Raw genomic sequence first — 113330 nt, 5'->3', positions numbered from 1 at the left:
GTTACCAAGGAGAGGGCTGGGCAGTGGATTGGGAAGTCTTTTGGCACGAGCACTTGGGGAGACAGTGGTGTGATGTGACCTTACGTCATGATGTTAAGAGGGAGGAAGGTGAATGCATTGCCAACTGTCCGCTAAATGATTAATTTATCATTTTATTTGTGCAGGGTTCTTTTGGTCTGAACAAAAGCATGGCATATGTGTGTGTATATGCTGCCTAAAAAAAGAATAGAAAAACAAAGAAAAAAAACACACATAAGTTGAGTGCCCTTTAGGACCATGTGGTGCCCTACATGCACAAGGCATTATGAGCGTATGAGAAGCGGCGGTCCTCAAAAGAAAACTCATGATGTCGTCTCACTGCACAGTAGCTTCTTTTTCTTTTAAATTAGTGGTGGATCCCATTCCTATGATGTATACCGCCACCTACTGTGACAAAGGCCGCTTTCAATGTTTGCAAAAGAACAGATGGAAACGTTGTTAGACATTATTAACATTTTAATTCTTTATTTCATTAATTAACCATGTTGAAATGTTTTATAGATGTGTAAAGTAGGTGAAATAGTGTTGAACTCAGTATAATTTGACCTTAAACTAAGCTGGTACACCTTCTCAGTCTTTTGCGCACACACATTCTGTTCGTGAGAACATATTCTGCTTCGAGAGAGCACACCCACACCCACACACACACCACTGACTCTGTTCGCATCATCACTCACGGCCACTCTAGATTCTGTTTTGGGAAAAGTACCCTGATAGTATATTTTGTCTAGAGATGAACACAGCTGCAACTGAGAATTCTGTTTTTCAATCTGTTTCTTCTGTTATATAACATATTTACTTATTCATGAGGGGAGGAGGAAAGGCGTTTTACTTTCAAAACTCAATTCTATAAGAAGCCCTCTTCCCCAAGGGAGGGGGCACACAGGCACCCTTTAATTCCACCTGTTACGTGATGTTGAGTGTTGCCGTGACCGGAGAATTCTCTGAAATAAATCATCCTTGCAAGGAGTTTTTCTTACAAGAAATCTGTCTTCAAGTTTTTTGGAAAAGAGGACAAATAATTAGCCTCTTTCAAAATGGTGACCCGGACGAAAGAACGACGTTTTACGAGCGGGGCGTTCACGGACGGATAGAATTCCCGGCCATATTAATCACGGTAAGTGGACACTTTATCCACGTTTTAGGAATTCTATCTGTTTGAGAACGCTGCGGCTGGTAAATTTGTCTTGCAAAATTATATTGAAGATGGAATTCATGTAAGAAAGATGGTGATAAATTTTAAGTCGTTTGGTTGGACGAAGTCCATGATTTTGGATTTTCCTACGGTATTTTAAGTATACACATATGTGGTGACGTAGCACTATTTACAGAAATGCTGTCACGTTGAATTGTACGCAATTGCTTGCTTGGGAAGCCAGTCTGGGAAACATTTTTTTTGTTTTTACAAGACGAGAGATACTTGGAGGATTGATTTAAATTCCTTGTATAAATAGAAGCTGAATAGTAAAACCGTTTTGTTCACGCGAACGAGGGTACTTGGATAATTTGTTCTTAAAAATCCTTGTACGCAGCTGCCAATGTAAGTGCGCAGCTGCAAGGAAGTCAGTTTTTTTTTAAAAAAATGAGAGGTTCTTGGATAAATTTCGGAAAGACTACGATTGACACAGCGGATAGTACTGCCCTGTTGAGACATCGTAAAGATCTTTGAACATTTATTCAGCGTTGGTAGTCAGATTGACAGAAACGGATTTAATACGCCGCTTTGAGATCAATCGAGAGGTCTTTTGAATAATTGGTTATTAATATTCTTAGACAAGATTGTTCAGCTGAAAGAAGAAACATGCATCCGGATTTTTATGTTTTTGTATGTCGTAAAAGCGACATTTCATGTTTTGTATGTCTGTGTGTACAATAATCGGACGTCACTATTATTTTTAAAGGGACCGCGATGAGATATTTTGTTGACTAATTCTGTTATAAGTGAGACGTCACTGCATTTATAAATATTAATACGACTTAACTACAAGATAATATAATATAATATAATATAATAAGCTATAAAATACGGGAGTTAATAATTAATAGAAATTATGGAAGCTCTATTCGAGTGCGACACAGAATGGTTTGACCCGAATGCACTTCCGCTTAACGAGAATGATGACGTTGGTAAAACAAGTTGCTAACGCATGCGCAGTTGCTATCGGAGTTTTACCTACTAAACAGACCCGTGAATTGAAGGACTAAATAAAAGAATGGGTGCACGATTGCTGTGGAAAAAGTCTTTTCCCGCCTTTATAAAATACGGCATATTTAAATCTCATTGATGATAACGTTGAACTTGCACCGTCAGGTGTTCGACGAGAAATACGAGATATATCTGTAATTTCTTCGAGTGGAACAAAAGCGAGACATAATCGTGGATTCGTGAATGAAATGATGAATAATGCTAGAATGCTAGCTTTAGGTATTTCTGTGAAGTTATAACCATTTATATAACTTTAATATAGTATTAATGTTTAATATAAATTACGGGTGCGCTTTTAATATGAAGAACCGAATGATTTGACCTAATAGTACTTCCGCTAGACGTAACTAAAGCTTCCAGGTTAAATTATTAGCGGTTAAATAATGACATAAAATGTATTTAATATTGAACGACGGGACTTAAATTTATTGTGGAAAAGGTTAGTTTATTCTAATAAGATTTGAAATTTGTTTGATGGTTTTAAAGGCAGCAGTTTAACTGTGTATGGGTGTAGACGCCGAACGCTGGTTAAAAGTGTTATAAATATATGTATTTTTATATAGAGGAAAATCCCGGACGTAACTTTAAGAAAAGTGTATTAAATGATGATTAATGCTGAAATGTTGACTTTGGATGGTTTCGTAAGGACAACTCGTATGGTTTTTGATGTGTCTAAGTAAATAGCTTTCTAATTTTTATTTTCTCACTTTGTAAATAAAAACAGCGGTACAACACGAATTACGTAATAAAATAAATGAAACCGTTTAGTAAACGCTGAACGGGATAAATTGATTGGGACGGTAATATTACTAATAAAATCTCCAACGCTAAAACCGCGAGCGTCAGTATCTACGTTAAATAATTAAACGACATTACATAAACTGTTGCCGTAACTGATTTTTTAAGCCCCTCATTTAAATCTCCTAACGACTAATGTTGAATACTTAATCTGGTTTCACAAGCGCACATACGTCATATGTAGAATTATGTTTAATACAAAACGAACGAATATATAACACGCACATAACATGAAGAGGTACAGTGTTAAAATATTGAAAAACCTCGATGCACACCTTACGCTTATTAAACATACACAACTGTAAAACTGAATGTATTGCTGTGATATTGTAATGTAAATTAATGACGCGAGTCAGTTTGGAAATTGTAGTTGCTGTGACTCTAGCTAACCGCTAGATGTCACCCTTTTTCCAAATTAAAATTGCCAACAGCCTTACAACTTTTGCAAAGACGGAATATAATGTTTTCTATAAAAGAGAAGATGTTAATTGTGTGATTGTTAATCTGCTTTTAACTCTTTCACTGCCATTGACGTTTATAGACGTCAAGTAAAAACCTACGGAGCACTGCCAATGACGTCTAAAGACGTCATCCAATTTATTATATATATTTTTTGAAACGGGTGCGGGCAAGGCTTCCGGAGCTGTGGTGAAAGTTTCCAGCCGGTCTGTTGTGCCTAATGACTGTTTTTGGCCCCTAGAGGGCAGCGATGACACTCTTTTGACAAGATCGGGTGGGCGTCAGTAGAGGCGGAGCTAGAGCGTCGAGCAGGAGATGAGAATGGAAGACAAAGGAAAAATGGCGGCCGGTCGCGAGGAGCTCACGCCCGAGCCGTTTTTTTCAAAGACCAAAAGCGTCGACCAACGCTGAAAGAGCACGTTGTTGACGACAATGATCATCATCGATGATGAAGGTGAGGGTGGTGACTCCGTGGTTGGGAAGCATTGACGCGGCAGTAGAAGACGTTAGATGGAGCTAGATGGAGGAGGGAACGGGCAATGGCGAGCGTTTGCAAGCAGCTCTACACTTACAAGACGAAAGGCATCGACCAACGCTAAAATAGTACATTGATGACGACGATGATCATCATCGATGATGATGAAGGTGAATCCGAGCTTGACGGCGAAATTGGAACCGCTGACGCGGCGGCTATGACGGTGTCGTAACGCGGAGCACATCCGAGCACGCACAGGCGGACGTTCGATCGGACGACGGAGAGTGCCCCGAGTCCAATGCATATTCATCGGAGGAAGTGTGTACAGTCTGCTACTTGCTTTTTATTCCCCGGAAAAAAAGCCCGTCAAGAAAGTGTAACGTTTGCATGCAAAACGGACCAATGCGAAAGTGAAAGTAAACTGTTGTGCGAGTCCTGGCGTCTCCTTGCACGCAGGAGAGCGTTACAAAAGGAAAAACTGTATTTGAAACATCCACATAATTGTAAGTAGTACCACAGTTGCACACATTTGTAAATAGTTTGCGAAATTGTTTTGTCAAATTGTTACACTGTTGAATGGAAATAAACGTATTTTGCAATCAAAAAACACTTTTTCATTGTTGGTGAAAGCGTTTTACAGAAGTAAAGCACTATTTAGGTGTTTGTGGCATCATTCATGGACAAAAAGAAGTGTACAATTCACTAGAGTGCATGAAATAACATCGTTTCACAAAAAGCTCTTTTTCTCCGTTTTTTGTTTCAAAACAGAGAATTTCGGTGAAAGTAACCATTTTCTATTGTTGATTACTGAAGAACGGAATAAGGTAGAAACAAACTTTTTTTTTTCTGATGAAAGCTGAGAGTCCAATCTTTCATTTGGTAGTGTGTGTGTTTCCATAGTCCAAACACAACATTTTCTGTGGACCTTGAAAGATCACTCAAAATGCTTAAATCAGCTGGCAGTGGGGACAACCTCTTTCTCTTTCAACGTGCATACGTCGCATGTCCGTTATGCACATTTTCAGTAAAGTAAGTGCTTAAAATTTTTGAAACAGTTGGATGGAAACACAGCTATAGACAAAACTGAAGAGAACAAAGGGGGTGAAGCAAGGCAGGCTAAATACGGAAAAATAGCCAATTTACGGCAGGCCAAGAATTCCTCACTCAGCGAGTAAAAATTCAGAACCGTTCACGCCAAAATAATGCTATAGCAGGAGAGTTGCCGGTCACAGTCAAATGGCCACTGCCTTTCTTTTTTGTGTCCTTATCTTTCTTTGCCTTGGCAAAACTTTCACTGGTAAAACACAAAACTACCGTATGGATTAAAATCATGACGTTTCATAGTATGTACATGGCCACATATCACATATAATGGCTGTGGGCTCACAGTTTCTCTTTAGTGCAGTGCCTCTCAGTTGTTAAAAAATGTTTTTTGTTACATCCCACGGCAAGAAAATTTTTCACGCCCCAACCCCCCATGCTCCGCTGCAACTATAATTTTTGTCTATAATTATTGTTTGTTCAAACTAATAGCCTCTGTTAAACTTAAACAACAACAAAAACACACAAAGAAAAGTTTATTTTGTAGTGTCAAAATATCACATCAACTTACCTCAAAATCAGTTGTTTTGATTCCCAGCATAATTGTTTCAATGCTAGGTAAAGTTTAACAATGCCGCTTTAGTCCAAGGAAGCAGCTGAGATAAATAAAAAAAAAAAAAGTTCCATCTAGTGGTCAGGAAGAGAAGTATGGACGTGGGGCGTCTTACCTAAGGGGGGAAGGTATTAGCCACACTGCTCTTTTCTATAAGTTGTTATAACTAGAAATACAACCAAATCTGGTCGAAACTATTAGAAACAGCCAAATTAAAATTACATATCCGTTAATTAGGGGAGTAAAAATAAAAAGTTGTCTGAAAAAGAAATACTCGAGTTCAAAGTAGTGGTAGTAATAGTAGTAAAAGTACAGTAACAGTGTGTTAACATTACAGAAGCAACAAATCCACTTCGGGAGAGACAAGGCCTTTCGGGATAATTAAGTAAAACTTTATTGGAATGATGATATTCATGTTGTAAAATATTACACTCACATTTTTTATGTCACTGCTGCCAAGACTTCTCTTTTCTCTCGCTCTGTGTGTGTGCGCGCGCGCGCACGCGTGTGCGTGCGTCTTATTTTGTATGTGTGGCGGGGGTTAACACCAGAGTCTCTCATTTCCTTATAAGTGTGACAACATACCAGCATTGTGCCTGCTTTGAGTAGAAGTGCCACTGCAGAAACATCGATCAGACACAATATTGTTTGATCATACATAAATTCAAACTTCATTTTGTCCATGATGTTAGTCAACATTGAATGTGACGTAGATGGGATACAGAAAGTGTGACGCCTTAACAAGTGGGTTACAACAGTACACAAACAAATAGCAATGATTGATTGCTGATGTGGATTTGACATCAGATTAATTAGTCAATAATTCCTCCTCTCTTCATAAAAGAAAAAGTACTGCTCAGTAAGTGAGCAATTGTTGTTTTAGTGTATTGTTAGATAAGCCTCGGTCATTTCATTAGGATAAACCTCTTTTGATGAATCATCTCATTTCAGGGACAGATAAATAAATACATACATACATAAAGAAAGAAAATAGTGCATGCTGCTTGAAAGTGATAGAAATGAGTAAAAAAAGAAAGAAAAAAAGTTGTGTACTAAACCTGGGGACACATCCTTTGAGTCATCATGCAGACATTGAAAGGAATCCTGTAGGGGCCAAGACTAAGAATTAAATCATCACAGGGCAATTCCAAATGCGGCACTGAGCCCACACCAGATGTACGAAAGTCAGCCATGTGAACTACTACCAATCACCCCTTTCTTTTCCCCTCCACATTCATTGTCAAATTCATAAAAAAAACATCAACTTTATACAAACTACTGCAGATGAAGTGCCTTACAGCACACAACTTTTTGTGTGAAATTCGACTAAAATATTGAGAACTAGTAAGGGAGACAAGGGCTTGTTGTCATACGGGTTAAGTTGTCACGTAGCAATTATTTTCTCCACCAGAGGGCGCAACTAAAAAGTGGAATACCCTGTCTGAAAAGAAAATAGCACATTATGAACTGGAAGGAGCGGCAGTTAACTATTTTGCAAGGAAAATATTTCAACCTAATATATCGCTGGCATCAGTCCGAAATATTCTACCTCCAAAATAGACACTTTTCAGGAGACCCCCAAAACGTGTTTAACCATTAATATTGCACCATCAACGAGAGCAAGACATTTTCAACACTTCAGCTTGGTCATTGATTTGTATATAAAAAATTTGTTTTACAAAAATTTAATAAAAAATAATATTAAGCAGTTTGGAAAATGGATGGATAACAATAATAATAATAATAATTAATAAATAACACCCACACATGACCAATAGAACAGATTTTTTGAGAAATATAAAATTTACCAACTTGTGACATAAGATTTCAGCCCAACACATTTTGTACACATTCTGGGAGAAATTCATGTGGACTCGTTCGAGGGGAGGTTCAGAAATCTTTTCATGCCTCAGTCATTGGTCTGTTTAAAGCTAACTTTAACCTAGAGCTGATATTAGCCAACATCTTAGTTTGAAGCAACATGTCATTTTTTTGGGTTAGCTGTCAGACATCCAAAGAATGGGCCAATGAAAAATGCTCTGCTGGCAAACCGGTTTATGCCAGAATTGAATTTTGGATGATAAATCTGACGAGTAAGGAAATTGGTTTGTCAGAGTGTTTAAAAAAAAAATGGATCGCCCAGTTATTGTTGTAACTATGTCCACATTTCAGGACTGGTTTAAATTTCATGATGAAGCAGCGCTTTTTTTTTTGATATTCAATTTAATCTTGAATTTTCAATCAAAGGAAGGCAAAACTGGCATTTGAGGCTAAGAGCCATGACCTACATGCCAGCTGTTCCTAAGGATTTGAAAAATGACAAATGTTCAACACATTTTTCAAGGTAATTATGAAAATGTTATTTAGCTGACGTAAAAGCTCACTTTCAAGTAAAACAAAAACAATACTTTTGCCCTTGTTTTATTACAAAATACAATGTGCCATTTTACCCCGAGAGTGAGACAACCTCCCCGATGGTGGGACTGCATGTCACATGTTCACACTCAATATTTGATTGCTTATAACTCTGCACTGACACAAAATATGAAAATGACATGAATACAAAATATATACCTGATAATTTGGTCTTTCATCTGGTATACATTTTGTTGTACATATGTGATGTATTGATTCCGAAAAGATGTAAAAAGTGTAACATCAAGCTCCGGTCTCCCCTAAATGGCGGTGCATCAAAATGTACAGAAGCTATAAAATTACACTAAAAGGCTTTGATGGTTGTTTTGTTTTAGAATGTTTAAAATCTGTTGTCAAAACACTTGCTGTCATAGCTTAAGGAGTGACTGACCACATGTATACACTACACTAAGAACCATGTTAGCCTCTCCAACAGCTAGCTGCAGATGCTTTCGCTTTTCCTGGCCAGCTCAATCTGTTATGCTCGTTTTTTTTGGGTTTTTTTTGTGAAACATTACTCGATGGAATAAAACATAAAAAAGAGGTGATGGCTTAAGCTGAGTCGTAGGATATTAAAACACACACACACAAATAAGACTAGCAGCATCAATGACAGATGATCAAAGTGCTCTGATAATACAGAAGCAGTTTTCCTCAGATGGTCTCTTTCAGTTTAAAAACATGCACAGCAGGTGCGATCTGACCGCAGATGACACAACTTTTGTCCACAAAACCAAATGGAAGGGCAAACGTGTGGAAGACACGAATCAAAATATCGACAAATTCCCTTTTGTTCCTTTTGAATTCTGACCAGAACTTGACATTTCTCATTCAACATGTTAGCTATGTTTCATCAAATGTCCCCACCGAGTGATATGTTCAAACCTGAGATACCATTACTGTATGTAACATTATGCGTTCCTTCACCAAACTGAGCTTGTTTGTGTTAGTTAGCGTGACATGATTTCATTAAGACACATTTAAACATTTAAAATGGTCGTGAAGATTGATAAAGTTGCCAAGTCGCAAAGAGACTAAATACTGACACACACAAGTCATCAAAAAAAGAAAAAAGCCTATCAAGCCGAATGTGTATCAAGTGTGACATGTCTGCAAACCAGCCAATTTATCAACGTGAATTTAGAATTCAGTGCAGACTTGAGCTGGTCCTTTTGCAGTGGTCCTCACACATGACCGACAGATGATTCTGACGAATGCATTTGCCTCTCTTGGGCTGCAAACGTGAAAGATGACACCATACCAGCAGGGAGGAAACTGTAGAAGAGATTCTAAACAACCTTTGAATCTGAAGCACACCTTCATTATAAAGGGATCCATAAATGAGACCGAATCATAAAGAAAAGAGAACAGAAAAAGGCAACACTGCTGGTTCTCAGTCTGCTCGCTCGATCCCTTTTCTCTCTTTTTGCAGCTGGTGCTTGTGATTGTGACAGGAGACGGTACGCTCCCCACTTGACCAGCCAAGCTGCGACTCCCCCGGCTTCCTTTTCGACGCCCTCCCTCATTCACTCACTCTAGAACTCAGCAAACTCCTTGGCACATTTCTCATTGAAGGAAATGCGGATCTCCTCTTCCTCGTAGTCGTCAAAGTTGCTGGTGTCGCCTGGCCCCTTAAACTTGGGGACGAATGGAGCTTCCACCTGTTGGTGGACAAAAAAAAAAGAAAAATACATTTCGCCTGCATCTGCACACAGAAATATACAAAACACGGAAAACATACATACTTTTTTCTGGTAAATGGCAATCCAATCAGTAGTTGAAAACCACTTGTGTCCCTTAATGTCATTGACCCCGTTCTTCAGGTTTCCATAGCGTTTAGTGAGATCAACCTGAAAATGAGACCAATACATTCCTCCATTAGAAAACAAACAAAACAAACACACACACACACAAGTGCATTAGCTGCAACGTTTTACCTGTAGCAGATTTCTCAGGAGATCCTTCAGGTCAGAGCTGAAGTGAGACGGGAAACGCACCTAAGGCAGATAACAAAGTGCTTGCTTTTCTCAAGCCATCACAATTTGTCTTTCTAAAGTTGACCAAGATTGATCTTCACCCTTTAAAGTTGTGTGCCTCACTTGCACAGAGCAAAAATATTTAAAAAAAAATAAGATAAAAATAAATATTTGTATATATTTATATTTAAAAAATAAAATAAAAGATTAAGAACACAAAGAAGTGAACAAAAGCATTTATTGTTATTTTTGCCAAACCAGTCATCACTTGGTATTGGGTGTGCTGCAATTCTACTTTTGAACACTAGATGGCAGCATACGTATTCAATTTGAGACCGTGTAATTTTGAAAGAAGAGCGAAACTATATATAACTATATATATATATATATATATATATATATATATATATATATATATATATATATATATATATATATATATATATATATATATATATTGTATTATGGGGGAATTTACACTTCCATTAAGCCACTAACCCCTCAATGAAAAACTTTGTTGTATAACTGCTTAGGTTGTTTTTTTCTGAATAGCTCAAATTGCAATTCCTACTCAATAATCAGCCGACAGTGATATATACAGTAAGAATCAGTCGGACAGTGAATCATACCTTCCCCGATACAATCTTCTCATAGATCTGAATAGGCTGGTCAGCAAAGAAAGGGGGGTACCCGGCAGCCATCTCATAGACCAATACGCCCAGCGCCCACCAGTCCACTGCCTTGTTGTATCCCTAAATAGGATGACAACATGGTCATGAGGCGTCTCATAAACATGCTAAGTATCAACATTTTCAACTTTAATTTATTAAACACACCAAAATCTGTCACTCATGCAATTGTGCATTATTTATGTGTTACAATTACTTTGGAAAAATATTGTTTTGTAAAATGTGATGAGGCAAATCATTTGATTTTTTCCCCCCAAATATTGGGGTGGTCCGGCCCTTTATTTAATTAAAATTCAATGCTGAGGAACATGCCTTGGCTAACATCATTGCATCTTTCTTCTTCTAAATAATAATAATAATAGCTTTACCACCATTCAAGTGACACAAGGACATATTGTTTTTTATGTCTTAATTAATATATATATGAACAGTTTATGACATTGATTAAAAAAAAGTGTAATACAGCCAGAAGTTCCGATATTAGTTGATATAAAAGATGTAAAAAGAGGAAAACAATGGTTTACCTTGCTAAGGATGATTTCAGGGGCCAGATATTCTGGGGTGCCACACAGTGTCCAGGTCCTGCCCTTTACACGTTTGGCAAAGCCAAAATCTGTCACCTGTGAAGGAAAAAGACCAATGACCCAATGACTCAGACTTAGAGTATGTATCCATCCATCCATCCATCCATCCATCCATCCATCCATCCATCCATCCATCTATACTTTGTTCCTGTTTCCGGTTTGTGACGTGTGGGCCGCGTCCCAGTACTTGCGCTTCCGCCTTTGTGCCCCTCGGTTGCGCGTTCCCGTCGACGGGTGCGAGGCTGCGAGTGTGTAGTGTTTGTCTCAGTGTCCGAAGCATTTCAGATAGCCGAGACGCCCTCCCGCCGATGAGCGGCAGCGCACAGTTGTGGTGTTGGAACGTGGCCAGCAGTGGCCGGAAACGGCGCTGATGTGTAAAACCCGGAAGTCGGAAGTCCGTGGCATCTACCCCATAAAAATAACCCAACTATGGGTCAAAAATGGACCGATCCTCTACTTGGGTCAATTTGACCCAATTTTGAGTCAAGAAATGGGTCTTTTAGTGTAAAAAAAACCTCATAAATGTTGGTCAGATCCTTTATTTGGGCCAACAAATTGGGTCTTTTTCTATAAAACAACCCAGAAAGTTGGGTCAAATTGACCCATAAAGTGTATCGGTCCATTTTTTTTATTATCCCAAATTGGGTTACTTTTGACCCAATTGTTTTTAGAGTGTGTGACCTCTTGCAAAGCACAAGTAGAATAACATAGATCTCCTGACTGCAGACCAGACAATCAAAGAAATTCACATACAAAAAAGTAAAAAATGCATGACAAAAAAAAAAACATTCATAGACACAATTCCTTCAGATTTAACTTTTAAAAAAGATGTTAAATACTTCCTTATGTTAGGCACGTTTTGTCCCAACTCTCAGGAATCAGTGATATAATAACACATCATCACAATGTCACACTTCCTTTAGTATAGAACAAGGGTGGGCTAAATGTACCTGTATGTAGCCCTGTTGATCTATGAGAAGATTTTCCGGCTTCAGATCTCTGTAGATCAAGTCCAAAGCATGCAGGTACTCGAAGGTCAGAACAATTTGAGCAGCGTAGAACCGAGCATGAGGCTCACTGCAAACATAGGCCCACAAACACAGGAGTGCAAATTTGCAGATTAACAATTTTCCGTATGCACCCCCCCCCCCACACACACACACACACAAATGCTTCATGTCAACTACATGCTAACCTAAATCTGCCAATTCTCCGTAGATGGGAGAACATCTCTCCACCTGGCACATACTCCATCACCATGTAGAGGTTGGTGTTGTCCTATAGAGGAGGGAGAGTGAAACATGGTCTGTTACAAATAAATCTATAAGTACTTTTCAAATCATTAAAACAAAGAAAGGCCTAAAATTGAGGCTAACCAACAACAATATCATGGTTTGAAAGTTTAGCATTCACATTTATTTTTTTTAATATACATACTGTACATGACAACCTGTTTCTGTATGTAACAACAAATGAGGGAAGAAGTGTTGACGAGTTTGACTCTTTTTTTCCCCACCTCTCCAGGAATACTGGGTTCATTGAGCTTGGGAGTATTGAACTTTGACATCACTAATGTGAAAATCAAGAAGGCATACTTTCAATGCCATTAAAACACTGACTGACATCTTTGATTAAGCACAGCCCCTATAATGTAGTCCCAAAAATGTGCCACTAGAGGTCACTCTCTACAAAAAGCAGCTAAAAGGAAATGCGACTGCAGCAGTCCAGCACCAAAGAAATATTGATTATAATATTGACTCATTATTGATATCTTTGCAATCTACAACCAGGCTCATTCCATATGCCGCTTATTTGTGTGAAATCTCAGGGAGGCATAAAAACCAGACACTGGGCAAGCCTGCTCTTAATAGGTTTATCTGAGGCATCAAAGTATTCAATCCTGGGGCATTTAAGGTTCATCCAAACAGCTTAAATGGATGAAGCCTTAAGTGAAGAATGGCCAGCTGGGGAACAGGTACAGCGTCAGACAGGCCTGCTGTCGAGGTGTTCCCACATGGGAACAACACACAACCATACGCAACTGTGTCAATAAACACAGACAATCAATATCGCCTTACCTTGAACGAGTACTCTAACCGTACAAGAAAAGGGAAGTTGACGGCCTGGAGAATTCGCTTTTCATTTAGAGTGTGTTCTATCTGCTTGAGCTTCACCACCTAAAATTGGGAGAAAGAGCCTAGTTTAATAGCCTGACAATGAATAATAGTACATCTGCTTCGCAGTTATTAATTTGGGGTTTGAATCTGGGCTTTGGCCTTCCTGTGTGGAATTTTCAAGTTCTAAGCAATCTTGTGTCTTCCTACCTCTGTTTGTTTGTTTGCATGTAGTGTTCAAACTGAGACACCACAGTGACAAACTTGCATTGAAACGCTGGTTAAATAGTAACAAATAATTAAATGAATAAATAAATAAAATACTATATATAAACGTGATGGACACTTTGCATACGCTGCTTTGTTGAGAACATTATGTGCTGGAGAGAATCATCTACACAAACTGAAAAATCAAGAAAAATGATGGGAATGTGCTTTTTGTTACATTTTCTTAATTACAATCAATCTTAACATTCTACAAAGCTTCTAGTATTAGTGGTCGTGGAATGGATTGCCTGATATTGCTGTAAATATACTAAATATTCAATTCGATTTTATAATGAAGCCACGGGCCCGCAAAAAAAAAACATGTAAAAAAAGTAACTATACAGAAGTAATCGTTTCTTAAAGCGTGAAATAATACAGAATACAATGCTAAATATGACACAATCATTTTACTGTATTATGCATAATCCTTGTACCGCCAAAATGATCACTTTTCAGAAGACCCCAAAAACCGCATATTTGTTCAATTATTTACGTTCCATCATCAAAGAAAGAAAGCCATTTTCAAACGCTCAAGATTGGTGAATAATTTGTAAAATTAATAAATAGACAAATGAATAAAATAACACAGATATATGCGAGTCATTGGGGACTGACTAATAGTATAGCTTTTGAAAAAACATGAAATTGATCGAATTGTCACATACATTATGAGGTACAGTTGTGCTTGTGCAATGTATGAGTGCACTGTCTGGTGAGAAAAAGGCTTAGTGCCCATAAAATCCAAAATATGGTGGCAACTGTTTTGATATTTTCGGAGGTTGGAATTGACATGACTAGATATGTGCATGTGAATTTTGGTGACGATTCACAGCAGTTTTGTATCATTAAGCGGCGCTTAACTTTTGTACATTTTCAGTTGTGCTTATAAGTTTACATATCCCAAGGGAATGTTGGACTGTATCAACCCAACGGCAGCGATATACAGGGTCAGTGCTGGTTTTAGCTTGTGTTGGCCCAATAGTGTAGGACGATAATGTAGAACCCTGCCAATGCCATAGGAAGGGGCACCCACGTTGCCTAACTTTCCCATTTTTGTTAACAAGATTATGAAAACCTAGACTTTTTTTATTGTACATTTAGAACAAATATAAAATTTGTGATTAATTGTGAGTTAACTAGTGAAGTGATGCGATTAATTATGATAAAAAAAAAATAATCGCCTGACGCTCCTAATTTTTTATAATCTTTTCTTTTTTCTTATCAATTTTTTTTTTTTAAAGAAAAGATTAAAAACCAAAAATTTAAATAAAATTACTTTTTTTAAAGAAGTTTATTAAAAATTTGCGGCGTCAGGCGATTAATTTTATTCACAATTAATCGCATGACTTCATTAGTTAACTCACGATTAATCACAAATTTTATATCTGTTTTAAATGTATTTTTTTCTAGGTTTTCATACTCTTGTTAACAAAAGTGGAACAAAATGTTAAACTAATAGAAATAGTTCAAATGAATTTTTTTTACGTCTATAGCCGTCAATGGCAGTGAATGAGTTAATGATTGTAATGTTTTTTGTGCACTTCCAAACACATCACCTGTTTGTAAATTGGCATTGTGGCACAGCGTGTACCTTGATCTCCGGCCCGGACTGACCTTCTGCTTGTTGAGGATCTTCATGGCATAATGCTGTCCCGTTTCTCTGTGCCTCACCAGCATAACACGACCAAATGAGCCTGTGCCCAGAGTTTTCAACCTCTCAAACTGCTCCAGGCCAGCAGTGTTCTGAATGAACACAAACACAAAGCTGTCAGTTCGGTCCGTTTTTCTATGACAAAAGCATTTCAAGTATTAAAGTTTGCCAGGGAACTTCCTTTTTCTCATCTATCTGATGAGAGGTCTACACGCAGACAGCAACAACTTTGACAAAATATGAAATACTGTACTACCAAATGTTAAACTATGTCTCATACCGCAATTTGTAATAAATTTAGCAGCATTCATTTCAAAGCAGGGCACGGGCTCCCTCCCATGGAAACGGGGATTCCGTTCCCTAACCATGTTGATGGCAGTGAACAAGTTCTGGTTGGATTTGAAACTTCTGCTTCCAATTATAGAAAATATTTGAATCATAAGGAGTCGAATCATAATAAATCTTTGAATATTGTCGCACGCACTCAATTTCAGAAGGTGGCAATAATGCATCAAAACATTTTAGCACCTGACAAAAGAAAGTACAATAAGAAATAGAAGAAGTGGAATAAGAAGAAGAAGGAAAAATGAAAGAAGAATAAGAAGTAGCCATGGCTACTAATGTGTGACATAGGTCGGTAGTTTGCTGCCGCCTCTCACGGCAACACACGAAAGGACCATTTCACCAGCTAGTTTGCTAGTTTAGCATGCGGCATCCACCACAACAAGGATTTACTATTTGCAGCATCAAAAGACAAGTAAGGATGAGAGATACTGTATCGGTATCAGTGTTGATACCAGCGAACCATTGGTTCTCGTGACTTTTATGGCCGTTGTATGATCAGGAAGTAGAAAAATTAGTAATGGGAAAAATACAAATTGCCATTAATTTCAAGCAATTTTAACAAAAACTGCTATATTGAGATATATATAACCTTGCCTGCAAGCTGAATTTTTGCAGCATTTGTGAGCTCACCAACCCCCGAGAATCCATCTTGTACTGAGCCCGCAGTTTCTGCAGCATTACCCACAACGAGAGGTGCTTTATACATTTTTAGCTGGTTAAGATGTTAGTACTTCTTTTTTTTTACCTACAATGACAATGACGACATTTTCATCTGTTGCCGTGTTTGGTCAAAACAAACGTTTTGTAAGCTCATTGCCCAATCAGCTCGAAGTATTGTACTGAATGTCCCGCCTTTCCCGAGCAGATCACTGGAGAAGTCCCAGATTGATATTGTGGAAAACTCATATGAGTGTTTCTCATTATAAATCTGGCTCTTAGTCTTTCTTTAAAATTATCTACAGTGTTTTGGGGGGAATTTTTTGTACTAATGGTATTGGTATTTGGTAACGGTAACTACTCAAAGTTAAGTACTCGCACTGTTATCAGTCTGGGAAAAAAAATGGTATTGAAAATCCCAATTGATGTATTTTCTTTTTCGCCACAACGCCGTGCAAAATTCAAATTAAGGTAAGTCATTTAAACTAAAAAGAAAAATGTTTCCATAGCTTTTGGGTTTAAAAAGGGAAATCTAACATATTTTACATTATTTTGAACTAAAGCAAAGCTTTAAGCCTACATGGTAAATTCACAGAGTAAATTTGACTGTATTTAGAGTGGGACCAAATAGACTCCGTTTTAGAGTAATATTTACACTTGGAAGAGAGTAAAATATAGAATTGAGGGAAAAAAATAAAAATAAGTGACTCAACGTTTGAGGAACGAACTCACGACCTTCAGCTTGGGAGACGGCTACACTAACACCTGAGCTATGCCACTTCTACTGTTTGCGTACCTCCAAGAGGTAAAAACTATCTCGTTTTAAAAACTCGTTTTTGCTCTTGGAGTTAGGAAGATTCCAGCTGACACGAACGATATACTAAAATACAGCAGGAGCTGCGTGGCTCAGGGAGTAGATCGGCTGTCTTTCAAGCTGAAGGTTGTGAGTTCGTTCCTCAACCCTTGAGTGACTTTAAAAACAAATAATAATAACTTCTTTATTTTACTCTCTTCCAAGTGTAAATATTACTCTAAAGCTGAGTGTCTATTTGGTCCCACTCTAAATAGAATGTACTGTGTATGCCACTGAGTTACTTGATAAGACAGCATTTGACACGTTTGGACCCATGAAATAGAAAATAAATAAATAAATAAATAAATAAATAAATATATTTCATCTTCCATCCCGGACAACTTCTAGATGTACTGTATGGCGGTTTCTCTTACCTGTTCAGGGCTCTCCCACTTCTTCAGGAAGTCCTCTTTGGCTTTAGCAAGGAACTCCTTGACTGTAGAAGACAGCAATGCTTTATTTATTTACAGTACTTATTTTATTAAGTAAAAAGTTTAGAGAAAAGTCTCATAGTAAACGTACTAAAAGGTGTCATAGTAACTCAATAAACATACTATAAAATGTCATAGCATGCATAATACAAAAATATTAGGTGCTCTTCCCCGTCTTCTCCATCCCCTCACACTGATTGCCAAGTTGTACAGTTTGATGGCACGGGGATATACAGTATCTCATCTCCGTGCTCTTGAGCAAGGCAGTAATCCATCAAATCAAATACCTGCTCAAAGTAACATAGTGAGCAGTGGACAGCCCCTTACCCCTATATGACAAATCTTCATATCACAAATAACTATTGTGCTATTTAAATTAAAAAATATATAAATTTAGACTGACTTTGTCATGAAATGTACAGTATTTCATGCAATTGCAGAGTGTGAGCTTAGCCAAGTAAACACGCAACAAAGCAAAAGCAATCAATCAGTCACACTAAGCTTTAGTCGCATTCCCCAAACAAGTTGCTCAACAGGCTCCAATAACTTGGAAAACATCAACACACATTGATTTAATTTGTGTTTTAGTGCACTTCAAGATGTCGATATGATGGGATCTTGTAGTTGAAAATGTAGAAGTAAAGTGTAGTAGTAAATAGTGTTGGACTTAACCACTGACACATGCACTGTATGTGCACATTGCACAGTCACCGGGCATAAGATTAGATACCCTTACACAATCAAATAAGTGCCAAGTATGGGAAATATTAACATATTGGTGTTTACAATGAGAGTCAGCTTGATTTTTAATGAGCAATATATATTTAAAACATGGGTGGCAAATGTATTTCTGTCGCACACATTGTAGTTATGATTTCCATTAGGGCCATGCCATTCTTTTATTTTATCTCCCACTTCTGCTTACTAGTGTTGAGGGTACATTCTGGTCACCATCCAATCACAGGCCACTTGCAGACAAAGAACCACTGGACAATTTAAGAGTTTTCAAGTAACCTAGGAAGCATGTTTTTGGAATGTGGGAGGAAGCCAGAATAACCGGAGAAAAATGGAGGCCTGGAGACAATTTTCAAACCAATAGAAATGTTTAAACGCATCATCATATTATTGTATTACATATTCACAATATGTATAACTAATCATAATTCAATATAAGTAGTTTAAAGATGCATTGTGAAGTTTAAAATGTTAATGCTAAAGCTTTTTCGACATCATGTGTGCGCCACCATTGCTTAATTGAGTGCAAAAAGCCATGACTTTTTAACTTTGACTGCGCCTATCAGCTTGTATCTTTCCTTCAGTACACTTTCAGCAGCAAACTCCACCTTTTATATCCATCTCAGGAGGCGGCCATTTTGCCAGAAGCGTTTGACTGAAAATGACATCACATCACAGTTATTCTGGGATCAGAAAACAGGTAACTGGTCATTGCCTGAGCCCTGAGCAACTGTGATGTCATTTTCAGTCGACAGTATGTGGCAAAATGGCCGCCCCCCGAGATGGATAAAAAAGGTAGATTTTGCTGTTTTTGTTTTTTTGTGCAGTTTCTTGGGGTGGGGAAGGGTGGAGTGGTGGAAGGTGTTTGTCCTTGTAGTGCTGTGTTAGTGAGCGTACAACACAATTGGGATGAAAATTGAAAAAACAACAACAAGAGGCTGGCTTCGAGCACATCCCAAAATCCATCTTAGACTCCGAGAAAATTGGGAAAAAAAAGAGAAGAAGTTTATTCGAGCACACGTACTCGCAAGCGTCCCATACACAAGTTTGTTACAGAGGCTGCAGTTACGCTTTTGGCCAGAGGTGGCAGTTGCACGTAAGAAAAAAAAGTGACCAATTACAAAGCAGCTATAAAAAGGGGAGGGCAATGCAAAAAAAATAAAAATACAATCATATGTTCTATGCAGTCTCAGTAGTCTAAACACAGCATCCTGATTCATATTGTGTTTGTAGAATATGAATTAAACAGCAAAATCCACCTTTTTTTATCCATCTCAGGGGGCGGCCCTTTTGCCACTGCTGCTCAGCAGGCAATGACCAATTACGGCTCACCTGTTTTCTGAAGCTGAGCCGTGATTGGTCATGGCCTGAGCCTAGAATAACTGTGATGTGATGTCATTTTCAGTCGAACGCAAGTGGCAAAATGGCCGCCCCTGAGATGGATAAAAACAGGTGGATTTTGCTGCTGAAAGTGTACCTCCAGAGTAACATTTCGAGGCTGGGGAAACGGAGCATATATTTTAGAGTTTGATAAATACCTGGTGTTCACATTTTTGTGTCCAGTGTTACCTTTGTCAAATAATTTGGCTTGTTAATTTTAATACTCATCGCCATGTTTGGGGTTGATGTGAGAGGTCATCACTCGCACCCATTAGTTATTGTTGAGTGAGATTTCCCCTTTAAATATTGCTCAATTTATTTAAAAAAAAGTTTGATGACGAAATGCTTGCAATAACTAATTGTTATTCAAAGTGATGACAAGTAACACAATGCCGACACATGTTTTGCTTTCACCTGCCACATAAAATGATGTGGCAGGCCAGATCTGGTCTACGCACCTTGAGTTAGACACCTGTGATTTTGAAAGATGTTTACTACTGTGGCTGGCACTTGAAGTGCTGTGCTGTGCGGTTCTGATGGTTTCATTATTATAATCACCATTGCAAACACAAACCACGTCATCAACACACTACTACACGACCTACATTATGTACAGCTCAGATTGTACAGCTGGCTGTGTGTAGCTACTATACATATTAGCAAAGTTTGATGTGGCTCGTAATAAATAAATCTTAAGGCCTCCAACGCTGATAGGAAGGCTGGTGATGCCAGGTGATGCTCAGGTGTGAAGCGTGCTGCGTTGCTCAACTCACCGCTTTCCATCTCGCTGCCTTTCCTGGCCGTGGGCGCGTTGCCCATGATGACAACCTGTCAACGGGCTCCGCCAAGCAGGTCGATTACGACTAGACAGTATTTCCTAAATCCAAACAAGGTGTTGATCTTGATAGCCGATATTGAGGCACAATCCCGGGTAGCGGAGGAGCCAGTCTTCTCCTCTGCCTCCTTGCAAGGAGGCCCCCTTGAATTTCCACCGTCACCTCAGCCTCCCCCCCCCCCCCCCCCCAAAAAAAAAAAAAAAAACGCAACGGAGAGGACGCTGATGCTGTGTTGTCAGTCGAAAGCCTTCGTGCTAGCAACTTGAGGCTTTTTAAAATCAACTGTCCACCAACCACGACGGGAATTCTCCCAAATCAACATTGGCCCCCTGTAGCCTCCGAGATTGAGCTAGATGACGGAACTACAGCCCAGTGAACGTCCCGCCCACTCAACTGAATCTGACTTGATTGACAGCTGGGTCTCGGCTCCCCATTGGTCAACGCTGTACCGCGACGTCGGACTCTCCGCTGTGATTGGTACTCAGCAATCCATCGGAAGTATCCCACCGCCCTACTAAACTAAGGTGGGGTGGTGGGTGGGATGAGGGTAAAGTCACCGATATTTTCCTCCCTCGCTGACCTGGTGTGACAGGACCGTTACAATATTAGGGAGTGCGAGGCTGTCGTTTTGACTGCTGCTGGTACCGCAAATCTTAAATCCCTCCAAAAACGAGCTCCACACTCCTCAGTAGTCCCCCCGCCCTCACCACCGCCGCTAAGCGACTCATACACGTTTTGCCGAGTGACGTCAACCACGAGCTATTTTTAGTAATGTTGGTCAGAATGGAACGCACGCGCGGCGCGGTCTGGCCAGCTTGGCAGGACGCGGCATGGCAGACGGACGCGGGAGGGAGAGAGCGCAGTTTCTGCAGCAACCACCACCAAAATGGAAGCGTCTCATCGGCTACTATATACATGTGTTCTTCTCATAGGCGAACGTGCAAAATCAGTAGGTATATAATTAAGAAATGAATCGTGTACTACGAGGATACATGCAGCCCTGGAAAAAAAAAACATACATAGAACAACAACAAAATCAGAGACCAAAAGAAAAAGCTGTTCATTTTAGTCAAAGAAACACAAACATGATGCAGCTGAATCGCAAAGTCAGAGAAATTGATAATTTTGCAGTGGAGGGAGCATATGTGGTCGAATTGCACTTTTAAACAATGAGAGCTTCTTAAGGGGTGTCAACACTTTCATTGGTAACATCATTGTTTCCCTGAGAGGGCTGTTATGACTGTAAAACTCAGAGGTTACTAACCTTTTTAAAACAGAGCGTACTAATAATGCAAATGGCTACAGCTTGATGTGATTTCCGTGTTCAAATTGAAGTGCATGTTATTACCAGTAATTCACACTATTCGTCTACGATTCTACATGAAGACACTGACCATCTTAAGGATTTCTCACAATAATTACCAACAATTATTTAACAAGGTAGGAAACAGAAAATATAAAACACTATTTCTATAAATCTCTGCAAGGATTAGCATGACGAAAATGATCCCATATACAACATTTCTAAATCACACCCCATCACTGCTGAGCTATTTTTAGAAAAGGGCTGCGGGCACCATGCTGCTGACCCCTGGATCACCATCATATGACTCTGCCCCTCTATTTCATTAATTGTTTTATTTATATACATATTGTACACCTGTAAATATTTAGAAATTGGAAATTATAGAAAATAGTGACAATGTGACTACCATTCCTAATCCTTTTAATTAAACAATTACATGCGTGAAAGAAAGTTTTCCTCTCCCTGGTTCCAACGACCCCACGCCTCTCTCTCACTCTCTCTCTCTCTTTATTATTTTTTTTTTTGGTGCTGTTGCCTAGCAACTTTAGGCCAGAGTGAAAATGGAGTGGCGAGTGATGCTGCATTTTATGAATGAAATATAGAAAAGCAAGGAGGTAGGGGAAGTGAGTGAGCTGAGTCTCATTGCATGTCACAGAGCTTCTTTCTGGCCTTACTCGTTAGTAATCAGAAAACCAGCTTTATTCAACAAACATATGACTTATGTTAGCAAATTTACAATATGTTTAGTTTTAAAATAATCTGATTTGATGCATCATTTATTTATTTCTCATTTATTATTTAATTAGAAATGTGTAAAACAGACAGTGAGATTCATAACCATTTCATTTCAATCAGCATGGTGTCACATTTATTGACATAAAGGGAGAAGAATTACATGATGAGTGAATAGTGAAAAGGTATTTTCGATGACTCTGCTTGACTTTGACTATTACTCACATGCAAAATATTTATGTTTCTTAACCAGGAACTCCATTCCTAAGCAAGTATGACTGTATTCTGGGGTTTGACACTCTGCGGGTGTAGGCCAGTATTCGATCCAGGTTTTCGCTCTAAGCATATAGTTGTACCTGAAGAGAAGCGGGTGAAAACAACGTCATGTTTCAAGTATACAGTGTTCCCCCGCTATAACGCGGTTCACCTTTTACGGCCTGTCTGATCTCAATTTTTTTTATCGCAATTTTGCATGCATTTTTTTTATTTATAGTAATGTAACTATTTTTTTTATATTTATGAAGGTTTGATTATTGAGAATGTTTAAACAAGGGAAAATTTTGAAAAAATGTAAATGCCTCAATTAGAAAAGTGTATAAGTGGTGAGTTTTTTATTTATTTATAATAAATGTAAAACATAAAGCTAACTGCTGCGGATTTCATTTATTGTGGGTATTTTTTTGGAACCTAACCCCGGCGTAAAACAAGGGAACACCGTACCTTACAAAGCCTTGATACAAATAAAGACAATCAACTTGGGTCTTGCACACACAGGGTGCAAATCCAGAGACTCACGTTTGTGTCTGGTCATCTCCGTCAGTGCGAATATCTTTTGATGCGCCCATGATTAAATAGGATTTGCCTATGTCCAATTCTAACGCATCGCTGCAGTGAGGATAACTGAAGAATGTGCGCAGTTTACCTTGGGCACCCATATCAATATTTCCTGTTATGGCAACATGGGAGAAGAAGGAAAATATGTTTATGTATGTTTATTAGAGCATCAATATTCTCTGGAAGATATCGTCAGTGTCAGGCCAAAACCTTCTATGTCCAAATTTTACATTTTTCCACAAATCTTTGCAATTGGCCAGTTCCCACATGGGTATGTAAAACATGTACGTAAAAGTGTTGAAACTGGTATGCTTTTGATGACGATGCAACATTAGTGGCTCAACAAACATGTTTTTTTTGTTGTTGTTTTTTTTCCTGCAAAGAGATGGTTTTGGAGATGTGATCGTTCTACCTGACACCAGTGATATGCATGTCAGAAAATATATTTCCTTGATCACTGAAATCAATCAAATCTCACCTTCTTTGATGACTTTGGTCACCCGTGCTGTATGAATGTCAGTTGATGGATTGTTTGGAATTTGTTCCATTTGTATGCGGTACACTGAAGACAGAGTTACACCTACACGTTATCCTTTTACTTACTCTTCTCTCCATCTCGTCCATTGGCCAAAATCCAAAATTTCACTTATCGGTACCACTCAAGGTGGGGAGGCATTTTGCGATTTGCTCTAATTAATTCACTGCAATTGACAACTATAGACGTAAAAAATTCATGTGAACTATTTCTATTAGTTTAACCATTTTTCATTTCATTTAATTTTTTATGAAAACCTATATTTTTTTAAATTGTGCATTAATAACATATAGAAAATTATCCTGCGATTAATTATGATTAAACGGCCCTTAATTTTAATAGATTTTTTTAATTAGGCCCGTCAGGCGATTTTTTTATTTAAAAATTGTAATTAATCACATGACTTCACCAGTTAACTAACGATTAATCACAAATTTTATATCTGTTCTAAATTTACAATACATTTTTTCCCCTAGGTTTTCATACTCTTGTTAGCAAAAGTGGATTTTTTTAAACTAATAGAAATAGTTAAAATGAATTTTTGACGTCAAACGACCCCAATGACGAACACAAACCTTGGATCTTCGTTTCCCTTGCCCGGACGCCGTCACCGGGGCCCCCCTCTGGAGCTAGGCCTGGAGGTGGGGCTCGAAGGCGAGCGTCTGGTGGCCGGGCCTATACCCATGGGGACCGGCCGGGCACAGCCCGAAAAGGCAACATGGGTCCCCCTTCCCATGGGCTCACCACCGGTGGAAGGGGCCAAAGGGGTCGGGTGCGCAGTGAGTTGGGTGGCAGCCAAAGGCGGGGGCCTTGGCGGTCTGACCCCCGGCTACTGAAGCTAGCTCTGGGGACATGGAATGTCACCTCTCTGACAGGGAAGGAGCTCGAGCTGGTGTGCGAGGCTGAGAAGTTCCGACTAGATATAGTCGGACTCACCTCCACACACGGCTTGGGTTCTGGTACCAATCCTCTCGAGAGGGGCTGGACCCTCTTCCACTCTGGAGTTGCCCACGGTGAGAGGCGCAGAGCAGGTGTGGGCATACTCATTGCCCCCCAGCTAGCCGCCTGTACGTTGGGGTTTACCCCGGTGAATGAGAGGGTAGCCTCCCTCCGCCTTCGGGTGGGGGGACGGGTCATGACTGTTGTTTGTGCTTATGCACCGAACAGCAGCTCAGAGTACCCACCCTTTCTGGAGCCCTTGGAGGGTGTGCTGGAGAGCGCACCCCCTGGGGACTCCCTCATTCTACTGGGGGACTTCAACGCTCACGTGGGTAATGACAGTGAGACCTGGAGGGGCGTGATTGGGAGGAATGGCCCCCCCGATCGAAACCCGAGTGGTGTTTTGTTATTGGACTTCTGTGCTCGCCACGGACTGTCCATAACGAACACCATGTTCAAGCACAAGAGTGTCCATATGTGCACCTGGCACCAGGACACCCTAGGCCAGAGGTGGGCATCGAGGGCCGCAGTCCTGCAGGTTTTGCGTGTTGCCCTTCTCCAACACAGCTGATATATGATCAGCTCATCAGCAAGCTCTGCATAAGCCTGATAACGATCCTGTTGATTGGAATCAGCTTGTGTTGGAAGTGAGAAACCTACAAAACCTGCAGGACTCCGGCCCTCGAGGACCGAGATTGCCCACCTCTGCCCTAGGCCGTAGTTCGATGATCGACTTTGTAGTCGTGTCATCGGACTTGCAGCCGTATGTGTTGGACACTCGGGTTAAGAGAGGGGCGGAGCTGTCAACTGATCACCACCTGGTGGTGTGTTGGCTCCGATGGCGGGGTAAGATGCCGGTCCCACCAGGCAGGCCCAAACGTACTGTGAGGGTCTGCTGGGAACGTCTGGCAGAATCCCCTGTCAGAAAGAGTTTCAACGCCCATCTCCGGCAGAGCTTCTCCATTGTCCCGGGGGAGGCGGGGGACATTGAGTCCGAGTGGACCATGTTCCGCGCTTCAATTGTTGAGGCGGCCGATCGGAGCTGTGGCCGTAAGGTGGTTGGTGCCTGGCGGCAATCCTCGAACCCGCTGGTGGACACCAGCGGTAAGGGATGGCGTCAAGCTGAAGAAGGAGTCCTATCGGGCCTTTTTGGTCTGTGGGACTCCGGAGGCTGCTGACGGGTACCGGCTGGCCAAGCGGAATGCGGCTTTGGCGGTCGCTGAGGCAAAAACTCGGACATGGGAGGAGTTCGGTGAGGCCATGAAAAACGACTTCCGGACGGCTTCGAGGAAATTCTGGTCCACCATCCGGCGTCTCAGGAGAGGAAAGCAGTGCACCGTTAACACTGTGTATAGTGGAGACGGAGTGCTGTTGACCTCGACTCGAGACGTCGTGAACCGGTGGGGAGAGTACTTCGAAGACCTCCTCAATTCCACCAACACGCCTTCCTTTGAGGAAGCAGGGTCTGGGGACTCTGAGGTGGGCTCCCCTATCTCTGGGGTCGAAGTCGCCGAGGTGGTTGGAAAGCTTCTCGGTGGCAGGGCCTCGGGGGTGGATGAGATCCGCCCGGAGTTCCTAAAGGCTCTGGATGTTGTGGGGCTGTCGTGGTTGACACGTCTCTGCAGCATCGCGTGGACATCGGGGACGATGCCTCTGGATTGGCAGACCGGGGTGGGGGTTCCCCTTTTTAAGAAGGGGGACCGGAGGGTGTGTTCCAACTTTAGAGGGATCACACGCCTCAGCCTCCCAGGTAAGGTCTATTCAGGGGTGCTGGAGAGGAGGGTCCGTCGGGAGGTCGAATCTCGGATCCAGGAGGAGCAGTGTGGTTTTCGTCCCGGCCGTGGAACAGTGGACCAGCTCTAGACCCTCAGCAGGGTCCTCGAGGGTGCGTGGGAATTCGACCCAACCAGTCCACATGTGCTTTGTGGACTTGGAGAAGGCGTTTGACCGTGTCCCTCGGGGAGTTCTGTGGGGGGTACTTCGGGAGTATGGGTTACCGAGCCCCCTGATACGGGCTATTCGGTCCCTGTACGACCGATGTCAGAGTCTAGTCCGCATTGCCGGCAGTAAGTCGAATTTGTTTCCGGTGAGGGTTGGACTCCGCCAAGGTTGCCCTTTGTCACCGATTCTGTTCATAACTTTTATGGACAGAATTTCTAGGCGTAGCCGAGGTGTTGAGGGGGTCCGGTTTGGTGGCCTCAGCATTGCATCTCTGCTTTTTGCAGATGATGTGGTGCTGTTGGCTTCATCAAGCCGTGACCTCCAGCTCTCACTGGAGTGGTTCGCAGCCGAGTGTGAAGCGGTTGGGATGAGGATCAGCACCTCCAAATCCGAGACCATGGTCCTCAGTCGGAAAAGGGTGGAGTGCCCTCTCCGGGTCGGGGAGGAGGTCCTGCCCCAAGTGGAGGAGTTCAAATATCTTGGGGTCTTGTTCACGAGTGAGGGTAGGTTAGAGCGGGAGATCGACAGGCGGATCGGTGCAGCGTCTGCAGTGATGCGGACGCTGTATCGGTCCGTTGTGGTGAAGAAGGAGCTGAGCCGAAAGGCAAAGCTCTCGATTTACCGGTCGATCTACGTTCCTACCCTCACCTATGGTCACGAGCTGTGGGTCGTGACCGAAAGAACAAGATCCCGGATACAAGCGGCCGAAATGAGTTTCCTCCGTAGGGTAGCCGGGCTCTCCCTTAGAGATAGGGTGAGAAGCTCGGTCATCCGAGAGGGACTTGAAAAGTTTGTAAAATGGGTCGTTTGTAACTTGAGGTTCCACTGTATTTAACCATTCTTTAACTATCATGAAGTCTCTGCAGCTCAACAATAGCAAATGGCTAGAGCTCCGCTCATTGAAATTTTTTCGAAGTACACCCTACAAGAGTATCGGGGAAAGAGGCGCTACGAAGGAAGCCACCTTGGCTGAGGAGCTGAGCTCCGCGTGTAACAGAGTTAAAATGTACTTAATTTCTTATTTTTCATCCCTCTTAAAATTTTTGAATTTGAATTATTATTTGCTGGTTATTTTTGTATATTATATATATATTATTTAATCTCAATGAGACATTTTTTTTTATTTTTATTTTTTAAATGTATCAGTGTTTGTCAATTCTTGGGTTATCTGACTACTGACTACTTACACTTCTTTCCTGGGAATATACAGCCAGGGCACTATTTTCTCCAGCAGTGTTTTTTTTTTTTTAGGTACGCGATAGCACTTCCGCTATTTTAGTGGCAACCCGGCAGTCGGCAGTTGCGCTAAATAGCTTTGGCATGGATGATAAACACTGCTGCTACCTCGGTACAGTTCAACAGCAAGTAAATACACTTACCAGCACTTGTATGCTACTTCCTTGCTTTTTTATGTTTAGGAAGCAGATCTGCAGATGACGAATAAGACAAACTGTGACCCATTTTGTCTTCTACAAGTACTGTATGTTTTATTTGATTGCCATTAGTATGTTTGCCGTTGCTTGTTGTGTGTTCCACCCAGTGCACTATTGCACTTTAGCCAATGGGTGGCATTGTTTTTCCATTTATGGGTCCTTTTCCTTAGGGAAGTTGAAACAAAATATGCAAATACTGTGTTTTTTGTGATTAACTCTGTATAAATTAATGTGTTTACTATAACTTTCCCTTTTTATAAGAATATATGTTATTCATCTTGGAAAAGAAATGCTTATAGACATTGCGACACTACTTGCAGAGAGAGGGAAGCAGATGTGCAGATGATGAATAAGAAGACAAACTGTGTCCCATTTTGCCTTCTACAGAGCAAATAAACCAAAAGTGGATTGACCAGTGACCAGGAGATTAAACCTTAGAACTTGTGCAAATCTCACAATCAAACCTGATGGAGATGCCAGAGCTGTAAGTAAATCAAACCACTAACTAAATGATGACAAAATTAGCATAAGCACTAGCGTTAGCTTCGTTGTCAAGCACGATATGTCTGATGTATATTGTTGTATATATTTTTTTATTACATATTACACACACCATGAGACTTTCCGTAAGCTACAGACCGTTAGTGTGTTGTGGTTTTGGCGTGGTTACGGCCGAACTGTTCCAAATTGGCATTAAAGAGATTTTGCTTGGCCTGATCCTTTCTTAAATGCTACAATATGTTCTTCCATATTTACCGCTTCATGGGTGGTGCAGATAGCAGCCGAACAGGATGATGTCATGAACGGGGCGTGGCAGCCACACAGGGAGAGGCGGGGTTTTAGTGAACAGGTGCCTTACTTCGGGTTAGAAATATAGCGACCAAAATAACTCATAGTTCATAAAAAATTAAATTGTGACTGTGTCAAAGGTAAGATACAATCTTATATATGCCCATAGTTAAAATACTGTGATCCAAGTCCTTTAAAGGAATACAAACTTATGAAAAACTAACCAGCTATTCTGTGAAATGATCAATTTCAACTCTTCCCTGAAAAAAAATTCTATTTATGTTGAGCAATTATGATTTTATAGCACTTTTTGTGAATATTTTTGCCTTAAGTACAGTATCAGCCATTTTGGACAGTCACGTGATCATCGTGAGGTGTCGCGTGCGTAAAACATGCATATATGACATGGCCGTTAATGACAACAAAGACACTCAACAGGAATTATTGCGTCACACGGCGAACATCAAAAGTGGATTTTCACCCTATTGACCATTTGCACCGTTGTCACGTGATCACGTGACTGCCCTATGACGGACGGCGGAAGGGAATGATTGTTGAATGGAAGTGGACGTGACCCAGAGCGACTTAGTAACTGTTATTTTACAAATTAAAAGTTATTATTGCCCATAGAGCCATGGAATCTACTACTTCAACCGAAGGTTGCACATTTAGTCGGGACTCAGAGAGCGCGATATTTACTTAAGTTGGAGATCGCTAGTTTGAAAACAGCCCCTTACCTTCTGTTACATGCTGTTTTTACCAAGTTAATCAAATCGCTGACTTTGCCAGAATTCACAGCGCACGACCAATATCGTTATGTAGTCAATGCCGTCTCTCCTCCTTAAACCGGGACTGATTCAAAAGCTTGTCGCTGGGACGAGATGCTACGCTCTTCTTTTCTTTTAAGGCAGTCACCCGGAAAGTGCAGGGTCATAGGTACGTATCCCGCTCAGTTTTTTTTAATTTTTCACTATAAATTCTTGATCAGTCTATATGCTCTGAAGGTTATAGTTAGGGTAAGGCTGGTAACACAGATAGCAGCCTATCTTTGGTGGCAAAAAAAATTGAAAACTTAGTAAAAAGACACAGAATGTGTTAAAGCGAGGAAGGAACCCCTCCCAGTGCATGACTTGGTCTGGCGATTGACCAATTAGAGGTGTTCACGACAAAATGGCCCTGGAGAGTTGTTGGTCATGGCAAAATATACATTGCCATTTACATATGGTCTGATAAAGCATTACATCCGCAAACTGCTCTACGAACAAAGTTACAGTTTTACAGTTTGGGTGTTTTTAGGGAATAGTCACGTGACGTCCGGATCTCATGACATGTACCTTTTGAAATATTGTTTCTAGATTTTGCCACCCTGAGTGGTACCAAATTCTGGTTTGGCCCATGGAATAATCATCTAATATGACAAATGAAATCAATTGAAATCAAAATACTGTACAATATTCTCTTACCAAAGTCTATCTTGCTGGTTGTGGTATTCTCACAAGACTTGTCGCTGCGCAAACCAATACTGATGTTCCTTTGAAGAATGCAGTTCTCTGGGTGTGGGGAAAAAAAGAGAATATTTAAGATGATGCGTTAGTGCTTCGAGAAGTCAGGGTTTTACGACGGCGTATTAGGGCCACTTATAAGTATATCTTTTTTTAGAGGGTGGGGGCAATATTTTGAGAAAAAAAACTCGGCGATTTGTAAAGTGGCAAATTTGTGACTTTATAAAGTGGCAGAGAAAAAAACTCAGAAACATACGAGAAATACACGTAGCGTACTACTCTGATGTTTATGCCGATACTTTTCGGTCGAGTTTTCAAATAAGTAGATAGTAATGGGTTTAACCATATCATGTTAAACATTCACACTACAAGATGCCTCTCTTTGCAAAGGTCCACACTCTGAGGATCAAACATTTAAAAAAGATCAATCGAACCAGATGCCCGAGCCACCTCAACTGGTTCCTCTCAACGTGGAGGAGTAGCGGCTCGACGCTGAGTCCCTCCCGGATGACCGAGCTTCTCACCCTATCTCTAAGGGAGAGCCCGGCTACCCTGTGGAGGAAACTCATTTCGGCCGCTTGTATCCGGGATCTTGTTCTTTCGGTCACGACCCACAGCTCGTGACCATAGGTGAGGGCAAGATGGTAGATCGACCGGTAAATCGAGAGCTTTGCCTTTCGGCTCAGCACCTTCTTCACCACACCGGACCGATACAGCGTCCGCATCACTGCAGACGCTGCACTGATCTGCCTGTCGATCTCCCGCTCTAACCTACCCTCACTCGTGAACAAGACCCCAAGATACTTGAACTCCTCCACTTGGGGCAGGATCTCATCCCCGACCCGGAGAGGGCACTCCACCCTTTTCCGACTGAGGACCATGGTCTCGGATCTGGAGGTGCTGATCCTCATCCCAACCGCTTCACACTCGGCCGCAAACCGCTCCAGTGAGAGCTGGAGATCACGGCTTGAAGAAGCCAACAGCACCACATCATCTGCAAAAAGCAGAGATGTAATGTTGAGGCCACCAAACCGGATCCCCTCAACGCTTCGGCTACGCCTAGAAATTCTGTCCATGAAAGTTATGAACAGAATCTGTGACAAAGGGCAACCTTGGCGGAGTCAAACCCTCACAAGAAACAAATTCAACTTACTGCCGGCAATGCGGACCAAACTCTGACATCGGTCGTACAGGGACCGAATAGCCCGTACCAGGGCGGCCGGTACCCCATACTCACGAAGCACCCCCCACAGGACTCCCCGAGAGACACGGTCAAACGCCTTCTCCAAGTCCACAAAAAACAAGTGGACTGGTTGGGCGAACTCCCACGCACCCTCGAGGACCCTGCTGACGGTGTAGAGCTGATCCACTGTTCCACAGCCGAGACGAAAACCACACTGCTCCTCCTGAATCCGAGATTGGACTTCCCGACAGACCCTCCTCTCCAGCACCCCTGAACAGAGACGTGTCAACCACGACAGCCCCACAACATCCAGAGCCTTTAGGAACTCCGGGCGGATCTCATCCACCCCAGAGGCCCTGCCACCGAGAAGCTTTCCAACCACCTCGGCGACTTCGACCCCAGAGATAGGGGAGCCCACCTCAGAGTCCCCAGACCCTGCTTCCTCAAAGGAAGGTGTGTCGGTGGAATTGAGGAGGTCTTCGAAGTATTCTCCCCACCGATTCACGACGTCCCGAGTCGAGGTCAACAGCACCCCATCTCCACTACACACAGTGTTAATGGCGCACTGCTTTCCTCTCCTGAGACGCCGGATGGTGGACCAGAATTTCCTCGAAGCCGTCCGGAAGTCGTTTTTCATGGCCTCACCGAACTCCTCCCATGTCCGAGTTTTTGCCTCAGCGACCGCCGAAGCCGCATTCCGCTTGGCCAGCCGGTACCCGTCAGCAGCCTCCGGAGTCCCACAGGCCAAAAAGGCCCAATAAGACTCCTTCTTCAGCTTGACGGCATCCCTTACCGATGGTGTCCACCAGCGGGTTCGAGGATTGCCACCACGACAGGCACCAACCACCTTACGGCCACAGCTCCGATCGGCCGCCTCATCAATGGAAGCGCGGAACATGGTCCACTCGGACTCAATGTCCCCCGCCTCCCCCGGGACAATGGAGAAGCTCTGCCGGAGATGGGCGTTGAAACTCTTTCTGACAGGGGATTCTGCCAGACGTTCCCAGCAGACCCTCACAATATGTTTGGGCCTGCCTGGTCGGACCTGCATCTTACCCCGCCATCGGAGCCAACACACCACCAGGTGGTGATCAGTTGACAGCTACGCCCCTCTCTTAACCCGAGTGTCCAACACATACGGCCGCAAATCCGATGACACAACTGCAAAGTCGATCATCGAACTGCGGCCTAGGGCGTCCTGGTGCCAAGTGCACATATGGACACCCTTGTGCTTGAACAATGTGTTCGTTATGGTCAGTCCGTGGCGAGCACAGAAGTCCAATAACAAAGCACCGCTCGGGTTTCAATCGGGGGGGCCATTCCTCCCAATCACGCCCCTCCAGGTCTCACTGTCATTACCCACGTGGGCGTTGAAGTCCCCCAGCAGAACAAGGGAGTCCCCAGGGGTGGCGCGCTATTCAGCGCACCCTCCAAGAAATACAGAAAGGGTGGGTACTCTGAGCTGGTGTTCGGTGCATAAGCACAAACAACAGTCAGGACCCGTCCCCCCACCCAAAGGCGGAGGGAGGCTACCCTCTCATTCACCGTAGTAAACCCCAACGTACAGGCGCCTAGCCGGGGGGCAATGAGTATGCCCACACCTGCTCTGCGCCTTTCATCGTGGGCAACTCCAGAGTGGAAGAGGGTCCAGCCCCTCTCGAGAGGATTGGTACCAGAACCCAAGCCGTGTGTGGAGGCGAGTCTGACTATATCTAGTCGGAACTTCTCAGCCTCGCACACCAGCTCGAGCTCTTTCCCTGTCAGAGAGGTGACATTCCATGTCCCCAGAGCTAGCTTCAGTAGCCGGGGGTCGGACCGCCAAGGCCCCCGCCTTTGGCTGCCACCCAACTCACTCCGCACCCGACCCCTTTGGACCCTTCCACCGGTGGTGAGCCCATGGGAAGGGGGACCTACGTTGCCTTTTCGGACTGTGCCCAGCCGGGCCCCATGGGTATAGGCCCGGCCACCAGACGCTCGCCTTCGAGCCCCACCTCCAGGCCTAGCTCCAGAGGGGGGCCCCGGTGACCCGCGTCCGGGGAAGGGAAACGAAGATCCAAAGTTTGTGTTCATCATTGAGGTCATTTGAGCCATGCTTTTTCTGGTCCCTCACCTAGGATCTGTTTGCCATGGGTGGCCCTAGTGAGCTCGCATCCAAAACCTTCATATTTGCTTTTCAGTAACTCCATCCCTAAGCAAGTTGGTCTGTGGTTTGGGATTTGACACTCTGCAAGTGTTGGCCAGTATTCGATCCAGGTTTGCTCTCCAAGAATATATTGGAACCTGAAGACAAGCAGGTGAAAACAATTTTATGTTTCAAGTACACCTTACAAAACCAGCCTTGATGCAAAAAAGACAATCTATTTAGGGCTTGCACAGACAGTACACATCTAGAGACTCACGTTTGTCGCTGTTCATCTTTGTGAATATCTCTTGATGCGCCCATGATTAAATAGGATTTGCCTATCTCCAATTCTAAAGTATCCCTGCAGTGTGGATAACTGAGGAATGTGCGCAGTTTGCCTTGGGAGCCCATATCTACATTTCCTGTAATGGAAGAAAGAAAATACATTGAAGGAAGAAGTATCAGTATGAGAGCATCAATATTCTCTGAAACTAGTTTCTTTCTTTGATGATGCAACATTAGTGGCTCAACAAACATGTCGTTTTTGTTTGTTTGTTTGTTTCCTGCAAAGTGATGGTTTTGGTGATGCTGGGATTCTTTCTGACACCAGGGAATATGCAAGACAGAAAATATATTTCTTAGGTCATTGGAAATCAAATCCCACCTTCTTGGATGACTTCGGTCACCCGTGCTTTATAGATGTCAGTTGACAGGCCATCTTTGAGTTCTTCCAATTGTATGCGGTACACTGAGGTCAGATAAGTTATACATTATCCTTTAAATTAATCCTCGAATACGACAAATAAAATCAATATACTGTAAATTTATCTTACCATAGTCTGTCTTGATGGTCGGGGTACTCTCACAAGACTTTTCAATGCGCAAATCATTACTGACTTGACCCTTCTTTTGAAGACTACAGTTCTCTGGGTGGGGGGGATTTAAGTGGACGTAATGATGTGTTAGTGCTGCTAGAAGTCAAGATTTATTTTTGTCCAGTCCAGCAGGATCTTACAGCTAGCTGCTTGGGGGGATATAATATACTGGCAATTGAAATAATACATGGAGAAAAAATATTTAATCGAACACTGTTACTGTTCACTCGTGTGGCTCATAGATAGATGGCGTATGTGAACAATGCTTTACAAAAATCTTTTAATGCAACTATTTTACCAGAATTCAATATCAAAAGTGAATAAATTCACTTGAACTGGAAGTTTCCTTCTATCTTACCGTCAGCACAGGTACATACATCGTTTGTACATATTCTCAGCAGCTGACCAGCTCTCCTCTTGGGATGGTAGAATTTCACACAATGCATCTCTACAAGTAGACAAGTAGTTTTTAGTGGTCTAACAGACTTGTACAGTTTTTATTGTCTTGTTCATCCGTGAAATATGTTGTAATAATAATAATAATAATAATAATATGTTGTAAACTGTTATGCTGAAACTGTCACAATGATTTGTCCGAAAGGAAAAATGAACAAATAATAATAATAATTAAAAAAAAAGATGTACCGTAAGAAGGTTGCTCTATATCAGAGGTGGGCATCGAGGGCCGCAGTCCTGCAGGTTTTGCGTGTTGCCCTTCTCCAACACAGCTGATATATGATCAGCTCATCAGCAAGCTCTGCATAAGCCTGATAACGATCCTGTTGATTGGAATCAGCTTGTGTTGGAAGTGAGAAACCTACAAAACCTGCAGGACTCCGGCCCTCGAGGACCGAGATTGCCCACCTCTGCTCTATATTAACCAAAGTACGACTCACTTCTTATACTAACCCAGATTTGACAAGACCAATTAGTTCCTCTTTACACTTCATCTTATCAGGACACGTAGGATAAGTCTGTGCTTACAACTTGGTGGAAAAAGTTTGGGGAAGACAAAGTCCTCAAAAGCATTCTTACTTGAATTTAGTGCGGAAGAACTTCAGAGCAAAACATGTGAGATGAACTAGAACAGTGCAACATTAGTAACCTTTGACCTCACAAATTCTCTAGTTCATCTGGATCTTTAGATGTCAGTGGACAAAAACCCCACACTCAAAAATATTGTAGAAAGTATGGTCAACTCAGTCTATAGTAGAAAAATATGTTCTCATTTTCTGCACCAGAGGACCACAGTCTGAGGCAGAAGTGACTTTGTGACTCACGATCATAGTATTCATAAACAGACACAGCAGCGGGTTGTAAGATGGCGACTTTCAGGGTCTGGATGATCCTAAAACTGATTTCCTCAGGATGCTTATGAGAGACCTGTGGAGGTGGTAAGAAATCAGAACTAGAGAAATATGTCAGAGCAAGGTGAAGAAATGTCTGTCCGTCTAATGCCTTGGTCAGACTACAAGAAAATAGCCCAATTTTGACCTGACAGACGTGTCGCAGACAAACGGGGCATGTCGTAAAGATTTTGAGTTGTCTTGACGTAGCGTGACTCGTGTAGTGTGACCCGTTCAACGATTGGTTGCCTGTTCTCTGGGACTGCTTACGATCGGCACGACGAAAGTTTAGCATGTCAGAATTTTTGCTCTTCTTGTCGCACAATGTGACATATCTACGTCGTCGTCCTTTTTTGCATTGACCAATAGTGAGAGGGAACAAAACGTCAATCACACACTGACCAGCACGTTATAGCTCCTTTTTTTTTTCTCCTCTGGATATCTAACGGGACGGGCCAGACAGGTGCAACCGGGAAAAAGAAATTGTGCCCCTGCTGCGGCGCTGCTGCTGGAGCTCATAGAGTGCACGCACGCGTTGTGTACTTTTGTTGCCATTTAAAGACATGAGCAACTCGCAACACATGATGGCGTCATCAAGTAGGACTACTGCCATAATTTATTTTGCACTATACATTCAGGTTCTTCAGGATGTCCCACCGGTGAGCGACTTCTCCTCACCAAATACATGTGCACTTCTGTACTTATCCCCTTTGCAAATAATACTCTGAAAATATAAAAAGTCACATTATTTTTTATTTTATGCACGGGAGCCACCTCCCAACATTAGTTGGGTTTCCATCCACCATTTTGATTCAAATTTTCAAGAAATGCGAAAATAAAACTGAATGGAAACGCTAGAAATTCGAAAAAGGACCAAAACTTCGCAAAAAAAGTTTTTACGCTTAGAGGGGGTGGATTTTGAAGCGTATTGAAAAAGGGAAAATGCTAATTTTGGCTATGGAAACAGGATTAGCGAATAACTGCTGGAAAGACCGGATACACGTCGCACGTTTTGACCGGATATTACGTCACACGTACGTTTGTAGGCCCAAAGCAATGTCGGATGATAAAGTAAGGTATGTTTGGGTGGGACGACGAAACAGAATTTTTGGGGGAATTAATTAAAGAAGCAAATAGTAATGCTATTTCATATGGAAAACACCAAAGAAACGCTATGGTTTATCAAGAATTACAAAAGAAAACTCATACAACGTCATTGCAGGCGCTTCCTGGTCTTCTTCTTCTTCTTTTAAATTACTGGTGGATCACATCTGTATGGTGTATACCGCCACCTACAGCGGCGGAGTCCCCTCTCAATATTTGCAAAAAAAAAAAAAAAAAAGATGGAAAGGGGCATAAATGCGCATTATTAGTAAATTTGCTTACAAAAATTAAAAACAATTGGATAGAAACCTGACTATTGCCATTGTTAGGCAACGGCGACGTGAGTAGATTACAAGAAAACCTCGAAAGGACGGTTCGGGGTGAATGCGCGTATCAAATGCCCCGTACTAAAACAAGTCAAATACGAATAAATATTTAAGCAGTATAAAACTTACTCAAACACAATATAATATTTCAGTGATTGATAAAATAATAAAGCAATACAATCCCCAAATTATTTAACAAAATAGGCTACATTACAACGACGCATGTAAATACATTAAAATACAATTCTGATTGGCTACTAAATCCTATTTTATGCACTACCGGGCCGGGAGCGCAAACAATGTTTTTATGTTTTTATGCAGTGTGGCACAGCCGCATGCTCCATTCACACAATTGCTTCCTGTCCTGCCTCTTTTTTTTTTGTTCCGCCTCCCTGAGAACCAGTGCTGACGCGGTGCTCTCTCATTAGAGCAAGCGATAATCCAATGGTGTCTTGTCGGTTTCAGACTTGTAGTGTGACTACACGTCCGGTCCACGACACAAAACAAATTTATCGAGTAATCTGTCGCGAAAGACAAAAAAGTTGTGTAGTTTGAGCTCAGCCTTACCTTGTCCAGGTAGATGATGAGAGAGCTCTTCTCTGACGAGACTGTGTTCATCTCATACTTTGAAATGGTGCGGGCGTGTCCTCTGGTAAGCTACATGGAAACATACAATCAGAAACTCTCCGAAGCTCTATTAACAATGTAAGGTTTGTCTGTGAGGGCTCGTACCAACTCAAGGTCTCTCTGGTGAACACGGAAGCCGGTCAACAAGCCAATGTTCAAGATTGTCATGGATGCATCATGCGCTTTGCCCAGATACCTGCTCAGACACCACACATCACATTATTTCCTGATAAACTGAAACAGAATCAGATTTTGTTTGTTATATTTTCAGTGGGACTCAGGGAGGGGCAGGAGGATCAAACTTTCAACTTTAAAGTTGCCAGTCTTCTTGTTCTTATTGTACTTACATGACTTCTATTTTTAGCTTGTATATGTTCTCATACTCGTCAATCTTTTCTACAAACACATCACACAGAGATGAGCAGATTCGTGTTTTCATGCAAACATTCAGGCAGATGAGCACATGATTACATATATTTTTTCATAAAAAAGTATTAAAATTACCTGGGATAAGTTGCACCGACAAGTTAAAGTTCTGACAGTCACTTTCTTTTTGGGGAGGCAGGCCATAATAAAACGACACCATCTGTCAGATTGACAACAGCTACAGTATATGATGGCACTCATTTTAAAGGGATGTGAACATTCATCCCTTTCCTCTTATAAAGACATGAAGAAATATTCTGGATGTCATATGCGCACACATTTATTAAATGCTTTACTTTAATGCATGTAGTTATGTTTGTTGCTCAAACACAACCTGTGCTACCTTTAATGTAACCATCGGCTCTCAGCCTGTCAAGCTAAAGGATCATCTGCGGTCAAAATTAATAGAGTGATTAATCTGTGTTAATACATAATGAATACGATCATTTTTTGGGATTAATCAATGAGTTAACCCTTTAACTTTGACAGCACATATATATATATATATATATATATATATATATATATATATATATATATATATATATATATATATATATATATATATATATATATATATATATATATATGTGTGTGTGTGTGTGTGGTCTTGTTTTTGTTACACAGGGGGACCAACATTTCGGGATTTCACAGAGTTGTGGGGCCCACCCGTCCATGTGGGGCCATTTTTGTGGGCCTCGCAATTTTAGACCTGTGTTTGAGGGTCAAGACTTGGTTTTAGAGTTTAGGTTTGAATTGGGTTATGGTTGAGGTTAGGGTAAGGAATAGGGGTAGGCAATCATTTTTGATGGTTGGGATTAGGGGGAGGGGCTAGGAAATGCATTATGTCAATGAGATGGCCCCACAAAGATAGTAAAACAAACTTGTGTGTGTGTGTGTGTGTGTGTGCATGCGTGCGGGCGTGCGTGCGTGTGTGTACAGTTGCTACTTGACATTGACTTTTCGAGGTGCTGCCCTGCCCGAAGTCACTGCTGCAATCAACAGATGTCTGTACTTTAATATTTTTGGAACACAAATGCGCACTGAGACAACCGAATCTGGCGCGCACATGACTGTCATCAGTGTGCATGTGCACCACCACCTGCGCACCGTTAATGTGCAAGCCCTGACTATAGCTGTAAACAACAGCTGACCAGAATATGGATAATTAATTGACTTACTGTAAGTGTTGCTTCTCCACTACCTTCGGCTGTCACTGTCACATCTTGGTTAATATTCTTCATCTAAGGGTTAAAAATGCAAACAAAGGCTTTCATATCTTACAAAATGTGGACAGTAGCAGGATTGCTTAATTAATGCAATATTAGGCACTCTTACTTGAAATGTTCTTGTAACATGTTGGTTTTGTCTGTTGAAATTAAATTTGAGTGGTATTAGTCTGTTGGGTATCTTAATGTCCACATACAAGTCAAAGTTGAGCTCTTTGGCATTGGTGCAGTATTCTGATAAAGCTTGATACACCATCATTGTAGCCTAAACAGAAGAAATGGGGGGAAAGTTGCAGCTGAGTCCAGATGACTTTGCCGTAGAATCTTTTCTCACCTGCGTTGATCCATAGCCTCCGCCCACAAACACCTGATTTCTGAGCCATCTCACCACTGGTCTGGCATCGTCAAAAGCCTTTATGAACACATTAAAAGATTTTTCTTATTTTACTGGATGTAAAGTTGGCCTATTTGTAGGAATAGTGGACAATTTGTTAAACGTTTGCTTAATGTAAAATTTGACATTGATTTTGACAAGGTCATTCTCGAATAGTTTTTTTTAGTAGACTTTACGCCGATCTGATCGGCTTGATCGGGATCGGCCTATAATTGGCATTTTATGCATGATCGGTGATCGCCTGCAATGTCATAATTTGTGATTGACCGATATGTTTTTTTCAGGGCCAATACTGATTATTAGCTGTCAAGGAGGCCGATAACCGATATTTCAAGACGATATTCGTTTGCAGTAAAAGAGAAAATATTAGTGTATTTTTTTTTAATTAACTTTTTTGAAATCCCTTAAGCATGTTTGTTGAAACAACTTTTCAAAATTTCAACACTTTGAAAGTTTTCCTTTTAATTTTAAACATATTAAACATATAAGCATTACAGCAAAAACTTTGTTCACTGGCACTGCAAAGTCGTTCTGTGCTTGAGTATATGTAAGCTATTATTTTTAGCTTTCTTGCGTGTTGTGGGAGCGCATGTGGAAGGGCTTTGCGCTGAGAGGTTCCGCCTCCATGCCCTTGACCATCCAATCACAAACAGTGTATGGGTTGTTTTTTTTGGACTGGTAAAAATAAAATAAAAAACATTTTATTTATGTCAAATAAAATAACTAACTACATTATGTGTGTGTTTTTTTGTATTTAATTTTAACATCTCTTTAATTCCAGATAGCTTTCATCACTTTGTATAAGTAACGTTATCTTCTTTTTCTATAGCCCCGATTAATCAAATTAACTTACCCCAGCTTTCACCAAAGCCAGAAGAGCATAGGCTGTAGCCTCCAGTGTATACGTTTGTCCTCGAGGCACAGGCCAATGGGTCAACTCTGCAAAGCAGACACGCAATTTGTCAAATACTTTTCAGTTACCGGTAATATGTAACTCATTTACTGCCATTGACAGCTATAGACGTCAAAAATCCATTTTAACTATTTTTTCCACTTTTGTTATCAAGAGTATGAAAACCTAGATTTTTTTCATTGTATATTTAAAACAGATATAAAATTTGTGATTAATCGTGCGTTAACTAGTGAAGTCATTAGATTAATTACAATTAAAACTTTTAATTGCCCGACGCCCCTAATTTTTAATAATCTTTTCTTCTTTTTTTAAATGAAGTACTACAGAAATCAGTCACAATTGATATGCTGAAATCAGAGGATTTGGACAGTTTTACATTTAAAAAAACGTTTCCAAATGATTACTTGATTATTTATATATATATATATATATATATATATATATAAGATTATTAAGAAATGAGGGGTGTCCTGCCATTAAAATGACTTCACTAGTAAACTCACAATTAATCGCAAATTTTAGATCTGTTCTAAATGTATAATAAACATTTTTTTCTAGGTTTTAATACTCTTGTTAAAAGTGGAAAAAAATGTTAAACTAATAGAAATAGTTCAAATGGATTTTTGACATCTATAGCTGTCAATGGCAGTGAATTAGTTAATCATGCATAATTATCTACAATACAATAAAACATGGAATTTCATTATAGTCATTAATTATTAGACTGATCAGACGATCTGATCTGATTGGTTTAATCGTGATTGGATGATATTTGGCATTTTATGCAGAATTGGTGATCGACTGTACTGTCATATTTTGCGTGATCGATCAATTACATCATTTATCGAATCCACGAATTGTGACATTACAACAAAAACAAGTCGCAAGTCGAGTCGTTCTGTGCTGTTCTATGGTAGTGTATATGTGAACCCGAACGCGAATCTATTCTTAGCCTTGTTGCACATCGTGGGACCGGAACCCAATCACAAAGTAATAGCCTTTGTGATGTTTTTTTTTTTTTTTGACTGGGAAAAAGTCAGAGAACCATTTTATTTATATCAAATAAAATAACTAGCTCCAGTATGCATGTTATTTGTTTAACTTTAATATATATTTAATTCCAAATAGCTTTCATTGCTCAGCGTAAATAACATTAACTTCTGGCCAAGCATTCAGCCAACGAGAGGCAACTAGCAGACAGGCATGTTGTTTGAAACCCAACATGGAAACACATGGAAATACGGACACACTAAACTTTTGCTAAAAGAGGATAGGAGATAAACTATGGTCATATCAAACATTAAGTTGAGCAATTCTCGCAATGAGGTCACTTAGAAAGTCAATACAGGTTGCATAGATAGGGGTGAATCTCCGCTGAAGCCAAACCAAACACTTTCACGCAGCGTCCTGTGCAGATAAAACAATGTAACACAACCAGTTTCCAATACAAGCCAAAAAGGAGCGGAATGTGGAGCCATGTAGCTGTAAGTAGGTGCATGGACTTGTTGACAAATGTTGAACCAAGAGAGCAATAGTAGCATTAGTTTTAGCAAAAACCCCGGCCACCTGAATGACTGGCGATCATCATGCATTTTTCCCCCCATTAATGTCAGAGAATGAGATGTAGACATATTCAACATTACATGTTGTATTTAATGTTTATAATCGTTATTTTTGTTTATTTATTTTTATCTTGAGTGTATTTCCCCCCCAATGCAATTCAATGGGCATCAATTATATATGGATTTTTATTATGGCAGGGGGGAGACTCGTAAATGTACAATTTGTTAAAATGTATATATTTCTCCATTTTCTGATTGAATTGGAGATTGAGTATCATTTTTTTCTCAAACTCACTGATTGACCCTGAAATACTTGATTATGTAAAGCCTTTTTTTGTTTGTTTACATACAGTACATAAGTTATTTAAATAAACGTATTGCACCATCTTCTGATCGGATTTGGTTTATTTATTTAACTTTCTGACTGGTGATCTGTGATCGGCTCCAAAAGTCCAGATTGTGTAAAGCCTATTAATTATTGTTTTTCTTATAGTGTATCCTCTTTTTTTCCATAGTCTCATTATTATGGGTACAGTGTGTAAATTGACATTATCCTTTATGAAGTTATTATCATGCCAAAACCCCACAAACACACAAAACGTGATTTACTTACACCAAGCAAACAAACTCAGTGTGTTTTGCAAATACAAAACATTCACAAACTAATGCATTTTGTTTTGCACATAAGAACTGTAACTATCAAACAAATACATCCTGCTTCTGAAACAAATACAGTATGTTTTACAAATGTCTCCGGTTGGCGAACTTGAAAAAAGATTCAAGGGGAAAGTCATGGCAGCCTTAAACTGATTCAGCATCGCCCCCTGCTGTAAAGTTTACTGGCATTTACGTGTGGATCACTGGGCATTTGTGTGTGTGAATCTGCTAGGCGGAATATTAGTGCCAAAAGCCACGTAACAGCGGTAAGCTTGTGCCAAAAGTCCCATGACCGTTATCCAGGCCCGGCTTGAGAAGGCGGGACAAGCAGGCAGTTTCCCGGTGGGCCACCAGAGTTCGCTATTTTGCTCATTTCAAAATCAGCCAATAACGTACTTTTAGTAAACCTTGCCAGCCGCAGAGTGACAAAGTTGGAACAGCGTGAATTTTCCCACTTGGTTGGCCTGATTTATGGAGAGCAGGCCGACCGAGAGGCATGGCCCATTTGGGTCGCTGTTTCGTGCAGAATGAATGAAACAAGCATTCGCTATTCGCTAAGCAAGCGTCTGTCTGTCTGTCTGTCTGTCTGCTTCTCTGTCTCCCTTTCTCTTTCTCTCTCTCTCTGTATCGTTTGCACGCTGCTCCAATGGCAACCCCCCACAACCCCCCACCGCTCCTTGCTCATTGGCTGACAACAGCCAATCAGTATTCTTAGCAAGGCGTTTGAGAAGAGTGCATTCGCTAATCATTGCTTCTGTAATGTCAACTAATAGCTTAGCTTGAACGACTTAATTGCTTAGCTTGACATAACCACGGGAGAGACACACTCAGAAATAAACACGTTAAGATGGAACGCAGAAAGAGTGGCGCCGAAAAGGCTAGAATAAAAATTTAAAAAAAAAAAAGAAAAGAGCTTCAGAGACTGACACATTTGCCAAACTTGAATGTTTTTTTTTTTTTTAATTGTCAGAGCCCTGAAGCGTGAACACTTGACAGGGACGACACGGGTAATATTAATTTGGTTAGCATTGTTCACTTTAACTACAGGGTGACAACCAAAAAACGGGAACTTTTTAACAATCCAATAAAACCATGAGTGACGGAAGAAAAGTATTTCATTCATAGTAATTGAAACCTTATAACAAGCCATTTACAATCAAACAATCCCAACTATCCCAGCTGAGATGTTGCAGCGGTCGATGTGGAATCTCAACAGCAGATTTCAATGGATTGTTACAGGAGGATGTCATGTACAGGACATGATAAAAAAAAAGAAGAAGACAATTCCAACATTGTTTCTTAAATGGAATGTTTTAAGGTTTCAATTACTATGAATAAAATATTTTTCTTCCATCACTCTTGGATTTTTGTGTCACCCTGTATTTGTTTATCGTTCAAATAAACATTGATTGTGATCTAGTGACGGCATTCAGTTGTTATTTAAATTTTTGATCAAATACACTATAAATATCAATGTTGTGTAGAATGTGGAGCTATTTTAGATTGATACACTAATATGCAAAAAAAACTATACATCTTCATTAAAATGATATGAACTAAAATGAAAATGGGCCTGACGTTATCAATAGTTGTAGAATTGCTTCTTCTTTTTTTTGTACGTGAAGGATTTTTTTGGTACTAACGTTTTTCTGCACTTGAAGGATATTTATTTGTAATTGAAGACATTTCTTCATATGTGTAAAACATGCTGTGTTTGTTTGATAGTTACAGTTCTCATGTACAAAACAAAATGCATTAGCTTGTGAATGGTGCTTTGTACTGTATTTGCAAAACACACAAAAAAATTGTGAATTGCTGGGTGTGAGTAAAACATCTGTTGCGTGGTTTTGGGGTTTTGGGGTTTTGGCATGGTTTTAACTCCATAATCCTTTTCTCTATTTTTTTTTTCTTTTTTTGAACAATGGTAAACATAACTATTTACTTTTGAATATATGATGCCAAAGACAAAGAGTAAAATAAACACTGTTTTAGAATTCACCTGCGGAAGCGAACATGTAGAGGAACGCCTTGTTCAGCTTATTCTCATTCGCTAAAGCATATGATGCCATGGCTACAGCGTAAGGATTGGTGAGGCTGGGCAGACGTTTTTCAAGGTAAGTAACAGCTTTGGCTTTGCTGTTTTCCAAACTCTGGAGAGAAAGAGAGGAGAAAGTAAGAACGGGGACCATGATTGGTACCAGTATTACAGTTAAATGAGTAGGCTAGATGGCCATAATACAAAAATGTGTCTAAGTTCACTTATGTGAGTACCTTTGTGCAAAACTCTTGGAAAGAGTGCTGACAGATGAGAACTATTTTTGTTTAATGTTGTATTTTATAAACTGTATTTTGTGCACTTTTGGTGGATATAAAGCCACTTGTGTTTATCACTGGCATCAAGATGAATGCAATCTTAATTATTTGTACTTGTATGTGATCCTAATGCAAATGTTTGCTTTCTGGTCATGTCAATAATAAATGTTAGGTATAAATCCGGTGCAGCCAGTCTTCCAGAATCTTCTTGCGTGAACACAGATAATGCGGGATTCATACAACCTAACAGCTGTTTTATTTGTAACTTTGATTTCACTGAGCTTGACACTGCAATGTACTGGGTAGCTTTAACTACCTGTAGATATGTAGCACGCATAACTGGAACACTGTAGCAATGACATTGCTAAGGCATAGAGACTTGCTCTTGAAACTGCACCACCAATGACATCATCATCAGTCTCATTAAATTAAGACAATAAAGGATAATCCTTGTACGCAAGATGTGGATTAAAAAAAATAAAAAATAAAAATTAAAAAAAAGAGGGTGACCAGGTCAATCGTATGATGTAGCATTTTTGTTTCCATGACATTTTGGAGTTATTTTCTGAGGCCACTAGTTAAAAAAATGTTGCCAAGTAAATTGGGTTCACTACTCACATTAACAGTAGTGGCAACACAATGTGCTCTTGACTCCTGCATTGCAATGAGATTGAAGGCTGTCATGGACACGTCCGAGTCTACACCCTGCACACATACACAGGCGCACACAAAATGTAGATAAAGCTGCGTTAGCATCAGAATCGTTGGCAAAAAGATCAATTCACAGCAATGAAAAACGATCGCCCTTACATTCATCTCGCTGTGAATTAGCTTGCCTACTTCCCTAAACATGCCATCAGGTTGCTGTGTAAGGAGAATAAGAAACTTGAAAGCATCACAGATCACATCTCTTCGCACTGCCACCAGCTGTATGGACATGGCAAGCACTTTGGCAACATAGGCTGTCAGCCTGAGGACGAGAGGGCACACCACTTAAGTCCTATTCATTTGCATATGCAAAATTCTGACTTTATTATTGAAAGAATAATGACAGATACGTTGTTTTTTAATTTGTTTGACTCACCAGCTGCTACCAGTACCCTGATAGTCCCAGGCAGCAAAAGAACCATCTATCCTCCGGAGAGCAAGCAGATTTACGTAGCCTGTGCCCAAACATACTTTTTAACCACCTTGACATCCAATTACAGTGTCTTTCATCATTGGCAGTTTGAGGACTCCTTAGTGTACAGTATTTAAGATTTGTATTTTATTTATGGTATTTAATGCCTGTATCTTGAACAAAACCTACCTGTCTTTATATGTTGAAGGGCTTCATCACGTTTCTCAAAGCCCACACTTTCCCACTGGTTGGTGTTGTCCAAATAAATGGTTGCAATTACATTCAGGGCCATGTAGTTCATGTTCTCATCTCCTGAGCCTTCAGGCTGTCGAATCAAACTACCCATTGATGTCCCAACAATGACACTCTCCACCTGTCCACCAACTTGTTCTCGACCTGTATGTACACGAATACACACACAGTTTAAAAGCACCAGCACATATTGTATTACTGTTGCACATTTTGTTGCACAACTCCATATGTAACTGCCACATTGTCATTTTTGTGCATTTTGTTTTCTTTGCTTTGGGTGTTTGTCGCCACCCACACCAGAGAGGGCACTGTAGCGCGGTGGGTGTATGTATGTTAGTGAGAAGAGGAAGAGCTTAGGAAGGAGAGTAAACAAGTACAGTACAGTACCATTAAGACAGAGCGAGACTCACACGATGTTAAGTTCATCTCGGAGAAACCGAAAAACGAAGACAGAAGAAAACACGCCTAGTTCCTTTTTTGGACATTGCACACAGCCAACGAGGTTAGTTTATTTTGTGTCTGTCAATACTTTTGTGTAAGTTAATCTAAGTTGTCTATATTTTCTTTATGCTAATTGTTGTTTGTATGTGTGTTTTGCCCCATTTTCATGGTCTGTGGTTATTACGTGCAACTAATATTAATTTATTTATAGAAATGTAGATGGCTGGATACAAAATGTCTCACCTTTCAAAAAAATCTGTGTGACAGATCCTGATTCTGGTGCCACATCTTTCTTGGGAATTTGACTGTTGATAATGACTTCTTGTTTACCATCTACAGTGCACAAACACACACACACACAAGTTTGAGGATTAAATGCCAAACTTTTAAAACATTACACAATTATAATGTTCTTGCTACAGAGTGGAAACTCACGTGTTCCGTTTTCAGCTGGGTTAAGGACTATTAACAGAGGAGATTTAATCAGGATGCCTTCAGGCTGGAAAAAAATAAAAAAGAAAACTAAAAACATTTGTAACATGTATTTTTAAATTTTTTAAATCATTGAATTACTGACTTTAAGACATTTTTTTCTCTTATGTATCTTATTCCTTTTCTTAAAGCTGAATTTTGTAGCACTCAACTGTAGAGATTTGAGGCCCTATTTTCATGTCCAGCGCAAGTCTAGCACAAAGTGCTAGACAAAGCATAGTCTTAAGTGTGCGCAAGGGCGAAATTTTCTTTCTTTTGGTATTTTGCTGGACTAGCGCAGGTAGAAGAGGGCATTTTACACGGATATGCACCGCTGGAGGGAGGGAACGCAGCCGATTCCAGGCCAATCGAAGCGGCTCCCCTCATTCATCCATTTAAATGCAGCAGAGAAAGGTGCGTGTGCAGTCAACATGTCGAAGGAGTTGCTGATGTCTATGCAAGATCTCCACTTGCAAATGACATCATCGACCGCACTTGTGACGTGTGTCGTATTTGGGACTGGCATGGCTGTTTTAGAGTGCATCAAGGGAAACGGAGAGTTTAAGCACGCCGGGTCCCATTCTCCCCTTGTCTCTCAACCGCCCGCCCCTGCATGAGGAGTGTGTCACTCTTAAATGTTCTTTTACCACCACTTTCAGTAGCTTCATTATTCCATCAAAGAGAGATGAGCCTTTCACGGCTGCTTTGACCGCGATGGCAAACGTTCCTATACGCATGGGAATGATCATATAGGGCACAGCTAGCGTAGTTTGGGGCCCCACTTGAACCTCCTGGCTGAACTTTGAGCGCTTGTAGGCTGAACTGCACACATGCTCCGTCTCAAACAGATCCACACGCACCTCAAACACAAAGATGGAGAAGGGAACTGAAGGATGGTCACGTTTTATGGTGTCCACACATTGTTACAGCCAACAACAGAATGTCTATGCTTTTAAATATGGGTTCTTCTTCTAAAACAGCAATGTGAACACACACATAGACTTACTGTGAGTACATCAGGGCTGTAGTTGTGGAGGATCGCCTTGATTTCAATCTGCTCTCCACGCACAGCCGAATAAGGAAGCTTGAGGTCAATGAAGAACTCCTTCCTTACTATCACTTCTAAAGGTTCACTGACACAGATTCCTACAAGATAGCACACATTAAAAAAAAAAGGTTCAATGGGAAGGAGCATTCAGAGCTAGCAGAACATTAAACAATAAAAGCGGCTTTTGGTTTTAAAGAGAATTTGACATGAGTGGCTGCTCACCGTGTGTTTTGGATAGACTAATACCCATGAACTGCCATGTTGTTATGGAGTCTTGTATGGGAACAAATTTCAAATGAGATGTGGTGTCACTGAAACAAAGAAAACATGAAGAAAAAAAATGCACAGGGTGTATGTATAGCTCAGTGCTATATGGAAAAGAATCTGACTTTACAAACTTATAATAAACTAAAGCCAAAGGCTATGTTAAATGAACAACTTTCTGAAGTGTCAATTATATCTGAAGTCTGTCCGTCCGTCTTCTTCCGCTTATCCGGGGTCGGGTCGCGGGGGCAGCAGCTTTAGCAGGGAAGCCCAGACTTCCCTCTCCCCAGCCACTTCAGCCAGCTCATCCAACGGGACCCCAAGGCGTTCCCAGGACAGCCGAGAGACATAGTCTCTCCAGCGTGTCCTGGGTCGTCCCCGGGGCCTCCTGCCGGTAGGACATGCCCGGAACACCTCCCCAGGAAGGCGTCCAGGAGGAGAGCTGGTCCACTGTTCCACGGCCGGGACGAAAACCACACTGCTCCTCCTAGATCCGAGATTCGACCTCCCGACGGACCCTCCTCTCCAGCACCCCTGAATAGACCTTACCTGGGAGGCTGAGGAGTGTGATCCCTCTAAAGTTGGAACACACCCTCCGGTCCCCCTTCTTAAAAAGGGGAACCACCACCCCGGTCTGCCAATCCAGAGGCACCTTCCCCGATGTCTACGCGATGCTGCAGAGACGTGTCAACCACGACAGCCCCACAACATCCAGAGCCTTTAGGAACTCCGGGCGGATCTCATCCACCCCGAGGCCCTGCCACCGAGAAGCTTTCCAACCACCTCGGCGACTTCGACCCCAGAGATAGGGGAGCCCACCTCAGAGTCCCCAGACCCTGCTTCCTCAAAGGAAGGTGTGTTGGTGGAATTGAGGAGGTCTTCGAAGTACTCTCCCCACCGGTTCACGACGTCCCGAGTCGAGGTCAACAGCACCCCATCTCCACTATACACAGTGTTAACGGTGCACTGCTTTCCTCTCCTGAGACGCCGGATGGTGGACCAGAATTTCCTCGAAGGCGTCCGGAAGTCGTTTTCCATGGCCTCACCGAATTCCTCCCATGTCCGAGTTTTTGCCTCAGTGACCGCCAAAGCCGCATTCCGCTTGGCCAGCCGGTACCCGTCAGCAGCCTCCGGAGTCCCACAGACCAAAAAGGCCCGATAGGACTCCTTCTTCAGCTTGACGCCATCCCTTACCGCTGGTGTCCACCAGCGGGTTCGAGGATTGCCGCCACGACAGGCACCAACCACCTTACGGCCACAGCTCCGATCGGCCGCCTCAACAATTGAAGTGCGGAACATGGTCCACTCGGACTCAATGTCCCCCGCCTCCCCCGGGACAATGGAGAAGCTCTGCCGGAGATGGGCGTTGAAACTCTTTCTGACAGAGGGTACTGCCAGACGTTCCCAGCAGACCCTCATAGTACGTTTGGGCCTGCCTGGTCGGACCGGCATCTTACCCCGCCATCGGAGCCAACACACCACCAGGTGGTGATCAGTTGACAGCTCCGCCCCTCTCTTAACCCAAGTGTCCAACACATACGGCCGCAAGTCCGATGACACGACTACAAAGTCGATCATCGAACTACGGCCTAGGGTGTCCTGGTGCCAGGTACACATATGGACACTCTTGTGCTTGAACATGATGTTCGTTATGGACAGTCCGTGGAGAGCACAGAAGTCCAATAACAAAACACCACTCGGGTTTCGATCGGGGGGGCCATTCCTCCCAATCACGCCCCTCCAGGTCTCACTGTCATTACCCACGTGAGCGTTGAAGTCCCCCCTCCGTGAGTCATCACCTTATCGTGGTGGAGGGGTTTGCGTGTCCCAATGAGCCTGGGAGCTATGTTGTCCGGGGCTTCATGCCCCTGGTAGGGCCACCCAAGGCAAACAGGTCCTAGGTGAGGGACCAGACAAAGCATGGCTCAAACGACCCCAATGATGAACACAAACCTTGGATCTTCGTTTCCCTTGCCCGGACACGGGTCACCGGGGCCCCCCTCTGGAGCTAGGCCTGGAGGTGGGGCTCGAAGGCGAGCGTCTGGTGGCCGGGCCTATACCCATGGGGACCGGCCGGGCACAGCCCGAAAAGGCAACGTGGGTCCCCCTTCCCATGGGCTCACCACCGGTGGAAGGGGCCAAAGGGGTCGGGTGCGCAGTGAGTTGGGTGGCAGCCAAAGGCGGGGGCCTTGGCGGTCTGACCCCCGGCTACTGAAGCTAGCTCTGGGGACATGGAATGTCACCTCTCTGACAGGGAAGGAGCTCGAGCTGGTGTGCGAGGCTGAGAAGTTCCGACTAGATATAGTCGGACTCACCTCCACACACGGCTTGGGTTCTGGTACCAATCCTCTTGAGAGGGGCTGGACCCTCTTCCACTCTGGAGTTGCCCACGGTGAAAGGCGCAGAGCAGGTGTGGGCATACTCATTGCCCCCCAGCGAGCCGCCTGTACGTTGGGGTTTACCCCGGTGAATGAGAGGGTAGCCTCCCTCCGCCTTCGGGTGGGGGGACGGGTCATGACTGTTGTTTGTGCTTATGCACCGAACATCAGCTCAGAGTACCCACCCTTTCTGGAGTCCTTGGAGGGTGTGCTGGAGAGCGCACCACCTGGGGACTCCCTCGTTCTACTGGGGGACTTCAACGCTCATTCACTATGTCTGAAGTTTTTGTTTTTTTTAGTAAACAGCTCTTGTATTTGGATCTTATGCGATGTGCAAGTGTACCTACTCAGTATATGTTGACAGCATATAGACCAGTTTCCTTACCAGTTAGGCATTTGTCGAGGGCAAGCAGGCAATGTGATTTCAGACCAAAGCCAGCTTTCAGGGAAATTCGTGCGGGAAACAATTTCCATGTTGTCCATGTACGAGTAATTGTAATCATTCGCCCCACCTTAAAAATATATTTAAAGGGTCATGAGAGACGTTGATTTCGGTGGGCCATGGACACTCTAGAAAGAAATGTTTAGCTTCAAAAATAAAACATCAACTTAACAGTTTGCATTAGTCTCACTCAATTATGACAACTTAACTTGAAATTGCGATGAACCAACAATATTACATTGGATGAATTAACTTTACCTCTTCAGTCAAATAAGATATTAATTACTGCTTAATTAATAACTGTTATAAGGACAAGTTTGTAACTCAAAAAATGCGTTAAGACAACTGACATTACCAATATATTTTGAAGTAGTTCCGTTTGTTAATTATCAGTCATGTCGGTTGACACTTGGTCACGTAACTTATTCTAAACAAGTAATCAGATTACAGGTACTCTTCAAATGACCCTGATAGTTAATTTGTAAAATGCATATGCGCCTAGGAACAGGTACAAGTAGCATTCCAGAGAGTGGCATTTTTTACTGCAGTTGCAGTTGACTACCTGTAGCATACAGTAGTGAGCAAGAATTGACAAGACTTAAATAAACAGCACCGACTTCTCAACAAAGGTGTCTTTCCCACCCACGTATTACCATAATTACTAACACTATAGGACTCACTAAAGTCACTAAACAAATAACTATACATTATAGAACACTTTAGAAAGATATCCTCTGGTATTGAACATATAATGAAATGCAATGTGGGAGTATTCAAATTAACATTCGCATCTGAGGGAGTGACATCATCGTTTTCAGTGCATTGCATTGAGACTGCGTGTCCACAAATGAGATAAATTAACGTTTAGTACAGCCACTATTTTGATTAACTCTTTTTTTAAGACAAAAATATTAAGGTTTGTTGCACACTATGTTCAGTGTTATGACAGGGTAGCTTTAATAACACTGTCAAAAAATGCAGGAGGTCCCCAAATTTCATCACTCTTTCTTTTTTTTTTAAATAAACAATATACATTATAAATGTTGAGTTTTACCATTACAACAAGTCAAGTAAATAAGGCTGATTTTATTTGAGAAATTATTAAAACACACAGACTGCTAACGTAGTAACAGTGCTGGAGGCTAGCTAGTCACAGTTATTGTTATCTTAATGAAAGTATCTTGATAAAAAACATACATTTATGACTTCAGTTGACCAATTAGAATTACATTTTATTTACTATGGAATGTTGTTTCAACTTTCTGCATTGTCACACTCAGATTTTTGGGTATAGGAGAGGGAACTTAAAATGGAAAAGTCAATGTTGAGAAAAATTACATTATCAAGCTAAGTATGTCAAGTTATGCCAACTTGAATTTTGTTTTAAGCCTACCAACAGTAAACTTTGAGTGTACATCATGACTTGCTAAGTCAAGTTGATGTAATTACCAACAATAGAATGGACCCAATGTGTCCATCTCTTACTCTGACGTATTCGAAGGGTTTCTCGCTTCATCCGAGCTCGCTGGCCTTCCAGCTTCTTGCAGCAATGCAGGAAGGCCTCGACACACTCTTTGCCATTCGCATTGTACTCGCTGCGTGTTTCACAAGTGTATGAGCGACGAGTTTCCGCCATGCCATCCAAACAGCATTCCATCTCTTGCCCTTGATATTTACCCGCTGTAAACAAGCAAACGTGAAAGACCAGGGGCCACCGTCAATATCTTGATAAAATTATGGCTAATGCCAGTGTCAGTTTTTTTCCCCAGTTGTTTGTCATACAATGCCTACAAGTGTCGAGATATCCTTACCTAAGGTGGTATCGACCTGAGTTAAATCTCGTTTGCTCCTGCTGAGCGATGGACATTTCAGCTCTGGAAATGTAGCACAGTTTAATTACAGATACAGACGATACAGATACAGCTCTAGAAAATATTCAACAATGTTCAACATTTATATTAAAAAAAGATAAATAAAATGAGAACAACAAAAAATTTAATAATAATAGTAATAATAATAAGATCAATGAGACAAGTGTAATGCAAGAACCCGAGAAAGCTTACTAGTGAACCAGGGGCATCTTGATTATTATTATTATTATTATTATCATTATTTTCCATCCATCCATTTTCTTAACCGCTTGTCCTCACAAGGGTCGCGGGGGGCGCTGGAGCCTATCCCAGCTGGCTTGGGCAGTAGGCGGGGTACACCCTGAACTGGTTGCCAGCCAATTGCAGGGCACACAGAAACGAACGACCACCCACACTCACAATCACACCTGTGGACAATTTGGAGTGTTCAATTAACCTGCCACGCATGTCTTTAGAATGTGGGAGGAAACCGGAGTACCCAGAGAAAACCCACGCAAGCACGGGGAGAACATGTAAACTCCACCCAGGAAGGCCGAAGCCCGGACTCGACTTCACGCCCTCAGCACTGGGAGGCGGACGTGCTAACCAGTCATAGTCACCATGCCGCACTATAATAATAATAATAATAATAATAATAATAATAATAATAATAATAATAATAATAATAATAATAATAATTATTATTATTATTATTATTATTATTATTATTATTATTATTATTATTATATAATATAAGTCGATATCAGTCGATCAATTAGTAGACAGTATTCAACTTTATATAAAAATAGATAAATAATAACAATAATAATAATAACTTCGACCACAGCCTGAAAAGGTTATGTGGGTCCCCCTTCCCATGGGATCACCACCCGTGGGAGGGGCCGAAGGGGTCGGGTGCGCAGTGAGCTGGGCGGCAGCCAAAGGCGGGGACCTTGGCAGTCCGACCCCCGGCTACTGAAGCTAGCTCTGGGGACATGGAATGTCACCTTTTCTGGCAGGGAAGGAGCCTGAGCTGGTGTGCGAGGTCGAGAAGTTCCGACTAGATATGCAGAGTATTCACATGACATCAGAGACCCCCACCTATCGACCCAGCAGGCCTTTGGTATGGCAAACGGCCAGCAAGACAATGCAAGCAAATGCTGAGGAGCGCTCGTGATGCTTATTACAAGTTACTTTGATTCATTCATTTTGTTCATTTATTCCGGATTTTCACAAATTGCTTCACAATGGTGCACACGTATGGCGTTCATTTGTGCAAAATTGGTCGAACAAAAATGTGAAATGAAACTAGATAGTATTCACATGCTGTCATTTGCCCCAGATTGTGTGTCGATCCATGGAAAACGAAACGACAAATTGTCTGAAATTGCAAAGATACATCAATAGGATTTCCAACCAACAAAGTCTACCAAAGTGTGTTCTGACCATTTTGATTAAGGTAAGTGTCATTGTAAGATAGTAAAAATGCTTTTGCCATAATGCGATCGTGATATATGTGAGCCGCTAGCCGTGGCTTGCTCTGTCTAAAAATAGGTGGTCAAGATGTTTGATTTTGAGATCGCTCCAAATACACTCCTTAATGTCTGTTATTTTTCTTTCCCAGCAGCCCAAAAGTTGAAATTGTTATTGAAGTGTACAAAAATAAGTGATGAATCAACTATTTTATTGTTGTTGTTGTTTTTGTTGTAACATGCTAGCATAGCTAGCGTGGTCGGAGAACTAGCTACTTGGTTAAAAATAATAAAAATTATGAGAGAGCTCAGTATTGTTCGTTCAGTTATCTTACTGATTCAGCATGTCATCATCATTGCTCTCTCTCTCTCTCTCTCTCTCTCTCTTTCTCTCTCTCTCTTGTTAAATTTTGTGTGTGTGAATGTGCGTGTGTGCATGTGAGTTTGTGCTCATTAATTCACCAGAAAACTGTTAAAAATCCTATACACTTCACCTGAACCAAATACTTCAGAATCCCGCTAGAGTCGTAAAATTCAGGGGACCAGAGGAAGGATCAAAGAAAAGAAAGGTGAAACAAAGTGAAATCCAGCACCGAGCAGACACCACCTACTACCCACAGAGTTACAAACCCGAGTCTTTCACCAACCCCAGAAACATCTAAATTCCAACAAATTGGGGAACCCTCAAGAAACCAAAGGAAAGACTGAGGAAAGGAAGGAAGGATAGATGAAGCAGTGTGAGATCCACAAACACCAGCCTCCACCGATTCAGCAACCAGAGGGGGAAGCAAATTCTGTTTGAATTTCGGTAGATGCTGGTGTGGTGGAATAACCTTGCTCCGCAAGATGAATTCTTACGGTATTTGTTGAGTTTTGCAAACTCCCGAGAATACACCTTGTACCGAGCCCGTTGATTTCCACCAATCTGAACCACTGGTGGTTCCGACCAATCACAGAGCAACATTGTGTGGGGGGCGTGATATGTAGCTCAGCTGTGACGAAACCAGGAAGGCAGCGCCGACACCAGGGCAAATAAACAAACCTAACATGGACGAATGGACGCTGCAATTAATTCTGTTCTTGCAGAATTACTCACCGTTTCCTTGTTGAATGTTGAACAGCGAGAGGAGCTTTGTGCATTTTTAGCTGGTAAAGTAAAGATGTTTTGTATATATATATATATATATATATATATATATATATATATATATATATAATATTTAAAAATATGTATACGTATTTTATATATCTGTCATCAAAAGTGTTTCAGTATCTGAGAAGCATTTGAGTTCTTCTGAGAATTCTGTTCCTAGCTGATCTGCGTCACATACCAGCCCTCACCTTGCTAATTTGAGTCTGAAAAAGTTTGAAACCCTGCTTAAAGTGAATATGTAAAGTGATAGACAGAAAAACACCCCAATCTGTCACCTTGTCGGAAAGGGGTTCCTTGCCCAGCGCTGGTCTCAAACACCAGCCCAGCATCGTAGAACACACCCATTGCATCCTTGCCTCCACCTGGTGTGCAGCCTGGGTCGTCCTTCTCCACGGTTTCCCACACCTGTTAAGCAATTGGTAATTAATAGACCTAAAATTACCTAACAAGTCACATACTAAAATTTGAATCTTGATCATTTTCTACTTTGCACAGTATTTGTATGATTGTTGTGTCAATGATTATTTATTATGATAATGAAAATTATCAGTTACTTGTGCAAAATGAATTCTCATCTGGAAGCATATTGATCCTAATGAGCACCAAACAAAGAAGTCAAAAGTGTTTACCTTTTTCTGGGTCAGACGGTGCTTCTTGTTCAGAACAAAAACCCCTTTATCAACTGCCACCAGGCCCACAGTGGCCCCTGGGTCTCCAGTGACCTTTAGTCCAAACATCTTGCGAGGTTCATAGGATGGTGTCGGTCTTGATGGTTCCAGTTTGAGCTAAATAAATGATGAGAAACAGATCTATGTTTTCAATTCATGAAATCACTTAATCTTTTATACTGAGAATAAAACTTCACAATTATGGGTGAGAATTATGATAGCTTAACTGTGATTTTACCGTTCCCATGCAGGAGTCCTTGACATCCACCCAAACAGAGTCTGACACCACCTCGCTGTTATCTGGACGGTAGTAAGCTACGATACGGAATGATGGGAGCATATCTTTAGTGACGGGAATATTGAGGGAGATCGAAATTTTGCCTATCGTCCTGTAACGGCCATATTTCACCAGTTGTCCCCTGCAAATGACCTGAAGAGGCAAACGTCAGGCGTTGAGCTTTGAAAATGACAATCAAACACACACACACACACACACTGGTATAAAACACCTCTCACCAAGTATGTGATGTCAGTATCTCGAGTTGGCACCTGGTTTAGATAGAGGTTGATTTTCAGGTTGTCTCCCAAATGCAGTCCATCTTCGTACACGCCTACAAAAGTCACATTTTCAAGATGACATACTGAAATAGCTACAGCACTGAATGTAGTACATGATGGGATGATAATTGCATGTTTTTTTACTGATTAGGATGTAGTTTCCACTTTTGGTGTTATATGGTAACGCTTCCATTTCAGCAACTGCTTGCCTTTTTCTGGTAATTTTGGGGTCATCGGTCCGTACCTGTTAAAAAACAACACAGACAAGCAGACTATGCTGTTTAAAGTTGACAAACGATGTGAGATGCCATGAGACCGACATGCACTGTGTTGTCCACGTCCTTTGTTACTTTCATCCGCACTTAAAATGAAGAAAGAAACTTACAGTGATTTTCAAAATTGCATCTCTTGCATTTGCATTGAGAGTGAACTTGACAAGGCCGTTGTATGAGGTCATGCCCTGTACCTCGCCTGCATTCACCACCACAGGAACACCTTGTGCTGGAGTTTCATCAGGATTCACAACCCTAAGCTGCCTCCCAAGACACAAAAAACTGATTTGTCAGCAAACATTCAACTGTTTTTCATTTTATATTAATATCATTATCCAAGTTGTATATGTTTGCCATTGAAAGAAAAAAAAAAGTTCAGAGTTTTTTTTATTACTCATGAATACACTAGTACTTGTATACCAAAGGAAAGCAACTGCAAAGAAAATGGCATTATTCACGCACACATGCATGGTCACCCCTCACTGAGGTATTGTATCACCCTGGCCACCCCACTGAAAATGTTCTGGCTCCGTCCCTGATAATGCTATTACCGACCATTTAACAGTACCGTGGGTCGGTCACTATCAGTAGCAAGCTCAAAATGTCAATACAAGAGTAGCACGGCATCATGATTACAACCGCTCGGTAGACTGTATTATTATGTTACAAAAGTCAGATTTTTTTTTTATATGGCATTTGTACTGGATCTAATTAAAATATGAGTACATTTTTAAGTAAAGCTGCGTTGCCATTGTCATTGCTTTGCTGTTAAAAGTTGTAATTAGCATATAGTTTATTTTCGAGCCTTCCGTGAAATACACCAATTTGCGTGGGAAAAAAATCTGATCTGGGATTAAATTTAACATTGCTTCAGCCTTTAAGCGTGCAAAAGCTTCACACAATGCTAATGAGAAGCTATTATGTCAGTGCATACAATGTATGCTCTTTACCGTAACATCAAAGGGCATTCCAGGTTTGTAATATTTGGGTGTCTTCGTGAATTGTATGGCGTATGGAGATGTGACAATCTGGATGCCTCTCAACTCTGCTTCCACCATTTCACTACCTACAAACACACAGGACAATTAAAGCTATTTTACACCTATGTAAAAGTAATTCGTTTTTATCCATTTGCAGGCAGCTGAATTTGTGTAATTCCTACATGACAAATCATTTGACTTACCACTCAACGTCATTACAATGACTGACACAAATATGTGACCTCCCACCAACGCATCAATGTTTGGGAAGACTTGTGTCATCTGCTCTCTCCTGAGTGTGACCACTCCATAGCCTGACTCGATCTAAAAATCAAAAATACAGAAAAAAATATATGAATATCGGTGAGCTGCAGTTGTCAAGAGACAGCGAGTTTAATTTAGTTTGCACAATTTAGTTACCACATCGGGACCTTGGCATTTGCACTAACTTCTACTGTGTTCACATGGACATGTTTGTATTGCTCATCTAGCAAACTTTAGCTCCTGTCTTGTTTTACGTGTATGTGCGTTTTATGTGTGAAGAAGTTTAAGTGGGGCTCAGGTTCCATCTAATTTTTTTGTTTTGTTACTCCTTTTTGCCTTGTGTTACACAATATTTAAAGTAGAAGTCAACCTTAATTCTAGACAATAATATGTTTGACCGCATTAGTCTAAACATGACATCCTGATTAATATTACATTTGTGGAATAAGAGTTATGAAGCAAAATCCATCCATTTTTATCCATCTCAGGGAGCGGCCATTTTGCCACTTGCTGTCGACTGAAGATGACATCAATGTTGTTTAGGGCTCAGGCAATGACCAATCACAGCTCACCTGTTTTCTGAAGCTGCGCTGTGATTGGTTGTCACCTGAAACCTGATCAACATTGATGTCATCTTCAGTCGACAGCAAGTGGCAAAAAGGCCGCTCCTGAGATGGATAAAAACGGCTGGATTTTGCTGCTTAACTCAAATTCCACTAAAGCAATGTTAAACAGACTACCATATTTAAAGTAGTGGGGCTGCACAGAATATATTACTGTCAAAAAAAAGGTTTGGGGTTGACTTCCCCTTTAATGCGTAATTGTTAAAACGATTGTTGCAAAAAGGTTTAATTTAAGATGAATACATCTGTCAAAAGACATTGCCTTTAGTGTTTTCGGTAATAATTCATACAGGAAATAATGTTGATAAACAATCGATTTATTCATCAGTGATTGTCCCCATTGAAGAAAATCAGTCAGTTACATATATGAACTAACATAATGTACATCAAAGTGTGCAGTCTTGCAGATTAGTAAAATAGGATGCAGTCTAAGTTACGGTTTACTGTCGTATGTACTTACAGGCACTTTCTGAAGAGATTCAGGAAAGCTCCTCTTTTTGTCATCCTTGAGAAACCCAAACACCACAAAGGCTGTCCCATCTACCTCCCTACCAAATAGATACCTAAATCACATGGGAAGAAAGTGAAGATTATACAATGATCAACAAGGGATGTAAAAGACCAAGACTTGCTTTTTCTGCACCAAAATGACTTTCACTTACGTGGCTTTGATGTCAACAGTGAACTCTTGACTATCGTGATAGAAGAAGGAGAACAAAGGGTTTAATTTGACTTCAAAACTGGGGAGCACTGAAAGCAATGAAAACATTTCATTTTTTTAATTGGATAAAAAGTAACAGACTTTTGTGTGAAACGATTCACAATATGGTCCGCTCTCACCATACTCTTTGACCTCAAACTCTGCATAGTAGCTCTGCTGTGGGTGACTTTGGAACTTGGCCACTATTTTCCAGAGTCCAGGACTACACAGAAATGCAAACAAGTTTTTAAAATTAATTTGAAAAATATACTCTTGTTTTTTTGTTTCGTTCTTTAAATAGGATTTACCTTGCATTTATAAACAAACTAAATTTCCTCAATATTTGAGTCAAAGAAAAGAAGCAGAATGATGTAAAAAATAATAATAATACAATTATATATATATATATATATATATATATATATATATATATATATATATATATATATATATATATATATATATATATATATATATATATATATATATATTGTATATAAACAAAATTTCCTTTATTTTTGACTGAATTGAATGTAAAATGTAAAATGAATTGAATGTAAAAAAAATTAATAAATAAATCACCTGACTATCTCAGCAAGTTTGAAGTTTCCACTGAAGATCCCGGACTTCAAAAAGACTGACTCAAGAGGTAAAATGATGTCTTCAGGGGTCTAAGGATAAAGAATATTGAACAAATCATCATCAGCCTCACGTTTCTTTCTGATCATGTATTAGAGCCACTCCATAATAGGCTGCGAAGACGCCACAACAGGGCCGTCAACCCAGGCAATTGTTTCGGGCGCTGAGTTGAAGGCAAGAGATTGGCCTGACATTTGCCCATGTCAATGACAAAAAGCCAATAGCACTACTCGACTTAATCTCTTGCGTAGGGCCCCTTATTTGCTCCTTACCAACAATACAATTGGAACAACACACTGCAATAACAAGTCGGAGGAAGAGGATGTTAAAAAAAAAAAAACTGATAGTGATGGGTTTGAATGTGTATCTGTTACAAAAGAAGTGGTACCTGTAAAGAAGTGACCCCAGTTTTTCCCCAGTGCCACCAAGCACCCAAAAGGTTTATCACACATTATTAGCTCATATTAGTTAAACAACAGATCAGCTCCTACGCTTGTTGAGACCTAACAATATAAATCTGTTGAATTTGTTTACACAGCACATGTAGAAATATGTCTTATGAGATTAAGAATTCATTTGTTGTTGAACAATATGAACCTCAATTCTGCTGTCAGCTTTTTATATCCAAACGCCATAGTAATACTAATACTTCTGTATGATAAATGTTACTCGCAATTATTATTATATATATATTTTTCGTTTTAGTGTTTCATTTCATGTGAATTACTAGCTACTAATGACCTCACTTTCACCTACTGTCTACCGGCTGGGAACATTTGGGATAAAAATGCTAACCATCATCTCAAGGATTACGGCGACGGCATCATCATCTTGACTTTGGTCATCTTTCTCGATAGGTATCATGCTAGGCGTCAGTCCAAACATCCTGTATTTCACTGAAAGACAGCAAGACACATTTTATTTGCGATAAGTTGATTTGAGCTATATGGCTGATGATAACGCCATCCGTTGCGCACCCGTGCTGTCAGGGGTGTAGAGATTCTTGTCCGTCTGGATGAAGATGTATCCAGACTGGAAGGACACTAACACAACTTTCTCCAACAGCCGGTCAGGGAATTGAGCTTGCAGGTACACATACTGCTTCATGGTGGGGTCTGTGCTAAAGCCCTTTGCCGGTATCTAAGACAAAGACGGATATGTTGTATTCAAGTGTTCAGAGACATCCAAAGTATACTCATAGTGTCTCTGTTTTACCAAAATTTGTCCAAAGCCTTGGAAGTTGTTAGCACTAGTCAGGGTCACAGACGCACCCAACCCAAGCTTTTCGGTTTTGGTCGGATAGTTCGTCACGTTTATGTCCACTTTTATGTCACCCCCAGTGCAGTCTTGACATTCCACAAAAATGTTTTCTGCGTTTCCTACTCGCAAAAGGTTGGGGGAAGACATCAGCTTCCTACAGCACATTAGAGGGAGAATCATTATAAGTTATACGGATCTACAGTCTTGGTCACAAGATTAGGTTCAGCAGCACAATATACTGACGCTCAGTATCACAGCTGCTGCTAATTTTAAAATTGCACTTAATATTACAAACAACATATTGTTACGATTGATTTTCATTACATACTGTAGTACTTTGTGAAGACAAAAACATGTTCTATGCAGCCCCACTAGTCTAAATATGGCATTCTTAGAGCTGTTTTTATCCGACATTTTACCACTTGCTGTTGACTGAAATTGACATCAATGTTGCTCAGGTGGTCTCAGGTAACAACCAATCACAGCGCAGCTTCAGAAAACAGGTGATCTGTGATTGGTCGCTGCCTCAGCCCTGAGCAACATTGACATCATCTTCAGTCGACATCAAGTGGCAAAATGGCCGCCCCCTGAGATGGATTTAGCTTCATAACTCATATTCCACATATGCAATATTAATCAGAATGTCTTGTTTAAACTCGTTAGCTCACATATAACATATTATTGTCAAGAAATGTTTAAGGTTGACTTCCACTTTAAGCAAATTGTGGATATGTCCATATATACGTCTCTTTATGCAAGTATTTATATACAAGTGACGTCTGTATATGCATGATACGTGTATAGGCACATCTATGTATACATTAAAAGGTATACTTTGAGTATGTATGACAAAAGCAAACTCAAATGATTTGACAGCTTGTGAATGAGAGGAAAATACCTTATTCAAATGTGTCAGGGAGGAAGTTATAATAAATCACGAAAATATGCACAAATCATTTGTTATCCTATCTTTTTGATATGATGCCTGTGATGGCGTGGCTAACACTGCTTGATCCTGTAGTAATCTCAGTTGTAAAACTAAAGTGAAAATACCCGATTAAGGATAGGATAGGATGCCTTTATTGTCATTATACACATGTACAACGAAATTGTGGACGATTTCCCCTTGTCATTGCAATAAGAAATGAGTAAAAAAGTAACAAAAAAGTTGAGTAGCGTTATGGCTTTGGAAAAAAACTTGTTTTTGACTTCCACTCAACATCCATTTTATTAACATCCTTTACATTCGACTATAAATTCATGATGATGATGACCACGCAGCCATCCAAGAGGCCCTGAGCACATTTGCTTCGTTTCACCCAGCACTGTTTACTGTGTTTGATGGAATGAAACAAATAAATGCTGCCTGGCCGTATTTGACCAAATTACCTTGACTTGTGGAACTGCAAACGAGTGGTCTGCTAATCATTATGCGAGTGGGCTATGCCAAAGTTTACAGTTCATGAAAAATAGACAAGCAGGCAGGCAGGGTAAATATAGGCATAATAATTATTGTTTTGGTTTAAGCTAACTTTAAACTAGAGCTAGTATTAGCAAACATGGAAGTTTTGTGTCTGTCATTTTGGGTTATCATGTGACATGCAAAGTATGAATGAACCAATAAAAAAAATGAACCCCTGTCAAATTGGTTAAGTATGCCAAAATTGTCATTTAAATAATGAGTCTGAGAGCGAGGAAATTCATTTGTCAGGTTTTGTTTGAGTGTTTACAAATGGATCTTCCAGTTGTTGTCCACATTTCAGGACTGGTTATTTTATTTAATTGGGATTTTCCAGTGTAGTCCTTTAATGCACGATTTATGATAACCTACATCAGGATTCTTGAGGATTTTTTTTTTTTTAAAGATTCATTTACATCGGAGAATGCAACATTTGAATAGCTGTCTATTGTAGTGGCTGGAGGCGTTAAGGAAGGTAAAACAAGCATTTGAGGCTGAGAGTCCTGGCCTACATTCAAGCAGTTTCTAAGGACTTTAATCCAGTGCTTGTTGCATAATATTTTATGTTATAGATTGTTCAAAGGCTCTTTAAATGAAATGTTATTTGGCTGAAATCAATTTTAACTTTTTAAATAAATAAATAAAAGGAGAACAGCAATAATTGTGTCCTTGCTTTATTGAATCCAGTGTGACATCTTACCCCATATAGTGAGACAACCTAACTATGGTGGAGGCAACATATCACATGTTCACCCTCTTTATTTGATTGCTTATAACTCTACACTGACACAAAATATGAAAATGAAATTAATACAAAATATATACCTGTGAATTTTTTTGTTCATCTGGTACTCATTTTGTTAATAAATGATGTATTGATTCCAAGAAATATCTAAAAGTGTACAAATGTGACCAAGCCCTGGCCTCCCTATACTTTTATCTTAGTCACAAACACCTAATGGTTTCAGGCATTAAAATGAAGAAGAAATTGAAGAAAAAGTCTACTTACAGTGGAACACCATCAACCACAGAAGACAAATAGGCAAAGGCCAGTGAGGCCAGCAGCCACAGAGGAGTTGTACACATTGTTTCCCCGATCCTGAACTGAGTTCCGGACTGCAACGCTCCCCTTTTATATTCCACGCAGCCAATCTCCTCCCATAAAGTTGGTAACACAACATCATAATTTCACGTATAAGCAGTTGCCAAACTGCTGAAATTGGCAAAGGTCTACGGAAGAGACATTTCAAAATCAATGGCTTGTTTAACTGACTTTCTTTTTGATGAAAAGGATAAATCAATACAAAAATGTCTAGAACAATGCACAAACAAACAAATGTAACTCTTTGGATGATTTGATGGATATGAAATGTAACATATTCGATTTCACATTATTTCTATCAAACAACAACAATTCAGTTATGAAAGATATACATGTGTGTGGAGTTTACACATTTGCCTTGGTTTTTTCCAGGTATTCCCACTTTTTCCCGCCGCCGAAAGACATGCTTCTTTGGTTATTAAGCCTGAACCATGAAATAATTGACACAATAGAGCCTTTATTGATTCTTCTGAAAATGTTTTTTTTTTGGGGGGGGGGGGGGTCAACTTCCACATTTTGATTTGTATCATATTTAATGCATCCATCTACAATGCTTTAAATTATTAATTTCATAACAAACTAAAACATAATAATACACAGACAGATAAAATATGTTAGTATTTCCAAACATCAGAAATAACTTTTCCACTAATAATCAATTGTATAACTGCTAATAGCGGCATTGAGAACTCCACCAACGGAACTGCCAATAACATTGGAAGAGAAACGTTTCTGCTATTTTAATTTAATTTAATGTTGTGGTCATCTCCTAATTGTGTCGTGTGCTCGGCTTTTGTACTAGTACCATGTGCAAGAACATGCCCAGAATTTTCTGAGTGTCTTTATCATTTGTGTTTACTGGCTTTCCATCTTTTTGTACACTGTAGTGTACAAGTTTGTATCCTTTGCAATTTCATACACCATTTTGAAATACATGTACGGTGTGCAATCAAGTCTTTCCTCAATCTTCTTTACTTTTCCACCAATACTCCTTCCTTTTCTTTTGGCCCCTTGCTGGCCAGTTGTGTCCTCTTTCTCATCTTTACTATTATCGATAATTTCATCTATTTGCAGAAGGGTTCATTCCTCCCCTTCACGATCATCTTCATATAGCTGCTCAACATCACTTGAAATGCCATCCATAATCATTTTTAAAGCATCGCCAATGTTGTATTTTTCATTTTTATTTTTTGCCATCTAAACTCACACACTGACGCACACCGACAAACAGGTTATTGTCTATTTTTTCCCTGAAAATTGTGATATTTATGAGAGAAAATCAGAAAACAAAAGTAACTTACTAGCAGATATACTATAGCAACACCAACGAGCAATCAGTCATAATACAACCAATTGCATGTCTACTTTTTTTGCTGTTTAATCTCATTTAAATATTTTAGTAGTTAATTTGAAAAATCAAGACTTTATAACATGTTAAATACCAAAAAAGTAAATGAAATAAAACTTGACTGATCCAGAGTTTCATGACCTTACATACCTTGCTTTTTCAATTTTTATACATTGACTTTTAACAGTTTTACTAAAGCACTTATGAAACATTGAATAATTTCACATTGTGTATATACCAATCAATTGTTTATAATGTTGTCTCCGTAATTTTTTTTTTAACTTTCTCCTCTTCAAAATTTGACAGTTATTCTTCAAAATCAGGTGTCTCTCTTTTCTGAAATATGGCAATCCTGCAACGTCACATGGAAGCCATCTGATGGAGAATTACTGCTCTCTATAGGATGATCAGTGAAATGCATTTAAATCATTTAATCATTTAATCAGTGAAATGCATTTAAAGCTTTTAAAGTGAAAAAATATATACAGTATACTCATGAAATAGAGGGCTCAAAATGACATGTAGTATATATGATACCTTTCGTTACAGGGTATTCATCTAAATTCCCCATAGTCAATGTAAATAAAGAGTCACGGATTCGATGAAAACTTGTTGATGTATAAAAGTAATTCGTTATTATTATTATTACGATTTTATTTATTTATTTTGGTACAGTCAAAGTTCATTTTGTTAGCTTGCTGAGTCAAGTTTGGGTTGACCAATCACGGCTCAGCCCCAGAAAACAGGTGAGCCGAGATTGGTTGCTACCTGAGCCCTAAGCAACTCTGATGTCATTTTCAGAAGAAAGCAAGTGACAAAATGGCCGCCCCCTCAGATGGATAATAACGGATTTTGCTGCTTAACTCAAACTCCAAAAATTTAATATTAATCAGAATACAGTGTTTGGACTAGTGGGGAGCTCATGATGCAACATTATTGTAAAAAAAAAATATATATATATATATGGGTTAACTTCCTCTTTTTAAGTAATATCGGGCTGCACTACTGGATAGATTAGCAGCGTACATGCTGAACTCAAATTGGAGGGCGGGAGGCAGTAACATACACAAACTTGGGAGCAGTGCAGCTAAGGAAAACACTGCGAAATAGAGGTTAGACTGTTGGGAATAAATTAATACAATTTAATGGAACAAATATTAGAATTTAGGTTGCAATTGTAGGTCAGTGTTTCTGTTTAGATCAACATATGGAATTGTGGGTGTCAACAATTTAGACTAGTGGGGCTGCATAATATTATTGTCAAGGAAATGTTAATGTTGACTTCCCCCTTACAGTTCTGTACTCCCTGCAAAACATTTTTTTAAGTGTCAGCAGCATGCAATTTTCTCCGATGACAAACGTCTTGGCAAAAGTAGATGCCATTGACTGATTTCTCTAAAATAGCTTTATTGATCAAAATGGCTAGTTAGTGGCACTAAAAAGTATAGGGATGCCATTGTTTGTTTATATATATAAATGTGTGTGTGTGTGTGTGTGTGTGTGTAAGCATACCATGCAGTATATTGAACCGATACTCCAATAGCAAGTTGACATGCTTATTACCCTATAAATCTGAGAAGTTTAACATGTCAACAGTTGAAATAAGGTAAAAATTGTTGGCTTCAACCTCAAAACAATTATGAAGATCCCATTAAGCTTATGATTCCTCTCCTGAGGCATCGTCTGCTAAACGTTACTTATTTTATTGTTGCTTTATGCTTGGGTGTGTTTTTTTTTACTAAGCCAAATTATCGCACTGAGAAGTTCATTTTAGAATTTGGTGTCAATTAAAAGATTATTTGCCATTTGTTATGGCCTCTGACAAGAAAGTTGATTGATATTTTTTCAGGAATGTATCTCAAATGCATTTGTCCACATAAAAAAAAAGAAAAATGGTTTGATAGTTCACGATTTAATTTTTACCCCATTTTTTTCATTGCTTACTAAAGGAACGCGTCAACACTTTCTAGGCTACTTTTGCCCCCTCTGATGATGGTTTTGCAGCATAAAGGTCCTCATCTCCGACAGTGTTGCCGCCTGCGGAACAGAATGCCCCCCTCCCCTCTCATTTCTTGAGCGTCTATTCCCCACCACCACGCGGCGCACACGCAACCCGCCGCGCGTAGCGTGCGTCAGCCTTTGTGTATCAACCGTGGACCCAACACGATGACACGGCGAACAAAGAACGCGGCTGTGATGCCGCTGTGATGCGCCAAAAGCGAGACAATTCCACCTTAAATGCCGTTGCGAGCGCCATTTTCGGTCCACCTTAAGCGCACATTGTGGCGGACGACCGAACGCCAAAGTACAGAGCGGGCTTCCGTAGCGGTCCTCCAGCCGAGGAGTCGCACGTACTCCGCTTCCAGCTTTGACACAGCAGCGCCACTTGAGGAAACAACAACACACGCTCTTGAGCCGAACCCCAAGGAGAACATGTCGGGCGGACCCAACAAGTACCGAGAGTGGATCCTGGAAACAATCGACTCTCTTCGCTCGCGGAAAGCGCGCCCGGATCTGGAGAGAATTTGTCGAATGGTCCGGAGGCGACACGGGTCAGACCCGGATCGAACCAGGGCAGAACTGGAAAAACTGATCCAAGAGCAGACTGTGCTGAAAGTTAGCTACAAGGGCTCGATCTCCTACCGGAACGCAGCCAAGGTCCAGAGGAAAAGCAGAAAGAGGAGTGAAGACCTCGTCAACAATAACAACGGCGACAGCGCGCTCAGCTTCACTGACCAGGAGGACGACTCGGAGCCCAGCCCGTCTCAGCAGAAGCGCGGAAACGGGAGCATCGGCGGCGACGGGCCGGTGGCGGCCCGCCTTGTCGTGCAAGAGAAAGCAAGTGCGGCCACGGGAACACAGGAAGTCCGGCCTGGCCGCGACGAGGCACTCGTGCGAGAGAAGCAAGCGGGTCCGTCCGGGGATGACACCCGCGACCAAACTTGCGCAGGAGGCGCCAGCACAGGCAAGCACACAGTAGCCCAGCAGCCCAAACTTCCAGTGGAGGGAGGGGGCACCGGATGCAACTCGGACCTGAGTGACCGGCTGGTGGCTTCAGTCTGGAGCCTGTCCGAGATGAACCACAGTGGGGGCGCCGCCGCCGGCGGCGGAAAAGGCCCCGTGAAGCCGCTGGGGCTCAAGGAGATTTTGGGCTATTTGAGCAGCCAAGACGAGCGCCTCTCCGAAGAGAAGCTGACCAGGGGGAAAGTCAAAGTGGTCATGGAGCGAGAGGTGGCCAGGGGCAGGCTGCGCAGGACCCGCTGCGGGAACATTACTCTTCCTCACAGGGGGACGACGACGACGGAGGCGTCCTCTGTGAGTCTTGCAAAGAGCGCGCCGCAGCCCGCGATAAAGGTGGGCGACACTAACTTAATATTTGCAACACGTCCGGACCCGCGCGGCGTGGCGAAGCGCTGTCTGCTGTTAAATTAATGAAAGCTGGCCGAGATCGCGCACGTTGCAACGTAATGCACTTCCTCCATCTTAAAAAGATACTGAATCACGTAAATGTTCGTTTCTCGGTTATTAGTGGGACGCGTACAAGGGACGAGGCGTAGCCTATTTGCCCGTCTTTGCGTGTGTTTAAAGCACAAAAGCTGCAGGTTACAGTTCAGGAGCGGCTCCCGGGAAAAAAAGGGGGGGGGACGCGCGCGCATGTTGTGAGCGCGTTTCTGCATGGCGCGTGCACGAGCGAGATCTTCTTTGCACGTTCTTTTTGGCTCGAGATCGGTGGTCGTGGTTCTGACAACCCTATCCTGTCCCTCGACGCTCCTTTCATTTGCATAAACTAACTTCACATTTGGCCTGTTTTTTTGTTGTTGTTTTTTTTGTAAATTACCCAAGTTCCTATCATCATTCAGTCCTTTGTATCGCCCTTCTTCTCCTCTCTCTCCGCCCACATGCGTGACGTTTTCACATTGGTAGACAATGAAGTTATCAAATTTGAATATGAAAATAAAAACGAAACAACAATAGACAATTAAGATGAAAACAAAAAGATGTCAAAAAGACTATACTTCGGTAATCATTTTAATCATGCAGGTCACCAGGAAACCTAAGGGCAATTACTCGTACTTAGCCCAGGTGTCTAAAACCTGCGGCTCTGGAGTCACATGTGGGTGGTTCTTTAGTCTCTCTCCTGTGGCTCCCTGTACATCTCCCAAAATTTTTTTATATTTTTTGTACACATTATTTTTAGGTAAAATATTCTTTAAATTCATTAATGATTGAATAAAAAAGAAAAAGAAAACATTTTTTAAAAACATGTAGAGTCCAAATTTTTAAGTTGTCACAAAAACAGACGGAAGGTAGATGAAAACGGGGTTTTTTAAACAACTACAAATTTTCAAAAAGTGACCATAAAATGTCCAAAAAAAGGAAGAACAAAGCAGACAATTTGCATAAAAATGTCTATTAAATTGCCAGGAATGCCAGAGAAATATATTTTTTAAAAAGGCAGAAAAGAAAAAGTTCAACCATAAAATGTCCACAAAATTGCCCAAAATGCCAGAAAATTCATAGCAAAAAAGGCAGAAAAAAATTCTAAAGAAGTGAGGTAAAAAAAAATGAAGCTCTACATAACATGGCGGCCGTGGCTGGGGGTGTAGAGCTGGTCGTCCAGTAACCGGAAGGTTGGTTGTTTGATCCTTGCTCTCCCCAAATCATGTATTGTCAATGTCTTCACACACATTGCCTCCATTGCCACTCACACTTGTGTCCGAAAGGTGCGAATGTTTGGTAGTGGTCGGAAGGGCTGTAGGCACACAATGGCAGCCAATGCTTCCATCCGCCTGGCCCAGAGCAGCTTTGGCTACTTAAGTAGTGTACCGCCACCACAGTTTGAATGTGTGAGTGCATGAATAATGCATCCACTGTGAAGCATCTTTGAGTGTCCCAAAAAAGCGCTATATAATTCTAATGCATTATTATTATTATTAATATTATTATTTTTTTCTTTTTCTTTTTTTTATGTATTTTTTTTATTATTTATTTTTTATTATTTATTTATTTATTTTTTATTATTATTGTTATTATTATTATTATTATTATTTTTAATTATTTTATTTTATTATTTTTTTAATTATTTATTATTATTATTATTATTATTATTTATTTATTTATTTTTATTTTATATTGGATGCTGCATATTTTTCTGTTCTGGTGCAGTACTAATTAGCTCTCGGGCCCTCAGTACATTAGACTAACAATAATGACTGTTTTGTTCATCATGATGTTCAAATGTTATGTGGCTCCAGACAGATTTTTTTGTTATTTATTTGGCCTAAAATGACTTTAAAGACAGGAAAGGTTGCTGACTCCTGACTTTGCCTAACATGTTTTTTGAGGTGGAGAGGCGGGTGAATGTGAGAAGAATGCTGAACTGAGTTTCAAAACCCGACCATCAGAACTCTAAGGCTACTGTAGACAGGTCCAAATGTTAAGAAATAAAAGCAAAATGTACAAAGTGAACACACCCCTGTTAAATAACCATAAACCATTTTTTGAAACATCTTTCCAAACTCTATATGTCCTCGCTGCATTTACCGTCCCTTCAGGACAGCGAGCCGATGGAAGAAGCCGGCGATGAGGATGGTGTGCAGGAGGACAGTGAGGAAGAGGAGGATCCCAGGAGTTCTAATGAGGAAGGAGGACAATCCCTGATCGCCATGACAACCGCAGCAGCCCTGATCGGGAAAGCCAGCGAAGAAGCCGAGATACGAAAAGCGTCGGACGAGGAGAGCCTCTGTTATAAGCCGCATCGTGACAAAGGTGTGCGTTGGTCAGGGTTCGAGAATAATTAATTTCACGTTTAATATGTTTAGTACTGTAACCGCGCTGCATGGTGAGATGCTTCAGGTATTTGTGTTAGTAAAGCTATCAAACTACTAAACAATACACATATTGGGTCTCATTAGATTCTGCTGGTGTACCTAATATTGTGGCCGGCGAATAACAGTTGAATTTGTTTGATGTATGTGGCCAATGTTTATTTACTAATCTTCCCTCTATGTGCTGATACCTTCTCAGTCGTGGATCTCTTCAGTACGACTGGATGTTCCCCTCCTTTGTGCCCTCCTCCATCTATGTGCATCAAAGCAAATGGAGACAAAAGTCCCGGCACCCCTGATCAATCACTTATGGATGTGCAGGTAAACTGCTATTTCTAAAATTATTTATCAAAACAAAACCATTCAATATTGTCATGACTGTTTCACCACTTGGTGACTGTGTCAATGTCTGTGTGACTGTGAATGATTGTCAGTTTCTCTTTGTGCCCTGTGATTTTCTGGCAACCAGTCCAAGGTGTAGTCTACCTTTTGACCTAACATTTCAAAACCGTGAAAGTTAGGTTCATTCAAGCTGAAGCCCAAAATAATAGTGCGGCCATTCGAACATACGATGAAAAAGAAAATACGTTTTAGTAGATAACTTTGTTGTATATGGGAGCTTTAATGGTTTAAGTAAGAATATTTTTGGGTGTGTGAGAGAGGCTTTTGGTGTGGCTGTGAGTTTTTTTTCAGTACTTGTGAAAGTTTTTTGTTGTTGTTGTGTGTAATTTTTGTCTGTACAGCACCTGCAACATTGTGATTTTCTAAAAATGTTGAAGTGATTTTTGGGAAAATGTAAACATTTGTACTGGTAGACATGATTGGAATTGAACTGTTGCATTTTAATAAAACTGTTTCCTAATTAACTCATTCACTGCCATTGACGGCTATAGACGTCAAAAATTCATTTTAACTATTTCTATTAGTTTTTTGTTTTTTTTTATCATTTTTTTGCTAACAAGAGTATGAAAACCTAGGAAAAAAATATTGTAAAATTAGAACAGATATAAAATTTGTGATTAATCGTTAGTTAACTAGTGAAGTCGTGATTAATTACAATTAAAAAAGTGTGGTCCAAATTTTGTTTTTTTATTATTAAAAATAAGGGCCGTTTAATCGTAATTAATCGCATAATGATTTTATATCTGTTATTAATGTACAATTTAAAAAAAGGTTTTCATAAAAAATGAAATTAAATGAAAAATTGTTAAACTAATAGAAATAGTTCACATTCATTTTTTACGTCTATAGTCATCAATGGCAGTGAATGAGTTAATGTGAGAAATCATTAACATAAATGACTGTCTTCACATAAATGAACAATTAATTAAAAACATTATTAAAGGGGATACTTGACTCATTGAGCCATTTTCAGTAGTAAAAGTTAATATTTTGTCTATACTTAAATGTGGTAAATTTTTCATGTACAATTAATACCTTTAAAAACAATTTTTTCTACTTGCTGTCGACTGAAGAGGACCTCACCTGTGCTGAAGAAACAGGTACAGACAAATCCTGGCTCAGTTTACTAACCAAACCCAGAAAACAGCTGAGCCATGATTAGTCATTACCTACTTCCACAGCACAGGTGATGTCATCATCAGTTGAAGCAAGTGGAAGAATGTGATTTTAATTAAAGGTATTAATTGTACATTAAAAAAAAGAAGTTATCAAATTAATTATGGACAAAATGCTAACTTTTCACTGTTGAAAATGACTCAATGAGTTAAGTATCCCTTTAAAGGTAATTTGAGCAAATTTGTGAAGTTTGTATTAAACTTTTCGCAATAACCAGTACCCAAGAAGTAGCTCAGAGCTTCAAAAAGGTTGTTTACACCTGCTTAACTCATTCACTGCCATTGACGGCTATAGACGTCAAAAATTCATTTTAACTATTTTTATTAGTTCAACATTTTTTCCCACTTTTGTTAACAAGAGTTTGAAAACTTTTTAAAAAAATATTATATTAAAACAGATATAAAAATTGGGATTAATCGTGAGTTAACTAGTGAAGTCATGCGATTAATTACGATTAAAAATTGTAATCACCTGACGCCCCTAATTTTTAATAATCTTTAAAAAAAAGTTTATTAATTTTTTGTTTTTATTTTTTTAAAGAATTGATTATTAAAATTAGCGTCATCAGGCGCTAAACATTTGTAATCGTAATTAATTGCATGACTTCACTAGTTAACTTGTGGTTAATCACAAATTTTACATCTATTCTAAATGTAAAAAAAAATTTCTAGGTTTTCATACTCTTGTTAACAAAATTGGGAAAAAAATGTTAAATAGAAATAGTTTTAATATAATTTTTTTTTTTACGTCTCGAGCCGTCAATCGCAGCGAATGAGTTAAGTTTATCATAAGGCGGTTACGCTCAGGGGGTTTACCATCATTTCAACTGTTAACAGAATGTTTACATGTTTACATGTGTACAATGTTTTTTCTTTACATGCAGGGTCAGATCCACACCCAGTCGGGCCTTAATGGTGAATTCCTCTTCTAATAGTGTGTATGTGTGTACACTGATGTGAGCAACAAAAAGAGGGAACCAAACTGTCTTTTTTGGGCAGGTGTTGAATGTAAAACAGAAGAAGGCGTGTCCTCGTGCCTGCTCACCCCCACTGCCTCCCCGAGAGACACCAGCCTGTCAGAAGAACAAGGGATGAACGGTGGAGTCAATAATGGAGGGTGAGCATACTCTCATCTATCTATCCATCCATCCATTTTGCACCACATATCCCATTTAGGGTCACGGGTACTGTAAAAACTGATATTTAAAAAAAATGAAGGCTTAATAATTTGTAATAGGAGAAGCTTGAACAATGAACCAAACATTTTAAATTTCTAGGTTTATAAAGATAGAAGGTGCCAAGGGGAGCCCAGTGGACTGGACAGTGTCTGATGTGGTCACTTATTTTACCATCGCTGGTTTCCCTGAGCAGGCCGCTGCCTTTGAGACACAGGTGAGGATGCAGCTCCTGTTTTTACCACCAGGGGGTGGTGCAGACGGGCCCAACAGTTGCACATTTGATTCACTTCTGTGGCGTGGCATTGCTCTCTTTAGGAAATCGATGGGAAGTCTCTTCTCCTCATGCAGCGAAATGACGTTTTGACTGGCCTGTCAATCAGGCTTGGCCCCGCCCTCAAGATATACGAGCGCCACGTGAAGGTTTTGCAAAAAACGCACTTTGAAGATGAAGACTGTACATGAAGTACAGACGCTCCCCAACTTACGAACGAGTTACGTTCCGAGCGATCGTTCGTAAGGTGAATTTGTTCGTAAGTTGCTTCAGTGCTATATTTTGTATTATAATTTATGTTTAAAGAGAATACGTACAGTACTGTACTACGTATGTTAGAGAGAGAGAGAGAGACACACACACAGTATGTACTAATAAGATAAATAAAATGAAGTTTAACTTACTTTTGGAAGATGTACTCGATGCTTAAGGATTTGATGGAGGAAGAGGAGGATTTTATATCATGAGAGGTTCTTCGTCGTCGCTGGAATGGGCTTCAAAAGTTACTTCCTCCCCGTAACTTCAATGTAGGAAGAAGTTGAGGGTCGCGGAGAAGAAGATGAGGGTTGATGAGTATCTTCCTTGGAGGATTTACTAGAAACTGGCCGAAAGAAGCGATCTAACTACGATTGCACAGTTTTCTTCTTTTTTCATCATAAATGATGCGGTAGCACTGTATGGCATCATTCAATTGATTTGCAACCTTTGTGCAACGTTCAATATTTGGGTCTTGCTGCTCGAAGAGTGCGATGGCTTTATCTATGAGCGACAGGCGTTTCTTCTTCTTCCTCCTCCTCGACACGTTGCTGAGCCTCCAATGCTGGGTGAGCTCTCACAGCGCCAAGCGTCGGTATTAGCGGCGGAAAGAAGCACTACAGTACTCGGAAAAAGGTGCGCAATAAAAAATCTAACTTACAGCATCTCTTTCCGAACATTTTTTGACATGCGCGCATGCGCACCGACATGTTCGTATGTACCGTTGTTCGTAACTCGAATGTTCGTAAGTAGGGGAGCGTCTGTACACAGAATGTAACAATTGCACGAAACAACTATGTATGCACTTGGACTTACGTACACACTTTACTTCGTGAATTAAAAAAAGAACAGAAAAAAACGGATTTCTATCAATCAGTGTACAAAGCATCTAACAGTAGTAAGGTTTCCATCCAAATGTTTCTAAAAAAAAAAAAACGCACACAAGAAAATGTGTCTTCACAGTCGCAACTTGTCCAAGAAATATGAAAAAATAACAATAACCAAACGGGAAGCATGGCAGCTTGCTAATTAGCGCCCCAAATTTCTTAGATGGGAAAAAGTACAAATTAAGGGGAGAGGAAGAGAGATGAGGAATTACAATGACAAGTCAAACCCCCCCCCAAAATTTGTTGACAATAATATGTTGTATGCAGCCCCACTAGTCTAAATATGGTATTCTGGTTAGTGTTGCATTAGTGGAATATGAGTTAAGCAGCAAAATCCAGCTGTTTTTTTTATCAATATCAGAAGGCGGCCATTTTGCCACTTGCTGTCGACTGAAGATGACATCAATGCTCAGGTAAAAACAAATCACAGTTCGGTTTCAAAAAACAGGTGAGCTGTGATTGGTCAGTGCTTGAGCCCTGAGCAACTGTGATGTCATCTTCAGTCGACGGCAAGTGGCAAAATGGCCGCCACCTGAGATGGCTAAAAACGACTTTGCTTCATAACTTATATTCCACAAATGTAATACTAATCAGAATGTCATGTTTAGACTAGTAAAGTCACATATAACATATTATTGTCAAGAATCTCCCTTTATAAACAATTTCTCTGCTAAACTACCACATGTTTTGCTTATGCTTGGACACAGGTTATCAACCCATCTATTTTCTATGCTACTTGTCCCGAGTCAAGATTCGAACCCTGAGCCTCATCAAATGATGTGCTAACCACTTATGGATACAGTTAAAAGTTAAAGTACCACTGATTGTCACACACACGCCTAAGTGGGGTGAAATTTGCTCTGCACATCCGTGAGGGAAGGGTGAGCAACTAGTTGCTTGTTTATGTCACACAAGGAAAAAGCTCTTGTGTGCGCAATGTCATTCTCTTTGTAGGTGGGGTAGTCAATACCATAATATTCATCAAAGATGATTAAGATTAATATTAGGTAAGATTGGTTGTGGTTGGTTTGGTCGGGAACTCCCCTCAAGTTCAATTGTCATCAAAAAGTAATCCGTTGAATGGCTATTAATCTACGCCTATTACATGCATCAAAAGTTTTGAGACAATCCAATCATAACATCGAGGATTTCTGTGGTTTCAATTTGAATTTATACGTCACAGGGCATAAAGCAAAAATGCATCAAGTGTTTTTATGCCAAATTCAGTTTAATAAGAGGCACAGACTATTATCATACATACATATAAATATGTTAACAACTTGTAAATATGTAAATGCGTTCAAGCCTCTTTGGCAGGAATTTGTAAATAACATGATCATTTGAATGGCGCAGGTTCAAATCAATCAGCTGCTGTCATACAAGCAGCCTTTAACCCAAACTCTCACATGTGATCAGCATTCCAGCTTCTCCAATTTTACAGCATATGAATGTTTATTTTGTCATCGAAATACAGTCTATATATTTGGCTCCATTTTATAAATGCTGTCCTCCACGAGCATGACTACCTTCTTTTGTCTTAGTGGCCACTTTCAACTGTCACAATTTCACTCTATGTCGAGGCATTTAATGAACCTTTTCCATATAGTATTGCAAAGTGTTAAACACCTTTGTTAGTCCTACTTGCTTTTGTTATTTGCTAACCTTTAGTAATAAATCTTGAACAAAAAAAGCTCTCTCATGTGTCGCTTCTGTGTGCGTGTATTTCATGCTCTGCTCTCAGTGCTCTGACATGTTGAAAACAGTAATAAGTTATAACCGTGCGCACACACTGATGCAATAAAGGCGTCGAAGCAGGTACACGCAGTGCGGTGGAAACACGTTAGTCATGGCTACTTATTAAGAGGAAGGAAGAACCTGATACCGTTGGCACTGATTTGAGCAGACGGCAGATCATACCCGACTATTACAGTCTGACTGGACCCAGACGTACAAGTGAAGGAAATGAGAGCAGATGAAAAAGAAGAAGCTTCCGTGGGAAAACAGTGAGTTAAACAGCAAATAAAGGACAACCTCAATTTGCTCGATACTGAATAATCTCATCTAATATTTGTCACACTTCAGATTTTGAACAAAATGTCATTTTGCAGATGAAGTTCTCAATAATTTGTTGAACGGTGCTATTTCCGAGTGTTCATAAATGCATCACGCGACTCACGGGATGGGGTGAGCGCAAGAGGAGTTAGGAGGCGAACGTTAGCGAGTTGCTCGTGTGTCTTCGTCTCACACTGTTAACCTGTTTTGACGTCGGCTGCGGTCCACCTTGTTTGTGTTTTAAAAATAAAAATTGATAAACTGGCGCCTGACGTCACACGTCTGAGAGACAGTATGTACCCCCAAAAAATGTAGGACTGAGCCCTGTAAACCTAAGGCAGTAGGCCTACAGTGCTTGATACTCACCCAAATAGTTTTTTAATTGCCCATAGATGCCACAAGATGGCAGCAAAACACATTTTTCACGTTTGATAAGACAATTGCCTAACAAAATGAATCTTACTTCATCATTGTTGCTTGTCCCCAAGATGCTAAAATTTTGCACCAAGACAATACAGGATAGCTTGGATCTGCGCAAAAAAGATTGGGTTTTTAAATGAATGACGACAGATTCAGGTTGAAAATCATCAAATTGATGAACTGTAAATGCATGTGGTTTCACTTGTGCACTAGTGAGATTAAAAACTCCCACAAAATGTTGCTTATATTTCAGTACTTGTGTTTTCTTTTTAGGAAAATCTTTCACCTAATAGCATGTACTAATAATGTGTGGAAGCTCAGTATGCAACATTCCAAATAACAAAATAGTGAACTTTTATATTTTTACCTTGTAAATATTCTGATACGTGTCAATCACAATAACGTTATTTTCAGGCACATTCGACATTGTATACATTAAATATTTCACTGTACAAAAGTACTTTAAATGTATTTAATTCAAACATGACCATCGGTGGCGCAATTTGATAAGAAGGGAAATTATTTCAGGTTACTACACTTTAATTACGTGCAACTGATGTACAAAGTACATTATAATTTTTTTCCCCAATGTACAGTCCACATAAATACAGTAAATATTTGCATTAGTTGTAATGAAGCACCAAATTTTTAGGTGAGCAAGAGATATATTCTGGATGCTAGAGATTTTTCTTTGTAACGTACAGTAGGTCTTTGCTGCTAAATGAAGTAGGGTAAAAAGGAAAATTATGATCTGAATTTATTATGACTATCAAAGGATAACATGCTGAGTTTATCCAGATAAACGGGGTTTCCTCTCAGACACCACAGGCTCGTTTTCTGTTTTTTTTATTGGGGGTGTTTAATTACTGGCATACAAAGAGGAGAGTCATGGTGTTGCGCATGTCTCTTTGTGTTTGTTCCTCAATTGTCATCCACAAGAAGGCAACTACTCCAGGAAAAATTAAAGGGAAAAAAAGTCCCCAGGACGCGTGCGCTGGCACCTTCGTCACTAAAATACACACGGAATGAGTCATCAAGCAAAGTATTACAGACATGACAGGCAACAGGTGGACAATTCCCCGCCATGTATTCTTATCCTATCTTTGTAATGGAACATTTTGCTCACTTCCCTGCATCTCTCTTTCTCATAGTTACCATCACACCAGCGGGTCTGCCAGCAGCCTTCTGTCTATATCGCGTCACAGAAGCTTGTTCCAGAGTGAAAGGTCTGCCAGCAGCCTTGTTAGGCCTTGCGCAAACCGACCAACATGATTGAATGTGACTGAACTGTCGCTTGGTCTGCCGTGCAGGCAACTAGTATTCATGAGTGGCTGACCATTGGCTAACAGTTTTGCTACAATTTGAAATATTTAATCAAAGGTGAAAGGTGTCGCAAATGCCTGCCGCACATGGAACACCACGGCTGAATGCAACTAAGATGGATCATTGGGAAAAATACACTTTGCAACTCACACCAACACACCAGGTGATTGAGCCTTGCACACATAGCCAAATCACTGAAACACCAAAATGTTTTGAGGTGTAAGATTTATTACTGTATTGTTTGTTTGTTTGTGTGTGAACCATAAACAGAATGGCCTGTGAAGGGAGAGAGAAAAGGGACAACAAATGAAAGGGGCATGTTGATAGTTGAAAGCTTCTTGGCTCTCATTCATGACAGAGGCTGCCCACGCTTCGCTTTTCAGCTAGTACAGCTTGGTAGCGGTGAGCTGAATCTCGTCCTTATACCCATAAACTTTTTAAAATTTATTTTATGTTAAAGTTTAGGTGAAAATAACACATGACTTATGATTGGTTGTTACGTATGCAATGTTTCAATGTCATTCACTAATGATTTCAGATTGCAGAAAAACTATTATCAGACGCCAGGCCAGTTATGATAACTTAAAGCAAAACATTAAGTCACGTCGCCTGGTGTGCGGTGGGCCCAAGATCCTGATCTGTGGCCGTGAAGGCTGAAGGAAAAAGAGAGGAAACCGAGTATCCCAGTGAGATTATGAGAGTGAGTGAGACGCCTTGCATCATCACAGGTTTAAACTTGGGAGATTCTGACTGGTGTATGTCTCAGCTGAAATATAATCAGTCCACTACTCAACACAGACTCAAGCTGTGTATGCCTGCCTGGTACAGAGGAAGATGAAAAAGTTCCCTAAAGGGCGGCTGTAAGATTTGTAACTTTCAGCCTTTGTAGTGGGAAAACACACAAAAGTATATACTGTATAAATATTCATAATAATTTATTCAAACATTATTTTTTACTTTTTCTCCCTTTGTAGGATGAAGACGTTTACTTCATTGCAGAGACCAGGACGCAATACTGTAAATGAGTGGAAACATTTATGGTTTATTAGTCACTTTATATCTAGTTATATGGAGAAGAAATAGCCCCGCACACCACAGACAAAGATTCACTGGTGATTGTGGTGTCAGGAAACACAAATTCTGGAAAACGAAAGAGGTCCACCGCACACAGTTAAAAATTGAGCCACAATTTATTGACTTACACAACGCGTTTTACCGAGGGCTTGAACAGCCATCCATCCATCCATCCATTTACTACCGCTTATCCGAGGTCACGTCACGCGGGGGCAGCAGCCTTAGGAGGGAAGTCCAGACTTCGATGTCCCCAGCCACTTCAACCAGCTCCTACGGCGGGATCCCAAGGCGTTCCCAGGCCAGCAGAGAGACATAGTCTCTCCAACGTGTCCTGAGTCGTCCCCGAGGCCTCCCGCTGGTGGGAAATGCCCGGAACACCTCTACAGGGAGGCATCCAGGAGGCATCCAAACCAGATGCCCGAGCCACCTCCAACTGGCTCCTCTCAACAGGGAGGAGTAGTGGCTCCTCCCGAATGAGCGACCTTCTCACCCTATTTCTAAGAGAGAGCCGGACACCCTGCGGAGGAAACTCATTTCAGCCGCTTGTATCCGGGATCTTGTTCTTTCAGTCACGACCCACAGCTCGTGACCATAGGTGAAGGTAAGAACGTAGATCGACTGGAGTAAGCCCGCCACCCTTTTCCGACTGAGGACCATGGTCTCGGATTTGGAGGTGCTGCTCCACATCCCAACCGCTTCACACTCGGCTGCTAACCGCTCCAGTGAGAGTTGGAGATCACGGCTTGATGAAGCCAACAGTACCACATCATCTGCAAAAAGCAGAGATGCTATACTGAGGCCACCAAACCAAAAAAAGAAAAGAAAAAAAGTTATGTCTGTTATTGTTTCATTAATTTGTATGTACTGTGTTTTGACAATGACTTTAGTATTTTTGTATGTTTGGGTGACGGTCCATGCAGATAAACATTTTTAATATGGATCTTGAGCTGAATTTTTTTTAAAAAAGGGGATTTTGAGCTTTAAAATTTTTGTAATAAAAAAAACATAGAAACATAGAATGAGGAAATTTTATCCATTCAAATGTGTAATTTGGAAGGTTTTATTTATTTATTTGATCAAGATTTAAGTGGTTACTAAGGGAACACCACATGTAAACAAGAAAAGCCCTGTTGCCTTGATTCAACATTGGCAGACTTCCGGTTCCAGGCATTGATGATTTCAAGCTCAAGGTTCATATAAGATTTTGGGTTAAAATGAATCTAGTTAAACAGTGCAAAATACCTCAAGATATACACAAATGTAGCAGTGTCTTTAAAAAGGCCCATTAAAATAACATGACGTAAAAAACACATTCACCAGAATTTTATTCCAAAAGGATTCCAATTGGCCCCCCAAAAAGCACACGCCTTTAAAATGAATGAATGAATAAGGCATGAAACCTCATAAAATACATATACAAATTTTGAATGTAACTCTAATTTTCTTACGTCACCACCATAAAGTTGTGTGCAACAAATAACGTCACAGAGCAGCACTAAAATTGCATGAAGGGTGTATTTTATTTTGCAAAAAGTGCAAACATATTGTATAGTGGAAGAAAACACACAAATCTCTAATAATAATAATTTTATTTATGTGTTTATTTAGGTTTCCGTGCTCGGACCGTAACGTTTGTAATTTGTTTAAAGGGGAAGACATTTCAGAAGGACTTGTCAGCTGTTTACTTCCGGTAGAAACGGAAGTAATTCCAAGGAATTTGTGTAGGTGACCGAACGGTAGATAGCTGAAGCATTCTGAAAGCATTAATCCAGCATTAAAGACTTTCCGATTGAACAAATTAGGACACCATGGGAGCTCACCTTGTGAGGCGGTACGTCACCGAGACCGACACCGAACCAGACCCAGCGAAGAAATTCGACTTCGACCCCATGTTTGGCTTTTCTGAGAGAAAAGAGCGAGGTTTGTAGAACTAACTATTTGTGCGCCGTCGAATGATGGCGTTTTGTATATCACTCAACAATTTGAGCAATGATAGTGAAGGAAATTACCATTAATTGTAATTGTTTGCGTGTTCAAATAATTGCAAGATGAGATTCTGGTGGAGAGGGTCCTTGCAAGGTTGGTTTATTACAGAGATCTCTGGTCACACAGTTAGACATCACCCAAGCAGTGTCATCCAATGTGTGTGTCTTCTTTTGCCCACACAGCCTCTTTATTCAAAACATGAGGAAACGCCTCTGTCATCCCGTGACGCACAGAATGAGTTTGCATTTTCCCAGTAAACTAGATCGTCCTTGAACTTTTGACAACCGGATTTCTAATGAACAGCAACTCGACTTCTTAGATAAACATAGAAACATTTTAACTTTCTCATTTCTGGGAAAACAGTACAAAAGATAGCAAGAATGTCAAAAGCATTACTCACACAGGTTATATCAGGTCAACATAATTATACCTTCATCAACACATCTATAATGAAATGTAAAACAGGTAAAAAGTAAAATAAACCAATAAAAATGTTAATGTCAACAATAGACATAATCTTGCGAGAGCTTGTCATCTCGGCGTGTGCATTTTGGAAGTGCTTCAACTATATTTTGGCATTCAACGTAATGAAAATCGTTTACTCACGTTCCAATCTTTGATGATTGATGAGTTGATGATTTTCGAACACAGTTGTGATCTCGTCATATGTTTTGCAACAAATATAATTTTAATTCAGAATGGTGTGGAACGTTTGCCCTAGTCCAGAGTTTTACAGCTTTCAGTACAATCACAACATTTTTCAGCACGAACAGTTTAGCAGCTATCTCGTACATTAGCGACTACTACATTATAACAAGACCGATGATTTATGGGGCCTTTGCAGAGATGGTTGCGACCCAAGAGCAAATGAACTTAGCCCAGCTGCCTGTGGAGCAGAGGGACTATTGCGCTCATCACCTCCTGAAGTTCATGAAGTGCAAAAGGGACAACTGGCCAAACTTCCTTGCCTGCAAACATGAGAGACATGACTGGGACTACTGTGAACATCAGGAGTAAGTGTTTCCACCAAGAGTTAGTGTTTTGTTAATGGTTCTATTGTAGATGCTCGTGCCTTGTTTACTCAAGCAACATTTGTATTTCATGTGTTTGATTTTGTCTCTAGCTACGTTATGCGGATGAAGGAGTACGAGAGGGAGAGGAGGCTCCAGCTGAGGAAGAAAAGAATTGAGGCTCAGGCTGAAGCTGCATAATGCAGCATTTCTTCTCTCAACACTGTATATAGGAGTAACCTATGCTGTTCACATTAAACAGTGCTGCTTAATTACATATCACCGTCTTTGCTTTTTTTTTGTACTAACATGCACATTTTTATGTTCCATCTTTGTGGCCTATACAGTTTTAAAAAAACTAAAATCTCACCTTGGACTGACTTGCTGCAGTTAAAATGCTGTATTTTTATATCTCAGGAAGTTGGTTGCAAAACAACTAAAGGGTACGAGGATTGAGAAGACAAAAGGCAGAAAGTGAGAGAAATGCCTTGATCATATGTGAGCAGTAAATAAAGTCATTTTGTTATTGTCATGCGGGAAAAAAAGTGTAATTGATGCTGTTCTGCATAACATGCACGCTTTGGTGTTTAGTCTCATGACAAAGACATGTTTAATTCTGTAACATTTTCAACCGCTACTTATTGTAGACAGAAACAGAATCATCAAAACCAGACACAGGTTTGGTTCCTTTTTATTAATAAATTACTTTTTTTTTTGGGGATGAATGAATGAACAATTTATACATTCCTGAACATCAAAACAAAAACCAGACCTGTGTGACCTGTACAGTGTATTTCAGTGCACACAAGCTCATTGGGAGGTCAGAACATCTCTAGCAAAATAATCCAAAGAACCAGGCAAAATGGGTTGTTTTGATGCGTTAAACAGTTAGCATTATCTGGATTATGCAAGCAGCACGCAAGCATGTTTTCAGTCAATGTACTTCCAGTGCAGAATTGGGGGCGAAACAAAGGGAGATGATGCTCTTCAGGTCTGGGTAGAGCGGTGGAAGCTGATTCAGATTAAGGAGTGGCCGCCTACAGGACAAAAGGCAGGATGGGTGATCGGAGAGGAGGGTAATCACGGAATTCCTTCAGGTAGCTGCGGTGCTTTCCCTTGGCCCACACGGTCATCTGAATGAAGCCCACCAAAGTGAAGAAGGCCACAGGCAGACACTGAGTCATCAGCGTGAAGCCCAGCCAAGATCCCAACTGCAACAACACGCAGGTCAGTAAATGAGTTTGCTAAAATTATGGCCTTAAATGACATTACAAATCAATGAATATGATGTCTAGAGGCATTAAAAATGGAAATTTAATTGTTATAAAAACATTGTTTGTCAATGCTTCATTTCACATACATTATGCAAAGAAGTCATGCTTTCCCACAATTTAGCAATAATAAATGTGATGAAAAAATATACATAATTGTGGGGATTGGTGACTAGTTTCAATTTACAATGAACAAAACAGCCTGAGGTCTGAGTTGCTTCATGATCCATATGCCAATTGTTCTAAGTTTGAAAAGAAAAATGGACTGTTCCTGTTACTAATGTCCAACATGAAACACTAATACCACCTAGTGGCAGACAAATACCACAACAAATCTGATTCAATGTTTCACAATGTTTTTAACTATTGTGTTTAGTATGTCTTTTTAACTTCAAATAACTGAATGACTTAATATAAAATTACTGTATTAATGAATTAAAAGATACAAACACATTTGTATTTGGTAACCATATTTGACCACGTTTGTGTTAACAAGTATGAAAAACTTGGAAAACAAAACAGTTTAAAGTACATTTAGAACAGATATAGTGAGTAATTAATTGTGAGTTAAGTACGGAAATCATGCAATTATGAGTTCAGTAAAAATTGCAATCAACTGAGCCCTAATATGTTTCCATATTGTGTGCGCATGTGTGTGTATATGCTGTACGATGTGAGCTTTAAATTAGTTTTAAGTTGCATTTAAAATAGCATTAAAAAGCATTCAATAAGATTTTCTGAAATAACTGTTATATAACCATTATTAAGCATTTTAGAATGTACTCAGACTTAAGTTAACACCATGAGAGAGAGAAAAAAAAAACCTCGTAAGTGTAGTTGGGGCAGGAGACCAGCAGGAAGATCCAGGTAAAGGGGTTCTTTGTTGGGTAAGGTATCTTCCTGGTCTTGGAACCTGAATAAAAAGGTAGTGAGATAAATTTTTTTTTTTTTTAGATTTATAAAAATATGTGCACATTTACCTGCAAATAGAATTTTAGAATACAGTTAATTTTATAATAACACCTGTTGAATTTGATCTCCAAGTTAAATTTAGAGTGAAATTAATTCCCGTTTAACTTTTTTTACTTTTCAAAACAGACATTTTACCTTTTATTTATGACTGTATTTTATAGAGATTTGCTAAAATGTCATGTTGTTGTTTTTTTCAATTTAATAAATTTAAACTTTTCATACATGTTTAGATTCTTACTCAGAAATAATTGTCCCAAATAAAATATCCTTGTGACAGGAATGTGCACGCAACCCATGTTGACAACATTGTCATTAATAGGGATGTAATGATATCCAAACATCATGATACAATATTATCACGATATGAAGGTCGCGATATGATAATTATCACGATATTGTTGGGAGGTTGGCAATGTTAAAAAAATGACACCATATTGAGCTTTTGTAGCAACAACCTACAATCTCTAATAACACTAATATTAATATTAATATTGAGGCACTTACTTGCTTATGCAAGCACACATCGACTTCCTCCACATATTGACTCAGTTCACAAGCATATTACGTGCCCCTTCATCTGACCATTAGCACGGATTTTAAACATAGAAGGGCCAAAACATGCCTTACGAAAATGAAACTGCACTAAAAAAAACTAGCCACCAGAGGGTGCTAGAAATGCACAAACGGAAATCAACCTGACTTTTTTAACAGATGTGCTGCTTTTAATATCGTGACATGAAGATGACGATATTGTAGTAGTTTTAATATTGCGATATCACAATATTGCCGTTATCGTTATATCCCTAGTCATTAGTGATATACTGTATTCTTTTGTTTGTTTTAATGGTACCAATTTACTCATCTACATTTAGCCAGAATAGAGCCTGTCAAATATACACATTCATTTATTTTACAAAGACGGCACCCCTTAAAACAAACCCCAATTTCTCACTGCACAGTCATGTGGGACAACAGTACGTGTACCTGGCGGACGGAGGTTGCGAAGCGCGATGTGGATGGAAAAGTTGCCAATTTGACAGAACTGAGAAAGAGAACGTCATTGATCAGAAACATATTGATCTACGCGTCTGTCACACGTTGAGTGAAAAGATTCTTACCAGAAATAAGATGAGAGCCAGTCTGATCTGTTGCTCACCATAAACTGGAATACAAAATAAAAACATACAAACATGGGGAATGAAATTCCAAGGAGACATTTATGTACAGGGTGAGTAATACCGAATGTACTCACTTGGTGGTGTATAAAGCGGGTGATTGATGTAATAAGCCATCCATGCCGCAAAGCCCCAATAGTATGTACAATTCTGAAAATATACACATCTTTAAAAGTAGCACTTAAACGTGCCTCAACACAGACTACTGTGCACCATCACGTGATATGACGACTGCCCTCATAGGTCACCGACCGGTCTCACCTTGAAGATATTGCGTAGTGGCATGGTTCCGTGAGAGAAGCGATGGACGAACAGCGTCTCCAGCAGCCTCTTGACGTAGTGGAACGAGTGGCACATGCAGGCCAGACTGGGAAAAGAAAAAGCGCACGTTGTCCGAAGATGGAACAGAGCTAAATGTGTCACTGTCAGCCATATTTTGCGAGACGCTCACTGTACGACCCAGTGTTTACTGGTGGTGAAATCATATTTGGGAGCGTAGATGAAGGGGACCCTGAAGTAGAACATCAGGTAGATGACAAGAGGTCCGGTGTATTCTGTCAGGAAGACCTGGAAGTCACAAGAAAGTCACTTGGTCACGGTGAACTAAGCAAATATGGACACCAAGAGCTGTATCTAGAATAAGAAATCGCCTTTAGATTGTATAAGTGCATCTAAATGTGGTTGGTGGCTGTATTAAGTCAAAATGAATCAAGCAAGTGTCAAACTCAAACACCAAAACATTTGTTTCTTTTTGCAAGTAAATAACTATCATTTCACACCATGACCATTAGTAGGCAAAATTTTGGAGCAGATTACATATCACCGATCAGCGATTAACCAATCACCAAATGTATCATAAGATGGAGCGATCTATCAAATCTATTTAAAAACTTGTTTATTTACTATACAACCGAACCCCGCTATTTATGGGGGATTGTGATCGGCCGGGTCCATGCATAGCATATAACTGAGGCCCACTTAAACGCATTGGAGAAAAAAAAATTCTTAAAAACACTGATTAAAAACAAAAAACACTAAATTGTTTTAAAATATTGCAGAATAGAAACATAATTTTTAAAAAAACGTGAGCGCATACACCTGTGGCTTTCACACAAACTAAGTTTATTTTTATACACCTTGAATGCATTTAAAAAAAAATCAACATACAACTGTGTCGCATCTGCGGTTATTTTTACCTTCAACACTGGAGCGCAGTTGTAATAACTTCGGGGAATCGAGTGGTAATTATTTGTTGTCCATTCCGTTTCAAAGCCGTCAAAATTTTCAGCGTCCCCATTGTCTACAAACAATATGACACTGTCGACTAGGGGTGGGAATCTTTGAATGTCTCACGATTCGATTTGATTCCGATTTTTGGGTCTGCGATTCAATTCAGAATCGATTTTTGATTAAGAACGATTTTTGATTCAAAATGATTTGATTGACAATGATTTTTGCTTCAATCTATAGATTTGCAAGGAATTGTAATGATCTACGCCAGTCTGACTCGCTAATGCTAATTAGCGAGCTACTCGCGGCACTTTTATCACTCAAAAGAACGGCTCCACGCTGAAAAAAAACAATTTTTATTGGAATAACTTGATCGTGACTTTTTCCTTCGACTCTCTAATGTGGCTACAACTTAACAGTGTAACAGACCGCATGAAACCACACTGCCCCTCAGTGGCCAAACCGGGTACAACATGAACAGCGCTCCAAATAAAGGCACACACAGACAAAGGCAAGACAGTATAAAATAATTTAAATAAAATCGATTTTGGGACATTTAAAATCCATTCTGAATCGTACTAAATGAGAATCGTGATTCTTATGAGAATCGATTTTTTGGCACACCCCTACTGTCGACTGGTACCACTGGTTCAAAGTCCTCAGCGTGCCGTCTATCACCGTCATTTATTTCATAACTCCCACAAATCTGCGTCAGCCATCAATGCTCGAATAAAATTCCAGTTAATGCTAAGGGGCCCACGTCACCCTCAAGTGTATATTCTGATGCATTTCTTCGGTTAAGAGACGGAGAATTTGTCAAAACAAAACAAAATGACCTATCCGCTTTCCCGGCTGTCAAGTTAAAAGAGCGCTACAGCCCTCCCGGTTCTAGCAGTAAAAACGCGGTAATGCGCTCCCGGCTAAAATGAGTTAACTAGCTAATATCAGCAGCCTTGGAATCTTTGCAAAAAAACCATGAAACCTCCAACTCGCAGTAGAGGCAAAACATGAACTGTAATATCATCGCCGAGCTCCACTGGAAGATTATAAACGACGTTGAAATGAGCTATTGCTGCTGAGGTGGCATGTATTTCAGCAACCTTGGCTAGAGGTTACTGTATGTACGTGTGTGTGGCAGAACATGTACCTACCGTGACCCAGCTGATTTGAGCCCCCAGGTCTCGGAAGTAAAAGGTTGCTGTGGTCCCCACAGGAAGCTGCTGCAGAACGTCCTCATCTTTTAGAGATTTCCCCTCTGAAACACGCACACTGTTACTTAACATTCACTGAACACACGTGAATGGTGGAATCCCTAAATTCCTTGCAATTGTACATCGAGGAACATTGTCCTTAAACTTTTCTACTATTTTCTTACGCATTTGTTGAGAAAAGAGGTGAACCTGGTAATCACGGCACCCACATGTTCTCAATTATGGGCTCAGCACACGGGAGGCGACGTCGCTCGCTCTCGACAAGGCGAAAATCGACACGTGACATTCCCTGCATGTGACATTTCTCATTCGTACACGTGCACGCGTAAGCTTGCGGCGCGATACTACAAAGTTAAAAAATGTTCACCTTTTGTCGCTGTCACCGGGGGCAACCACCAATTACCGAAGGTCTCACCGATGGGCCAACAAACGCAGGGCATGCTACACAGTGGGCTATCCAGTAAAATGGATGAGCTCATTTTAGCAGTGTCCGACTATGGGTTTGTAATAAATAAAAAACAATCATGTATGATATTTCTCGCAATGATTTCCGTAACGTCAACAAAAAGGCTGGTGCATGAGAGCTCGTTGGTACAAGGTTCACTTGTACGGTAAATTTTCTTTACCGTTTTTGTAACAGTTAATAACAACAGTTAATAATAATAATAATCATAATAAAATTATATAGGAAATGGATGGATCTTCATACTGAAATAACGTGTGTTTACAATGAAAACGTTTAGATGCCCTCCAATTGAATAGACAATCAAATCTGTTGTAATAAGAGAGCGACCCGTGTGCTGAGACGTGGGAGGCGACCAGGTACGTACGTATTTCGCTGTGGCTTGTCGCCTCCCGTGTGCAGAGCCCATTAGCTTGTTCATCTGTGGGCTGCTCCAAACAGGTGTTTGATGAGCATTCTCAGTATTTTTTTTGCCACCTGTAACAGCTTTTTTTAACATTACATGTTGCAGCCATAACATTTTAAGTGAATGATTATTTGCCATCAGTTTAGAGATTACATAAAATCTTGTCTTTGTAGTGTATTCAATTAAATATAGGCTGGACATGATTTGCATATCATTGTATTCTGTTTTTAATTCATGTTTAACACAACGGCTCAACTTCATTGGAATTGGAATTGTATACGTTTGATTATCTTTTATTTCATGTGTCAGTCACAGGAAACTTCAACAGGCCTTATTTGGAGAGCTGTGTGATGAGAAAAAAAGTGTGTGTTTAATAGTACATTTGAATGTGTTTAATGTGCGTGGGGGAATTGAAACTATTTTTTAAAACATATATGTTCCCTCTATTTTGTGGATTTTCACCAATTCCAAGTGGATCTGGAACACATCCCCCTGCAATAAACGGCTTCACTGTCGACTTGATTGACTGTGTGGCTTGATCAAAGTCATCTCAAACGACTTACTGGGGTCGAGGCGAATGGACTGTCTGGCTGGGTACCACTGAGGATCTAAAACAGACAGACAGTGTGAACATTGGCTTGCTCTTAGTTAGGATGTATGAGGCAATAGCGAGAACACTCACGGCTCTTGTGGAACATAGACTTGATCTCCCCAATGGTGGCATTTGGTTCCACCTACAAATAACAACAACATGACAAATAAATTGACGTGAGCATACAGAGGAATGGACAACAACACAGTTTTCCATTCATGACAGTGATTAGCGGTAAATTTAGCTCTGGCTGTGCCCACACACCCGATCCAACAGCTGGTATTTGGGTTTCAAGGATCCTATGGCCACAGCCGAAGCACACGGCATCGTGCCGGGCTGACGGCAACCAGTCGGATAAAATAAAAAACATAGCATACACACGCACAACAAAAATTGGGGATGACAATACACAAATTAATGGGCATACAATGAGCTGATGTTAGCATACTTCAGAAAAAAAAATCAAGCAAGCAATAAATCAATCTGCAAAACAAGTCATTTTTTTATTATCTGCGCCAATATTCAGCATTTTGGCTTCTATCGGCATTGACCATTTTGAAGAATGATACGGCCGATAATAGATCCATTTTAAAAAAAAAAAGTGTTATCTTCAGGGAAGTAATTACTGGGTATTTACATTTTTAGAGATGCTGCTGACCCTGAGACTCAGCACTTTTTGTTTGAAATTAAAATTAAGATTGGTAAAATTTGAATGCTTGAGATATTTTGAAATGTAAAAAAAAAATGTTACTGTAGAAAACAATAGGGAGCTATTTACTTAAGACATGCTACTGCCCCTGGGAGATCCCTCAACTTTTTGTTAGACTTTTAAAACAAAAGATGTCTACTGACTAAGATTTTTTTTGAAACTCCCAATATTTTACAAACCCTAAAAGTTGCTTAATAAACGCATGCTTAAAAAAATAGAGCTGGTGTTTCTCTTTTTTTAAATGTTGATGCCAATTTTTTCACTTGTAGTGAAAATGAATATTGGCTCCAAATATCTGTTATGGCATCCTTGACTACTAATAATCGGTATTGTATCGGCCCTGACAAATCCATATCGGTCTATTTCTACCTTGTATCGATCAACTGAACAGAATTGAATGTGTACAATGCAATCTTGCCAGTGACAAGATGTGTTTTGCAAAGCCGTCTCATTAAAAGACTGTAGCCCAGCTTTGAAAGACTAGCAAGCTCCAATTCTGTCCATGTCATTCTGAAGACCCTGCAGCATTTTCAACAGAATGACATCGCTTAAAAAAAAAAAACTGCCCCTTTCGGATTAAGTGCATACAAACTCTACAACTATCTGGGCCTCGTTAGGTGCTCAGATCACGGCTTTGTCCTATAAACCCTGACTAGACATGATAAACCATTTAAAGAAACAATCCCCTACCACTGCAACGTCCTCCTTTCTATATTTGGCATACACTAGATGGACAAAAGTATTGGGTCACCTTTCCAATACACTGCAGGGAGGTAAATGGCTATAAAGTGTCTCCAAGATATCAGATTGTAGAAAGCACATTTGGAAATCCAACCCCAAACGCAATGAACTACATAAGAGATTTGGTGATGGAAATTTCTACTAAGCAACACCATAGTTTGATTCTGGAAACAACAAAAACCTTATATAAGGCCAATCAGCCCCAAGTGAAAGGGAAGCCAGTTGTAAACATAGCTAATGTAACTGTACACACACACACAGGACCGATTTACAAACCTTACATGTAGGACTAAAATAAGACATGGATAAGAACTGGTTATATATTTAAGTGATAAATAATCTACAGGAATGCTTCCTAATTCAAATTAACCCGTCATGAGATGCTGGTTTGACCGTGGGGCAATCAAAACGTGTTGTTCTGTCACATCAGATATACAGTAATACAGTGATACTGCCATTGAGGATGAAAGTCCTGCTAAAGTGTTGACACCCACAATTCCTTCTATGTTGGCCTCAAGTTCAACACTAACAGAAGCACCGACATACAATTGCATCCTTCAAAGCTCAGGTAACAACCAATTACGGCTCAGCTTTTAAAAACAGGTGAGCTATGATAAGCGCTACAAAGTAGAGGCCATTGATCTATTGCGGTGCCGTGTGTCCATTTTTTGTGTTGTGTGACACACTGAAAGAAAATGACATACTGATGTGTAAACAACAGTTTTGTTTAATTTCTTGTTGGCACGTAAACAATATGAACACAAGGGAGGGCATCTGGACATTACATTGATGTGAGGAAGGGACACCAGCGGTATTTATGGTGGTTTCCCCGGGCTTTCAACAATATCTTGGGATGTCTGGGAATTTTTGTCGATGAATCCTTCCAGATAAACATGTGCGAGGTCAGAGTCACCGGTTTTGGGCCTGAGAGAGGATCTAATGACTCACCATCTTTGTTCTAGTTTATCCTCAAGATGTTTGATAGAATAGAAATCAGGATGTTGAAGTTCTTCCACACCAAGCTTACCCAATCAAGCCTTTGTGGACCTTGCTTTTTATATTATGGCACAATCATGTTAGAATAGAAAACGGTCCTCCATGAACTGTTCCTACAAAGTTTGAACAATTTGCCAAAATGAAGAGAACTCAGATTTAAATGGTAGATGAAGTGCACTTATATCACAGTGCCCAAAGCGCTTTTCAGAGGCCTTTCCTTCACCCATTCATACACCGATAGGGGCAGTTCCTGCCATGCAAGGTGCTTCATGACCCTACTAATAAAGGTTTAGTGTCTTGCCCAAGGACACTTTGACAGTAGACAGTGGGTGCCGACCCTTCAGACATTGGATGAACCACTCTAGTCACTCAGCCTTAGCCACCAATTTAGAGTTTCTTACTGCCCAATCACTGATTGTTAAAACAGTTTATCAAGAATGGTGTCAGTGCACTTTCATTCTTAGAGGGGGTCTTCGGTTTACATTTTGTTGAAGTCACAAATGGCGCGGAATGAATTAGGCACAGGAACATGAAGGCATGCTCAGTTACTGCCGTACTTATTGTTTTTCCATTTGATTGTTTAATACTTCAAACCAAGAAGTGATTTTCAAACAAATATTTGGAATTCTAACTTCACTACTGCTTTAGTATAGGTTAGTGATAGGCCATAGAGTACGAATTTGGGTTATATTGGTGCCGTACCAATAAACTGAGGATCCACTGTATATTGAATCTGCAGAGGTTGTCATTTTACAAAATGTTGCTGGTCCATCATTCGTCAGTGCCCTGGGCAACCTTCCGTCATCTTCGCTCTGTCAGCCCAACTGTAATCGCCAGTCCGCCATTTTATTTTAACCACAGTTTTGTCATCACTGTTCCACCACAAAGGCGTAGAAGTCATACACCTACGCTGTTTCCGGTTACTGTTGCGACATATAGGCCGCGTCCCAATATTTGCACTTTCACCCTTGTGCCGTTCAATTGCGCGTTCCCGTTGATGGGTGTGAGTGTGTAGGGTGTCTCAGTTCTCCGAAGCACTCTGGGCCGCACTCAGAGAACCGACACACCCTAAACACTCGCCCCCATTAATGGGAATTCGCAATTGAGGGGCACAAGGGTGGAAGTGCGAGTATTGGGACACGGCCTATTATGGCGCAACAGTAACCAGAAATAGGTGGACATTCTGTCAGTCTGTACCCAACGGACAGTCTGTCAGTTGTGACGGAATGCCCACCGCTGTGTATCTGTACTTTTCAAGATTGTGGTCAGGCCACCAAGCAGGCAGAGTTGGGTCACGTGTGAAAGTGTGGGTTTACAGTTGCACACACTGACGACAACTGAGGCAGCTTCACAATGTTCCAAAAAAGGTTTGACTCTCACTGACACGTTGGGATATTTTCACATTAAAAAAGGATTACCTCATTTGTGTGTCAAAAGCATTGACATACCCAAGCCATGCAAACAATTAAATATTCAAAGTGTAACGTGAGTGTTAGTGAAAATAGTTAAAGATGTTGTTGCTCACCTTGTCCAGGAAGCAGAGCTTGTCCTTAGTCTTGGCATCAAGTATCTCCACCTCAAAGAAAACAACAGCCTTTTTAGCTTTTTTAGCAGGTTTACGTTTGACCGGTGCAGGGGCCAGTACAGGTGCAGCCGCTGCCCCATTTGCTGGCTTTTTCCCAATGGCAGCCTCAAGCGCGAGGGCATCCATGTTAACGGTCCAGTTTCTGGACTCACTTTATTCCCTTCTCCCCACCACCCAAGTGTCAAGACGAGAACCACTGTGAACCCAAGAGGAGAGTTGCTGCACTCAGCTGTGGAAATAAATCTGTCTCCCCCATGCTTGGTGTTTTGGCAGCCCCTCCCTCTTCCTCCTCTACCTCATCCAACCACCCCGTCCCACCCTTGCTGGCTGTCCCTGTCTCATTCCTTCACTTCTGGCCAACTGCTTATTTTAACTGCCAGCCGACCCCTGGAGAGTGGAGTGGACACATGTGTGCGCATAGTTGCAGATTGAGAATGACCATCTGCAAACTTCTCGAGCAGACTCGTGATTATGGAGTTGATTTGATTATGCAATGTTCACCCGCCACCTCCAATCTTACAAATAAAAACATTCTGACACCGCTCAGTCTAGTCTACAGCGAAGTGGTCAGAAGGGAGAGAGGTGTTATGACAACCAACACCGTTCGACCCCATCTCCTCCTCTCCTCCTCTCTCTGCGGCTAAATATAAAATCTGCTGCTAACTCTGCACAACCAGCTTGCCACTGACCCTCACCCCATATGTCTACGGGGTGATGTCATTAGATCAGCACTGCCATTTGAGTCTAAAAAACACCTGCCTTCTTCAACAGGTTCTGTTGGTTAACTGGTAGCTTCAAACCGTCTTTTCTCTTCTTTCACACACAGAGGGAGTGCCCCTTTCCTGCCACCCAAGGGTGATAATACCACAGATTCTCCTAGCTAAGTTAGGGCATTCCCCCGGTGAAGCCCACCCGTGCCTCCCCACCCCTTGATGATCAACAGTTGCTCATACAGTTGTCATTTCTCCACAAAAGACATAGTTACACCTTGCAACGTGGTGCTTCAGCTCAGACGTGTTTATTGTCTGTCGGATATAAAATTGTCATTGTCAATGAACGTTGAATTTTAATGTGCCAACGCATTTTCACATCACTCACAAGCTCACAAGTTGTATAATAAAAACAGAATGCTACTCAGTAGAGCGCAGCTATTTGGTATGGTTGACCTGTCAAAAGTGATTCATGGAGCGCCATATTGTTTGTTAGTTTGCAGGCTACATTCTGTCTAATGGAGAATGATCTAAATTGTTCAGAGTAGAGTATACAGAGTAAATTATATTTACATTAATCTGAGGCATGGGTTAGCGATTCCATTGTGGTTCTGATCGCAAAAACGAGAAAACAAATTCCTCATCAAGAAGAGAAATAAAATATGGAGCACTGCATAGTTAGCACGATATATATTTAGCTAGATAGCTAGATAGTGTTAGATATTATTAACATTTGAATTCTTTATTTCATATATTAACCATTGTTATACATTATTAACATTTTAATTCTTTATATTAACCATGTCGAAATGTTTTATAGATGTGAGATAGTGTTGAACTCAGTATAATTTGACCTCAAACTAAGCTGGAACATATTGTTTAGTCTAAAAAAATTCCTTCTCAGTGTTCTGTGCGAAAACACATTTGGTCCTTGAGAACAGAATCTGCTTCGAACACACACACCCCTGACTCTGTTTGCACCATCGCTCACGGAAAAGTACCCAGAGAGTATGTCTTGTCTACAAATGAAAGAGAGGCGGTCTGTTTAACTATAAGAAGCCATTTTTCCCCGCGAAAGACACATTCAGCACTCTGAAATTCCACCTGTTACGTGATGTTTGGAGTCTGTCACGATGTCCAGAGATCTCTGTTTTATTAAATCATTTTTGCAAAGGTGTTTTTTCTTACATTAAATCTGTCTTGATATTTTTGGAACACGTAAAGAGGACAAATAAATTTATTCCTCTTCAATAGCTAGATAGATAGATAGGATAAGTAGCAATATAACTGCAATCTTTGTGGAATTTTCTAAAATTAATATATATATATATATATATATATATATATATATATATATATATATATATGTAAATGGGACTTCAAATGCCTCTAAAATCCTCCATAACAAATAAATGAATGAAAAAACTAACTAAAATTCTTCTTCTCATGAATAATTTTTCATTTGTGCTACTGAAATTGACTCCGTGTGAAAAGTCAACTTGGAGAATCCCTGAGAATTTCGGCCCTTAAAACAAAACAATGGGCGAACATTTGCAAAGCTACCAAATGTTGATTTCTTGTCAGGGTTCGTTCAAGGCAGCAATGTTCACCAAATGTTCTCTAAACGTTCACCAACATGTTTTTTTCTTGTTGCAAGGAAATTCTGAACATGTTAAAAATGTTCTTGCAACAAGAAAAAACATTAAGCAAACGTAGCAAACGCTTAGCTAAATGTTCTTTAAACGTTTGACAACAGTTTTAATGTTTTTGTGTTTTTTTGCCGCAAAGAAATATTTAACATCTTCAAAATTTTCTTGCAAAGAAAATCCATTAAAACATTAGGCAAACTTTTAGAGACCGTTGCGATCTTGAACGAACCCTGAGAAGGAATCAAAATGTTCTAGCTTCGCAAACGTTCACCCCGTCAGTGGGATAAGGGCTTAAGAGCATATTGGTGGATTTTTTTTAACTGCAAATTGCCAGACAATTCCCGGGTAACAGATGAAACCAAAGGGTCAAGGGGATATGTTGAGAAATGACAATTTTATCTTTTTTGTTTTAACTCTAATTTGAAAGCATTTTTGAGATAAAAACTTTAACAAGTGTCATACTCAGGTTTACGTGGTCATTCCAACCAAACTCATCATTTTGACTGACATTTTGGGAAAATCTTGTCACATCGCTAATAAAAGATATTAGTAAATGCTCTACAGGACTGCTATTAGCAATAGAGGAGCAATGGTGGTTTCAAGGTAAAAAAAAAAATTAAAATTAAAATTAAAAAAAAAAAAAAAAGACCCCCCCCCCCCAAAAAAAAACAACTTTACCTTTAACTTTTGAATTGAGTCATACTAGAATTTAATGGACTCTACCTCAAAATATTTTCCTTCACTCGACAGTTTTATGAAATTCTGTTTCATAATTAAAAACAAATAAATACCTCTCTCACCATTGCGCTTGGTGGAGGAAGTCATACAGTTAAATCCTTAACACCATTTTTATGTATTTTGGCCATATTTTTGTCCACAAATTTTTCTGATTACTTCAATTGGTTGTTTTACAAAGTACTCTAATTACAGAAGACAAGATTGTATGTATATTGAAGGAAAGCATTTAAAACGACAAGTTGGGGGCATATGGCCCCATGATACTGTTCTCTGAGCCAAGCATCCAGGCATATCCATGGCTACTCTATACCCCACACACCCGCTCATCCTTGTCTATATAAAGGCTCAAGCTAATAGCAACAGCCTGTCAGCCTAAGGCACGATGAGCTGAGAGGGCGACGCGAGGAGAATTGACCAACAGCTCTTGGTACGGTGAACACAATCAAAGACTGACTCATTTGCCAGAACCCTCTGCAAGGTAAGATACTGATTACCAAATCATCATAGTTTGAATATTGGGAGCCAATTTTGAAGTTAAGGCAACGACTAGAGACAGTTTATCTATAAGGGAGAAGGATTCTAGTTAGTTCAGTCAGGGTTAAATTTTACAAAAAAAGAATATATTTTTTTTTTAAAAGATAGGGATTGGCATGATAATAATTGTTGAGTAGAATTGTTGTTTTTCTTATCAGCTGGGTCAAAATGGAGTTGGCTTCCACCAGCAGAGGTGCTGTTGGTTCAGTCTCAACTAGAAGAACACGGCGTCAGCTTTAGGAAGTTCTGCTCAATACCACAGTGAGATAGAAACAGTAGCTTAGAGAAAGATTCATAATAAAATAATATTGGAAAACATAATTACATTATACCGATTTTCATTTCAAGAAAATAGCGATGGGCGATACCGAACAATTTTGATCTGATACAATACTGATTTGTTTTTTTGTGTATTTTTTTTATGTACAAAAAAATACTTTGTGAGATTTTTTTGTCCCAATAAGACCCATGACAATAAATAACCAATTAACAATCATTGTATGTTTTGTTCATGATATATTAGTGATAATAAACTAAAGTATGTAACCTTTTTACTTTCTTTTCATGAAAAAAATGTAGAAGAGTAAACCACAGAAGGCACACTTTACATTTTACTTTCTCTAATGAAAAATTAACCATTGGTGACCAGGTGAACAGATATGAGTTTACTGTTCTAGACAGTACCACAGAAAGTCAAAATGAACTGTACTGCTTTGAATTGTGGCTAATTATACCCAGTAAAGGACACTAATAATAACCAACCCAATACTACTACCACTATTAACAATAATAATCTCAAATATAAAGCAAATCCATATTGTTGTCATTTACAATGGTTGAGATACTTCAAATTGCACATCTATGGGCACATTGGTGCAAGTATAATGAAGACCAATAATGTAATATATTATTAAAAACAATCCATAACAAGAACTTTTTGGGACTAGCTTGCATTGTTATTCATGTCCAGATAGAGCTTTGCATAGCTGTGCTGATATTTTGGGTACAATTTGGCACTATACATATTGCAGTAAAATTCAGTGCCCTTCTACACTACTGCTAACGGCGACCATAATAATAAATATATTAAATGAATACCCTGCCTAATATGATAAAAGAATATGTTCCTTAACCATAAGGGTAAAAAAAAAAATTGACCTATGCTCATCTATAAGGTCAGTCCATTTCCTATTTACCAAATGTGCTGCTACTTACCAGGATTTAATTTATCCTGCACTTTATAATTCATTTATTTATGAGGTCTACACATGCAACCTTAACTTGTATCATTTATGTGTTGTTGTTCCATTTCCCCCTCAGGTTCATAAACCCACCTAGATCAGGAGACACTGGTTGGGTCAGTTTCTGTCATTCCACTTCAACCCTGTCTGCTAAATTTCGGAGCTCTTGAAACTCAGGGACATATTCTTTATCTTCCAGTGCTTGTATTGTTTTGGTTGTGCAATCCACAAGGTCAAATCACGCGAATTGCTTCTTCATTTGCAGAGGTGTGAGTAATCTTCTTCACTGGGCCAATGGGACCGTTGAAACTGGACTGTTTTATCAACTGGATTATTGAGTAATAACATGATAAAACCCGCCATGAGTCATTCCAGCCAGAGATGGCGGTGATGCAGCGCATTATGCTAATCATAAATGGATGTCTTCAGATTACAAATATGTTTAGGGAAATTGCGTATTGAAGAAACACGACACATCAAACTACGACTCACTAGTTAACAAGAGGGTAAATTCAACAATAAAACCGAAACCGGTGTTGTCCGCGCATGCTAAGCCACAAAGCTTCCTTCGGTCATAGCAATCACAGGCGGTGTAAATTGCCGCGTGCTGTAACTACGCTAACTCTTGTATTGCCAAAGATGTACATTTAACAGGGTGTTCGCTGCGATACATTCACACAAAACAATTCATTAAACTGGTCAAATCAATGTAAGCTCCATTGTTAGTTGAGTGATTCTTGGTCACTACTCACCTCGTAGTGCTTCATCTTGTCAGCCCTTTCCTTGGTATCCCAAATGATCGACACTGCAACCTCCAATCAGAGAACTGGGATCCCAGACGCCGAGAGGATATGGGGCGGGCTAAACTATGCCTATTAGCCAATCATGGTTAGTGTAAACCGGAAGAATACGCTCAGTGTCTCCTTCGTAGCGAATTGGACTTCAGTAAATTTTGAGGTCTTTGTCAAATTAAACATGTACAATGTGCTCAGAAATGTACTTTATAATGGCGAAATGTGTGAAATGTTGTCTTTTTTTGGGGGGGGGGGGCAATGAAACCATCTCATAATTTGATTTATTGCTCTGTATCAAAAGATCGAGCGGTAACCAGACTTTCTCGCTCCCTATCTTGAGTAACGACTATTTACATACCTCACTAGTGTGCAAAAATCTGGGCCACACCCTACTGAACAAAATGTTAAACTCAGCACTTTGCATTTGGTTGAGACAGAACAACCGGTTTAGAGTGTTGCGTATGTGTTAATGTATTACATTGTTTATTCAGTGTTCTATGTTGGCTGTGCAATAAGAACTAGCACACACTACTTTAAATATAGTTTATTTTATGGAGAGACCGAAAAGGGGATGGTGCTTTACTGTACTAGTATTTTTCTGACTGTACTTGAAGGCATCATGGGGGTGACGTGAGGGGCGTGGCTTATTTCAGTCGCCAGACACGCCAACAGTGTAGAATGTACTGGCTTGTTATGGAAATCTCTGGAAGTTTCCATACGGTTTATATTGACAGCGTCTCGGGCGTGTCGCAGATTTGAAACGGGACATTGGAACGGGAACTCTAGGCTCTTCCGACCGTTTTGCATTCAGAGTAGACGACGGACGGACTGACTGGCTGCGGGCCGGGCGGGCAGGATGGGGAAAGACTACTACGACATTTTGGGAATTAAAAAAGACGCCTCTGAAGAGGACATAAAGAAAGCTTATCGTAAGCAAGCTCTGCGCTACCACCCGGACAAGAACAAATCGCCGGGAGCTGAGGATAAATTCAAGGAAATCGCCGAAGCTTACGATGTCCTGAGCGATCCAAAGAAAAAGGACATTTACGACCGCTTTGGGGAAGAAGGTAAACTTGCTTTCATTTAAATGTAGATTTGAAGTAGCGAGGCTTTTGGTCCACTTTTGACGTTTGCAGTACACAGACTTCGTCGATTTAAGCTTGGCCGTCAAACTTTTGGCTGGGCCCGGAAACCAAAGTCATCGAGCCTTTTAAAGCAGCAACTGATGGTAATCTTTACTTGTGTCGTCACAATTTGACGAACTAGCGAATAGATGCAAATAAGGTGCAGATACGCGACGACATGTAGAAGTGACGCGTCTTCCTAATTTAAGTCAAGCGTCATGCTGTTTTATAATACTGTACTTGGGAATCGGGGTAGCAAATATAGTAGAGAGATCCATTTGGAATGTGGGCCACAAATACACATATCAGAGTACGTCAGTACAGTAATTATTATGGATATTAATGTTATGAATTTATGACTGGAGAAACGTGTTCGCCGGCCAATGTAATGTTACCATGGCAACGACATACACAGCGCCAAGGTCCCTAGTGGACTAGGTCTAACTTTGTCCCAATGTGAAATATAACACCATTTCTCTTACCTGTCATATACACATTTTAATGAGTAATTTACTCTCATTTTTAAAATAATAATAATAAAAAAAAACAACAACCAAATGTCTCGCTGAAATTTGAACCTCTAATCTATTGCTCTTTGACTATTGAAGTCTTAACTGACTCAATCATAGGCAAATCCTTACTATAGGACTATTCAATATTTAATTTGAGTTTATTTGGCAGGGCCATTTTTTCATCATTCTTTTGTATCAACTTCCATAGTTCAAACTTCAAAGCACCAACAAAATGGCTGCGAACAGGCGAGGTAGTTTACAAAAGCAGTGTTGGTAAAAAATCAATTAGCAAATGTACCGACCCCTCTAAGAACTATTTTTCAAATAAGCAACAAGCAACTTTAATAGTCAACATGAATGGAATCATTTTAGCATAGTTGTCCTTATGACAAGAAAACTAGCCCAGTGCAAGGGAATGGTGCTGAACATTGATGCCCATTTATACGTTGCAAAAGCAGTGATTTATTGACATGTTAGCAACCTTTATTTGCCCCGCCTGTACAACTGTAAAGAGGGGGGGGGGGGGGTAATTTTAAAACCAAGACCAAGAACAGCAAATAGTTTTGTGCATCAACACCACTTTCTTGAGCATGTTAATGCATGAATGACTACTGTTACTTTTTTCATTTTTTTCATTCGTCTTTTATTTCTTCTTCTTCTTCTTCCATTTCATCTTATTTTTCTCCCATTTTCTCTTCTTTTTCTTCAATTTGTTCCCCTTCTACTTTATTTTGGTGGCTTGTGGATGCTTTTAGTGCCACCTTCTGGACACCGGCGGTGATGCACCAAAAGTATTTAACTGCCAAAACAGTCAGCAAAGTTGGGGAGTGAGGATTTTAGTTGCCAGTTGGAGCTCTAATTTTAATATATGCAAGTGACTCCTGAGTATAAGTGGCAGGACCGGCCAAACTAAGAAAATAAGTGTGACTTGTGTGTCATAAAAACGGTGTTGATCAGGGTCAATGTATGCCAGGGTCGGGTCTTTACACAGTGGACTTAAGTTTGAGGACATTTAAACCTTAAAAATATTTTTTTTCCACTTGTTTGTTCTTTTGCAAAGCAAAATATTTGAAAACTTTTAACTCTAATTGACACACACAAATATGTCATCAGACTAATTTGTTTTCTTCAAATTGAGAGATGATACTTGACTGTCACTACTTTATGTAACTCTGGAATACAACGGGCAATTCATGTGTATTTTTAGCATGGCAAAACAAATATTTTTGCTGTATAAAATGTTTTTTGTATCGGTCTTGTGATTTAGATATTGTGCCTGCAATCAGCATGTTAACCATATTTATTTTTTCTCTGTCATTCAGGTCTGAAAGGAGGTGGCGCCCCCGGTGGAGGCGGCGCTCCGGGCAACTTCAGCTACACCTTCCAAGGTGACCCACATGTCATCTTTTCAGAGTTTTTCGGCGGACGAAATCCTTTTGAGCAATTCTTTGGTGGGCGCAATGGCGGCATGGATGAGCATATGGACACTGATGACACTTTTGCCCGCTTTGGAATGGGTGGCGGCGGTGGCTTCCCCCACTCCTTCAGCTCTGGTATGGGAGGGTTTGGCGGTCACAGTAGTGTTGTGAAGAAACAACAAGACCCCCCTGTGGTGCATGAGCTGCGGGTGACCTTGGAAGAAGTGCTGTCTGGTTGCACAAAGAAAATGAAGATCTCACGCAAAAGGGTCAATCCTGACGGGCGAACGCTGAGGAGAGAAGATAAGATCCTGGAGGTGCAGATAAAGAAGGGATGGAAGGAAGGCACTAAAATCACTTTTCCTAAAGAGGGGGATGAAACCCCAACAAACATTCCAGCTGATGTGGTTTTTGTGCTAAAGGACAAACCGCATCCTGTGTTCAAGCGTGACAACTCCGACATTGTTTACACAGCCAGGATATCACTCAGAGATGTAAGTTCAGTATCAATACACCTTTTTAATACCCAAATAAGGATTTTTTCCACCTTCTTGACATGTGTAACTCACTTGGATTTTCCTTCTGTCCTCAGGCCTTATGTGGCTGCACAGTCAACCCACCTACATTGGAAGGCCGAGTCGTCACAGTGACATCAACGGATGTGGTCCAGCCCGGGATGAAGAGACGCATCAGCGGTGAGGGGCTGCCGTATCCTAAGCGCCCCGATCGTCGAGGTGACCTGATTGTGGAATATGAGGTCAAGTTTCCCGAGCGGCTCAGTCAAAGCGCTCGGGACACCATCGCCCAGGTTCTGCCTCGGTCGTAAACAAGCCAAATTGGACTCGAGCAACCCTACAACAAACCCCACCCCTCCCTTAGGATGACAATTGTATTAAAAATTTTGTATATCACTATGTGGGAGACAATTTTGTGTACAGTTGTCACACCATACGGACTGTATGGGATGTAATACCCAGTCACCTATATTGTAAATGCCTTATTGGAAACTGTAAGATATTACAGTCTAGATTGTAAATATAGCCAATATTGTTTAGTGTTCAAATTTATGAAATATTATATTTTGCTGAAATATTTATGTATAAGGCGACTGGAGCTAAGGATTTGTGTTTACAGCAATAAAAAGTGCGAGGATTTGCAATAATAAAAAAAGAGAGGATTTGATTGCTTTTGATGTGTTTACTGAGCTGTTGACTAGACAAATGAACTGTATGGTGAGATTTTGGACTGAAATGTGAGAACTTTAAGCCATTGCAATGTAGTCAAAAATAAACATGCATGGCCTCAAACAAGGTGCCTTATAACAGGTGTCAAACTCATTTTTGTCGCGGACCACATTTCAGAGGGTCATTATGACTGTGAACCCAAATAAATGTACAGTATGATCGCCTCATTACATATACACAACATATAAATAGTTTTGTAGTTAGAGGCCAGTAAAAAGTGTTTGTTGAACTATTGTTAAATTTATTTTAAAAGTATTGGTAATACAAAAAAAAATGTTTGCAGTATGAATGTTTTTGTAAATTAAGAAAATTTGCAATTTTGGTATTTCACCATGAAACATGAAGTCGATGCACATATTTTTATTTTTGCGGGCCACAAAATGATGTGGCTGGCGAGCTGGGCCTTGAGTTTGACACTTGACTTAAAATATAAGACAAACATCTGCACAGTTGTTTAATAATGGGGCTTCACCCCAGTGAACAAAGAAAATAGTAAAAACTATGCACTTCTAATACTGAAAAGTGAAAACACTCTTGATTCATAACGTATTCAAGATGGGTTTAACTAAGTTAATATTAAATATACAGCATTACTTATGACAATTCAGCAATGGTATGCACATTGTTTAAAAGATTTTGACATATTAGCAGTCGTCACTAGTTGACAGAATGTTACGCTAACTAGACTTCTGGTACTTTTTCTTAGCCTGGCAAGCTATACAGGTGATTCGGCACCGGCCGAAAATCAAATTTGTCTATTTACAGATTAGTAAACTATGGGAACAGATTGCTAAACAGTGGGAACAGATTAGTAAACTGTGGGTACAGATTGCTAAACTGTGGGAACAGATTACTGAACTGTGGGTACAGATGAGTAAACTATGGGAACAGATTAGTAAACTGTGAGTACAGATTAGTAAATTGTGGGTACAGATTACTTAACTGTTGGTACAGATTAGCACACAAAAAAGAAAGAAAATCATACCCTGGCACCAGAGGGGCTCCATAGCATTCTGTTTAATATTGTGTTTGTGGAATATAAATAAAACAGCAAATCCACCCATTTGTATCCATGTCTGGGGGCGGCCATTTGCCACCTGCTGTCGACTGAAAATTACATTACAATGTGTAGGTGCCATCTTTGTGGCACGCACTTAATATATGTATAGATTAAGTATTTTCTGGTGAATTGATTGGTGATTTCTAAATGGGATGTTTGTCATGTGGTATGGGTGTGGTTTGTCAGCACAGGTGATAAATCAATCAGAGGGTGAGACAGGGGACTGAGGGGACTCAGGGGAGATCCTACTTTTTGCTGACCGCAAGGACAGACGCACAAATGCACACACCTACGCACAAATGCACACACCTAGACACGTTGTTCTTTCTGGTATACACATTGAGCTCACTAGTTGAACATATTGAACATCAATACCATCCTCGAGATTGCTTTTGACGGCAAGTGGAACAAACATGGTTGCAGCCGTTGGAGCGATCGAGATTGTGCACACGTGGACAGCCGAGGGCTCGTCTGGCAGGTAAAGATTTCCCCATTTCAAAATTTATCTGGATGGTCACCTACACAATGCTTAAGGGTTTAGGTAATGACTGTTATGGCTCACCTGTTTTCTGGGTTTGGCCACTCACGTGACGTTCGCAAGATGAGCCCTTAGGTATGGAGGTAAATATGGTGCAAAACTAACTTGTAAAAAAAGTCAAAATTTGTATCTGTAAAAGTCGTGATTTGTACCTGTAAAAAAATGTGTACCTGTAAAAAAAAAAATTGTATCTGTAATAAAAATTTGTACCTGTAAAAAAAAAAAAATGTGTATGTGTAAAAAAAAAATTGTACCTAAATTTTAAATTACACTGGTAGGCTTCAAATCTTGAAATAAAAATCGTGACTTCAATGTGTTCAGTTTTCGTGACAACAACATGAGATGAGCTAGCTAGCTAGCACCGGATTACGAGCTATGTTCGTACAGTAAATCTTACCTTCATACTAAAACTTCTTTCTTTCTGCCCACTTGGAGTGCTCTGCATGTCAACCAACGTTTAAGCTGTTCCACACAGTGTTTGTATATTAAACCATGTTGAAATTTTCACGCCGGGACGTCCTCTTCTTCCAAAATGACGCGTAAACTGGTGTGGGCCGGTAGCTACTCGGCGTCATTTGAGTTCAACCCACTGTCGTTCGCTCAACCAGTGAGGTTGAGCTTTAGCCCGCCCAAATCCTCCAGAGCCCACCCTCTTCTTTACGAGTACAAATCACAGCGCTCTACAAGTACAAATCAGTTTGCTACATTTGTAGCGGTATATTTGGTGCAAAACTCACGTCACTGGAAAGCAGCAGAAAAAACACTTGTGACTCCTAGTGGCGACTTCTTTGACTACAAATTGTCATTTCTACAAGTACAAATCACAACTTTTACCGATACAAATTTACACTTTCAGTACAGGTACAAATCATGACTTTTACAGGTACAAATTTGTTTTTACAGATACAATTTTTTTTTACACAGGTACAAATTTTTATTACAGATACAAAAAATTTTTTTACGGGTACAAATTTTTATTACAGATACCTTTTTTTTTTTTTTACAGGTACACATTTTTTTTACAGGTACAAATCATGACTTTTACAGATACAAATTTAGACTTTTTTTTACAAGTTAGTTTTGCACCATATTTACCTCCATACTATGGCACTGTGGCCATTTCTCAATATGAAGACAGCAGAACGCGATCTCGTGAAACTCTCCATGTGCGGTATTCTTAAGAACGTTTACAAGAACGCTCTTCCTGAGAATTATGATCCCATAATTAATTATAATATAAGTTTTACAGGCTTTCCAGTACAAGGTTCTGTTCTGTTTACCGTGCTCTACACTTAAACTAGTCAACAACGTGAACCACTAGTAGTAACGTGACCAATAAAAGCTGTCGCCTGTTGGACATGCATGATAAAATATTTCTGAAAGTGACTTTATTTGGATAGTGAAAGAGGATTAAAAGTATTTGTCCTCTTTGCGTGTTCCAAAATTTGAAGACAGATTTAATGTAAGAAAAAACACCTTTGCAAAAATGATTTTTTAATCTAACAGAGATCTCTGGACATTTAACAGCCTCTAATTCATCACTTAAACAGGTGGGATTCAGAGCGTCCAATGTAGCTCTTCCACGTGTACAATGGCTTCTTATAGTTAAAAGACCTCCTCTCTTTCATTTGTAGACAAAACATATCTCTGGGTACTTTTCCATGAGCAGTAACGAAAACAGAGTCAGGAGTGCGTGCTCGAAACAGATTCTGTTCTCAGGGACCAAATGTGTTTTCGCACAAAACGCTGAGAAGGAACTTTTTAGACTAAATAGTATGTCCCAGCTTAAAGTCAGATTATACCGAAATCAACACCACCTGCTCTGCACAGGACACAAAACATTTCGACAAGGTTACTATAAAGAATTAAAATGTTAATAATGTGTAACAATGGTTAATATATGAAATGAAGAATTAAAAATGTTATAATATCTATCAATAGTCACAAGGAATATGTACGTGCCAATGTTATCTAAGAATAACTACAGAGACCCGTGACACAGTCACCGGACGGCCGTTTCAAGCCTCCCAGCCTCTTGGGTTGATGATGCACCAAGGCACACATCATTCTGCAAAAAAAAAAAAAAAAAATAGCTCCAAAAACTCATGTTGAGGCTGGAAGTTTGTCTGCAACAGATTTGGGAGTGGCAATCTGACTGTATATTATGCTCTCTTAAATGCCATTAAATACAAATCACAATGAAATGTTTGTAGTTTATCTTTAAGGCGCTCATGTTTTATGGTAGCAAGAGACGAAGGTGAAGCACTAGAGTTATTGGTCTCGTTTTATCGTTTGATAAAGGATGGACATTCTTCATTTTATCCTGTTTTGCTGCTTCTCAGGTGAGTCCTGAATTTGATCTAACATTTTTGTCACAAATGGCATAAATTAGTTTTGTTTATACAAATATTATGAAATCATTCAATTGGCAGTATAGACATTTTTGAAGTAATTTCTTTTCAGATTTATTTAAATCTATTCTGGAATGATAAACTATAAAAACATATGATATTATGAGATCCCTCAGTGAGATGTACTTTCAGTATTAAATATATAAATAATGAAAATATGGTTGTGTGTAGTTTAATAGTGCTTGAGCAGCTAGCTGACTACCAGGAGATGAGCTTGTTGCATGTTTTCTTTTATAACAGCTGTTTTTACAAAGCATGTGAACACGAGTTGTCTTATTATATTTATACTGGTATTCTCCCAGCGTTTTCATCAATGAGAGCTACTCTGAAAAAATGAAAGCAGCCGCAAGCTACTTGTGCTTTATTTACACAGTGGTACCATTGACTTGCACTATTCTAGACAACACTATTACTACTATAACTGAATATCCTCAAATGACTAAATCCAAGACTCTTTCTGATTGTTCCAAATAAACTAGATATCACTTGTTAAATGTTACATGGAAGTGTTAAATAAAGCCACGTGACCCTCCTCCCCCCTCCTTAAATTATGTAAAACAACAAGCACATGAAGTGAAATACTGTGCATATGTTTGTTGCCTTCAAGTGTCAGCACTTCCTCCTGGACCTCCTCCCTCTGTAAGCCTGCAGACACTTACAGAAAACATTCCATCCAGTACTGTGACTGTGCCATTGCCTCCAGCATCGGTAAAGCCCACCACGGAGGAGCAGACTGAGCAGAGAGCAACAACCAAACTCTCAGGTTCCGACTATAAGTTCCTCTTACAATAATGTACATATTATAATGGATTTATTTATTTTTTAATTTTTTTAGGTAAGACTTGGATATTTGGTACCAATCTATGAATCAATCTAGTATGATGGATGGAAAACAAATGTGATTTACTCTAAATTACTCACTCTTAGTGAACACAAAGTTTTTATGTGAGTGTACAACAAATTCCAAAAACATGCATGTTAAATAAACTGAACATGTGAATTGCCCGTGTGTTAATGTAAGGTAAACTGTTGTCTGTTTGTGTAGCTCTGTGTACCCCATCCCTCATTTCCCCATTTCAGCTGGAGCAGGAATACGCGGTCAAAAATGAATAGATTATCTACAATTCATTCAACAGCATCATGTCTCTCACTAGTAACTGAAGAAGGTCAAAATGGTCACTAAAATAAGATTGGATGCAGCAATAAAACTTCTGAGAATTAATTTTATGTTTTTATTTCATGAGTGTACCATCTTTTAAATACATATTCACAGCAAAATCAATGCTGAAGATAAGATAAGATAAGATAAAATCCACTGATTGAAATTACATTGTAAATTATTGAAGATTATATTTGTACTTTTTTGTCATTCAGTATCATTGCTGACCTCTGTAATGTTCACAGACACCACTGTGGTCATCATTGTGTCCGTTAGCCTGGCTCTTCTGGTTTGTGCGGCCATCCCGCTGATATTCTATGGAAATTGGAGAAGTGGTGCAGGTGAGACACACAAACAAGTTTAACAAAACAGCATCCCACCCATAATCACACTTGCCACTTGATTGTTTCAGCTCAGGACAGACCAGGTGCAAACAAAGTGGATGTGAGTGTGACTCAGAAACAAAACAATACAACAACATATTGCTCATTTTTACACGCTTACTCTAAGATGTCTCTTACTTGTACACAGGTTGAGGGAAGTTCAACAGTAAGGTTGCACCGTGTTCAATCAGGTGGTGGCCCATAGAGCAATGCAGAACTTTCTTGTTTGCCGCATCTTCCACTCAGCCGACCAGATCTGGAAAATGTTGACTGTTTGGGAGTTTTGTGGGTTTTATTTTCAATATGAAACACCTATACTAATTGTGATCAACACTCCTTTTAAGACATTCACTGCAATTATTTGAATTTATATAATATTAAGTGCAAAGAAATTAAGAGTAGTGAAGCAGCACAGTGGCAATTTTTTGCATAGAGGTCAAACAGAGCAGTACCCTAACAAATCCACCAGGTGGTACTCTGACGAAATACCATGTTCGCTTTTGGATAGTTATTACACTGATTCAGCTGTGAGTTCAATGTGAATAAATAACTGAGTCACCCATTTGTTTTTAAGGAGTCATTACTGTGTGTCTGACTGAATCTTCTGTGCCCTTTACAGTGTCTGCTGTGTGAAGCAGCAACACATACAGTAGTGTGCCCGATTTTATATATATATATATATATATATGGGGGGTGCCTAGTACCTGGTGATTTGATTCGTATCAGGATTCATAGGTCACGATTCAATGCCAATTAATCCCGATACAAATCTAAAAATTGATTATTGCAATTTTTTAAAAACTCAAATTTAGAAAATACTTATCAGTAAACTTGTACATGTACACTGTAAGATTTGTCTGGAAATGTATTTATCTGGAAATTCAGGTTGCAGTCTGTTTCATGTTTGAACAACACTGAAATAAAATATTAAGGCTTAAAGTTCCATTAATATAACATTCTGCCATGCTTAATGTGTAAATCCTACCCCTAAGTAAGACCTTTTGTTGAATATTCCCATAAAAAATGTATGTTTAAAAATCGATTCAGCCGCATATTGAATCGATTTGAAAATTGCGTGCTATAATATCACGATATATTGCCGAATAGATTTTTTTCTAACACCCCTAATATATATATTGATTATTAAAAGCTGTTGCTCTTAGGTTCTGTTACATCCAGATGTTATTGTGAGTTGTAATTTTGAACAAGTGGCAGAATGCTGGATGGGTGGTTTACAAGACATGTTTACAATAGCCACCAACTACTTAATTGTGGCAATTAAGCACAAACTATGAAAGTTAAGTTTATGTTAAAAATCATTTAGAATCAGTATACATTATTGCTGTCTGAACATTTTTCACATGAATAATTTTTTAATGAATAAAACCTTTAAATAAACATTTGTTGGGTTTATTACATTAACATCGATTAAAATTGTAATCTTCCTGAATGACTGAAAGAATCAAGATTTTATATTCCAGCCATATCACCCAGCAAGGGAAATGCGCCAACGTCAAAAATGTGGTTTTCACAAGTGGGTTGTTCACCGTAACTTTCGGGATGTGATAAATTATCACTGATAAACACTAAAAAAAAGCTGAGAGGTCTATAATCGCTAAACATAATCTAGAGATATTTAGGTATTAAAAAAAAAAGCACAACTGGAAATTGTCCACCCTTGGACTAAATATGATGACAACACCACACATGCCCGCAAGGCTCAAAATCTGTCTGCCTGTGCCCTGATCCCTGACCAAATTCACCAAAATCGTGTTATGCCAGCTATGCCACTATTTAGACGTGGTTTGAGCAGACGTAACTTTAGTCTGACTTTCTGCTGAACCTATGTTCAAGGGCACACCCTCACCACGCCAAAATGCCCAGCATGGCGCAATGCAGTCTGTCAAATTGCCTTGCGCCTGAACGTAAATCAGGATATGCCAGTATTTTCACATGTGAAAAGACAGCCCATGTCGTTCTCATGGTTTTCTGACAGATGTTAACAGAGGAAGTGCAGTAATAACAAAGAGGAACCAAGCAAGCACAGCAAACAACATTTTAAATAGCAGGATAAGAGACCAAAAGTAAAAGAGAGCCTATGACAGCATGGAGATACTTTTCCTTGTTATGGCATTTATTATACAAGGTAAGAATTTTTTGGGGGGGATTTTCTGTACTTTTGTCACC

General features: G+C 40.2%; 7 protein-coding genes across 11 annotated transcripts; 4 read left to right on the top strand and 3 right to left on the bottom strand.

The window, feature by feature from the left end:
* Nucleotides 1-6001: 6001 nt before the first annotated feature.
* prkacab (protein kinase, cAMP-dependent, catalytic, alpha, genome duplicate b) lies at nt 6002-20731 on the bottom strand. Its single transcript, XM_077570757.1, has 11 exons — nt 20502-20731; nt 17557-17618; nt 15291-15419; nt 13374-13472; nt 12491-12573; nt 12246-12372; nt 11236-11331; nt 10652-10774; nt 9984-10043; nt 9792-9896; nt 6002-9707 (listed from the first exon to the last, which is right to left on the bottom strand). Exons 1-11 carry the CDS (start codon nt 20545-20547, stop codon nt 9582-9584), a joined length of 1056 nt encoding a protein of 351 aa, XP_077426883.1. The 5' UTR covers nt 20548-20731; the 3' UTR covers nt 6002-9581.
* A 1902-nt stretch (nt 20732-22633) lies between these two features.
* On the bottom strand, nt 22634-65067 carry LOC144054823 (complement C3-like). 2 transcript variants are annotated; one of them, XM_077570151.1, is made up of 47 exons: nt 64976-65067; nt 62463-62661; nt 62225-62387; nt 62043-62143; nt 61191-61279; nt 60749-60831; nt 60571-60658; nt 60369-60471; nt 59225-59345; nt 58992-59107; nt 58155-58301; nt 57914-58013; nt 57728-57822; nt 57450-57641; nt 57173-57328; nt 56819-56948; nt 53880-53942; nt 53554-53748; nt 52012-52138; nt 49207-49295; nt 48943-49082; nt 48584-48796; nt 47901-47964; nt 47709-47798; nt 46962-47168; nt 46737-46815; nt 46463-46622; nt 46271-46357; nt 45339-45489; nt 41061-41146; nt 40148-40225; nt 39923-40078; nt 39766-39828; nt 38663-38744; nt 38506-38554; nt 38264-38354; nt 38099-38188; nt 36036-36138; nt 35114-35203; nt 34714-34806; nt 34545-34628; nt 34158-34302; nt 33869-34038; nt 30537-30623; nt 23915-23998; nt 23398-23548; nt 22634-22958 (listed from the first exon to the last, which is right to left on the bottom strand). In XM_077570151.1, the coding sequence occupies exons 1-47, from the start codon at nt 65050-65052 to the stop codon at nt 22820-22822; spliced, it is 5466 nt and encodes a 1821-aa protein (XP_077426277.1). In that variant the 5' UTR covers nt 65053-65067; the 3' UTR covers nt 22634-22819. The 2 variants fall into 2 exon arrangements, with proteins under 2 accessions (XP_077426277.1, XP_077426276.1); XM_077570150.1 differs by lacking the exon at nt 48584-48796 and having other exon boundaries at nt 64976-65055.
* A 3630-nt stretch (nt 65068-68697) lies between these two features.
* samd1b (sterile alpha motif domain containing 1b) lies at nt 68698-78106 on the top strand. Its single transcript, XM_077570910.1, has 7 exons — nt 68698-69770; nt 71972-72185; nt 72444-72565; nt 74706-74736; nt 74821-74938; nt 75099-75213; nt 75315-78106. Exons 1-7 carry the CDS (start codon nt 68850-68852, stop codon nt 75459-75461), a joined length of 1668 nt encoding a protein of 555 aa, XP_077427036.1. The 5' UTR covers nt 68698-68849; the 3' UTR covers nt 75462-78106.
* Nucleotides 78107-82072: 3966 nt separating this feature from the next.
* ndufb7 (NADH:ubiquinone oxidoreductase subunit B7) lies at nt 82073-84554 on the top strand. 2 transcript variants are annotated; one of them, XM_077570621.1, is made up of 4 exons: nt 82073-83002; nt 83084-83201; nt 84112-84280; nt 84391-84554. In XM_077570621.1, exons 2-4 carry the CDS (start codon nt 83090-83092, stop codon nt 84476-84478), a joined length of 369 nt encoding a protein of 122 aa, XP_077426747.1. In that variant the 5' UTR covers nt 82073-83002; nt 83084-83089; the 3' UTR covers nt 84479-84554. The 2 variants fall into 2 exon arrangements, with proteins under 2 accessions (XP_077426747.1, XP_077426746.1); XM_077570620.1 differs by having other exon boundaries at nt 82961-83201.
* Nucleotides 84555-84952: 398 nt separating this feature from the next.
* Nucleotides 84953-101365, bottom strand: tecrb (trans-2,3-enoyl-CoA reductase b). Of its 2 annotated transcripts, XM_077570619.1 has the most exons (12): nt 101253-101365; nt 95569-95619; nt 91688-91739; nt 91569-91613; nt 90077-90180; nt 88147-88262; nt 87957-88062; nt 87773-87845; nt 87639-87682; nt 87505-87562; nt 86373-86461; nt 84953-85488 (listed from the first exon to the last, which is right to left on the bottom strand). In XM_077570619.1, the coding sequence occupies exons 1-12, from the start codon at nt 101265-101267 to the stop codon at nt 85315-85317; spliced, it is 927 nt and encodes a 308-aa protein (XP_077426745.1). In that variant the 5' UTR covers nt 101268-101365; the 3' UTR covers nt 84953-85314. The 2 variants fall into 2 exon arrangements, with proteins under 2 accessions (XP_077426745.1, XP_077426744.1); XM_077570618.1 differs by lacking the exon at nt 101253-101365 and having other exon boundaries at nt 95569-95868.
* A 581-nt stretch (nt 101366-101946) lies between these two features.
* Nucleotides 101947-105530, top strand: dnajb1b (DnaJ heat shock protein family (Hsp40) member B1b). Its single transcript, XM_077570975.1, has 3 exons — nt 101947-102361; nt 104253-104842; nt 104941-105530. Exons 1-3 carry the CDS (start codon nt 102151-102153, stop codon nt 105172-105174), a joined length of 1035 nt encoding a protein of 344 aa, XP_077427101.1. The 5' UTR covers nt 101947-102150; the 3' UTR covers nt 105175-105530.
* Nucleotides 105531-106860: 1330 nt separating this feature from the next.
* Nucleotides 106861-111705, top strand: LOC144055194 (uncharacterized). Of its 2 annotated transcripts, XM_077570977.1 has the most exons (6): nt 106861-107130; nt 109492-109532; nt 110209-110364; nt 111006-111101; nt 111173-111204; nt 111292-111705. In XM_077570977.1, the coding sequence occupies exons 1-6, from the start codon at nt 107066-107068 to the stop codon at nt 111346-111348; spliced, it is 447 nt and encodes a 148-aa protein (XP_077427103.1). In that variant the 5' UTR covers nt 106861-107065; the 3' UTR covers nt 111349-111705. The 2 variants fall into 2 exon arrangements, 1 of the variants encoding a protein (XP_077427103.1); XR_013294785.1 differs by lacking the exon at nt 109492-109532.
* Nucleotides 111706-113330: the final 1625 nt, after the last annotated feature.

The sequence above is a fragment of the Vanacampus margaritifer genome, chromosome 7, assembly GCF_051991255.1.
Source record: "Vanacampus margaritifer isolate UIUO_Vmar chromosome 7, RoL_Vmar_1.0, whole genome shotgun sequence".
Taxonomy (NCBI): Eukaryota; Metazoa; Chordata; class Actinopteri; order Syngnathiformes; family Syngnathidae; genus Vanacampus; species Vanacampus margaritifer.
Note: the sequence above shows the minus strand (reverse complement) of the source record. Positions and strands in the feature narration are given on the sequence as shown.

Coding starts and splice junctions, on each gene's coding strand:
- prkacab (XM_077570757.1), bottom strand. CDS start 20,547: ATGGGCAACGCGCCCACGGCCAGGAAAGGCAGCGAGATGGAAAGCG. Junction 12,373..12,490: donor CGGAGAATTGGCAGATTTAG/GTTAGCATGTAG, acceptor CTATGTTTGCAG/TGAGCCTCATGCTCGGTTCT. Junction 9,708..9,791: donor TTGCCATTTACCAGAAAAAA/GTATGTATGTTT, acceptor GTCCACCAACAG/GTGGAAGCTCCATTCGTCCC.
- LOC144054823 (XM_077570151.1), bottom strand. CDS start 65,052: ATGTGTACAACTCCTCTGTGGCTGCTGGCCTCACTGGCCTTTGCCTAT. Junction 39,829..39,922: donor ATGTTACAAGAACATTTCAA/GTAAGAGTGCCT, acceptor TTTAACCCTTAG/ATGAAGAATATTAACCAAGA. Junction 38,355..38,505: donor AAGCTAAAAATAGAAGTCAT/GTAAGTACAATA, acceptor GTGTCTGAGCAG/GTATCTGGGCAAAGCGCATG.
- samd1b (XM_077570910.1), top strand. CDS start 68,850: ATGTCGGGCGGACCCAACAAGTACCGAGAGTGGATCCTGGAAACAATC. Junction 69,771..71,971: donor CGCCGCAGCCCGCGATAAAG/GTGGGCGACACT, acceptor CCGTCCCTTCAG/GACAGCGAGCCGATGGAAGA. Junction 72,186..72,443: donor TAAGCCGCATCGTGACAAAG/GTGTGCGTTGGT, acceptor ATACCTTCTCAG/TCGTGGATCTCTTCAGTACG.
- ndufb7 (XM_077570621.1), top strand. CDS start 83,090: ATGGGAGCTCACCTTGTGAGGCGGTACGTCACCGAGACCGACACCGAA. Junction 83,202..84,111: donor TTCTGAGAGAAAAGAGCGAG/GTTTGTAGAACT, acceptor GGGCCTTTGCAG/AGATGGTTGCGACCCAAGAG. Junction 84,281..84,390: donor GACTACTGTGAACATCAGGA/GTAAGTGTTTCC, acceptor TTTTGTCTCTAG/CTACGTTATGCGGATGAAGG.
- tecrb (XM_077570618.1), bottom strand. CDS start 95,754: ATGGATGCCCTCGCGCTTGAGGCTGCCATTGGGAAAAAGCCAGCAAAT. Junction 88,063..88,146: donor AGTAAACACTGGGTCGTACA/GTGAGCGTCTCG, acceptor TTCTTTTCCCAG/TCTGGCCTGCATGTGCCACT. Junction 87,846..87,956: donor CACTACGCAATATCTTCAAG/GTGAGACCGGTC, acceptor GTATATTTTCAG/AATTGTACATACTATTGGGG.
- dnajb1b (XM_077570975.1), top strand. CDS start 102,151: ATGGGGAAAGACTACTACGACATTTTGGGAATTAAAAAAGACGCCTCT. Junction 102,362..104,252: donor CGACCGCTTTGGGGAAGAAG/GTAAACTTGCTT, acceptor TCTGTCATTCAG/GTCTGAAAGGAGGTGGCGCC. Junction 104,843..104,940: donor CCAGGATATCACTCAGAGAT/GTAAGTTCAGTA, acceptor TTCTGTCCTCAG/GCCTTATGTGGCTGCACAGT.
- LOC144055194 (XM_077570977.1), top strand. CDS start 107,066: ATGGTTGCAGCCGTTGGAGCGATCGAGATTGTGCACACGTGGACAGCC. Junction 107,131..109,491: donor GCCGAGGGCTCGTCTGGCAG/GTAAAGATTTCC, acceptor CGTTTGATAAAG/GATGGACATTCTTCATTTTA. Junction 109,533..110,208: donor CCTGTTTTGCTGCTTCTCAG/GTGAGTCCTGAA, acceptor GTTGCCTTCAAG/TGTCAGCACTTCCTCCTGGA.